Source organism: Astatotilapia calliptera, chromosome 20 (genome assembly GCF_900246225.1).
Source record: "Astatotilapia calliptera chromosome 20, fAstCal1.2, whole genome shotgun sequence".
Taxonomy (NCBI): Eukaryota; Metazoa; Chordata; class Actinopteri; order Cichliformes; family Cichlidae; genus Astatotilapia; species Astatotilapia calliptera.
The window spans coordinates 6,485,458-6,604,440 of record NC_039321.1 but is presented as its reverse complement, the minus strand read 5'-3'; the positions used below and the strand labels follow the sequence as shown (position 1 = coordinate 6,604,440).

General features: G+C 41.1%; 3 protein-coding genes across 10 annotated transcripts; 2 read left to right on the top strand and 1 right to left on the bottom strand.

Moving 5' to 3' along the window:
- The first annotated feature begins 10,466 nt into the window (after positions 1-10,466).
- On the top strand, positions 10,467-82,484 carry plekhg5b (pleckstrin homology domain containing, family G (with RhoGef domain) member 5b). 5 transcript variants are annotated; one of them, XM_026154207.1, is made up of 21 exons: positions 10,467-10,485; positions 22,575-22,651; positions 48,255-48,396; positions 49,303-49,402; positions 49,637-49,697; positions 49,969-50,060; positions 50,152-50,288; positions 52,224-52,390; positions 74,261-74,452; positions 75,685-75,855; positions 76,953-77,048; positions 77,305-77,505; positions 77,956-78,066; positions 78,183-78,332; positions 78,461-78,598; positions 78,686-78,805; positions 78,981-79,113; positions 79,278-79,393; positions 79,565-79,719; positions 79,903-80,952; positions 81,180-82,484. In XM_026154207.1, the coding sequence occupies exons 3-21, from the start codon at positions 48,354-48,356 to the stop codon at positions 81,187-81,189; spliced, it is 3,243 nt and encodes a 1,080-aa protein (XP_026009992.1). In that variant the 5' UTR covers positions 10,467-10,485; positions 22,575-22,651; positions 48,255-48,353; the 3' UTR covers positions 81,190-82,484. The 5 variants fall into 5 exon arrangements, with proteins under 5 accessions (XP_026009992.1, XP_026009993.1, XP_026009994.1 ...); XM_026154208.1 differs by lacking the exon at positions 81,180-82,484 and having other exon boundaries at positions 79,903-80,956; XM_026154209.1 differs by lacking the exons at positions 10,467-10,485; positions 22,575-22,651 and adding an exon at positions 36,790-36,882.
- LOC113013364 (uncharacterized) lies at positions 54,928-66,817 on the bottom strand. 2 transcript variants are annotated; one of them, XR_003270819.1, is made up of 3 exons: positions 64,663-66,817; positions 57,507-64,036; positions 54,928-56,880 (listed from the first exon to the last, which is right to left on the bottom strand). XR_003270819.1 is itself a non-coding variant. In XM_026154206.1 (2 exons), exon 2 carries the CDS (start codon positions 63,754-63,756, stop codon positions 57,775-57,777), a length of 5,982 nt encoding a protein of 1,993 aa, XP_026009991.1. In that variant the 5' UTR covers positions 63,757-64,036; positions 64,663-66,817; the 3' UTR covers positions 56,906-57,774. The 2 variants fall into 2 exon arrangements, 1 of the variants encoding a protein (XP_026009991.1); XM_026154206.1 differs by lacking the exon at positions 54,928-56,880 and having other exon boundaries at positions 56,906-64,036.
- Positions 82,485-90,270: 7,786 nt separating the features above from the next.
- On the top strand, positions 90,271-112,937 carry LOC113013367 (ankyrin repeat domain-containing protein SOWAHB). Of its 3 annotated transcripts, none has more exons than XM_026154216.1 (14): positions 90,271-90,577; positions 94,337-94,398; positions 96,951-97,175; positions 97,840-97,962; positions 103,439-103,495; positions 103,842-103,943; positions 105,487-105,498; positions 105,658-105,660; positions 106,664-106,749; positions 108,699-108,785; positions 109,429-109,431; positions 109,823-109,825; positions 110,042-110,114; positions 110,361-110,427. In XM_026154216.1, exons 1-13 carry the CDS (start codon positions 90,445-90,447, stop codon positions 110,103-110,105), a joined length of 960 nt encoding a protein of 319 aa, XP_026010001.1. In that variant the 5' UTR covers positions 90,271-90,444; the 3' UTR covers positions 110,106-110,114; positions 110,361-110,427. The 3 variants fall into 3 exon arrangements, with proteins under 3 accessions (XP_026010001.1, XP_026010000.1, XP_026009999.1); XM_026154215.1 differs by lacking the exon at positions 106,664-106,749 and adding an exon at positions 112,600-112,937 and having other exon boundaries at positions 90,273-90,577; positions 110,361-110,456; XM_026154214.1 differs by lacking the exons at positions 105,658-105,660; positions 106,664-106,749 and adding exons at positions 108,497-108,501; positions 112,600-112,937 and having other exon boundaries at positions 90,273-90,577; positions 105,487-105,499; positions 110,361-110,456.
- The last annotated feature ends 6,046 nt before the right edge of the window (positions 112,938-118,983 follow it).

Sequence of the window (118,983 nt, the reverse complement as noted above, 5' to 3'; positions counted from 1 at the left end):
TTTTTTCTTCACCTTTAAAACGGCAAGAAAATATATCTTACCAATAGCCTCCTTTAACAGCTGTAATGGTGCTTTTGATCATATCAAATGAGCTCTGCTGGCAGATGACGTTTGCCCAGGAAGTGCTCAGACGTGAATCTAAATCAGAACATCTTTAGCATAATAAATGGGTCTAGAATAGCAGCTAAATGGACCCGATGTTGAGCTGCAGAGCTCTCAGGGAACATCTGGAGCCTGACCAGACCTTTGAAAGTTGCGTGCATGTGCCACGGTGTGTGTTAGTGTGTGCGCGAGTGCGTATTAGTGTTTGTCTGGCTCGTGGCTTGTTACAGTTTAAACTTCCTTTTCTAAACTGTCTTTCTGTTGTTCCAGTGTGATTTCCTTTCTCCTTTTCCCTCTCTGCATTCATGTCTTCTCCTGATGCCATTTTGAGTCATGGTTCGCTCTGCTTATTTTCTTTCTTTCCTTCAGTTGCAGAAACATAATCATTCAAATTTCTTGTGTGTTGCTCCAGCTCACCCTAGTATTTTTTTTTTTCTTTTAACGTATAAAAGTTTTTGGGCTTTTTTTGCTAAAATGCAATGACTGCAAGTTGACCTCTTTTGGTACTACAGTAAATATTGGTAAACACAGTTAGCTTTTGTCTCTAGTTGAATGTGATCTGCATTGCAGACTGTACTGAAAAACAATAGCTCACTTATGCAATCTTTCCCTTCCCTGTGTCTGATAGAAAATGTATTTCCTTCCTTGCATCTAATTATTTCTGCACTCCACTTCTTGCTTGTTGATTTACCCACAGCAGGGGAGTTCATGAAGGTCCTGTGACCCAAAACTTGTACAACCATCAGATTTTCCACATATTTGACCGTTGTGGTTCTACTGCCCTATTTCTTTTGCAGGGGGATTCCCCTTTGAAGTCTTTGCTCTTGTTCTTCCTCTGGTAATAGACAGTGTGTCATTTCCACATTATCTTCTCCACTAGCTTTTAGTCCTCAGTGCATTTACTGTTCTTTTTTGTGTTTTAATGCTTTGTTTTTTTCTAAAAACTTGCGAAATGCAACACTGTCATAACAAAAGCAGTCATTGTGTCACTTTGTGGAACCAGAATTTTTCTTAAATGCTTAGCATTTCTAATTCTTGCTGTGAGCGCTTGATGAGCTGATGAGAACAAAGCCTTTGCCTTTAAGTCGTGATCTATTGTAAATGTAAAAAACATTGATTTCAGGTGCTTTGAGAGGCATAAGGGAAACTCACAGTATGCACACTGAGCAGGTGTTGTGGCCTTGCACACTTTACTGCAGTGTCAGTGTTTTTGTTTATAGCCACAGATCAAGTCATTGTCAGCTAAGGGCTTATTTTTCCCCACTGTTCTCTCAAAGATCTTTTCACATTGGAGCACTTTTAAATGATCAATGACGAACAGAAGCTGATACGCTTCCCTTCTTACGCTCAGTCAGAAGCAGGTTTGTTAGGCTCACAATTCGGTTGGTGCGCTGATCGTTGCCTTCAGGGGTAGTCTGTCCATGCAGTTTTGCATCGTCACACAGAGCACAAGCTGTTGGCCTCCGCTTTGCATTTTCATTCAGTTTGCATATGAAATCTACCCCATTGGTCAGCGTTGGATTGAAGTCTTGTTTTGTAAATTCACGCTCCGCATCACTTTGCCAACTTCAAACAAATAAAGGCAGCTAATGTGATCAAAAGCCCTTCCACGCTGTCAGGGCCTCATCATGTTGTAAATAGACCAACAGTGCGCTCGCTCACTTCAAACTGTGCAGCAGATAATTAGAGGGCCTATGTAAAGGTCACACATGTGCACGCATACACGTACACACACACACACCTTCTTTAACCAGAAACATAACTGCAAATGTTTATCTCTAAATGTGTCCTTCCACACGTGTAACCTCCACCCTGCTTAAATGACTGTTTATGTGCATTGCAGCCTTCCCCATGACAATAACTGTACTTTTCAAGAATAAGTGTTTTTGATTCCCGTTGACTCTGTTATTGGCTTCTCAACCGTAGACCCCCTCTGCAATTTCAACCAGATTGTTTCAATTATGGGATTATTCATATCAACAAGCTGAAGAGTGGTTGTTTGTCCCTCTGAGCTGCTGGTTTAAGGATGGACTGTTAAATTACACCATGTCTCATCATGACTCACTCGCTGGGGATGGCCCCTCTACCTCAGCTTCTGAGGTTTTATATCAGCGCTTTTGATATCTTCAGAAGACATGTGGTAAAATCGACTCGTGTTTCAAATTCAGGTACTCGTTCACTTCTCTCATTCAGGTGTATGAAGACTTGATGATAGCGCTCAAGCAAGGTCAAAATAATTTGTGTTTGGGTTTGTTTTCATTTCGAGCGTGTTTTTAAGCTTTACCTTGATTTGTGATAGAAGGGAAAGGTAGTGAGCAGTGTTGGGGAGTAACGGAGTACATGTACCGCCGTTTCCTGTTTAAAATACAAAATATGAGTAACTGTATTCCGTTACAGTTACCGTTTAAAAAGGTGGTATTCAAAATACAGTTACTTTTTGAAATGAATGGATTACACGGCAACATTTTCCTGTCTCACAAGGCTATGCCCTCTCTATTTTTGGTTTCCATGCTGGTGGAAAATGTAGTCTCATGGGCAGTGTAGTCCGTGCTGCAGGGAGAATGGACCGCCATACCCGTTATGTGTCTGTGAGCGAGGGAGGGAGAAAAAGGAGAGTGGAAAAGTACGAGCTTTCACAGAGCAGAAACGGGAGATGGAAGCATGTAAATATAATAACAACCACTGCAGCCAAAAAGAGTGCCTGACGAGCCCAGCTGTAAATAAGTTGCAAGATTTATTCATTATAAGGGGGAAAAGACCCGGGAAAACTTAGTTAACGATAAGAATTAGGGCTGGGCTATATCATACCATTCACGGTAATACCTGTAAAATTTTTATATAACTTTAATGCAGATAAAAAACAGCTGCTTGTTTAAGTGAAAATACATTGATGGGGTTTTATGCACTAATAAAGTTGTGGAGTTGTAAAGTATTTTGTCTAGTGTCAATTATATCGTTATCGCAAATTTTCAAATGTATATCGTGATAAATATTCTTGGTCATATCGCCCTGCTCTAATAAGAATCATTAAAGAAATTGCGATTTAAAAACCCTGAAAACCATAAACGCCCAAGCCTCAACTCTCGCGGCCCAGTACCAAACGACCCAGGGGGCCCGGGGGTTGGGGACCGCTGATATAAGGTATACGGTGAGATGGAGGCAGATGAGCCTCTGTGGTGAATTACTTTAAAGTAAATTTAGATAAAGCTTTAATTTCATTGGCCACTGGAATATTAAATCTACATGTATTGAATCAACAGTCAGATTGTATTATAAACAAGTTGGCTGGTTTGTTTGGTTTTTTTTTTAATTGTTGTTTTTCAACCCTCTCTCTTATCAGGTCTCAGGTGTCGCCCTGTCTTGGTGCCTTATAAAGTCCTCCATGCCCTACAATGAAATACTTTATGAACTATTTAAAGATTGCTGTAAAATCTTGACACTTTTACAGTTTCTAGGGGAAGAATGACTCTGCAAGGCTGAGCTCAACCACAGAATACAGTGTCATAAATTTGTCTACACAATAATGTTCCTCCTTCAAGGTGAACTGTAATAACTTTGGTGGGCCTCCTGACTTTTTATCAAGCAGTAGTGTGACTCAGCACTTTATTTTGTCCAATACTTTTAACCAAGCATCCACAAAGAATAATAACATCTCTGTCCATGTTGATTTTGTTACTGATTCCTTATCAGATTTCTGTGTATAGGCTGCGCTAAGACAGGTTTACATCTCTGAGTCAAAGAGTTAGGCTTGGAAAAAAGGCACGCCTGTTCTCAGGTCTGCTACCAGTTTGACATCATTGCTCTACAATGCACGACTGCCAAAAAGACCAGGCCAGAAAAACATGGCAGATAATAGGAACTGATTAAGCATATGACTCTGACAGACTGAACAATCAGCCCAGTGTGGTTGATATCTGTTTCTATTCCTGTCAGTTCTAATTAGCACTGAATTATAAGTAAGTTAACTGGTGTTTTCTCTTTTAAATCGTAGCCTAAAATTAAGGTGACCTCTTCATATATCTTGACTCGTTAAACAAATACTACAGAATCAAAGAGATTTGTTGAGAATGGCCTGAAATGCAGAAGAGTGTAATAATACTCACAACCCGATATTTGCAGGCTGTGTTACACTCGACAAATGCGTTTTTATTTCTCACCTGAATTATACTCTTAAACACCTTAGTGTTGTTGGCATATTAGCATAGCGACATGTGCATTTAGCTCATAGCACAGTCTAACAGAGCTGCAGGCCCTGCAGAGGCTACTGTCTTTCAGCAGCGACTGAAGAACTAAAAGCAGAGTAGCCAGACAAATGGTGCCCAACTGGCAAACTGACAGCAGTAATGATGGATAAAGAAACGTAATTTATTTTCATTTAGTTGAAGACAAAAGGAAATGAAACAGACAATATGTTTTGGTGATCTTCTCCATAGTCCAATAGTTCTGTGATCCCTCTGCGAGACTGCCAATAACCAATAAGTCACGTTCATGGTGTTTTGTTTTGTTTTTTAACTTTTACATATATTTCCGCCTGTGCCTCCGCTTGCTTGTTCAACCTGTACAAATGTGTAAAACGGCTCATCTGTCTCGCCTCCACCCTTCACCGAACCTTCCCCACACACAGCTGAGTCTTTCACCAACAAAACACACATGATGAAATAAAAAGCGGAGGAGAGTAGCGTGCGTGTGTGCAAAGCCATAGTTGACTCTAATTTATAGTCAAAACAACAGTCAAAAATACCCTTCACTTTCTCTCATTTTGAGATGATGACGATGGATTGATGTTGATTTTCAAAGAGTGGAGACATGTGCGGATGAAATTTTGTGTGCGTGTCTGTCCGTGTTATGAGTGCTGGCACGACATTACAGAAAGCACATTGAATTATTAACCCTGGGATAGATTGGTGACCTGTCCGGACTGGGCCCACCTTTTGCCCGGTGACAGCTGGGTTAGGCTCCTGTCCAACCATGACTTGGATGGGTGAGTCCAAAAATATTGATTTAATGCGAAGTCTCTGAGATCATCATCCTTTGGCACAACCTATGTGTGACTGGTTATATATGAAAAACAAAAAAACTTCGTTCAAATCATATAAAGCACAAAAGTAATAAAATATAAAAAATGGAGTCAAAGCAGGTGGTGTGCATCGTGCAAAGCACAGTAGCCAGATAAATTGTATCCAAAGAGTAGAGAAATGTGTCTCAGGCTCTGGATAGAATGGAAATGTGCCTCTTGCAAAAGACAGGTGAGTGATACATACCCTGAAACGTATCTCGGCAGGTTTGATGTGCACATTAATATGTGCTGCTTTTCCTTAAAAATTTATTAATCCATATGTAAAAACAGAAATGGATAGTCTTGCTGGAAGTTGCTTTTTGGTGAGGCAGAAACTAAATCATTTGTATTTTCTTCTTTTTTTGAGCATTCACACAGAGATGTCTTTAACTGCTCTTAGTTTGCTGGTGAGAGGTTAACCTCAGCCTGTTTGATGGGCCACCTTGCTAAATATAACCCCCAACCTCCTCCACATGGGCATGCACAAGCCTTCAACTGCACTCCCTCTGTCAACACTCAGACTTACACACTTTCCCCCCCCCTTACTGCTCACAGTCCAAAAGTCTCATTTACAGTCTTGTCATACTGCAGCCACTCGCTCACTCGTTCCTCAACACACCATTAATACTTTAGTGAGTGTGATCCTGTTTGAGCAGCCAGTTCATTCAGGCTTGACACACTAGGACGTTTTGCTTGCTATTTTTGTCTTATCCTACTACGATTAGTTGGAGGTAGCTAAATTAACATTAATATTTGTAGTAATATCACCTCTAATTAGTGTGTTAACTTAAAGGTTTGCAAGCAGTGCTGTACTGGATTAAATGACTACTGAGGCATTTAGAAAATATTCTTACTGCTAGGGACTTCCTGCATGGTGTATATAAACCAAATGCACTCAATAGACATTTTATTAGGTATACCTTGCAAGTACCAGATTGGACCCCATTTAGAACTGCCTTAATTTTTCATGGTACAAGGTGCTGGAAACATTCCTCAGAGATTTTGGTACATGTTGACATGATGGCATCACACGGTTGATGCAGATTTGTCAGCTGCACATCCATGATGCAAATCTCTCATTGTACCACATCCACAAGGTGCTCTGTTGCATTGAGATATTGTGACTGCAAAGACCATTTGAGAACTCATTGTCATGTTCGAGGAACCAGTCTGAGATTATCTTTATAAAAGGACAGCAGCCATCAGAAGATTTGTGTATAAAGGCCATGAAGGTGGTCATAAAGGGATGGACAGCAAAAGTCTGATAGGCTGTTGCATTTAAATGTTGGTGCTAAGATGTGCTAAGAAAACCATTACACTATGATCAGCTTGAACTGTTGATGCAAAAACAGGTTTTACCCATGCTTTTATGGCCTTTACACCAAGTTCTGACCCTATCATCCAAATGTTGCAGCAGAAATTGAGACTCGTCACATTAGAGAATGTTTTTCCATTCTTCTGTTGTCCAATTTGGGTGAGCCCATGTGAACTGAAGCTTCTTTTTGTTTTTAGCTGACAGTGGCAGCGGTGTGGTCTTCTGCTGCTATGGCCAATCTGCGTCAGAGATGTTGTTTTGCATACCTTGGTGGTAACAAATTGTTATTTGGATTGTGGCTGCTTTCCTATTAGCCTGAAAAACTCTGAACATTCTCCTTTGACACAACCAGCTAGAGATCAGCAGTTGGTGAAATACTGAGATCAGGGAGTCTAGCACCACATTTACTTAAATCGCCTTTCTTCCTTATTCTGATGTTCTGTTCGATCTTCAGCGGATCATCTTGAGTGACTCCCTGCCTAAATGCAATGAGTTGCTGCCGTGTGATTGGCTGAATATCTGATCAGCCAATCACACGCCTGTTGAACAGGTGTACCTAACAAAGTAGCGAGTGAGTGTAGAAGCTGTTAGCATAGCTTTGCATAAAGACTGTAAACAGGAAGAAATTAACCTTTTACTGCCTGATATGTTTTAGAAACCCAGTTTGTTTTTTACATACATGTGAAAATATAGATACTTCTGTCACCACAATAGTGTAAAAGGAATCTTTGTTCCCTTGTTGCATGTGTATATTTCTTTTTAGGAATTTTATTGTGAAGGCTCACTTTGCACTGCAATAGAAGGGTTTCCAGCAAAGCACAGAGACAAACCTCAATCTGTCAAGTAGTGTTAATTAGTGAGCTATGGAAATGCTCTTTTTCCCTTTACTTTTGGACAGAAGCAGACCTTTGTCGTTTATTATGCTGACCATCTCCTGGCTGTAGCTACTTATCAGGCAGATATGATGCAAAGTTCTTATCAAACTCTGAGCATAACAAGTGTCAGTCAGGGTCAAACTGTTCCTTACAATATCCTGGATGATAAGATCAACATATTTCTTTGCATAATAGGGCTGTCATCATACTGCTCCTTCTGCTGTTATCTTTACAGTACCAGAGACTGGTTGAGGACTGCCATTCATCATTGCATTGCTGAGAGACGCACACTTCGAAACTTTGCACTGGCATCAAGATTTCTGCCCTAAAAAGTTTACATTATCAGATGGAACAATTGATATCCAGATCAGCTGTTCGAAATCCTTCATTTTCAGCCATGTTTTGTGTGGTGTTTATTTTAAGATGGGTGAGAATCACTCAAGCAGATGGGAATGCAGATTTGTAACACCTAGTCCACGGATGTTATACATGAATGTTCTGCTTAAAAAGCCAGGGGCAGAGCCGCTGAGCTTATAAAAACAGTTGCATAATGTCTTCTGTTTTTCTGAGATTCTTTGTTAAGTCTAAAGAAATAATCCTGATTATTTTATAGCGATTACATCAGGTTTATTTTTAGCTTGAACTTGTGACTTCACTTTTTTGGGGGGAGTAGGAGTGTGGAGATTAGAAATGAGTGTTTAAGAGGAAGGGATGCTGGTGGTTTTTAGTACTCGAGGCTACTTCTTGAAAATGCAAACTGCTGGAATACCTATTTGTGAATGGAAACCTTTGTCAAACCTTGGCAAATTATACATAAATCAGGCTGTGTAATCTTGGTAGAAATACAGATTCCCTTGCATTTTGGTCACTATTGGACTCGTCTCCAATCGTAGCCTCTGAAGGAGGTGGCCAGGATATCTGGATCCCAGATAATGGTTGAAGACTGGTTCCTGTTCCCTGTGCCAGTCATTGTTTATGAATGTAGCTAAATTAAAACGTGCTAATAAAAAAGCTTCAGATGACCCTTTGGTTTTAAGATTGTGCGTGTGCACCTGCATGCAACAAAAGCCTGCTCAAAAACATGTGCAGTCAAACTGATTAGACTCTTCCACAAAACCCAAAGTTACCTGTACCAAAAGTCTTTTCATAGGGATTAAACTTTGTGCATGTTCAGGTCCAGTCAATCTGCCAGCAAACACCTGCCCAGCCTCTGAAAATGTGTTTTCACTGTACAGAAACCATTTCTAGATTCTAAATTACACACAAATATTCTGTGTATGAGATCAGACCAAAAAGCATTCTAATGTCAGTATTGGTGCCATACCTGAGCAGGTATTTTCTGTTCTTGATAGGACTAAAGAAGTGTCTTTTTATTAAAAGCTGAGCTGATGGATGATGATGAAAGCGAGGCTAATATCTCATCTGCTTTCCGCTTTGTTTCTGTAGTAGGTGGAAATTGGCCCTTGTATTTGCTTCCCAGTTCTCATGCTGCACGACTGCACTCTTCATTAAAAGGAAGCTGCGTGCTCAAAGCTGCTTCAGATTATTACCATATGTCTGCAAAGCCCAGCGCTGAGCAGAAAACCAGCTCCCATCCTACCCTCTAATTTCTTATCCCAAAATTGGACATGTGGGTCGCTATGTGTGACAACGTCCCTCCCTTCCCCCGGCCGGCGCAGCACATTCTCACAGTATTTCTTCTCCCATTTTAGATGCATAATAGCAGTGCATCAACCTTTAAGCAACCCTGGAAAATATTATGTCTTGATTTGATATCTAACTGCATGTTGGTTTAACCCTTCAGCTGTTTTTCCAAGATATTAGAGGATCGGAGTGCGTTGTTTCACTCGAGCGTTTTGCAACTGGACTCCTTTTGCTCATTTCCGAGAGGCTGATGTGTGCGTTCTACCTCCTCAGAAATATCTGAGCTCATGCTCCACAGAGCTGGTGCATTCATAAAAACGAATAAATCTTTCAGGAGACATAAAGGGCGCGGGCACTAATCAATGCAGAAAAATGTCAGCCTTTTACAGTTTGAGCAAAACATAAAGAAAGTCCGCTCTGGATGTAGGAGGAGGCCTAAAAGAGATCTTTGTGTCACCCAGTCCAAAAGCCATTGGCCCACATTGCCCGTCCCAGCATGCAACTCACCTCTGCATGAATAAAACACTTGTCTGATGGAGTGGGCAGAAAGCCCCCCTATCTCCAGGAGATCCTACACAGGGCTTTAACATGAGCAGCTTGCCTCACACGCCAACTTTGCACAGTTTGAGAAACTTTGTCATGGATAAAGTCAAACCTCAGGGAAGGCGACGGCAAAGGAAACTTGCTCCTAGAGATGAGATGAGATGAGCAACACCCTTTTTAGCAGTTGGTTGTCTGTAATTTAGTTGGGAAAAGCTTGGATAAATGGATTAGAAGAGGACAGCATTTGGTGCTTGACAGCTCCTGGTGGGCGGCTTTAAGTGGATGATTAGCAGAGAATCTAAAAACCTACAGGATCAACAGGACGATGCAGTGAACAGAAGGTTCAGAGACATTTATTGGTCTTTGCTTTGTGGGGTCAGATGCAGTATTAAATGTTGCTTATTTTTAAATGATAAAAAGTTTGTTGCAGTTACAGAATTGATACTGTTGTCCTCTGGAAATATAATTGTACTCGAAGGAAGTGCATTTGCTCACTTGGACTCGCTGTGAAGTAGGATCAGACTTAGACAGGAGGTTCAAAGCAAGTTTTAGCAAGCGCAAGCTGGATGAGGTAATCGTGCAGGTGGAGATTACAGATGAACATATTGGCAGTTGGCAAAGTTGAAAGCAGAGTTGGCTGGCAGGCTTTGTCTTTAAAAATGGTCAAAGAAAAGGGAGTAATAATTGTCTGCAGAGCTTCAGATAATTGTTCAGTGGGGGAAGGGGCCATGGGCTGCTCAGACTTTTCAATTTCACAAGCAAAGTATGGGCAAAAGGCTAAATTATATTCATTCCTGTAAAATATTTGCTTGTCGAAGAAGTCACAATGTTCCTCTACTGGAAGAAGCGTGGTGCGTACGAGTTGGAGGCTTTGCCATCTCCTTTCAGCGAAGGGTTAATGGAGCGCTACTCCTGGTCTTCATCCCTGGACGTCATCCATGATCTGTGTGGTAAGCTAAGGAACCAGGTCACCTGACTTAACTTTTGGATTAGTGTTTGTGTGTCTGGTTTTCTGCACAACAACACAAGGATGAGCATTGCATTGGTTTGTGTTTGTTTTACTTTGGATTATTTTAAAATATTGAGATGCCAAATATGCCACAGAAATGAATTAACCAGGCCCATTTCACTAATCACCACAGGGCAAATGTCTTTGTACACTTCAAAATGTACTAGATTACAGATTATTACAAATTGTTTGTCCCTGATCTGCTTTCTTTAAGACTGCAAAGCTCAAAGCTGCTTTTTGGAACCAGCCTTAATAGTGACGGCGTGAATGCTGGCTCGCTTTGATATAGAACGTGTTTGCTGTGTGCACGTCTGAGAGCCAAACGCTAAAATCTTCACACGCGCTCAAGTTTCTGATGTGTCCAGTATGTGTCTGCTGAGAAAAAACCCACCAGACTGGTGACATTTAGGCTCAAATACACCGTCTTTCATGCTAATTAGTTAATTAAAAATAAAAGGAGAATCCTTTGCTTATAAGATGAACATTATTCATTATGAAGGAAAAAAGAAATGGACCATGCGCAGTTCAGAGCGTGTCCACTAAGTCGCATCCGTATTTCACTGATATGATCAAGTGATCCTTTAACATTCATAAGAAATAACTCTGCAATGTTTTATGTAACTTTTCTGCAAGAAAAAAAAAGATCACTTTCATTTTGAGTGAAGTATTTTATCCCCATTATGGAAAGGCTTTTTTTTTTTTCCATTGCTCTGTTCTTCCGTGGAAAGCACTCAGTGACCTGGCATGAAGACAGCCTCACATGAGGTAGACAAGAGGGAAAGAGCGGATGAGACCAGCTTCACAGATGAAATATTTACCATGGAAGAAGTGCGTAACAGCACTGAAATCCTCCCCTGTCTCCACTCGGTGCCTTTTTTTTTTTTTTTGAAGTGGCACAGGGGCAGTTGCTTTCCGCTGTGTCCCCTCTCCCGCCCCTCCAGATTTACGCCATTAGTGAAAGGGAAGTGATAACACACGGCTGTGGAGGAATGTTCTTCATCCTGTCCTCTTTGCCAGCCAGCCTTTTGGAAATCGCACTGCTTTTTAGTCAGTCTGCCTGCTGAGGCAGACCTGTTTGGCAGACGAAAGAGAGAAGAGAGGAGCCAAGAAGGGTACAGTCAGGCTGTGATCCTTACTTTCTTTTTTTTCTCCATTTCTGTAATTAAGTCCTGAGCTTCTACTGAAAACATTCTCAACTGTATGTTAGCTGTCAGCTTTAGGATATTGTTACATTCACCAAAATGGAAGAAAAAAAACAAACTTGAATCCAGAATTCAATCATTTCCATGGATTATCTTATCTATCCAGTGTTCTGGGAATCCATCCTACCTGGCAAACTGTCCTAACTTTGTGAATATGAGCTAGAAGCATACTTTAACAGCTAAAATTAAGTGGCAAATCATCCTAGCATTGTTAATAAGACCTACAAGCATACTTTAACGGGTAAAATGAAGTGGCAAACCGTCCTGGCTTTGAGTATGAGCTACAGCCATACTCTGATGGGCAAAGTTAAGTGACAGACCATCATACCTACTTAAATTTGTGCTAGAATGACTCTGTGACAGCAGAAATGTGCATAAACTACTTACGGTAGGACGTTTTGCCAAAGTAGGATGGTTTGTCAGAACACCGGATCTGTTTTTTTGACATATTTGCAGCGGTTGAAATATGACCAAGAATCTAATTGTGCTGGCAACTCTGTGAAGCTGTACCACGGCACAGCGGTGCTTGACTTTTACACTAATGTCACCGTATTAAGAGGTTCTCTGTTACAGTGCTAACACGCTGATGTTTTGCATGCTAACATTTGCTCAGTTCAGCTGAAGTTGATGACAATGTCAGACGTAAACGGGATCACCTGATTATTACAGTCTGTCCTGAGAGATGTGTAAATATGTACAAAATTGCCACAAAGTTAAATTTCAGGAGAACAACCAACTTTTTTAACTCTATAGGTGCTGTGTAAAAGAATCAGTAATAAAAAAACTACAATAATAAATAAATAGTTGGATGTATAGCTTCTTTAATAAAGCTAAATAAGCTGTGTTTGGTACTGCTGAAGATAAATCATCTGTTGCAATACAATACAACTTTATTGGCATAGCACATTTAAAACCAGAGGTACACCAAAGTGCTTCACATTATCCAGTAAAAGCAGCAGCAAAATACAAATGCAAATGAGCTAGCAGGTGGAAAGCATTGATTAACAAGCATACAAATTAAGCAGATATCAAAATAAAACTTCAAAGGTAAAATCAATACAAAACATTGTTCAACAAAACAGAAGAAAAGGGGGTTGCATGAGCGTACACTTACAAGAAGCGTGCTCTAGATAGCCGGGAAGGCTGAACCGAATAGATAAGTATTCAAGGATTCAAAAAGTCTGCATCGAATCAGACACACAACTAGCTCGTGGGAGATTGTACCCAGAGGTTAGGTGCAACTGAAGCAAAAGGATGGTCCCCTCTGGTCTTCAGCCTTGGCCTGATGATCTCAGTGCTCTACTAGGAATATACAGGCTGAGAAGATCAGTAAGATAGCTAGGCGCAATTTTATTTATCTCTGTGTGCAACTCTTTGGTCTGTTTGCGCCATCAAAAGGACTTAAATTCAAAACTTTCATGAACTTTTTCCCCACACCAAATATCTCCGTCGATGGATGATTGTGCTACACTTTAGCCTCAAAGCTTTAAAACCTTATTTCTGGCAAAGTCACAAAGCCTTTAAAACGTTTGATTGCAGTTGTTTTGTTACAGTAACTATTGAATTTAAAGTTTCCCTTCACTTGGAAATGAGCTTCAAAATTACTGACCAGTGGCGTTACCAAGATGGTTTCTGACTGGCTTCTGGAAAGACTTTGACTTTAGTGTTGAGGGGGAATCTAGAGCTAGTCATGAACCCAGTTACACAATCACAGTATATATTATGTAACACATCTGATCATGTGGTAATTTATCAGCTACAATTGTGGGCAAAAATTGGATAATGAAAGCTATTTTGGCCTTTTTGTAACATAAGCAGTGTTCTGAACAAATTAGGAGTAGTTTTTGTTATTTTAATTGCAGACTTTTTAAAAATTTTCTTAAGTGAGTCATAATTGAGGCTTCTAAAATCATTGGTTTATCCCAACATGTGCTTCTCGTACACTGTGCTAAGTGCACACTGGCATTCCTCAGGTCATACTCAGACACGAGTTCCAGTAACAGCAGAACATGCCTGTGTTTTGCTGAAAGTTAAGCACCAATAAAGTCCATAAAAGAAAAGCCTGACACAAAGAGGTCACAATAATAATATCTTGCACTTGTACCAATTACTGTACTTTCTGACACAAATGCCCCCAAAAATTTGAGCTATGCAGTAATCCCCTCATGATGCCTCTTAAAAATTGTGACAGGGTTGTGAGTTTTCTACTTTAACGCAAAAGTCACCTAGACCTTTGGATACGCATGGAGAGGCTGGAGAACGGTGCTTTTGTTCATTGCTATTAAATAACTGTGAAATGACTCAGCACAGTTAATCAGATATTTGTATTTTTCCACATCTTGTAAATTGAAAACTGTTGATTGCTTCCTCCACTCTTCTGTGGAACAGTTTACACTTGCTGTCCTGCGGTTTTCAGTTTTATGCATGGCGACCTCGGGTTTGTGCAGATGTGGTGGAGGATGGAGAACGACGGAGGGAAAGGGTGGGAGAGTGTGCGATGCACATGTGTGGGTTTTTACCGCCACTGGGGTAAAACAACATTAAGAAGAAAGCCTGTGTTCTGCCCCCAGTGCCACTGAAGCCTCAGCATTGGAAACAGCTGCAACCTGCTCGTGATTTAAGGGATGCTTACCAGACCCAAACCCAATCCACCTGTAGAGGAACAGGAAAATAGTTGGGCTTTAGTAATAATGGAGGGGGTCGTTATTTACGGACCACAAGCCCCTGGGAGTGAGAATGAGTGTTTGAAATAAAAGGTAGTGTGGACATTAAGCAATTATTTCTAAAAAAGAATTTTTGTATTCTCCTTTTTTTTTTTTTTTTTTCTTTTAAGTGATTTCCTGTCTGGTAGCCTTTAAAAATAGCTTAATCTTCTGTCTGGGAGCTGAATGAGAGGATTGGACCAATCCCAGTCTCCCCACTTATGGACTCTCAGACCTTGAGGTGTGTTCCTGCAATGTGGATTCTCACTCGGTTGTATCCTATTGTCATACTGTCGAAACCATTATGTGTCTTTCTGTGAGTCTACATATTTGCAGACTTCTCGAACAGTCTCATCGCTAGGAAACTTGTGATGCTCTAATATTATATCTATAAATGACGTCATCTGGTTACTTTGCTGCTGCTCTGCCTTTGCAGAGTTTTAATGTTTAAATAGGATTTTCCGATCTGTTCTCACTCCCAGAGGTAAAATACCGATGCCGCCAGAAGGTGCTGGTGTCCACGAGCTTACCAGTTTTGTTTTTTGTGACTGTGCACCTGTCCACTAAGAATGTTCATTACAGTGCAGCAACAACTATGCACGCACCCCAGACAGCAGACTTTAGAAGTAGAAGCATAAGAAGTATAACAGGAATGACTCCTCAGCTATAGTGTCTCCAGCTGTCTGTGTCTGCAGCAGAAGTATAATCAAGGCCTCAGGAGGCAGGAGGGGTGGAAATGGACTCAAACACCACTGTCGACCAGGAGTCTGTGGTGCATGGGAGCTTTACGGTTTCCTGCTGTTTACCTTTGCTTACTTACTTAGGTTTGAAGTTAAAATTGTAAATTGGGTTTAGTTATGTCCCTTCATTAATGCTGTTGCATTGAAAAAATACTTTTGATGGTACTCGGTGCATTTAAAAAGCAACACTTAGAAGTCCTGAGCAAGAAACCATGAGGGTTGGAAGATCTGTTTCACTATGGCTTTGATCAATAGTGAAACAGATCTCCTAACACGTAAGCTGAGGACACTCTGCGGTCTCCTCTGAGGTGACATTGACAGAACAGCCATGTATGATCTAGGATGAGAACAGGCTGGATTTACATAATATTCATCTTAGCAGTAGTTTGCTAAAATGCATAGCCACTTGGCAGTCATAGGCAGAATGCTATTAATAGACCCAAAATATAAAGTCCTAAAAAGGCAACTGTTAAACACTGTTTGTACTGATTGTATGTCCCATGTGGAGCCCTCATTAATGCACTACAGCTGTGACTTAAGTCTATGAGGGTTTAGTGATTAGGCCCAAGGTGGGAGATTGAGAGACTGATACCAACGTTTCTGTTTTCTCCAACCTGATAAATCAGACTTGCAACTGGTCCTGACTGAGAAACAGCCCAGCACATAACTCCCTGCAAAACTTCTGTTTGTTGTCTTAATCCTTTTTTTAAGGACTGCAGGGAGGTTTTGCTTTACTTGGACAGAGCCAGATTAGCTGGCCCCCTGATTCCAAACTTTATGGTAATGAAAGCTAACTGCCTCCTGGTTCCAGCTCCGTAAGTTTTATTTGGCCATACAGATGAGGGTGATATTGCTCTTATCATTTAGTGCTGCATCAATAAACTATGTGGTCAAGCAGTCACCAAAATAGCTAATATGCACTATAGCAGAAATAAAGCAGCACTATTGCACTTTTTAAACCCGTCCTTTCCTTAATTTTTTTCATATCTACACTTAATTTGGGAGATGGATGGAATTTATGCTAATAGCATTAACTATTAGCGACTCATCTCCACAGCTCTGGCTTCAATCGCCCAACTTTTCTGTCTGCTGCGCCACGGGTGCTGATATGTCCGTCTCTATGCCAACTTTCCCTGCCCGTATGGCATCCACCTGTCTGCCATCTGTGTTTGTCTCCCAGGAGTGCTTTCATATCTATCTCCTGGCAGAGAGGGGTGTGTTGCGTTACACGAGGGGGTGTGGGAGTAGAGGAGGCCGTTAAAGTCTCTCAAAAACAACATGTGAAGACGAAGAGAGGAGCCAAAGTCTGTGCAAACGCAAACATAAGCTCACCCTTTCTCCATGTACCATGATGCGACCGCACCAAACGGAAGGCAGCACGAAGCATTCTTGAGATTCCTTGTGAAATTGTGCCGAAGGCTTACGGTTAAACGCGCGCCCAGCTCTGTCTCTGCCCACCTCATGGTGAAGAAGAGACTAGTGAACAGAGTGAGGCGTGATCGAGTGGTGGCTGAACTTGCTGAGAGTTTCATCTCAGACCAAATCTTTATCCTGCAACTGAGGTGTGCTGGGGTCACTGACCATTTGTAAAAAAAACCCTCCTCCCTGAGCAGCCTTGGTCCTCTCATAGGTTGTTTGGGACAGTAGCCTGTGGCTTTGGATTTCTCTGTTTAATCTAATACACTTGGAAGTTGATGTGCATTTTTGTTTGCAAATAAAAGACAAAGCACAAGTGCCAAAGCAATGAATGGATTAAATGGCGTGTTTATAATCTGCTAATATTAGCAGTCAGCCTAAGCAGCTTACAGTCTGTAGTAGGGTTTGAGTTTACGCTAAAGCCAAAGAGTGCATGTGGACATTACAGCAATAGCTTTTTATTTCAAATTTGTTATTATTGCATTTGTTTTATTTCATTGCATTTCACTTTGTCTTGCCAGTTCTTTGAATTGCACTATTCATTAAAGTGCGACATATTTAATATTTAACTGACTGATTGGGGCAGCTAAAGGTTATAATGAATATAGTTAGTGTTTACAACTGGCAGATCCACTGTGTAGTATCTCCCTGCAGTGTATTAGCCACTTCTCCATGTCATAAGAGTTTAATGTTAGACTATCCTGCAGGTCTTTAGTACCCATCTGTACCCATACCTTTAACTATTCTAACAATTCCAAAATTCAGCTCTTAATTCTCATCATAACTGCGTATTTTCTCATGCACTGTGGAGAAAAAAAAGTATCAAGAAGGTAAGCTAAGCAGCCAGACATGGTTTAGTTTGAATGATCTTATGCATTTCCATCTATACTCGCATCACCAGAAGCTAACGAGCTCTGCAGTGCAAAACAAGAACAGCACTGCTGCGAGATCAATTTCTGTGTGTGAGTCAGAGGTATACCAGATGGCAGAGTGACAGCCTGTGGCAGTGCAGTTGTGTAGGCTCCCATTGTGCTAATGGTAATATGGTAATGTGTTTTGCAAAAAATAAATAGATAAATAAATTAATAAATATTTTTTTTGATATACTGGGTCAACCTGGAGATTCATACACAGTAAACACGTAGTGTGCTCTTTTTTTAAACCTAACCAGCGAGCCAGTGAAAAGGCTACAACCAATGATTATACTTACCTTCAGTTAATCTTGTCTCCTTTATAAATAAAAGTGTGGAAATTATAAATTCTCGGACTTTATTCATTTTGCTATTATTGGTCTGAACAGCAGTCCAGAATTATGAGGTGTTCAGTATATGATGTCACAGAAAGACTGACATTTGCCTGGGCTTGTAGCAAGCGTCTACATTTGGTGGAGAAGTGAAGAGACTGTTGAAGTGTTGGAACATCATATTCATAGATGCATCATTCTCATCGCAGAATAAGGACAGGCAGACTAGTGTGCATGATTAAATCTGGCCTCGGCTGCTTTGGGCTTATTTATGGGGCTGGTTTGGATACCTAATGTTTCTTTGCCTCGGGCATTGTCTCTCTGCGGTGAGCAGGCCGGCGGAGAGCTGTGTGGATGGGATGCACCCCTGTCTCTTTAGTGTGCAAGCTCATTGTCTGCTGTCACGTGTGTGCGTGTATGGTGTGTGCTCGTGTTTGCTTTTGGCTTAATCAGCAGTGCTGAGTTCAGAAATTCCAGTTCATCAGAGAGAGAAAGAGGGAGAGTCAGCAAGATATGAGCAAGTAGGAGAGAAGATGGAGGTTTGGCACATAATGGTGTGATTATACGATAAAAGGAAGGATGGTCATGAGGAAGAGGGCTAAGGAGAGGAGAGCTTAGCACTGAAATGCTATGTTGTGGGTCGAAATCAAGGCGAGAGAAAGCCATCCATAAAGCTGCATTCATGTGTTGTGTTCCTTTTGTTGTGGCAGTGTTACTGTTGGCCAGTTGCATTGTGTCAAATCAAGAAACGTACCTTTCATCGCAGCTTTGCTAACATTTCTGCACATTTCTTTATTACTGTTCTGTGCTGTGATTATCTAGAAGGCAGTAATAAATTACACCGTTGCCAGTAAGATGATTTCTAGATGGTTTTGTATGTTGAATTCAAATCTGAAAGTAGATTTGAACCCAACATTTCAAATTTGGATAAAATCTGTGTCAACAGGATTTATGCAATGATTAGACTCCAGTTCTAGTTATCCTGGTTTCTTTTCCTTCTTAACTTTTCTCAGGTCCTGTGTAGGCTCTTTGTGGAATTCTTTCCTTTGTTTCTTTTGACATGATTTACAGTTAAGAGTTCATCTGCTATAGTTTTTCTTAGGCCTGCTACTTTGTCTTTTCTCCCCCACTTGTCTAATTTCCTTTATTTCTAAGGACATGCTGCATAACATGGTAAGATATGGCAGGTTTTTTGGCTAATAGCTCTTTGGAAATAACCTTGTTGGTGCAAAAATGCTATTTTATATCTGACAAACTGCTTTATCTTTGGCATTTTTAATTGATTCAGCTAAATAAATGGGAACAAATGATACTTTTGCCACGTGCTGTACAATACAAGAATGTCTAGCTCCTTGTAAGCAAAATGTAAAGAAATTGTAATTCTTTTCATTTATCTCTGCATGTAAACAAGCTTAATATAATTCGGTGTGTTACCATTAGTGTATATACTTGAATTCTTCTTCATGTTAGGAAGGGGAGACTTCCCTGTGTCTCTCTCCTTCCTTCCTTCCTTTCCTCCTGTGAGGTGCACGTATGCAGCACCACTGCACAATTAGCAGTTAGCGTTATACATGTGGATAGCGCTACATAAGTCACGAGTATTAAATTGTTTCCCTACACCGACCAACTTTATGTCTAGAAACTGAGAGTGAAGCCCTCACTGTCTAGCTGCTTTCACATATGTACATGGGAAAACTCAACTAGCTGTCTTTAACCTGGCAGCACACACGTACAAGGTGTGTGTCATGCTCGCTATACCATGGTAGAGTAGCCCGGGTTATTGTCGTGATGCCTACAAAGTGAATGTGTGTCCTTTGCCTAAACCAAAAGTGTATCCAAAAGTGAGAATGTGACTCATGCAGATAGTTTGTTTTATGATAAATGTGATGAAAGATTACTTTTGAACAGTACACCAGCACACCTGATTTGCCTGGCTGTAGTTCATGTGTGAAAATGGTTTCAGTATGCTTATGGATGCTGACCACAAAAAATACAGTGGCCTTTTGTTTTTTGGATCTTTCTCATTGGTGGAGCTGGAAAATGTGGCCAAAAAACCACTTTTGCAACTGGCACAGTTAAACCATGAAGAATACATTTACAGGCTGCAAAAAGATCTTGAGTATGACGCTAAATGTTGTGTATAGACCCTTTCCCTTAAGTTGTGGTTGGCCAACCAAGTTTATTTTTATTTATTGATTTATTTTTTAAACCATAACCAGTGTCCAAATGTTTAGGTCCACTTTGGATTTTGTGTTTACTGCTTCACCTCCCTGCATTGACATCTGAGATCACACCGATAAGCCAAGTAACATTTGTTTTGTGGACGACTGTAAACTCTCGCTGTGGTAAAGACTGCTCTTCTTCTTTGGGAAACTCTCCATAAAAGCTGGAGGCTCCCTCTGTAGCCTGCTGCTTGTAAACCCCGAGGGAAACATTAACCTGAGGCCCGCTGGCAGAGGCCACTGTCAGAGCTGAGAGCGCGTCTCGGCCTGCTCCCAGCACAGCAGACACACAGGAGAGGCCCATTTTCTTCTTTTTTTCCCAGAAGGTGGTGGAAGCTTTACAAAACAGGCTAAGCCTCTGCTCTATCACTTTAAATGGTTTTAAGGGTCGTGAAGGTGTTTGGGTCACTCTTTCAACATCTAAACTGTTGTTTAGATTAGTTGTTTACTGTTGTTTACCGTCTAAACAAGTAATTTCAACAGTTTAGGTGTACTGGCATAATTTTTTACACACATTTGGTGTCCCCAGAAGGCCAATCTTCATGTCTCATTACTGACATCCTGACTTTGTTTAGGGTTAAAATGGATGATTTTAGCTTTAGAGCATCTCAGCAGTGTTTTTAATAGAATATTATGAATTTTTGTACATATTTGTGTCAGATCTACTTTAATGTTAATGTTTGATGTGTATGCGTTAGTCCCCGCAGGGAAATTACTCCTCTGCATTTAACCCATTCACCCAGTGAAGCAGTGGGCAGTCACCAATGCAGCGCCCGGGGAGCAGTGTGTAGGCACGGTACCTTGCTCAGGGGTACCTCAGGGTAGCTGTTCAGTGGAGTCGAACCCCCGACCTTCCGATCATGGGGCAACGACTCTACCTACTGAGTTATCCCTGCGTTGCGTCATTACAGCATGTCCTTGTTGCTCAAGTTTTTAACTCTTTGCTCCTTAAAGATGACATGTGAGGACCTCCCTTGTACCTTTAATAACTAGCCAGCTTGGAATCTATCACAAATGACCATTAGAATAGGTTTGGGGGTTTTCCAAGGATATCCCTACTAAGGTGATCACTTTTTGTTCTGGAAGCAGGCCAGAAATATGACAGAAACTGCTGAGTTCCTATAAGAGAAACAAGGTTGACCCCTATTGGGCATCCAAGAGGGGAAAAAGTTGAGGCACATAGTGCATTTCTGGTAGGGACGTTTTGTTGCTCTGCTGGGAAAAAAAATCACAAAAACCTATTACAATATATCAAAAACTGTTTTCTGACCAGATACTTATAAAAATTAAGTTTTTCAGTTAAGTTATCAGGGCTTTGCGTGCTATATGTGAACTGAACATATAAATATGACCTATAGACATGAGCATTTTATCCTGAGGACCTTGGGACAGTCTCACCAAGCTGCTAACATGACTCTAAACCCCGAGTCCACTGTTGAGTAACTTGACTGCACACAGGTTGACCCTTCCCATCACAGCTGGGAAACCTCTGGCTCAGTGGTATGCACCAATTACAATGTTTTTCCGTCTTCCTCACCAGCACCCTTTACCTGTGATTGCAGCTGCAGCCAAGTGGATGACTCAAGGTGACTCGTTTCTGTGTGCGGGCTGTGAGCAGGGCCTCGTTTCTGTGATGACAAATTGGTGTTTTAAATTTGACCTTCAGTTCAGCCACTAAGTGACTTCATTTCCTAGCACCAGTCCTCCTCTGTTTAATGTTATTTTATTGGTGCAAAAATAGAGACTAGATTATTAGTGAAAGTTTTACTAAAAAGTCCTGTCATGCGTGGAAACTGCAGATCTTTTGGAGCGAGGCTCCTTCTGTTTTACCCTCCTGGCTTTTACTTTCTCCTTTCTTCACATGTATTCTCTGCTTTTCTCATTAAACGGTCAGATAAATATTGGTGTGCTCAGGGCCTCTGTTATGATATTTTTATCGTATGTGTACATGTAGGAGATGTAGATGTAAACACTGCCTTTTATCGTGCCCCCCGGTGTAGCGATAGCCAGCTAGTAAGTAGACTTTAGAAGTTTATTTGACAACAGTGATTTGTTATTGTGCAGCAGAGTGCTGCGAGCTTGCCCATGATGAGTGCACTTTTGTACAAAACCCAGATTGGGGCTTCCTCTCATTTGCTCCATTTTCTTCCTGTCTGTTCTTGTCATTTCTCTCTGATCTCCTCCCAAAAACACACCCCACCCTCTTCCCTCTGTTTACCTTCCCTTCATGAAATCTCTGTAGCCGAAGTTCTTTTTCTTTTTTCTTTCTTCCATTTTTTTTTATTACGTGGCTTCTAGGTCTCTATTACTGTGTGTTTCTTGTGCTCGTAGTCGCTCCATCCTTATGTAAACACAGGCAGCGACTTTTAGTCTCGCTGTCTGCAGTACGTTTTTAAAACTTTACCAAGAAAGGTGTGTTAATGGACGTGCTGCTGGCTGGGTGGCTGGTTTGGTGTTTTTAGTGATACAGAGGGAAGTCAAACTGACCCGTGTGTTCTGTTTCAGATGAGAAGCCCGTCCAGGAGGACGATGGGGTGGTGTGCCAACATCCCGAGTGTCCTGAGCGGCGGAGGGCCTCTAAGGTAAGATCCTTAAGGCTTGAAAGGCTGTGCATGAACACATTTCACTTTCAGTGAGATGGTATAAAAATGATTATTGGCGTAAGTCCGTTAACTAACTGGGGCAAGGTCTACGTCTGCAAGGACAGGCTGCAGGGAATGCAGTTTTTATACCCAAACTGCAGCTCCTCCTGGTAATGTCTATGTGTGAATGCAGAGCATCATATTATTTATTCCTTACATTAATTGGACTTTGAATTGGACAAAGTCCATACAAGCTCTGAACTGGCCACCAGTTAGTTTTAAGCAGTTAAATGATAATAACACAATTAAAATTATTTCAAGCAATTCAAGCGTAAAAATCCTGGTTTCCAGCGTGATGGAAGAAAAGATCCACACTACTGCCACATCGTCCAACAGCCGAGTCAGAAACAGTGATGGAAAATCATGTCCGCAGACACAAAAATTAATCAGGTTACTATATGACTATATTGAGGTGTTTTGATTGAGCTAACAGTAGCCATCAGAATTTGTTTGTAATGTTAGGTTTTTACAATATTTTCATGAAGTCTAACAAGCTTACTATTATTTATTACCAGCGTTATGCGTCCATGTCACCTGGTTTTACACCCGTGTACATTTGTGAGTAAATTTAAAGTCATCAGCAGGTTGATGTTATATATAATGTGCTTATTAAATTTTTGTCTTGGAGTTTAATGAGGAAAAAACAAAATGATGAAAGATACCAAAATGCCATATACCTGCATTATTTCTTATGTCCAGCAGGGGGCGAGTACTCTGGTTCCAAAAAGAAATAGTCAACATTAGCCCTTGTTTCCCTAACTATGACCTCAGTAAACACTAATAAAGTTACTGGTTTCTTATCCTACTGCGTTCAACACAATTCTCATTTTAAAATGTATGGTCCCACTAGAGTCAAAAAGGCCCATAAAGGAGGGAATGGTTTCACGCAGATTTAGCTTGTAATGAACGCTATGGCCACATTTATGAAGGTATTTTGCTGAACATAGCTATTTGTATGCGTTTTGGCCTTTTCAATGAAAAGTGAATACTGAAGATTACTGTTTTGGAAAAACTCCTGTTGAGGTAAAGCTTTTTGAAAACTCCATATGTCTGCACAAAGAAAACAGACTTGAGACTGCATACATGTAGCTGTATCCTGGCATATCGCTATCCTATGAATGTGGAGCAAGATGGCGACAATTGACTCTTTATTTACTGTATGGATTGTGCATGAAATGGAGTTGATGACTGAGCCTTACAGATGCTGGCAGGTGTACAGAGCAAAGGTAGCCATCCACTTGTGTTGATGTAGTTCTATAACAGACAGCTGGACAGGAGTGGTGTCAGGTCTTGACTTTATCTTTTGGGACTAAAAACAAACTTAGTTCCATGCTACACTCACAGTAAAGGAAGTACTTGGGGCGGATGGATGAATCACCAAAAAGCCTGACTTGGACATAGAGACCGCTGTTTGCATTCCACTTCCTTCTGACAGTCAGATGGGTTTCTTTAAACCATAATGATAATGGTTGTTTTTTTTCTAACCTTAACCAAGAAGCTATTATTTTAACCATGATGACGAAGGTCCTCTAACATTAACAAACCAGTAATTTTAACCACCACACGTTTCCCCATCTTTAACAAGTACTTATTTTAACTCAGACCGTGAACATTCCTCAACCTGAAACAAATCTTTTTTGCGCCTAACCTTAACCAAAGTTAACCTGGTGGGATTTTAATACAGATGTCAGAGAAGTAAAAGCTTTTGTGTGACATTCTGAGCGAAGCTACACGGGATGTGATTAGTAAGATGTCCAATGTCTTAAACTACAAATTAAAAAACTTTGTAATGAAAAGGCACAAACCCTGACTAACTCCTCTTGGCCTGAGTGTTTGAATTTAATTAGATTTAGCCTGACAAAATGCTGTTGTGGTACAGTACTGCGAAAGGCGAAGCAGAGTGGGAAATCTGCTTTTCTTCTTCTTTAGGTGTTAAAAGTGGCGTGAGTCTTGGGGCTCTGTGTCTGGCCACCAGACTGTGAAATGAATTATTCCTTTGAAGCCACTGGTTTCTGAAAATGGGAGTCTGGCCAGAAGACCAAGGGAAACCGCCATAGTGTCTGGCTGGTCACTCGCTAACTCTGGTTTGTTTTAGTTTGTCTGCTCTGCCCTGACATCTCCCTCCTGCCGCTAAAGCTGGGCATTAGACAGATTTCCTATTGAAATGAGATGTTGTCTCCTACTGTCCTCTCTGTGGAAACAATGGAAAAGGAAGATGACACGGAGAAAAGATTTCGAATTCAGGCAGGCCTCTGGAGAGAGAGAGAGACGAGTTATATATAGTTTTTCTCCATGGCAACTGAGAATAATGAAATGGGGGAAAGAAGAAAGATACAAAGTGCTTAACCTGAACTATTCACACTGTCTCTTTCCTTTCTCCCCACATAAGTCTCCAAAATCCACTTTTCCTTAAAGACAAAATCACTTCAGACTGTCTGGCCCCTCTTGCATGACAAAGTCTGTCCTGTTTTTAGGATTTGTGTGCCGAGTTGTAAATGAGGCAGGAGGCTTTCTCCTTGGTCAGGGTCAGGCTTGACGTTATTATGTAAGGAGATTATAGAAGGGCTTGTATCCAGGTGCGGACTGGGACAGACGGGAGGAGAACGAGGCTGACGGCAGATACAAGGTGTACGGTCTTTTTAGGTAACACAGAGGCTTTTATTTACATTGTGTTTCAAACAGTTATCACCTTCTTCAGATCGCTAAGCTCCATTAAACATTCAGATGTTACTAAACTTCTTCATATAAACTTAAAAATAATTCAATTATTTGTGTATTTTCAAGTGACGGACTAAAAAATGAATCCAACACAAGTGCTCACACTGCAGTTCCTCCGATGCTCCTCTCCAAAAGCAAATCAAACCTGTAGACTCCCATGTGTAGTTACAGCCTAGAATATATTTTTTGTTTCTATGCTTACTAGCAGCTAATTTCACCCTTTCAAATTACTTTTTTTTTAATAGCACAGACTGTTAAATGGTTTCCAGTCGCTCTCTGCTTTGTGACTTTAGGTTAACTAATTTGATTTGCGGGACCTTTTGACCATGTTTGTTTGTAGTCTTTGTGACTTTGAGTCCTTTTAATACAGCAGTTAAAAAAAATATGGCTTGCTGTGCAGTTAATTGTGCAAACAGACCAATGAAATTTGACATCACTGAATCTATAATCTGATGGGTTTTTTGTTTTGTTTTTTTCTTTTCTTTTTCTTTTTTTTTTGAAGATGAATTCAAGTTTTAGTTTTTTGTGTTAATTTGGTATTTTGCTTATTAGTGTCTCAGCTGACTCCAGGTTTCACCAATCTTATAAACGGTACATTGCACAATGACTGAAACTAGCACCACTGAATATACAATGGGCTGAGAGGTCAGTTCCTTGATCGTTAATATGCAAATTCTCATGACCATTGATCAACCACTACTGATCAAGGCCCATTGATCAAAGACCACTGATGAGGATGTCTACATCCTGGACAGGGAGGAACGCTGGTTTGAGTGCAGAGTCAAGGAGGCCATTTACGTGAAAAGGGAAAGACCATCTCTTAATCGAGGAGGGGGCCTAAGGGTACATCTTTTACCATCTTTCAGTAATGCTGTGATTGCAGCCATTCCCCAACTCTCTGTGAATGGTACTCATGGCCATTGATCGGCAGTCTTTGATCACTACCTTGATCAGTAGTGGTGGATCAATGAGAATTTGCATATTAATTATCAACTGACCACCCAGCCCATTGCTGCTTCAGTGGTGCTAGTTTCAGTCATTGTGGAATGTACTGTTTAAAAGATTGGGGAAACTTCCAGTCAGCTGAGACTGAAGCGATCACTTGGATGAGTGACAAAACGTTTTTCCCACTGAAAGCGCTACATCCAGATCAACAGAATCAACCTTTTGGGATTTACTTACCTGGATGATTGAGCATGCATCAAGACACTTTGCTTTGAGGGGTTTTTGAAGTCTGTACAGTGTATACAGTACTACACCCATATTAACTCCTGTTCGTGAATAAAGCAGAGATGAACTCTACAGTCAATAAGTGCACTTGAATTGTATTTTCTGTTTTACTGCTAATATGTAATAATTCCACTTTCAAAGTGTAAATATTAACAAGAGTTCATTATATTGAAAGACTTAAATGTGCTTAATGGAAAAAGTGGAAGAAACTACCTGCAAAGTGTGCAATATCTACATGTAAAATATCTACAGACTTTATCTTAAGTCAAAAGAAATGCGTTGCATCTGTTTGATTCAATCTTGTACCATCATAAAAACAGGTTTTGTAAATATATAGTACTCTATATACTAGACACATTAAAATTAAGCCTCTAAAAGCCACCTGTTGGCTGTATAATGAGTAGCAAGTGAATGGTTTCAAATGAAAGACATTCATTGAAAATATTGTTTTAAGTGAGTCACTGGTGTTATTCTTGCACCTCGATCCTACACTGCCTGTTTCTGCTCTAGTGAGGAGTGGATAACCCAAGATGTCACAATTCCTAACGCTTCTGGTAACTGTATACTTTAACTTAAGAACATTGAGGGTGAGTCATTTTACATTTTTTGGTTTCCAGATCATGAAAAATCATTTTTGTTGTGTACTGGAAGATGTTGTGATATTATTCATGCTCACAGCTGTTGCTCAATAGTAGAACTTGTATTGTCTGTAACAAGCTTTAAGCAGCAGGGGGCATTTCATGGCCGCCCTGACCTCCAGGTCTGCTGCTGCTTATTCTCCTCCAAAGCTCAGTCTGACTAGCAAGAGCCACATTTCTCAGAAGAATTTGAGCATAAATATATCCCTCGACTTTTACCCACTCCACCCACGAAACCGATTTAGACACATCAAAGAAAGCATTTTTTACTAAATAAAAAAAACACATTAAACTTTTATATTTCACTTTAAGAGTTTTTGAAATGACTCCCAATTATCTCTTTGATATGTCGGCAGCTTGGCAACAAGCTACACTGCAGGCACAAATGCATAGAGAGAGAAAGCGAGTCTTGGACTTGTAATGCTCTTTTTCAGCTGTTTTATTCCCAGGCAGGCTTGCCTTTAGTCTCCTCCTGCTATATATCAGCTCCCTGGTGAGGCTGTGTCACTTCTAGTCGCAGCATGACTGGCTGGGACTTGAATGAGTCCACCTGGGCCATAATTTACTGGAATCACACCAGGTGTCACCGTGTACTTGTGCTGCTGTAGCTCAGCTGTGCCACCACGTTAAAAAGCAGAGCTCCTAAAGGTTCCTAAAAGGATTTTAAATGGCCCAACACATGTGTTTCCACGGGTTTTTTGCTGGCGTGTTTGGATACTTTTGGTTTCCTTAAGTCAGAGGGATTTGAAATCCGTCTGCAGGTGTCTGTCTGAAAGATAATGTTACAGGGTGGGTTCTCGATTGAGGTGGTGGGATACGGTAGTGCGTGCTGGTTAGTGCTCACTGCTAGTCTGAGCTTGCTTGCTGGATTGAGGTATAGACAGAGAGGAGTTTATTATCCCCCTCCTCCTTCGCTTCTATCCCACCGGTCCCCTTTATTTCCCTCCCTCCCTCCTTCAGGATTGACATGACCAGACAAGATGACTCGCAAGGCGTGGGTTGCTTTGCCAACGGGCCCCTCCCAGTCCAAACAGCTGGAGGCACAGGGATAATGTGTAGAAAGTGGAAATTGACAGAAGCACAAAGGATGAGGAAATGTTTAAGTCAGCTGGATCCCCCTCGGTCTCTGTACGTGCATTGTGTGAACTTTAAGCTTCTTTCTGTACGCTTGTGTCTCCAGCTACTCTCTTCCAAATAGTTGCTTTTTAATGTGCTCCAGGTTTGGACAGATCTGGGTAAACGGCATCATTTTTTTTAGGCAGCTAGGACATGAAATAATTCTCAGCAAGATCGAAACTAAAGTGTGCTTTTATTTATTGTTGAATTGAAGTAGAAGTGAGTTTATATGACTGCTCCCTTAGAAGGCTTCTGTAACAGGGATTTTGATCTCAATGGGACTTCTTAGTTAAACCAAATATTAGGAAAAGTGGCAATAGATTTGCTGATAACGTCTAGATGTAAAAAGATGTATGAATCATTTTAAATTCAGTGGAAGAATTCCCTCTGTCCTGACTCATGATGATATGGGAACCTTATTGAAATAATTACACAAAACTAACATCAGTGCTGTATTTTACCCTGTTTTTCATCGTTTTAGAGAGATTGGAAACTCTCATAGTTGCATTAATTTGTTGCACCTTCTTCTTCTTGAATTGTTAATGCCTCCAGCTGGAGAACTGGCACCAACAGCTTTTTTTTTTTCTATTTCTATAAACCTAATATCTGAATAATGTCAATGTAATATCCATTTTCTTTAGTCAGTTTAATGTGCACACAGTTAAAGTTGCTCTGTATTTGGACATGTGGAGTACATCTCATTTAATCACTCATGTTTCTGGCTGGCTTCCATTTTTATAAAAAAATTTCTCTTTTCCCTCTTTTGTTCCCACTCTTTTATGTTTTATGAGCAATCCTTTGCTTATGTTTAATGGTAATTAATTTTTATTAGTCACAGTCTTATGCGATATACTTAGGCAGAATCACCTTATTACTCGCAGCTGACTCATTCAGTCTGTTTTTCTTTTTAGCGGCTATCAGTTCATTTTGTCACGAATGTTTCTTCTTTTATAAGCACAGACACAGTGGATCTTCAGATTTGACCTTGCTTTCTGTTCCACTGAACTGCTCAGTTGAAAAGTCACACTTAACCGACACTGACAGGGACCTTCCGAGGCTGCTAAGTAAACACGTTCATTTGGCTGGATGCCTACTTTCTATATCTTTGAGGGGGATCTAGGGTGAAGGGTATTAGGCATTATTTCCTGGTAGAAATGGCTTCGGTTCTAGGTGTCATAAGCCCCTTTCAGACATACCCTCCTTTCATTAATCTCAGTGTGTCAGCTGTATGAATGAGCAGTCTTGTTCTTGTTGGAAGAGGCACAACTGCAGTCTTGCTATGGGACAGTAATGTTTGCTTTCAGTAAAGGACAAGTCTGAACTACATATAGTAACATTACCAAACAGGCACATCCTCCCACATGCATCTTTGTGAGTTTAATTCACTAGAAGGTGTGTTGAACAGCAATGTGTATATAATGACATTTTTTTAAAAAGTATCTCAAAGCACTGAAAACAAACACCTGAGGCAAACCAATGAAGAAAGACAAATAAGAAAAGCGAACAAAGTTAATACTCCAAGAGAGTCACTCTTTGTGACATTGATGAAAGAACCAAGCTAAATAAAGCAGGTACTGACAATAACTATGGCCATAAAGGCAATAAATCTTCTGCTCATAACTTAAAAGGAACCTACGGTATGTCTAAATAACAGGACACCATCGTATGATTAGTGAAGCCAGCAGTATTACATACCCAACATCTGAAAAAGGCAGCATATTTTCTCTAACAACTCACCACTTGCCTAATTGTTCTTGAATCTTCAGCCTGGGAGGATTCACAACTTTTTCTGAAAGCTCATTCAGCATGCATGGACTCTAAAACAGCCGTTCTACATTCATACTATCCACTTCTTCTGCTCATTTTTCTGGATTCATTGGGTCTTTTAGGAATTTCCAGTTAATGTTAGAAAATGGGGAAAAATGGCTGTGTATATTTGCCTTTTTTCACGTCATGCAGCTTCTTCCAGTATCTTCAATAGAGAGCTGCTGATGGTGATTTATCTCTGGACACAACATACATTATGTTCATCAATATTCTTCACAGCTTGTATTGTAATTTAGACATTAAAGTCTTGAAAAAGATGTCAAAGGATGTGACCTCAGCTATATAAACGTTAGGTTCTTGGAAAGTTTACTCTATGAAGTAACGAGAGACCATTGATTGAAATGGTGGTCTAAAATGCTTTGGTTATTCCAGAGTGAATTGAACATTACAGGAGCTGAGGAAATGTTGCCTAATTACATTTCAATATGAAGCTTAGTACTGGAAAACTATGGTCGTAATTAGCTTTTTAGTCCATGCTTTACATTCAGAGATGAATACACTGATGCTGTTCAGAATCACTATACTTCTACTTTTTTACTGCTAAAGCAATTTTCGTTGTTAAGATTGTGATGTAATTGGTAAAAATCAACTTTTACTAGACGATCTTATTAACTAATGCTATAAACTCACCAAATTCACACAGCTTGGCTAAGCTACAGTTAGGTGACTAACATTATCTAGCTCTAACACTAATTAGTGGTAATTGGCTAGCTCTCCAAATTACTTCATCAACTAGTGTGACCCACTCAAACAGTACTGATTTTTACCAACCATAAATTATGCTGTGCTGCAATGCAAAGGTTTCTTAATCACAATTGCTTACTGAAATACTAGTCGAGGCTTGGCTACGCAGTGTGTAGCTAATGCTGCCTGCTTACATCATTCATGATGTACATTTACATACAATAGTGTCATGCAACAGGGCACTTGTTGATATGTGCGGTTTACTGGGTGTTACGGAGAACTCTAAAAAGCTCAAATTATGGAGGATAATAATTAATGTCATGGTGCAATGGGATGAGTAGTAAGGATAATGTAGCACCTTGTACTTTTGCAGCCTTAAAGGCATCATGTCTAAAACCCCCTAAATTTTATTAAATTAAATGTCCTGAACTTATTTATCCATCTATTTTATTCCATGTATCCATTTCAGTTTGGATTGGGTGGTCTGGAGCCTATCCCAGCTGTCATAGGCTTAGAGACAGGGACACCCTGGACAGGTTGCCAGTGTAACACAATGCTAACCCAGAGAAAGGCATTAATCTAACCCCATCCAGAGGACCCACGTAGATATGATAGTATTTGCAGATTCAGTTTTAAGGAACTTGAACTTAGGAATATAAGTATTTATTGCATATACTCTCTATATAACTGTAAAAAAAATGGAAACATCTGACAGTTCAAACCAGAGATTTGGTGTGCTATCCAGTAAAGTCTCAGTTATAAGAACAGTCTGGATTAAACTGTCTGGCCCTCTCTTGCATTAAAACGTTTTGTTTTGATTCACTGTTAATCATCTCTTTGTTAGGATCCTGTTTGTTATATGATTGACCAGTCTGCTTGAAGACATTAAAACCAACACAACAATAAGGAAAAAGTGTGGAAAGCTTTAGTGAAATAATAACTTTAATTCGCAATTGGCTTTTTGATGTGAACACTATTACTTTAAGTAGTCTTGGAAATGATTTTGCTACCTTGAGAAAGACTGAAATCATAATCTTTGTTGCTTCAGTGTAATCTTTTGTGTTACGTTGCACACCACGCTTATCCTGTTAAACACAATAATATCTTCTGTGTTTTGGGTTATTACTCAAAAGTGATATTCCCACAATTATGTGGACATTTTTCTTCAATGGCGTAACACTGTTGCGTGGATCCCTGCCACGGTGCAAGCTACAACAGCTCCGTCTTCTTCAAACAGACACGCAGCCTACATCTAAAAGGCAATCAGCAGCTCTTTTGCCTGTGTCTACTTTTCCAGCTCTGTGAAACGTTTCGTTCCAGAGAAAGACTCTGATGCTATCTTTATCGTCAGACCCTTGTCACCTACCACTATTGAAGATTGGCAGTGAAATATCAGGTATGAATGTAGCTAATTCCAGAGAAATGGAAGACCACAGTCACAACTGTTGCATTGTCTTCTTTACTTGGAATTTGTAAAGTAGTTTGGATTTTGTTTTTTACACTTTAACTGGAACTTTTACTTGTTTTGACAAGAAGTAATGAAAGTGCGATTTTTGCAATTTTTGAACACGCCCACTAGTGCATCACTGTTTGTAAACATGCTGTTTTTTAGTAATCTGTCTCTTATACTTCATTCATGATGTCAGCTTTCCAAATAAATGGCAAATCATGTTTGGTTTGTGTCAGTCTGTGTTCCTACCCTCACCTTTGGTCACTAGCTCAGGGTAGTGGCTGGAAGAATGAGATGTCAAGTGTGAAAGTCCACGGTGTGATTGTTTTGGAGAGTAGACTAGAGTCCTCCACATCAGAAGAAGTCAGTTGAGATGGTTTGGCTATGTGTTTTGGGTGTCTCTGGTGACTCCTGGATCAGTTGTTTCAAGCGTGTCCTATTGGGTATGAGTCACCCTGGGGAGATCCAGAACATGCTCACGAGACGCAGAATACGCTAGAGAGTCTCTTTCAACTGGCTTGGGAACATGACCTGGACCAGTGGTAGTAATTGGATGGATGAATGACTGGATGACCAAAGGAGTGTCTCTACCAAATGGCTATATGAACAGATATAGCCATTTGGCTAGCCATCACAGCTATATGAACTACCTGATTTTGTACAATTCCTTTTGTGTCTTTAATAAAGACCTGAACATTTTTATCCTCATACTATGATGGCTTGTAACAAAAAATATTCAAACTACGTAGATGTCTTTTAAATTTTGCATTTTTTTTTTTTTTTACTATTTTAAGCCCTCATTACTTCATAAGTATAGGAGATATCCACATGAAGTTCAAAACATGTTCAAGATCTGTTAAAAATTGCAACTGGATACCTTTTACATCCACCCCATGTGTCACAGTCTAAAGCAAAAAGGTTCTTTATTTGCAAATCTGAGCAGCAATATCAGATGCAATAGGATATGTCAGAAACAATAATTATCATCTTGGATATTTGATCCACTTTCTGGTAATTCAATGGAGAAAACATCAAAGTGTGTTTGGGGTAAATGTTTAAGGATCATATCACCATGCGGGAAAGGTGGTGGATCAAAACAAGTTGTGGCATATTGAAAGGCCACATTTTTCCTATATTTTGTTATCAGAGTATTCATCTAGCTTCTGTATCAAAATAACCTTCTAATATAGTCTGTAAAATATAAAGACGTAACATGGAGAAGAACACATTTCAAAAAAATATCACACTGATTAAATAACTTTAGCTCCTGAGGCCCATTCACTTTGAGCACAAAGGAGAAGATGGGTTGTAAAGAATCAGCTGATTCTTAATTTTTCACACAGACTCAAAGTATGGATGCGATGACGGTGAAATGTGGAAAAAAGCAAAAGCCCGTCGACGTGGCTCGGTGGAAAGAAAATCAGCGTGATGGACATTCCGCAAAAACAAACAAGATGGACAATGACTTGTGTGCCTCTGTCCATACATTGTCTCCACAGGAAGTGCAAACACTAGTTGGTGTGTGTAGGGGGATTAGGGACAGCAGTTCAATCCCATCCAAGAGGTTCCCAGTCAGGAAACACCATCGCAGTGGACTGGGGAATAACAGGAAGAGGGTACCTACCCGACTGACGCTCCTATGGAAACGGTTGACCAATGTAGCCTAGCTTCAAAGCGTTAGGAAAAAGCCTAGAGTGTAGAGATGGGATGGGAAAACAACCCCCACACCTCCCTTGCATGCGATGAGTCTTCTCAAGGCAAATCCTGCTAATTATTGGTTGTGAGTGTTTTGAGAATGTAAACAACCGCTGCTTAATGAAATGCTTTGAGAGTGGCAGTCAGCACAGCTTAGTTAGAGAGGCGATAATAAGCTTCGAAAAATCTCTAATTTAATGTGTGTTATTATGGCTGTGGAAGCATGTAATGCTTGCTCTCAATTGAAGCCAGACACGAAACTGGAACTTCCAGCAGCATCATGAGTGAATTATTGGTCTTTTAATCTTTTTCCTTACGTGTCTTTTTTTTTTTTCTTCTCGCTGACTTGCTTTTCTTTGTTAGCTTAATGCTCACATTTCCCTTCCTTTTGTCCTCTTTATTTAGCAACTGCCTTGAAGATTTAAAGAAATAAAATCGGGGCTTACAGTTATTGAAGGGTTAATGCTACGGGTAGGCATCAAGGGAAGGCCACTCAAGTCCGCTCCCTCTACAATGGCACTGCCACTGGGGGGCTAATCCTTCTGGGTAATTGCATCTCTGCTATCCACTCTTAAATATAGCCTCCCCCTGATTAACGCTGACAGCGGGGGGTGGCGGAGATGATAAAGATTCAACAGGTCGCCTTGTTTTGAAGTTGTGAGAGAAGAAGAGGTGGAGTTTGTGTATTGTGACCTACCCACTTGACCACTCGATCCTCACCAAAGTCTACCCTTGCCTCTCTTGTGCCCCCCCACCTGAGCCTCAGGGGTCTTGAAATTTTTTTTGCGAGCAGGCTAATTGTGGGGGATTTAAACATGGCTCATCTCAGATTAACCTGAATGACAACAGAACGGAGAGTAGTGGGCTGAGTGTTTGTGGTCAGCGCAACAGACTGTAACAGGAAATTTAGGCTGTAAATCTCACATGCTGTTACACTACAAGCCCACACAAGGCTTCACCCTCCTACACATACCGCACCAAACTAGGGCTACAAGTAATGACTGTTCATTGCACACTATTAATAATTTGTTTGGTCACTAAATGTCAGCAGTCCAAACCTTTAAAAAAAAAAAAAAAAAAAAATGAACCAGGGACTTTTTTCCTCCTAAGAGGCCAAAGAGAGGACTTATTGATTTGAAACAACAAACAAAAAACTGGCACAAAAAAAGTAGCACATCACAGCTGTTAATCCACAGATTCCATCCATTTATTTTCTTAACTGTTTGTCAAGTTTAGCTGTACCCCAGCTGAAACAGGGTGACACGCTGCCAGTCTAACACAGAGTGAAAGACAGCCAATTTAGAATAACCAATTAACTTAAGCCCACTAACTAACCTGACTTTGGACTTTGGGAGGAAGTTAAAGTATCTGGAGAAAACCCACAAAGATCCACACAGAAAGCCTCAGCTAGCCAGTGGATTTGAACCCAGGGTTTCTTGTGAGACAGTACTAAACACTGCACCAGTGCGCCACCTATTAATCTGCAGATTACCTTTAATTAATTAATCAGTTAAGAAGGAAAGGCTCCACAGTGAAGTGGTTTAAACAAGCCAAAGATCCCTGGTTTGATTCCAGGCAGACCCAAATCCCTTTGGGGTTGTGTCAGGAAGGGCATGAGACGTAAAAATCTGCCAAACCAAACATGCTACCTGCTGTGGCCGTCCTTTGTGAAAAGGGAGCTGCCAAAAATAGTTAATTAGTTTGGACACAAGTCATGTTTTAACAGGCCAGAATTCATGCTGTGAGATAAAAACAAGCAGAAATTCCTAAACCGTTTCTCAAATATTTGTCACTTTTCCTCTAAAGCGACTGACTAGCAAAATTACTGTAAACAGTTGACTGCTGCAGACTTTGTTTTAAATGCGTCTTCAGACTTGAGTTGAGTGAAACCGGCTGATGTCACTGTGACGTAATCCGGGTTATTTTTTTCACGCAGATGTTTCTCGGGAGTAACAGGATACCTTGTACATGTGGTTCACCAGTCTGAGCACTCACAGGAGCCATCTAGTGATCTCATGGCTTTGACATATAAACATAGGGGATCGTCCCTTTAAAAACTTCTCAACTTTAAAACATGACAAAAAGAATTGGGAAAATGTGTGATACCTGAATATCTTTGTTGTTTTGTTTTTGATTTCCTGTCTCCTTCATCATTATCTGTTTTTTGTTTTTTTCCCCCTAAAACTGATCCAGACTGAGCAACAGGGAGCCGTGAACGTAGGTTTAAAAGTGTGCCGATGGCAATGTTGACAGATTTACTTCCTTTTCCTCCCCCTGGTCAGCACTTTGGAAAGAAACCAAACTCAACTCCCTCATTTGACCTCCTGCTCCGGTGGGGTCAAAGTTCAAATTAAGTTCTAAAACAAGCTGTGGAGCTGAGCTTAGGCACGAAGACGCAGCTATTCTGTAATTTGCCCGTTTAGTTCGATGGTGAAACCTCAGCTTGTCTGATGGAAAATCAATCCGTTTCTCAGGGGGAAAAAGACGAGTTTAAGTGCGAGTTTGCATGAGTCAGCCTGGATGTGTGTGAGCTTGTTGGGTGAGAATGAGTAGATGGGGTGGGGTTGATTATTTCTGTCTGTGTGTCTGCTGTAGTAAAGCGAGTGAGGCTCTCGGCTTTGTCACACTCCAGCCGTGTGTCATATTAACAGCGTCACCCTGAAACTCTGAATTATTTCAGGAACTAGAAAAACTTAAGTTATACAGCAAGTTCAGTTCACTTTGGGACTAAAACTTTCACTACCTGCTGCCTATCGGACGTTGGAGATATCGATCTGTTACCTTTGCTGAGACGTGGAGTTTTTCTATGGCAGGTAAAGATAACGTAGATTGTTTTTCTTAGATTTTGCGGTGATGGTGCTTTTAAGTTTTCCTTTTTGTTAGATAAGTTTGTGAAATACTCATCCCAGAACAGCTGGGAGAAATGCGCCGCTTTAGCAGTTGAATTCACGTGGGGCTTTATCTGGACATTATCGCTGTCACTGGCTGATTTTTAATTAATGGTTTATTTTGTCTAGTCAAAATAAACTCGATGTGTTGAATTCATTATATGGGAATAAGCAAAGTTATCTCGTTTGAGTAGTTTTTGGACTTCTTTGCTTGACAAATGAATGATATGAGGAATTAATGACTTCAAAGTGCGCAGACCTTCAGTTACAGTTTTCGTTCTGGGCAGTACTTGTCTTATTTCTGCCTGTAGGTATCATCTACATCTGTGCAGACCAGCACTTTAAGTCTGTTTTTCCTCGTATGTCTGCATATTTCACATCTGCTTCTTATATCAACAGACCAGTATACACCCTGGCACCCACCGCTGTTCTCTCCTTTCCATATTCTTTATACCAAACTGGAAGTGGTTTCCAAATAATCAATTTCCAAGTCTTATTCGGAACATCTTGCATCCAAATCAACATTCATTGAAAGTTCTCATTTCACTTGGAATAGCCAATCCCCCCCCCCCCCCCCCCCTCCTCTCACTTCCTCCTTTTTTGGTCTTGCTCACCGCCCTCCTGTCTATCCCGCTCTCTTCTACTGCCCTGAAGCTATGGATCGGAAGGCTGGTTACGTCACAGTCAGCCAGCATTGACTGAGACAGCAGTCAGTACACTTGACTTTGTCCAAGCAGAGAGAGAGCAGCTGCTGGTGAGTGGTGTTTTTCTCTCATGAAGTTGTATTGATGGTCTTGAATGGTGAATGGTGTCGAGCCTGTCATTTAGTTCTTCAGCTCTGAGAGGATTTATTGGTGTTCTTCTTCTCACGAGGCATGCGTTTTATTTTATTGTGTTTTTTGTTTTTTCCTCATTGACAGCATAGTGATAGTAGCATGTGTCATCTGGGTTTCCTGTAAATATTTGACCAAGTAGCAGAAGTTAGGGTCAGCTGTGTTTCCGCTGAAGATAGTCAGATAATTTGATTTCAGCCAGTTTAGCTCACTTTAATGTTCTTTTAAACTCATACAGCCTGTAAGGGAGATGAAAAAAGTAGTGCTGGCATTCTTGTTTTCTTGGTGGGGGGGGCGCTTTAGTAAAATGAGCTGTGAAAAAATGAGGAGGTAATATTTTTCTTGGGCAAACTTCATTGCATGTTGAAACATAACTTTCTCTGGAATGCGTTGTCTGTTTTACCCCCAAAAAAGAGTTGCTGTATTTCCTGTGAGCATGTTTGTTCCTGAGTCTGTTACTTTCAGTGGCAAACTCGGAGAGCCGTGTGCTGACAGATGAAGCTTTGGATCTCATTCCGCCTTTAGATGGTTTGTCTGGTGCTCTGCTGTACGTGATATGGGGAAATGATAAAGGAAAGCGTGTTGATGCATCCCCAAGTCAGTCATTCACAGAATAGTTAATGAATATATGGAAACGGCACCCAATATAATTTGTATATATTCTAATCTGTTACCATAAGAGGAAGTAGAAATACATTTTTCTTGGGTCTTTAAAAAAATGTTTTCCATGTAGTGGCAATATAAATGATGTTCATGTGTTAGTAATACAGAATAAGCTCATTTATTCTAAATGTCTATATGTAATCTGGGAAAATCCAGTCCTTGTTCATCATGTGTCACTTTGCAGAGGAGGATGACATTAAGAAATACTGTATACAGTTACTGGTATCTCCAGTCTGCAGTGAGAATCTAAATGACCCTGATAAAAAGATTGCGAAATGTCTACTTTTGGCGTAATTCAGCTTAATTTAGACTTTATTTATCAATCTAACTGGCGATCTGACACAAGAGCATTGACAAAACAAAGTTTGTGGTGAAAGTGGAGGGGGGGGGGGCACGTCAGCGAGATGATCATACAAGCTTATTTTGAAGAGAAAACACGTTAAAGTGATTACCCAAACTCTCTGGTGTAAACACCCACTACAGTTTACAGACAGACTTCCTGCTTCATCCGAGATCTGCTGTACTTGCCATAGCTGAGCAAACATTTCATATTCCTGCAGTTGATTGTTGTGCCTGCACTCCTAGTTTTATCTCAAACGTAAGATAAACTGAATAAACTGTTTACTTTATTGTTAATGGAGCTCTTACGAGAACAATGTTCGATATCGCAAGGTGAACCATTTGGTTTAAAGGTGGAGTTTGCATGTTTTTTCCAAGCACTCGTCCCAGTGTCCAAAGACATGCTTGGTAAATAAACTGGTGATTCTAAATTGATCATAGGTGTGATTGTGTCTCTCTGTGTTGACCCTGCAGTACACTGGGTTTACCCCACTTTTTGCTCAAGCACCGCATTTTTCCTTTTCATTGCATTCTAGATGATTTTTGCCATTTCTGTCTTATGTCCAGTTCTTATTCTGAGAATCTTGCCATGTTTGTTTTACTTTTATTCCGCCGCCCAAGCAACTGCAGTGTCGTAACCGTGACGTCCACTCCAAATTGGTCTATATCGCCCCGAAGACAGAGTGCTATACACAAACAGCGGGAGTTAACATTTCTTTATTTTCTTAGAAATCTTTGACGTAACAAAGATCTGCAAAAGATTTTCCAATGGCAGTGTGAATGTCAGAGGCGTACATAAGTGTCTCATTTTAAAGAGTGCCAAATAAACTCCTATTTAGAAGATGTCGGCAGGGTATTTCCTTAGTATGTCAGGAAGGAGTTGGCATATCATGTCACATTGATCCTTTTTATTTTCCCTCACTGGATAGTAATTTGCTTTTGCTTTCACTTTCACTGGTTGGTTAGATTTAGGAACTAAATACTGTGTTTCATAATATCAGTACTTTGGGCCAGCTTAAATGTGCTGCCAAGGGTTCCTTTTATGAGTGTCTGCATGCTAGTTAGGGCTGAGATCCTTCCCACTTCTGCTATGAAACCAGTGCCTCATTGCATAGATCCTAGCATGAGTTTGACAAAATGGCAGTATCAGATGCTCTGGGAATGAGAACAGGCTAATTCGTTATTGCTCCTACAGGGACTTTCGGCTGATGAGAACTTTTACTTCTTCCCAGAAACATGCAGCTATAGATGTCTTCTACTATTTATAGTATTTTACAACATCTAAAAAAAAGAAAAGAAGAAAAGGCCCTTTTTTTCCATCACCATTTTAGAAATCGCATAACCTTTCTATAAAATGTGTCATTGTTCTCAAAAGGATTGCAAACAGAATTTCTGAACATCCATCCAAAGATCCTAAAGTGACCTTCAACTTTTCTGCTGTGGATGAAAACCCTTGCCAGGTGTCTGGTTTTTAAAAGTGCCTAAAAATGTTGGCATGGAGAAGCTAAGTCCTTACATCCGATAAAATTTCAGTTAACTGAATTAAAAATGATTCAGCTGATTTGCTGGCAGTTACTAGTTTTAAGTAGTAAAACTGCAAACACAGTAAAAGTATAAATGATCACTTCTTACCTGTCCACTGGTTAAATCGGCAGTATGTCATGTAGGGGTCATTAGGCTGTATATCTTTGCTTTTATTGTTTTATTTCCACTTGCCTTTGAATGACATCATCCCTTGTTAACTGCTTCTCCTGCTTGCACTTGATCTTTGTTTAATGAATGAGTACCATCGCCAGAATTTACCACTGTCGGCCTTTTTATGAGTATACATAAGTTTGGTGAACACACGGTTTCGCTCTTGCTCTCTCTTTCTCACACACACACACACACACACTTGGGCTCTCTCTTGGAAAGATGTAACACAACAAGTGCCTCTGTTTGAGTAAATCCATATGTGTGCAAGGCGTCAGCACTGTACTGTACCACGGTGAGGGAGAGTCTCTTAATGAGGAACAGGCGTGCAGACAGGCAGACAGTCGTGTTGCATAAGGGCCGCAGTAAAAAACGGGGGCCTGGCTATCCTCCTCCGCCCCCTTTGCTTAGCCAGAGGACAGATGGCAGCAGAAGAAAGCGAGCCAAGGAGCAGCAGCAGCGGCGGCGGGGCTCTCCAATGGCACTCCTCAACAGATGCATTGTTTATTTATTGAAAAATAAATCAGACGTGGGCCTGGCCTGCCCAGGCTACCTCTTTGATCTCCTGCAGCCTTACTCTGTGCTGTTTTCAATCCCACCTACCGGGCCACAGCTAATGGCAACTCTGTAATGTTTAGGAAAGTAGGCCCACTCCAGCATACACAGGGAGGCCCTATGGGGCTGCGTGCTTTAGTCCCGAGAGGACAATGAAAGGGGGCTCTTAAGACAAAGGTACTGAAAAAGAAACGCAGCTTGATAAAAAGATCCACCTCTGCCTCAGTCTCTGGTGCAGATGACAATGGCTGAAATGCTCCAGTTGAGTTTTAGAGGCACGACTTCACAAACCAATAGGTGACCTCCCCAATAGGTGATCTCACAGATTCCCTTTCCAGGCTCACAAACCCTACGGGAGGGATGGAGCACTATTTTTCCTCATTTGATGTTTTGATAATAGTGAAACTATTATAAACCAGTGCTCCCAAATCTCCCATAGGTGTTCAGTCGACTTATTCACACCATCTTGCTCTGTAGATGGGAGCAGGATAAAATGATCCTTTAGAAAAACTTTTTAATTTGCAGTGACCCGTTCCACAAAGGGGGCAAGTCTGTTATCTTTGATTAACCAGTGGATCCCCTCATAGTAGCAGCAGAGGATTCAGATTATGTAATAACTGCTTGTTTGAAGTACAGCAGCTCCATGTACTTCATTTCCCAGAGAAAGTACACTTGTGTTTGTGTAGTGTCTTGTATTTATGCAGACAGGTCAAACATTAGTACATAAGTGTATTTGACTATAAAAAATCAGACAGTGGTTATCTGCCTTTAAGCCTTAGACTATGAACCACGGGTGATGTGTTCTTGTGTCTGAGTTACCTTTAATTAGTTTGATGTTTTAGACTGTGTGAGTTCATCTGACCAAAGTCTGTCTGGATGTTTAACTGACTTAAATGCAGTCGCAGTATTCGAACAAGACTGTGCATGACTATTGCTGGTCTGGTGCTGCTAACCAATCATTTGTGTGCGTAGGTGTGCTTATTGAGATGCACTTGAGCATTTTTTCCTTCCGTGTTTTTGTAAAAGGGGGGGCAGGAGTGTGAGGGTGTTCACAGCTGGAAGAAGGTGAGAGGTTGACTTGTAGCAGGATTATCCAGACCAGCTCCATAACTGATGAGCAGCGGTGTTGAGGCTAAAATAACTGACTGCGGAGGAGAATCTCGACCAGCTGCCAAATCAGTCAATGCGTGCATGTCAAGACAGGACCTTAACACAGCTTCTTCTGTGGGAGTGGAACGATGGTAAGCATCAAAGTTGGCGAGTGTAATTAAACACACTGCACATAGATGTCACCTGCAATCTCAACAAACACTGGAGTGCAGTGAGCTCCTTCACTGTCTGACAGAAGCTTGACCTCGAACTATACATTCAACTTAAACAAACAGTGTTATGCATTATACTCAATATGAAGCATACAGTGTTTTGTGTTGATTCAGGCTACCTTTGATTCCATGTTCTCTATAGTGTGTGTGTGTGTGTGTGTGTGTGTGTGTGTGTGTGTGTGTGTGTGTGTGGTGGTGGACAGGCTGGGGTGGGGGGTGGTTGATGACAACCACTTTGAACAATGATAGGGAGTTGAGTTTGTTCTATGGGTGTGGGCACCACTGTTACATACAGCCATGTCTGTCGGTGCAGTAGAAGAGTGTTGTGTAGGAATAGGCAATGAAAAAATATGTTTTATTCCTTTTGGAGCTATATTTTTCTCTCAGATGCAGAACGTTTACATGTATTACATAAACCCATCTGTCCATATCCACCCTGGAATATACACACACTCTAAAAGTAAAACAACATTTATTAAAGGGGACTTATTATATCCTTTTTATATTCCCAGCTCAGTCGATTTATTCTTAAACACATTAAGATACTGCCCCTCTCAGTTCATCCACTGACTGAAACAAGCCATTTAAGTTGTATTTCCACATAAAGCCACTGCAGCTGGGACATCAATGACAAGAGGGAAAAGAAAGGATGAAACAAAAAAAAATAAAACCTAAAACTGTATTTAATGATTTCTAAAAGTTGTGTGGTGTAGGGTGTGAACTTTTTTCTGTCATCTGATGTGTGGCATGCCAGAAAAACTGCTGCTTTCAGTCAGCTTTATTTTGATTGGCTGCGCCTCGTCAACAGATGGTTTGAATAGCAGGTGGGACGAGGATTTCTGCCCATAGCCGGAGCTGTGTGTGTGTGAGATAAGCATGTTAGAAATATCCCTTCTCTTTGACGGAGCCAAGAGTGGGGAAAAAAACTGCCTGAAAACAAATGTTTGTGGCCATTTTTAATATGAGCATCCGCCACTGTAAAAGCATATCCATCCATCCATTCACTTCTGCTTATCCTTTTCAGGGTTGTGGTGGGTGCTGGAGCCTATCCCAGCTGTTTTAGGGCGAGAGGCAGGGTACACCCTGGACAGGTCTCCAGTCTGTCGCAGGGCTAACACGTAGACCCAAGGCTAACACATGTGTTAGCCCTGTAAAAGCATATATGACAAAAAATAAAAGCATAACGGGTCTCCTTTTTATTTCTTCTTCTGGGTGTCTACCAAATGTCTTCTTGAAGCTGTTACCGGTGCTCCTGCTTTCAATTGAAAAATATCAGAAAACACAACTTCCTATTATTTGTAACAAATTCCTATTATGTTACAAAAATGTTTCGCTTTTGCCTCGGGGTTAATGCACTCCTTCTGAACTTGTGTCTGTACTGGGTCTAGCCTGTTTGAGGCTGCCTCAAGGAATGCTTGAAGACAGTCATGCATGGTTCCCCTGGTGAAGCTCGCCTGTGCGCTGCTCTTTAAGTTACCAAGACGTATGCATCCGAAACCAGCCGATGAGACATTTTAAACAGGATTCCCTTGTAAGAATAAAACGCATTGTGTGAGAACAATTCTGACAAAGCACAAAGCCCAACTTGCTGGCTCAACGCTTTTGAAGTGTGGTGTCAACTCTGACAGGCGACAATAAGGGTGGGATTAAATCTGTACTTTCAGCGACTTAAATCAGTACTTGTGATTTTACAAGCGCCGGGACACCGCACATGAAGAAGAACTGACTGATTTGGCAAACGTACAGGACATTTGGTTATAGCAGCGCACGTGTCCTCTCTGAGCTCTTTCGATTCAAACCATCCGGGGCTGTCTACTGTGCAGTGGATGAAACATTCCTGAACAGGGTTACACTGGGCCAGGGTCTGTGATTAAAAACAAAAATCACTCTAGCACCACTGATAATCACTGATTTGTGTGTTTTTGTAGATGAATCGGATAGACTGGTGTAGTCTTCTATCAAGTTTTAAGCTTATCAACCTAATAAGTAACTCTTCTTTTTTTGTATTTATAATGTAAGATTGGTTTAGTTTTCAGCATTTCTGAATAGCTGATAAATTCCCATCAAACTCTACCTCCTAATGACACTTACAGAACAAAACTAGGATTAGTCTTTTTCCCCCTCTTCTTTCAGACCACACAGAGAGGAACCATATCTCGTTGCTCTTCTTCAACTTTAACGTGATGCAAGCGCACACAGTGATGCGTGCTATTACATAAGCGCTAGGTGTTCTCTGGCAGGACAAGCTGTTCCGGAGGAAGGCTGAGTAAGGTTTGAGGGGGAACTGAAGTCAGGTTGCAGACAGGCAGGAGTGTAGCTTTGGCTTTTTGCATTACTGAGCAGATTGTCTTTAAAGCAGCCCTGTGATGGATGGGCCTCGTATCACACTCACTCAGATCTGTAATCTGGGTCTGCTGCCTTTCTCTCTGTGTGGGGAATTATATGATGCACTAAGCGTTATTACCAGCTTGTGAGGATGTGGCAAGCTGTCCGCACTTATATAAAATTGTCCTCAGGATACCAAAATTATTGGTGGTGGTGGTGGTGGTGAGGAGCTCGCAGCCAAATTAAACTGCCTGGCTGATGTGGCTCCAAACCCACAAGTTTCATCTTTTAATTATAAATCATGTTTAAGAAATTTGAATTTAAACTTAAGATAACCATTCCCCACTGTAATGTCATTAAGGTCACTGTGTGAAGTAGCCTAATGTTCTGTAAAGCAATTTTTCTTTAATAAAATAATCCTCAGCTGTCATGTATGTGTGTGGATATAGCCTCACTGTGTGTCCCTGCATGGACGACTGTGTTGAGGTAATCCTGATTCACCTCAGGAGACTCGAGTCATCTTCTTTCAAACAAAAACAGCTTTATTACAGCTGAACAACTGCTGTGCGGCTCATCGATGACACAATTTTTGAGCAGGCATGCCTGTATTTGTGCGTTCAATTATGCATGTGGGGAGAATTGGCAAGCTGCAGGATGTGTGAAAGCAAGGATGCATAAGCGCGTGCCACGTGGCATCGGATCTGGTAAGCCAAGTCAAGGGGCCGCTGCTGGGGCCTGTGTGTGTATTCTCAGCTGTTGGGTAAGGGGCGAAGCTGGGGCTGTGTGTGTTTGTGTTTTCAGCGTTTTCATCTGCAGTCATGCCGCCCCAAACTACCCCACTAATCCGGGCAGATCTGAGAGCAGGCACGCAGGGGACTCACGCGACGCACTCATATGACACATGTTGTCTCGCACGCACTCACTCATACGTTCACCGTCCGAGGCATGCGCGGCTTCCTGTCAGCTGTCTCACACCGCCACCTCCAACTTCATTTGTACCCTCCTCCACCTTTTTCCATTTTGATCCGTATCCAGAAATGCTTCGTAAAAGTCAGGCTGTACCTGAATAACTGTCCGATAGGAATGTTCAGTATTGCAAAAATCTCAGCTACACATATCCTGAACGGCTACATAGCTCTGATAGCTAAATCTATCTTGTGATGACTGTGAGATTACAGGCTTTTCTAGGTGTATTTGACTTTTTAAACAGTTGGTTCTTTTTGGTTCACCAGGAGAGGCATTAGTTCATCCTATGATGGACCATTTATCTTGGCTAAAGCATCCGATTTTTTTTTTTCCAGCTGCTTTAGTTCCTGCAGGAATGTGAACGCCCTGACTTGATAGCGTGGAGGGCCTACCTATCTTATTGTCTAAATATGGCTTCTGATTTGCTTGTATTTCTCTGGTGTGGTTCTCTTTGCGTCTCCACACTTCATGGAGAACTTAGCATCTCTGTGTGATGAGATATTTGACGCTGCTGTTCAAAAATGCGCACGTGTATGTGCACTGACATTCACTTCAGAGAAGCATAAGCATGTGATGTTTTAACAACTTTCTATCACTTATTTCTAGCTGTTGAGTGGTGAGGTGAGGTCAGTGAGTCAGATGTGAGACACAGCAGTTATCTGTACCTGCAAGTTACAGAACGTCATCGACTGTGGTTATTGAGAAATGTTCTAACCCAGATTCTGGCTGTTCTTTTAGTCCTCCTTTACCTCAGTCACCACAAAGTGAGCAATGCTTGCTGATACGGCTATTTGCTAACTAGGTCGGTCCATTTACACGATGTTTATCACTGAATAGTGCTCATGTGATGACTTTTAATATGAATATCAGCACCCATGTCTGCGTTTTTAGATCTGAAATCTTTTATTCATGGGTATGACCATCATTTCTGTCTGTAACTTTAGCAACACACCTGCTTGACTATCTGCAATATGACAACCCAAACTATAAAATTCAAGTTGTAATTAACTGGAATTGCTGTTTAATCTGATGTCTGTTCACTACAGTACAAAAGGCCATTCTCTCATTAACTTCACTGCTCTTTTTCTCGCTGTAGTCTCTATTTAAATCTTCTCTGGTTGAAGCTGTGTCTGGGTACAGTGACCATGAGTGCATCGGAGGAAGGGAGGAGTCTATGATGGTGGTGGCAGAGGACAGAAACGACAGAGCTGGGGAGAGGAAAATGAGAAGAAGACCCTGGCTTATGGGGCTGTTTAATCTCTGCAGGACCGTCAGATGGCTTTGACAGAGCACAGGCACCAATTAGGCTGCAAGATTAGGGGGCTTTGTACTTCTGAAAAGCTTCTGGATGGACCTTTTTTATTTTTCCTTCCTGCCTCGCCTTTATATCTTCACCGGGACTCCTCACCTTTCCTTAACCCTACCGCTCACTCCCTTCCTCCCCCCTTTCTGTCCTCCTGCAGCTCTGCGATCTGCTCCTTAAAATCTGCGATTATATCTGGCTAGACATTGAGAGGAGGGGATTAATAAGGCAGCTTGTCAGTGTGGGTTGACAGGGCTGCACTGTGAATTAGCAGACCAAAGAGGGGGCACGTTGAATGTTTACTGGGGTCTTCAGTGTCCGCTGATCTGGATATGGAGCCAACTTTCAAAGAGTTCAGGTCCCATCTGCACAATGTAAGGCTACAGCGCCAAGCCTGGGAACATTGTACTTAAATCTGAGTCTATTTTGTCCTCTTAAACTCCTTTCTTTATTGATGTATTGTTTTTGTGCATATTATTGCCTAAAATAGGCTCATGTAATGGGTATGGCATCGACCGCTTGCCTTCTATAGTTGTTTACATATCAGCTAGTCTGTCTAGCTTGTGCTCAAATCACTGCTGTGCACATACACACATATTTACACACACTTGCACAGACACACTGCTCCTCATGAGTACATGGAAACAATGACAGGAAGTACATTAGCGGGACTTCCATTGTATCTCCCCATACATTCACGCTTCCTGAGCCGGGTGTGGGTGATGGTGAGAGGGACACAGGGTGGAGTGAGGAGGTGTACACGGAGAGCTCCCCCAGTGCTTCGCCGCCCATTGTTGACATGGGGTGGGTGTATATGTCTGGGCCAGGAGATCCTTTAATCCTGCAGCCTTCTGCTGCATGTTGCATCAGCTATGGAGCTTCTTGAGCTCTCTGGCCTGGAAGTGTTGCGGTTGCTGACCTGCGGTCAGTTTTGTTGCTTCACCTCTGGGGATACCAGTAAGGATTAGGTCAGGGCAAGCTGGTCCTATGTCAGCACACGTGCTGTAAAACTGACTTTAACTCAATTAGTTGTCATGCCGCTGAGGGACAGATGGTGGGAAGGTGGGAGTCACCAAACCGCAGGAATGCCCACAACAGCTTCTGTGGTCATTTTAATTGTAACTGAAACAATAGTCAGGCAGGGAGCTGTTTATTCCAAGTGTGTGTGACTGTTTTGCCCTTTTTACTTTGACTGAGTCATTTAAATTGTTTTTGTATTTTAATGCAGACACTTTATGTCCTTGGCAGTTATTTTGTTCTAACTTTCTCTTTTCCCCCTCTTTTGCTTTCTGTGTTTAGGTTTGTCACCACCCAGACTGTCAAGACCTGAATAGCAAAAGCCCCCTCCACCTGTGTGAGTCATGTGACTCACGCTGCCATTCAGAGAATTCAGACAACATGCACTTTGACCGGCACCCCCGATTTGACTTGCAACCTCAAGGTAGACTTGCATGATTTCTTTATTTGGTATCCCTCCCTGAGCAGGATGACGCTGCAGGATGACGCTGCAGGCCATCGCTGCGTAAATGTCAAGGACTCAGAGTTGTTGTTATTGTCTAAATAAGGCAGATCGTGTAAATCATTTTCCTCTTGCACAGCTCAACGTGCGTTTGTCGCGAAATTCCACATTTGCACATTTTGTAATTTGAGTGAGCGTTGTTACTTTTATTGAAGTAAAAATTTGTCTTCCACTCTATGCAGACAGTTTTGGCTTCAATCGTGCCAGCAAAGTTCCAGTCAGTTATTTTGTAGAAACTGTGCAACCCCAGTACAAAGCACCTTGAGGCAACTGTTGTTCTGATTTGGCACTATATAAATAAAATTGAACTGAATGGACATTTGTAGGGATGCATCCTTAAATGTACGGCCGAGCAACGTGCCCATATAAAAGAGAATCTGTATTGTTTTTAAACACATGCTGTGAATGGAAGAATGAATAAGTTACAACAGTGATTTATGTGATCTATAGTGTAGGGATTTGTTTCGTTTGGTTTTATGTCTTTGCAAAAAGAAACCACGATGTAGTGGAAATGCAGGAACTGCAGGTAACTGTCACTGAACTTCCTTGTTTGTCGAAGGATGCTATGTTTTTGTTCTATATCTGAAGTAAAAACTGTTACCATTTACATAGACTGAGAGCAGAATTTTACAATAATCATCCAGACAGTCCTGTACAAACCAGAAAAATGATCTTTTCATTCTTTTGCAGTAAATAACTTTTAAGAAAAGTTGAATTAACTACCACTTATCCGTTTATTAATAATGCAAATTAAAATTTGTTACAATAAAGGTTAACTTAGTTGTGAAACAACACAGAGAATGACTGCTGTGATTTGTTAACCTTTAGCCTCCATCCTGGCTCGGAACGTATCCACACGCTCCTGTCCCCCACGGACCAGCCCCCCCTCGGACCTGGAGGAAGAGGATGAAGGGAGCAGTGACCGTGGGTCAGTAACCCTCTGTTATGTCATACCAGTGTTCCAGTTTTCCTCCTGCTTGCCTCTTTTCCTCTCTTATTCCCTGCATGCTATAGGATAAATTGGAGCCATAAAGCATGTCACCTGTCAGATCTCATTAAAATTTGTGATGCAGACAGATGAAGACGGCACTTTCTCATATGTTGGGCTTTTTTGAAGTGCTGCTTCATGTTAGGGGTGATGATGTGTTTGACTGTTTTGCAGGGAGCGTAAAACAGTGGGGATGAAACTGGTGAAAAAGAAACCACGGAGACGACACACTGATGTAAGATGTCATGCAAACACTTTAACCCATGCTGTGTTCTTGGAAGGAATCCAGGAAGATTATATGATATAGACAAAGAGTTGTTAAATACAGCAGCTGCCATTTTTCTCTGTACCAAGATATGGCGTGATAGCACCTTCTAGGCTGTTCTTTGTCTGAGCCAGGCAGTGTAGTATGAAGGAGCCCCCCTGTGGCTCTGCTGAGAGCCTGCATACAGCCGGACAGCCCGTCCCACCTGTGTAAACTCACAGTCCCTCTGTTCTTCCTGCAGGACCCCAGTAAGGAGTGCTTCAGCCTCAAGTTTGACCTCAATGTGGACATAAAAACAGAAATTGTACCTGCTATGAAAAAGAAGACACTGCGGTGAGCATTGTGTTAAAAACTGAATTAAAAAGTTTTTAAAAACAGTTTATATGATAGTTACATTTTATTTCTCTTCGTCACGTCTTACCAGAGAGGTTCTAGGTCCTGTGTTTGAAAGGAATGGCATTGAGTTGTCCCGGGTGGACTTGTTCCTCGATCAGTCTAACACGCCACTGTCCCTCAACTTCGAGGCCTACCGTTTTGGAGGACACTACCTCAAAGTGAAAGGTAAAACCAAACAAGTACTTAAGTTGATGTCAAATTATGAGTCACGATTCGTACAAATAGCGCTTGTGGCTGATTTATCGCTGTCGACTGTTGCAGAAGATGAAACAACTTCTCAGCAATGAAATCTTTTTAGATATGCAAGACTAAAATTTATGGCTGTGTTTTATTACAAAGAGAAACTGGCCTGAACACAGAGCGAGTTTAAGGGCAGATGAAGGTTCAGGAAGAGCAGTGAAGAATATGGTATTCAATTATCAGATTCATTTTGAAGATCCTCTACAAAAATCCACTAATCATCAGCACGACAGAGGCCAAAAGAGCAATACTGCAATTTTTCCACATCATATTTCCTGTGACCCCCTCACACGAATCCTGAGTATACGTTTCCCATAAAGACGCAGAAGCTTTATTTCACTGTGATATGACTGAAGCAACCAAAATACATCATGTACAATACTTTTAAAATCCTAATCAGTAAAAATTTTGTCCCAGGTTGATTTATTTTTTGTAATAACCCAATAATAAGCAGAACAAAGTCAAATGTTGCCAAATGTCTCCCCTTTAATTGCAGAAAATGCCTTCTTTTGATGCATTTTGCAGCCCTTCACCTGTAAATGACTATTGAATTTTGTCTCAAATTCATGAGCTGATCGCATGAGATTCGGTAAAACAAATAAAGATCATGCAAATCTCATCAACAAATCAAATTATTTCCTCTCTTCTTTAAAATAGCTGACATAACTGCAGGTCCGCAGCTTGTTTAGGATATTTTTTTGGTCAGTTATTCAGTTGCTGGACAAAAAAAAGACTGTAAGAAACCTCTTTAAATCAATTTCAATAGCACAATGAAATGACCCACAGGAAAAGTGGAGCTTTTGTTGTTTTTCCTAGAAACCGAGCAGTCTCGTCCTCGGCAGCAGCATTTTAGACGTTGCACTGTTCTTACCTCTGTGCCTCTTTAACAATGGTTAATCGAGACGAATGAGGCTGGCCAGTTTCCTCTCACACCCGTGTTTCTGACAAGCAGGAAAAAGGAGTGGACTGCATCTTTTGTAATATACTAGTGATTAAAACTACACGTGGAAAATGTGTCACTGATCTGTTCAATCTTGTTCCAAAAGTCTCATGAAAATTCTCACTAATTTCACTGACTAAACAGCGATATGAGTCTTTAGACTTTCCCTAATTTTTTCCAGGGTGGAAACTGGGTGAAATGGCTCCTTCTCCACTGTTTCGCTTTTAGATGAAAGGCCCATTAGAGCCGCTCATAATGAGATCCAGTACCACGAGTAATTGCTCTTCTTTGAAATTGTCCCCTCCCACTCTCTCACCTCTTGACCACAGACTGGAGTTACATACAGTCTCAAAAATATACAGAGGTCAAAGGTAAACAGTTCACAGCTGTTCGGTCGCATGAAGTCTGAGAATCTATGTTGTTCTGCTCTAGTCTGTTCTGGTCCTGTAAACACTTGAAGTTAAATCATGGTCTCTCCTGAGTTTTAACATGAATTTAGTTAGAACTAGTTTTAGGTTTTCTCTTTAAGTGAGCACTTTCACCAGGGATATTTGTTTTTGTTGCATGATTTCTAAGATATTTACCTGAAAGGTGAGAAGTTTCCACTGCCCCAAAGTGACCCAAAAACACACCACTGCAGGTTTAATTTAAGCCCAACATTCGATTTGTATTAACCCGTCTACTGTGTTTTTAAGAGGCTGTAAAAATGTAAGAAAAACCATCACACCCCATTCTGTTGGGTGCTGGTCGGAGTTCAAAAAAAGTCCAAACTCAGAACAAAAGTCAGTTTGAAGAGAAAACTCTTTGGCATTTTTTCTGCTATAAAAGATAAATAATGACTTAAGACTTTTCCAGTATTTCTTCCACACAGCTTGACCTTTTTTTTTTTTTTTTTTTTTTTTTTTTGTGTGTGTGTGTAGCTCGGCCAGGCGATGAGCTGAAGGTGGAGCAGGGCGTGAAGGACTTGCGGTCTCTCAGCCTGCCCAACATGAAGCCGCCTGGAGTCCAGAGCCCCTACATCCTCGCGCCAGGCAGTGAGAAGGTGGAGCATGGGTCTCTCGGACGCCGCGAAAGCATAGATCTGTTGGTGAGTTACGTTTGGGACAAACGGGTAAATTTTTGAAAACGATTAGATTCGAACACCACCTCTGTGAACAACACTTTGCACATAGACACGCCCTTCATCCTTTTTTTGGTTTTGTTTTTGCACCACAAGCTTTATCATTTTCCATATCACCTGTTTCTGTTGTCCATGGGCTCCTCCTCCTAGTATCTCATCATGATCTCATTATGACCTCATTGTCTTCCATTAGCGTTATCGGCACTGCAGAATCTTGGGCATCTATTTGAGCCTTCTGCCAGACTCAAATCTTCTGCCAGCTCTTCATGCATCTATGAGCACACACGCATGCATGTGCATGCCGCGTCGTACTGCCGACTGAACCTTTGAATCTCACATGATGATGAGTCACTCAGGAACTCTCTCTGCTATACTTCAGCTCTTCCTGCAGCACCAGGAAGCGCCTGTTTTGTTACTGATGAGTGATGCTAAAAGGCCAATAGAGGCTTGCAGGATCCCGATCCACTTGGCTGCCAAACACGCAGCTTGGGAAATGGTGCAGACGGTCATCGGGTTCAAGTTGTGGCAAATAATGTGCTCGCTGTAGCTCTCGAAACAGTTTTCAGCATGCAAACTTTGATTTTTAGCACAAATAGACATTAGTCAGGCTTTAGCACTGGCACTGTATCTAATCCTCCCTTAATCTGTGAAATGTTTTTGATTATTGCTTGAAACACTGTTTAGTCTGTAAAAAATCATGAAAAATGTTCCTAACAGCTTCCCAGAACGCAATATAATGTAATCAGATAGCGACGCTGCTCACTAAACACCCACCCGTGCAATGTTGTGACATGTCCCAAACTTTCGATATACTTCACAATAACAGTAGCAGATTTTTCTCCCTGAACCTTTTGGATTTTTTGAAACAATGGGCTTTTCATTTCAGGCAAAGTCAGGCTATTATTTCTAATTGCAACCACAGATTTTTGCCACGTGAAACAACTGTCTGTTGCAAATTAGCTTAGCTCCATGTCTCTGTTTGGAAAGCTTGTCTTGTTCTGAATTTAGAGCTGACTGATCATCAATTAAGGGTCTTGTTCTTAAAAGACAAGTACCAACACGTTCTGTCTGGAGCTTCTGCAGAGAAGAGTAAAGGTCCCCAAATCCCATAAAGAGCTGAATTGTGTTAAACTGTGATTGCATGCAGACGCTGCTTAAAAATGTGGGAATGCCTTGAGTGGATGTGACGGTCACGAATGACACTTTTAAAAGAAAAAAGGTTGTTTGGGTGAGAGGTCAGTGGCCTATTTTGTCTGGCCAATAGTCTGAAAATTATAAGTATATTAAGATATACACACTCGCTACTTTATTAGGTACACTTTGCTAGTGTAGTAGTTTCACATGATTTGAGTTTTGCGACATGTTGTGTTACAATGTTGGAAGCAGCCATCAGCAGAATGGATGCACTGTGGTCATAAAGGGATGGACATGATCAGCAACAATGATCAGGTAGTATTTCAATTGGTACCAAACTGTGCCACTTTGGTGAGCCTGTGTGAATTTTTGCCTCACTATCCTGTTCTTAGCTGACGGGAGTGGCACCTGGTGCGGACTGAAGCTGATTCAGCTTCACTCGCACCTCGGGGAGTGGTTGAAGCAAGATGGCGCCTGTGTTTGGCTTTGCCGCTTGTGCCGTTAGTACAGCTCGCTGATATAGTTTTATACTGGCCGCTATTGTCACTTGCAATATTATTTTTACCGTCCTGTGTTTTGATTTTGTCTCTGCCACCAATACTTATGATTGGGGCACACTGTTGTATATCAAAGATTCAATGGAGAGCTACTTTGACAGCTGGGACAATTACAGGAAATTTTTCCCTCCACCCTTTGTGTGTTCCTCACCTGAGTGCATGTTACCGTACATATCGGTGGGATTTAACACGAAGAAAAGAAGAAGTAGGGGAACCAGGGCCGGTGTCCAGGTGCGACTGAGAAGGTACCGAAGATTAGCTTCTTGGATGTGGGAAGATTCCCGGTGCTTACGACCAAAGAGAAGATCTCAAGTTTTGGCCTCCCTTCACTGTTAAATTTTAGTTCTAACCTTTAGGGCCCTACATGGTCAAGCTCCTCAATATTTATCTGACCTGCTGAAACCACATTCATCTTCTCGGGCTTTAAGGTCATTAGATCAGAGACTGCTGGTGGTACCGCCCACTCGTTTTAAAACTCGTGGTGATCGGGCCTTTCAGACTGTGGCACCGCGGTTGTGGAATTCTCTTCCACTGTCTCTTCGCTGCACGGACTCCATTGATTCTTTTAAAAAACAGCTGAAGACCTTTTTATTTAGAAAAGCATTTGATTAATTTCCTCTTATGCTGTTTTTATAGTTTTATATTGTTTTATTTGCTGCTTTATTTACTGTTATATTGTTTTATATTTCCATTTCCTGTGTTCTAAAGCACTTTGTGATTTTTTTTTTTTTTTTTTTTTTAAATCTGTGAAAAGCGCTATATAAATAAATTTTACTTACTTACTTACCTTTCTTGTAACGAGCGGTTATTTGATTTACTCTCAATACTTGATCAGCTGAGTTTGGTCATCCTGCTGGCCTCTGGCATCAACAAGGAATTTTCAGAAAAGTTGCACTTGTTTTTGTGCGTTGAGTTGCTGCCATGTGATTGGCTGATCAGATATTTCTGTATATGTCTGTATGACTGAAACTGTAATCAGCATCAGCTGGTGCAGTATCTGGTTGCAATTAAATAAGATTTTCTAGATGATGCTATTTAGAAAAAAAAACTTATTATAAGCAGTCTCTCCATAACATTGCTTTGACTGATGTTCTGAACAACATAGTATGAGTGGTGACTTGTATTGTCGTGTTTGCTTGTTTGTTATAAGCAGATATTCAAGTTTTCCCATAATGTGGTCATCACTTTCCAGTCTAGTAGCATGTCTTTGTGTACTGGTTGAGAGTAACCCCATATCCTGAACCAGTGTAGTAAGATTTGTCACATACTACTTGTACTGTAGTTTACATTTGTAGTTTTCTCAAGTTCAGTCAGTTTTGCTTTGTCAGATGTCATTTAAGTTGCGTCAAACATTGGTTGCTAATCATCCCAGAGGCAAGTCGGCACGTCGAGTTTGATTGTGTGTGTTCGTATACGCGCTGTGAGCAGATGTCATTGTTGCCTTGGGCAGCAGAACGGGTAGAGGCTTGGTTAAAGCGTTTTATGGGTAATCTGTGAAGGTAAGTCATGAAGACGAGTCATCAAGCTGTGAAATAAACACTGGAGGTTGCTCAGGAACCCAGTTTTAGTCATACAGTCTGACCTGTTGCACAGTGGAATATTTTGCGTTCTTTACAGGACTCTTACTACTGAGTTTCAGTACCCACAGTGCTGGCTCATGCTCGTCGGCCTTATTTACGCTGAATTTGAAAGAGTAATGAGAGTGACAACCCAGTGCAGTCCTCATGGTGGCAGTAAAGTGCATAGCTCTACCAGAAGACACAGTAGTTTATCTCAAAATGTTAAGACACTCCTCTTGAGTAGTGGAAAAAGTGTTTAGAAACTTTAGAAAAAGTTTGTTTTTTTTAATCGGCATGACTATATGGGAATTTCTTTATTTATATTTTATAATAGGTACCAAAAGGAAAACCTTTCACATGAGGGACAAAAATGAAAACTGACCCTGAATGACTCTGACCTTCAGCCCCTTGGGCAGAACTTTCAAATTAAAAACAGACCTGAGTCTGTAATGGAAATCCCTGAATGGCGTCAGAAGCACATCTGAAAAGCATTGTCAGTGAACACAAATTCTTGGTGTACCTAGAGTTCACAGTTCAGACTTCACTATGCAGAGAAAAAAAGTGTATAAACAAGATCATCTTATCTGGGTCCAAGCTGGTGTAAAATAGACCGAGGTTTTTAGAAATCACGGGCGCCACGACCTGTGGGCTAAAGAGCAAAGGTGGTGAAGGTGGATGGCCATCTAGTTGTGTTGATATGGGGGTTTATCACTGTATCACCTGCACACGTGTAACGGTAACACTGATGCTGAAAATTGTAATATATACAGTTCTGAGAAAAATGTTGTTCAGACATTTTTAGACCTGGCAAAACCACAATGATGCCATTCGATGCATTATCAAAGGAACAATATGGCGAAGCTGACGCCAGCCTGCTGAGAAACTGAAATCTTATATTTAGCAGGAATGCTGAGAAATCAGTTTCAGATTTGCATGAACTGGTTTCCTCATTTCCCAAATGCTAAAACACTGTAGTGGAGATATCAAAGACAGGCACGGCTGTGGCACTGATTCAGTCTTTGAGCACTACGGTCACCCCGGTGTGTCGGCCAGAACACCACTTAAGGCCAAATTGCCCAGAGCACGGAAGAAGGAGAGAGCTTGAGGTTCCGTTTGAGGCACTTTATTGTCACCGCTTGATTTCTGGGGCTGTAACACAGCGGGTGTACATAAGTGTGTGTCTGGGTGTGTGTGTGTGTGTGGTTTCCTACAAAGGAAATAAACAAGGGAAATAACAATAAATAAAGAGAATGGAAAAGTCAAATACTCAAATATAAACATAATACAACATAGTTAACATTATCAAATATAAAGATCAGAAAAATATAATACACTTCAAACTGCTCACACTATGCAACTAAATAGCATTAGTGCGAGGTTAAGCAACCGTCAGTACATGTGAACTACTTCCGGTAGTTATACAAAATAAAAGCGTGCCCCATTATATTCCGCTATAATGCTCTTATTGTGAAGGGCAAGCGGGACGCCATACTTCCGGTTATACTACGTTCGCTATTTTATTAATCCACGTACCTAATTGTTCACTACAAACCCCGCTACTTCAAAGTAAACAATCACAAGCATCACATACAACATATAGAGAAGGTCTGATAACACAGGAATGACATTATGGACATACGAGCGACCGTACATGCGTCAACAAGCTAAACCGGGGCCAAGCTAACAACATAAGTTAGCATATGAAATGAGGGTGAACTCACGCGTTGCATGCGTGGCCTACTGCTCCAACTATGGACTACATTAGCTCCTAAATGGTAACATACTACAGTACTGACACAACAAAGGCAAAATACGACACAGGTCACTACTTACTTGTCATTTACGCACACCTAACATGCCCCAGGAATCAGTGCACCCCCTCCAGACCAACACTGCTCAGCCGCCATTAAACTGCCCACCTTACTAACCGGATGATGTCACTAGAAGGTGGGCTGGCCCAAACTGACAGAAGATGGAACATTACATGAACTTATATAAACTTATAAACACCAGTAAAACTATTATATGAACTTTGGGGCCTTTTATACAGCCGCCCCCAAATGTATGTAAGACATTTGCTCATCAATAAGGCAACAAAGTTCTAGGGTTGTGGTGAGTTCGACGCAGAGCTGTCCTCATCTTCTCCAGAGGGCAGCGCAGGGAGGACAACCAGTCTGGCAACTGGCCGAGTGTAGACTCTCTCCTTCACCTTCACGTCAGCGGACCTGATGCGTCCATCAGGGCTAGGATGAGTTTTAATCACCCTCCCCACCGGCCAGAGAGCCCTGGGAAGCTGTGGATCAGCGATCATCACCACAGAGTCCTCAGCCAAATCAGCTGCCGTTGTTTGCCACTTCTGGCGAGTCTGCAGACTGGGAATGTACTGACGAATGAAACGTGACCAGAAATGGTCAGCCAAAACCTGGGAGTGCTTCCAGCGACGGCGACTGAGGAGCTCACTCTCTGGGTATACTACCTGAGGTAGCGATCCATCCGGCCGCCCCATCAGAAGAACATTAGGAGTCACCGGATCTGCATCTCTGGCATCGGAAGACACATACCCCAGGGGCTTACTATTGAGTATCCCTTCCACTTCGGTGAGTACAGTGCGAAGCACTTCTTCTGGAACTGACTGAGCACCAACGGTGGCATAGAGGGCATACTTAACCGACCGGATCTCCCTTTCCCATGCTCCCCCAAAGTGTGGGGCACCTGGAGGATTAAAGCGGAAGCTGATCCTCTGGGGTGCTAGAAGCTGTTGTAGTTCCGGGGCCATCTTCAGAAAGGTCTCACGCAGCTCCCTCTCACCTCCCCTGAAGTTGGTCCCCTGGTCTGAAAACAACTCGGCAGGTGTTCCTCTACGGGCGACAAATCGCCGAAGAGCCATCAGGAATGCATCTGCATCAATGGTGTTAAGAACATCCAAGTGGACTGCCCTGGTGGTGAGGCACTTGAATATGATTCCCCATCTCTTCTCAATACGCCGACCAACCTTGACCTCAAACGGCCCGAAGCAGTCCATTCCCGTAGAGTAGAAAGCCGGTTTATATAGACGTAGCCGGGCTGCTGGCAGGTCTGCCATCCTTGGCACTGTAGGTCTAGCTCTCCACCTTTGACAATCAGCACAGAGGTGTTGGTAGCGCCGGACAGCTTCACGCCCTCGCAGAATCCAGTAGGAGCGCCGAAGTTCTGCGAACACCCGCTCCGGGCCAGGATGATGGAGGCGGCGATCAAAGTCTTGGATCAGGAGTTTGGTCACTGGGTGGCTTGGGTCTAAGATAATCGGATGGAGTGTCTCCAGAGCCAAATCTTCAGATCGACGAAGTCGTCCTCCAACACAAATGAGCTGTCTGGTCTCATCCACTTCGGGTGACAGAGAGAGAAGACGACTGCTCCTGGGAACTGGCTTACCGACTTTCAACAGGTTGTACTCCTCCAGGAAACTATCCATCTGGGCCCTCTGTAGGATCAGCCTCTCCGCCTTGCGATAGTCCTCAACAGTGGGATGACCATCTGGTTGGGCCGCCCCATGTAGCTCCCGCGCTGTAACCTCTAACATCTCACTCCAGGTTTTGTAGCGGCTCAAATCTGAAGTTGGCTGACCTGACGGAGTAGTCGCTGTGGTCCCACAGAACACAGCTTTGCGCAGCTCCGAGGCATCTCCTGCTTGGTCAACCGTGAGATCCTCTGGCCAGGAGTCTGGACTGCGCAGGAGAAAGGATGGTCCTTGGCTCCATCTATTTGGTACAGCGAGCTCCTTCAACTTCTTCCCACGTGTCACATCGTCAGCTGGATTCCTTCCAGAGTCGACGTATCTCCAGGAGTGCCTGTCTGTCAGCTCTTGTATCTCGGCTACACGAGTGCCCACGAAGACCTTAAATCGGCAGGATTCAGACCTCAGCCAGGTCAGCACTGTTGTAGAATCGGACCATAGGACCGTCTGGTCGATTCTAAGGGTGAGCTCCCTTTCCAGCACTTGTGAGAGCTGTGCCCCAGTGAGTGCAGCACAGAGCTCCAATCGGGGCATGGAGTGGAACCGCTTAGGGGCAACCCTGGAACGGGCCACCAAGAATGACAGATGCACTTCACCATTTCTGCCAGTGGTCCGGAGGTAAGCTACTGAGCCATAAGCTTCTTCAGAGGCATCACAAAATATGTGCACCTCTCTCTGACAGCTGAAGGGGTCCACTTCCTTAGGCACATATGGTCGGGGAAGAGTAATTTCAGGTAGAAATTGCAGCTCTTCCTCCCAGGCTGTCCACTGCTGCATAAGCTCCTGAGGTAGGTGTGGGTCATCCCAACCCCTTTGCTTGTCCCAAAGATGGCGGATGATTACCTTCGCTCTGGTTGTGTAGGGTAAGATGAACCCTAGGGGGTCGTACTGGCTGGCCAAGACCTTGTAGATATTGCGCATCGTGGGGACTGCATATGGAACTTGACGATGCTTGTAGCCTAGGACATCTGTGTGGAATAGCCAGCTCAATCCCAGGGTAGATTCTGGGGTATCTACCTTGTTCTGGGCCAGCCATAGTTCCACACTAGCGGAGCAGCTCTCTTGTGGTAACTGACTGATGACGTCACGTTCATTGCTGGCCCACTGACGTAGGTCGAAACCTGCTGAGGCTAGGATGGCCCGTAACCTGTCGACAAGTTTCCTTGCCTCTTCCACGGTGGGGAAACTCTGAAGGCAGTTGTCCACATAAAAACACCTTTCAACCGAGAGTCTCACGTCATCATCTGGCTGGCTGTTATCCATGACATGACACTGCAGGGCAAATGTGGCACAGCAGGGGCTACACGTGGTTCCGAACGGGAGCACCCGCCACTCGTAGACTGCTGGAGGGCTCTCGTCGCTGATGTCTCGCCAGACGAATCTGAGCAGGGCACGATCTTCTGGTAAGAGATGAACCTGGTGGAACATGCCTTTAATGTCCCCACTCACTGCAACTGCATGCTCTCTGAAGCGCAATAGGACTCCCAGAAGCGACGCACCTAAGGTGGGCCCAGGCAGCAGGTAGTCGTTCAAGTTCTGTCCTCTGTACTGAAATGAGCAGTTGAAAACCAATCGGTTCTTGCCATTATGGCTCACCATGTGATGAGGGATGTACCACGCCTCCTGACCTTCTGTCACAGGTGTCCCAGAGCCACACTTAATGATGGAGCCAGCCTTGATAAGCTTCTCCATCTCCACTTTGTAGGCCTCAGCTCGTTCTGGGTCTTTGGCCAGCCTTCTCTCCACACCTCGTAGACTTGGCATGACGGCATCTTTAGTTGCCTGCAGTAGAGGCATCCCCTTCCGGCGAAGCAGTGGGGTGGCATAGCGACGTATGCCTTCAACCTCTATTCTGACAGTTCTGGTCTCCAGAATGCATATGGCCTCTTGGTCTTGCCTTGAACGAGTAACAAGCTTCTCGTTTCGGAATGGAACGATGTCGACCTGCCACAGTTTCTCCACATGTTTCATTAACTCACTGACCTGAGGTGCAACAGAAGTCAGCAAGCACTGCTGGGGTTGGGTAAGCTGGCCAACTATACTTGCTGGCCCTTGTAGCGCCCAACCTAGCCTGGTACGAATAGCAGCAGGCCCTCCTGGAGGTCCCAGCCTGACTGGTTCAACGGGGGTAACCAGATGGGGATGGTCACTGCCAATGAGTAGCAAAGGTTTCACATTTAACAAGGTGTGGATCGGAAGACCAATCAGGTGCTTGTACCTTTCCCTGAGTTGCTCCATGGGATAAGTGTGGCCTGCAAGTCCGATGCGTGCAGCAGTGAAGGCCCCGGCAATCTTGAACCTGGTCCTGGGCCTTGATGGAGAAGAAACAGAGAACGACACTGACTCACCTCTGAGAGTCTGCACGTCCTGCCTAATCGTGCGCAGTGGGACGTCCTCTGCGATCCCTTGCATGCCTAACTTCTCGGCAGCCTCCGGCAGAAGCATTGTCCTCTCTGACCCGTCATCCAGTACAGCATAAGTGCTGATTGTTCGCTTGCCATAATGAATGCAGACTTTGACAATCTTTAGAAGGACTTTGCAGCCTTCAGTGGGTCTGTCTAGATACAGGACGTCGGTTGCTGCCTTCGAGTCACCGCTCACCACCGCTGTTGTTAGCGACCCTTTAGGTGTTCTAACATTGACATCATGCAGTACCTGCAGGTGCTTCCCTTGGCAGAGGCTGCAAGTCTTCCTCAGATTGCACTGGGCTGCCTGGTGTGACCGTGCGCAGCGCCAGCACCTCTTGTTACTCTTTATCCACTCTGTTAGCTGGTCCTTTGTCAACTTGGATACCATTGTGCACTGACTAAGATAGTGCTCTTCCGTGTTACAGAATGGACAGTATGGCTTGTTCTTACTGGCCACACCACCTGGCCTCAAAGCCTGTGGGTTCGTCATTACCTCCTTTGCACCATGAAGGACTGTGATGGATCTCCTACCCTGGCGCCCCTCAGGCCTGGGCCACTGTTTCTCCTTTGTCCCTTTCACTGCTAGCTGCCCTTCAGAGTCTTGGCACCAGGACTCATACTTGAGCCACCCTGCGAGATCTGCCAAGGTATGCATCCTCACACCTTGTTGGAACATGCAGCGGCGGAACTCCGCTCTCTGCTCGGGGGGTAGTTTACTAAGCAGACGAGCAACATGTGAACCACAGTGTAGTTCCACTTCTCCTTCTGGGCCTAGTGTCCTTAACATCCCCACCAGTGACTGTATCTGGAGGGCAAATCTCTCAAATGCCGAGACGTCTCCACGTCTGATGTCAGGTGAGTCCATCATCGCAGCAATACGCCTCAGCACTATCTGATGTGGTTGGCCGAATTTGTCATTGAGGGCCTCCATCGTATCAGTGAAGGGTGTGGCAGAGTTGAGGTAAGCATCGGCTATTAATCTGGCCTCCTCTAGGTGCAGGTGATCAACCAACACTTGATACTTGAACAGCTCAGTCGTGTCCTCAGGCAGAAGATTCCCCAATGCCATCTTAAGCCTAGCAAACTCACTAGGGTCTCGACTGGAGAAGTTGGGGATTGTTGGGCGGGGACCACGGTAAACTGTCTCTGAGGTGATAGGAGTCCTGCCCGGATTCGGTCTGTCCGGCAGTGGCTGTGGAGAGGACAGATTGAACTGCTGCTCAGGGGATGCTGGATTACAGCCATGCTCAGTCTTACTGTCCCCATAGGCGGCGCGCGGATGCTTGGACCCACCCAGTGGGAAACTGCCTGGGCGAGGTGGGAGATGAACCGGCTTGAACCAGGGAGGTGAATTATGGGAGGCTTTATCTGGAAACCTGAGAGCTGGTGGAGGATCTGATGACAGACTCTGTCCTGGGTGGTCCACGACCATATTAGCAGGTGGGATTGCCATTGCCTCTGTCTTAATGGCTGGAAACATACATGCATCTTGGCGATGGGGGTTCAACACTGGTGGGTCACTAGGCAGTGGCGCTTCCTCAATTGGATCTGGCCACGGTGGTGGGGCAGGCCAGTCATCATCCTCCTCAATCTCTGGTGCATCACCCGGTAGCGGTGACTGCATTGACTTACTGGTTTGGAGAGAAGATGGGCCCTGCATGCTCTGGACAGCTTCCACTAACTGTCTCATTTCTGCCCGCAGTGCCTTGAGTTCGACCAGATCTGATGACATACGTTGCTGGCTCTGCTGGACGAGGTGGCGCTCCTGACGGATATCCTCTAACTCTGCACTTACTTCCTTATTTGGATGTGTATAGGGGAGCACGAAGGGTAGAGGAGTAGAGTGATCATAGGCTTGTTCCCCATGCCATCTCTCTGGATACAGCTGGGGGGCTAGCTGATTCTCCTGAATGTGCTGTTGGCTCTGAGCTCCATAGCGCGAGGCCGTCTCATGGAGAATAGCATCCCGCCTCCACTGAGGGCTGGCTAGGTTGCAGCTAAAGGGGGAAGCGAGGGAGGTCATCCTGGCCTTGTCCTCTTGGTGTCTGAGCTCTACATCCTCTCTATATGCCTGGCTAATGTAGCCTGGGTACTCCACCTCATAATCTGCGTAGCGCACAGGTGGGCGAGCATGTCGTTTGGGGCGTGCGCCACGAGCCTCGTACTCTGGGCCTGGTTCCATCTCTGAGGCGAACCTAGTGCATCCGGCTCGAAGGACCAATTAATGTAGTGGAGATATCAAAGACAGGCACGGCTGTGGCACTGATTCAGTCTTTGAGCACTACGGTCACCCCGGTGTGTCGGCCAGAACACCACTTAAGGCCAAATTGCCCAGAGCACGGAAGAAGGAGAGAGCTTGAGGTTCCGTTTGAGGCACTTTATTGTCACCGCTTGATTTCTGGGGCTGTAACACAGCGGGTGTACATAAGTGTGTGTCTGGGTGTGTGTGTGTGTGTGGTTTCCTACAAAGGAAATAAACAAGGGAAATAACAATAAATAAAGAGAATGGAAAAGTCAAATACTCAAATATAAACATAATACAACATAGTTAACATTATCAAATATAAAGATCAGAAAAATATAATACACTTCAAACTGCTCACACTATGCAACTAAATAGCATTAGTGCGAGGTTAAGCAACCGTCAGTACATGTGAACTACTTCCGGTAGTTATACAAAATAAAAGCGTGCCCCATTATATTCCGCTATAATGCTCTTATTGTGAAGGGCAAGCGGGACGCCATACTTCCGGTTATACTACGTTCGCTATTTTATTAATCCACGTACCTAATTGTTCACTACAAACCCCGCTACTTCAAAGTAAACAATCACAAGCATCACATACAACATATAGAGAAGGTCTGATAACACAGGAATGACATTATGGACATACGAGCGACCGTACATGCGTCAACAAGCTAAACCGGGGCCAAGCTAACAACATAAGTTAGCATATGAAATGAGGGTGAACTCACGCGTTGCATGCGTGGCCTACCGCTCCAACTATGGACTACATTAGCTCCTAAATGGTAACATACTACAGTACTGACACAACAAAGGCAAAATACGACACAGGTCACTACTTACTTGTCATTTACGCACACCTAACATGCCCCAGGAATCAGTGCACCCCCTCCAGACCAACACTGCTCAGCCGCCATTAAACTGCCCACCTTACTAACCGGATGATGTCACTAGAAGGTGGGCTGGCCCAAACTGACAGAAGATGGAACATTACATGAACTTATATAAACTTATAAACACCAGTAAAACTATTATATGAACTTTGGGGCCTTTTATACAAACACAATGATGCAACAGAGTGGTCAGCATTTCCTCATCTTTCCTAACAGTTCTGACACGGCATCACGGGTTCTATTTTCTGGAAATGGGAAGCCAGTTTAATGATTTAGAAGAAAGGGAAGAAACCCTGTGATTCACTTTGGTTAGTGGCCCGTATTTTATGTCAGCTGTAGCTTGGAACTTTGTTTGAGCACTGAGGAGCCTCTTTGTGTCTCTGTGATAGCAGTTTTGGCACTAACTGTTCAACGCACGCATATCTGAGTGTGGAACGACATCAGCTTGTGGCCAAACCCTGTCCCTTCTCGACAGAATTAACCCTTTTGTCTAAATGAGGCGTTTCATGTTTATTATCACATGGTTCCTATATTATGGTTCCTGGCACTTTTGTGATAGGCTAGAAATAGCTTTCGTGATCGAGAATGATTGTTTTATGATGCTGATTATGAAAGATGCAATCCAGCCCTGCTGATAGTTTCCATATAGCCCTGTATGCAACCTCTGCGATGCACTTAATTGCACCATTTGCCAGTTATTTCTCCCTTTGTACCTTTTGCACCACATCCCCTTTGATTAAGGGTGCCTTCTGACCTGCAGAAGACCTGAGGTCCAGCTAATTCATTTGTGTTTATAAGGGTTGTTTGTTTGTTTATTTGTTGATCAACTGTAGTTACATAATTTTATTAAGTTCAAATCTCTGGAAGCTGAGACCCTTCCCCATTTATTTGGTAAGGTGACCTTATTAATCCCAAGGGTTAGTGCCCAGATTGATATCAAAATTGAGCAAAAAGAAAACTTAAAAGATGTTTAAATGTTTCTCTCACTGTTAAACAGAAGCTTCGAGATGCAAAGTCAGAGTCACAAGCTTGTTTTCCCTTTTCCCTACAACAGAACCTGAGATCTTTCACTTTTACAGCTCTCATAAAGATAAGGCAGCCATGTTCCAGGACCTTGTCACTGTCAGAAAAACATGATTGATGATGATAACTCTGATTAGTGTTCTCACCGTTGTAATATAAAGTCCATTTGTTGCCATAGAACTGTAAATACAACACAGAAGCGGCTGACCTCTGGTAGTTTGCCTTGCTCCTCTGACTGGGTGTGATTCAGGCTGAATAAAAGAATTCAAAAATCTTTCAACTTTAAACACTATTCTTTTATCAAGAGGTCGCAAATCCAGTGTCGGGGTTCGGTTTACAGTTTGCAGTTGGATTGTGTTAGCTTTCAAAGGGAGCTGGTGTTGGGTAATGGATCCTCCATATGTGTTTTAGGGCTCTGGCCTCCCATAATGCACTCTGCCCTCACGTTAGGAAAAACATTTGGTAATCCTTTTGTGACACAGAAGAAAAAGCTGGCACTGAGCTTCTGGTGAAATTTATGTACCAGTCCCACATCCGAGCACTTTTCATTTAAGATTTGACACGTTTAGCTTCTCTTTGTAAATATTTTTGGTGAAACTTGATGTTTTGAAACCTGTTATGCTCATGACCAGCTATGTGTTTTTGTTACCAGCTTCTATTAGAGTAGTTTTACACGATTCACAGATCAAAATAATCCTGATTTATTGTGTAGTGCGCTTTGGTGCAGCTCAGTTTATTCACTGTCTTAAGTCGATTTATCTCCTCTCCCTTTAAGGCAATGCGTCCTTTAACTCTCTCCTGAGTGGCTGAGCTCCATAAACATAATATTTGAACAGCTGATGTGTCGGGCTTCTGTGCTTGCAGCCACAGCTGCAATTATCATAGTCTGCAAGGCTGACACTATTGGAAAAAAACTGTGTAAAGCAACGTTTTTAGAGCTTTATAATTCTTTGTATAATTCTTTAACACATCACAGCCTGATGACTAATTATTAAGAAAAGAAAATGATTGATGCAGCGATCCAAAATATAAACCAGCATCCTAGTTTGGATTTCAAAGATATCCTTTGTGCATCCATTATGGCATACAAAAATTGCATTTCTACCATAGTTTTGCAGAAAAAAAATGTAATTAACACATTGAAATACTTTATTTTATTAATATTAATACTAATACTTGTATGTGCTGGACACACGTTGTCTCATACTACATTTCTGTTCTCAGTTTTTAGTCATCAGAGGCTTTGAGTTTCGAGAAAGCAGCTCTCTTATTCACAAGGGCTCGCCCCAGAGAGTTGTTTAACTTGTCAGATTCTTGGTTTGTAGGGATTTGCGTCTCCTCCTGGGATCAAACCAGGGGCTTGTTAGGCGAATGTGTAAACCACTACACTGCCTCATGTTGCGTTTGCTGACTTTAGATATTGTGACAGTTTTATATTGAGTGTGTGGAGACTATTACCTTGATCTGATCTGTTAATTTCAAACAGGATATTTTTTATTTAATAGGGCTGGTGACCCTCACGTTTCATATCCACTCTTGAAGATTGCTTGTAGCCTCTCGAGTGTAACGATTTGTTGCTTTATTATCTGATAGAAGGAAATAAAGAAAGGAAATCTTGTGTCGTAGGTTTGGCTCACTTACAGTTAGTAGTTACAGTAATTCCAAAAGGAACAGAAACTCCCAGCTTTGTCTTAAGGTTGTAAGAGTAACAGTCTGGTATTCGCCATGCCGCCACAGTTGATAATGTTGTTTCATAACAGACGGGTTGCTGGGAAAATACTCTGGAATTGCTGTAGCTAACAAAAGGCCAAAAAAAGCCTTCAGGACTTGAGAAACTTGATAATGTAGACAGACTAATTGTCAGCTGATGACACAGAGTTGGGAGTAATGTTATGTCTCCTTTTATTTTTACGCATTTTAGTCACCTTTAGAGTGTTTTTTGTTACTGTATTCGTGTTGCAGGAATCGACTCATACAGTGCCCTCAGTGTGCTTTCGTTTGTTTTGAAATGCAAGAGAAACTGACAGGAGCAATTGTCTTTATTTCCTTTTAAATCAGGTCATACAGTGTGTTTCAGTCCCCGTGTTACACAGCTGTGGATGTTAATGTGGTGCTCTTGTGTTTCAGACTATCACATCAAGGACTCGTCTTTCACTGTCTGACCTGTATGATAGTTTGCAAACTGGGCAGCTTTGATCTAACAAAGAAATCATTCTGAATGACAATGCTTCAGTCAGCAGCTTTCACGCAGGGTCATTACTGCTGGATTGATCTTAAGAACTGAACAGAAACATGAGCGCTTTGTTTGAAAAAATAGGGTGAGAAGTGCCTCTGATTGACCTGATAAGTATGAATGTTAGACTTTGATCTCTTGCGTGCACACGGTGCCATTTCATTCGTGACATCAGCTCTAGCTAATAGATCACTAATCACTATATATCCTTTATATCTTATTAAAAAACAGACATCTTACTGTAGATTTGAGTTGTAATTCCTCTCTGGATAATGAATTATTTGATTAATTCTAGTAAAATTATTTTTCCTGGCAGATCAGCCAAATATATTAAAATTTAAGTTCCTTTAATCTGAGGATTTTTCAATGGCTTTGCCTTTTGACCTATTAGTGCGCAATAAGGACGCTGATATTTTGTTAAGTGAATAATCAAGGAAGCGATTGATAGATTCACTGATAAAAAAAATAATCGTTAGTCATTCTCCAGTGGAAATTGGCTATTTTAGCTATCAGTACGTTTCAGACTAATCGTTAGCATTTGTGGCTTCTTAAGATTATTTGTAAAAAGTCCCAGTAATGGTGTATCTGGACCTATTAGATCTATTAGCTGCTGAAACTAGCTCATTTTTCTGTGTGAATACTTTAGATGATTCATGTCTTTTGTAGAATTACAGTAATTATGTTAGCTGTTAAGAGTCCATTATGAATTCCCCATATAGTGTGGGAGGTGCCAAAACCTGAGAAGGGTGAGGAGGCGTGTTCGTGTGCTGGAAAGACAAAGGACTTCCCCTAATGCCTGGAGGAGGAGATTTCTGCAGAGCAGACACACACACACACACACACCTTTATGATTGGGATTGTGTGACCTTTGGTCTTCAGTACACAGTACCTGAAGGCTTAGGCAGACAGAGTGAGACTTATGCAAGAGAAGAAAGTGTGATGCTTCTCTCCGCTTGCACTGTTGTCAGGACTGTGCTTTCCTGGAAATGAATTCCTAAATTTACTGGAAGTGCCTCTGCTTTTCTGATTACTCTGGACCCTTTTTTCCCCCAAATCGGGGGTCTTATTTATTTTATTTAATTTTTTTTCCTGTGGAAAATGGTTCGTTTTGTCCGTCTTACATCCTGGCGCAGCTGGGACCTACTGAATGTGGACACGGAGATTCCTGAACCACCGACACCAACATTAACTGAGAGTCAGGTGAGAGGCCTGTTGATTGGTCAAAGTGCAGTGGAAGATATGAGTATTTTTACTGCTTTTCTTTGTCTAAAAAAATTATGTTTTTGTTTTTTAGCTGCAGTGAACAAATAATCGAGTCATTTTTTTAATCAAATGATTGCTTTTTTTAAAAATGGCAAATATTTGCCACATGTGTGTTGACTAACGTGGAGTTTCTCTCAGCTTTAATTTCCTGGTTAAGCACACGTTATGTGTGTTTTACTGCTTAAGCTGGTGTGTATTCAAGCTTTGAGGAAGGTCAGTGTGCACACTTTTTCCCATCGTTAATCAACTTTCCTGATCAAGGGAAGTTGTTATCAGTTGCATAAAGGTAGTTGCAGGGGCACAGTGAGTAATGGGGGGGGGCACTACTTTTCTCTTTGTCACCACTTACTTCAATACAATCCCTTCCCATTTTATGATTGTTCTTCTTTACAGGCCAAGGTTGATGCTACAAACTACAGTGATAAGATAAGGCTGTGTGGGCAAGCTCGGTGCTTGATATCATTAACCTGACTGGCCCCAACTAGATCTGCTGAACAAGTCTGTTCCCAAATGGTGTTGCTTTATAACAGAGACCGCTCAGGTCAGGTTTACACAGTAGGCCCAAGGAAAAGCTTGTAAACATAATTAGTTGGGCAGAAATGAGTTGAGCGGCTTAATGTTTGCCACCAGATCCTCATTATGCCACCAAAACATAGGATCATAGAATATGTCTGTGTTGTCTGCAGAGATGGGCAGTAACGCGTTACTTGTAACGCGTTACTGTAATCTGATTACATTTTTCAAGTAACGAGTAAAGTAAGGGATTACTATTGCAAAATCGGTAATTAGATTACCGTTACTTTCCCGTAGGAACGCTGCGTTACTGCGTTACTAAAACCGTGATTTTTTTTTGCGAGAATGTCTCATGACAGTGACGTAAGCAAGTGCGACGTTGGTGACAGCAGCTGTGTGCAGATCAACAATGGATAATATAACGAGTGCGGGAGAGAGTATGAGCGTGCAGCGTTTAAAGTGTGGAAGTACTGACCTTACTTTGAGTTTGATTCCATAAAAAGTGACAAAAACATTAGCGTCCATCGTGCGTGGGAAGAAAACTTCTTTTTACAGCGAAAAAACCCCCTAAACTTCCGAGCAAGCACCGAGTAGCTACGACGTGATGGGAAACTCACAGAGACACTCGCGCGGATTCTTCAACTGACCGCAGCACACCTACACCAGGGTAACCCTCCGCCTACCCTGCTCCTGCTTTACAGGTGAAAATAGAGCAAAAGGACCGCTGAGTCTTTGACTTTATTTATTTTCTGCTGTGTTTTACTTGCATCTGTTTGAAAGAGTGAGTGTAAACACAAAAAATATTTTATTTTATGTGCTGGAATGTGTAGAAAATAGGTTTAAATATTAAACAAATTTATTCAAGTCAGAGAATGTTGCATATAATTAAATGTTTTGCTTGATGCATAAAGTTAAAAGATTAAAACTGATAAAACAAGTTAAAAAAAGAGACTTTTCCATTTGATTACATTTTGTATGATGGATTATGTAGAAAAAGTAGAATTGGGCTGAAAGATCTATCACTTTATCACCTCTTCAGGTTGTAAATCGTGTTTTTAAAAAGTAACTAAGTAACTAAGTAATTAAGTAATTAATTACTTTTGAAAATAAGTAATCAGTAAAGTAACGGGATTACTTTTTGGGGGGAGTAATCAGTAATTAGTTACTGATTACTTTTTTCAAGTAACTTGACCAACACTGGTTGTCTGGTACCAGGATGGTGCTATTGGATCCTTTGAGTCCTATTAGTAGCAGGTTATGGCTGGGGTCTGTAGAGTTTGGGAACCAAACCAGCACCAGGTTTTGCAGTATGGCAGGGTGTGTAGCTGTGCTTGTTGGGGAGTGTCATCAAACCATTGTGTGTGCCAGGATTCAAAGTAATCCAGAAAAAACATTGTGTTGCAGGCGTTGTAACAAGAAGACCTATGTTAGTTGGTTTTATTATTGTGACTCATCTATATTTGGTCTGACTGAAGAACTAATGGGCAGTGTAATTACTAAGATAAATATAATTTCTTTGACTGTAATGTTTAGAGTTGTTACCAACTGTTGTATAGTTCTTGTAGTCAAGATCTATTGTTATGCTAATTATAATAATCTGATTAGATTTATTCAGTATGCCAACGTGCCAATTACAACTTTTGTTTGATCTTCAGTCCAAAACCCAAATATCCTGAGATACTGACAAAAAAATAGCTAATGTAAACTCACACAACCCCAACAATCTCTGGACTTAATTCTCTCGTAATCTACTTTATCTAGAAAGTTCTGAGCCTTTTCTTTTTGAGAAGCTGTGCGCCCGCTCGAGCTTATCTGCTTGGCATAAGCAGCATTTTGAATGTGCTAAAACAAGCAAGTAAACAAAGGGGATTTCCCTTTTTGTCATTATTGGGGAATTTCTTTCCTTGTTTTGACTCCGTTGCCTGGCATTGTTTAAGGATCTCTAAAGCAAAACAGCGATTAAAGATGGCAAAGAATAATGGCTTTGCGTCCAAATAAGAGTAAAAAAAGAAGTATCCAAACTGCAATTTGCTTGCACTACAAGCAGGGCTAATCGGGGGGTGAATCCTTTGGGGGAGGGAAGAAAACCAAAGTGTGCCTGATTCACAAGCAGGGAGTTGATAGTTTATTTGTACTTCAGAGCAGCCTGTTGAGACTAAAGACCATTTGGCATCACCACAAGTACCAGGATGCTTGTTCAAACCAGGGAGCTCCCTGAAAGCTGCCGCAAAAGCTCCACCTCCTAATATTCAGATCAGCCTCCTCTGGTGCCTCCTCTTTCCTGCCCAACACAATGAGGCAGGATCCTCCTGGTTGCTATGACTTCTGGCCAGTGCGTGTGTGAAATGCAAGCAGGCTGGGCGCCTCAGTGAGTAGGTTCACCGCTGACTGTCGGAACAGCAGGGCAGGACACAGATACGTCCCGGCTCAAAGAGAAGCTGCGATCGGACTCTGCAGGACGCGGCGGGTAACCCGGATCCTGTCAGCTGGAATAGGCGTTTGCAGACTTATTGAAGTTCAAGTTCTGATGATGAAATAACGTGGGAGTGTTGTAGCTGTCATTCGACTTCTTTGACTGACTTTGCATCGGCTGAACTGAACAACGAGGACGACGTGGATGTGTGTTTCACAGTGGAAGTGGAAAGAGAGGAGGCGAGAGGTTGACAGAGAGCAGCAGCTGGCTCCAGAATGGGCTGCGATCCATGAATCCAATTGAAGGATTAGGATGGTTTTTGTTACTTTTGACATGCCGCTGGCTTCAATGGTGAGCACTGTTAATATGGTGGGAAACTGCTGATGGCATTTATCCCTTGGTGGTTATAATTACAACTTCCTGGCCTTGAGGCTGAAAGTGGTTTCCTCAAAAACAGGTTTTTAAACTGTTCACGGTGTTCATTTCTGATCCAAAGTTTCCTTCATGTATGCCATCTGATATGTAGAAATACTTTAGCTGCTTTTCTTTGCCATTATTACAGCCTCCTTTAAATGTATAAAACCCTGTTCTTTGATTGCCTCGTACAGCAAAGTCAGACAAATGAATCAGGTTTCAGTTTGACCAGTCGTGCGCTCTCAGTAGCACAGGGTTCAGATTTTCCCTGTTTGACCATGGGGACTCGGCACTTCCTACCACCTGTGTCCTTGAACAGTTGGACCAACAAAAAGTCCCTAAATGGCTCCATGCTCGTTTCCCTTTCAACTAAAGCGCCTCCAAATTTGTCCCTTTCCCCTCTTTCACTTTAGTTTTTGTTTTAAAGCCAAGATGTCACTCTGCAGTTAGGTCACTGCTCTCTTTGGTAATAACTCCTGAAAGATGAAAGGACTAAAAATTTAGATTTACTTACTCATTATGCAACCCTGTATAGGACACTTATGCACCTTCATTGTAGTTAAGTGGTACCATTAAGGCCCTCCTGAAATGAGTCTTCACAATGCAACATTTCAGCCAGAGTTTTTCATTTTTTAGCTTCAGTTTACATTCCATTGTGTAACATATACATGCTAGAAACGTTTATGGTGACAGGCAGTTATCATTACTTTATCTTGAAAACCGTTTACATTTTACAAGTAATCAAGGCTTTTTATCTAGTCTTCTTGTTCCTGCAGTTTCCCCTAAAGTAAAAGTCAAGTGCAGTCTTAGTTTGCTTTAATCTGTGGTACATTTTATAATTTGATAGTCCTCAAATTATATGTCAGTTATTTGTAATAGTAAACTTTAGGCTGTGATGAATTAAAACTGGCTGTTTACTATTTTGTGAAATTTCACGAGTCAGACAGTTTTGGACCAGAAGAATTGGAAAGTGCATCTGTGATATCCATCAGTGCAGCAGCTTGGTGTTTTTACCACATTGTGTTTGTGTAGGCTTGTTTGTGTTTCTGGGGGGGTGATGAGTAAAAGAATTTCACTGGAATGGACGGCGAGTTTCAGAAATGGTGTCAGTGTCCAGGAATGTGAGTTCCTTTTGCTGTGTTTGAAGTGTGGCAGGGGTGTCGATGTCCTGCCTCTTGCTGACTCCTGACCAGCAGATTCTTCAGCATTGACACTCCGACGACAAAAACAACTGCTTCCTCAGATACTGAGGTGGCCCCTGTTTGTTTGCTTTGCTGCTGCTCGTAAAGTGTACAGAGATTGCATGAGCGAGGGCGCACGCCAGGGCCTGCTGACAGGGTAACAATGGACAGGGAACAATGGCCAGACTCGGCCGTCTGTTCTTTTGGAACAACCTCCCGCCTGCTCCTTGTGATGCAGTGAACATACACAGCGAGGAAGTGGCAGTCCTTCCCTCTCCTGTTTGTGTCCAGGCATTTGGATAGTTTTAACGGTCCTGTTGATGTCATCCCTGGCTCAGAATTCCCCTTTCAGATTTCCTGTTTGTCCTATCATTTCGTCATTGTCTCTTTCGATGCGTCTGGCTGGAAACAGTTATAATTCCCCTCATTCACTCATTGGATCTTTTTTTTTCCCTCCTATTACGGTCTATCATGTAACTGATTTTTGTCTGTTCTCTCTGTCTCGCAGGGTCAGGCCCGACGGAGGAAGAACATAACAGAGTTTCTGGGTGAGGCGAATATCCCAACCCCAGATGCTCTGGGACAGATCGGTGGCTCTCTACCTGCTGTAGGGGCTGGGCCCGACAGCTGGAAGAACCGTGCTGCCAGCCGCTTCAGTGGCTTCTTCAGTTCCAACGCTGGAGCGGGGTCTTTTGGCAAGGTAATGCCGACAGGGTTGCGATCACATGATCACAGAAGCGAGTGCAATCTCGTTCCAAGTGAAAGTGCTGCACTTTCTTTTGGCTATAAAGGGCTGTAGGAGGCAGGCTTGTTGCCCAGACGATGTCTGAGATTAAGAAAACATTAAAAAAACAAACAGAACAGTAGCAAGCAGCAGTGGGAGGGGGTCAGAAGGCCATATCCCCCTTGAGCCCTGGTGAAGTCATTTCCTTTCAAAGTTCTCCTGACTTGTTGGCTCACATACTTTCCACCCAGCAGCTCTGGAAATGAGTAGGTAGAGGAAAAGCCTTCTGTTAGCACTCAGTTTTATCCACTCTTATCTTGATTTTTAAAACACTATCCTTTCTGGAAATTTCCTACTTTTAACTTTTTATCACATGGCTGATAAACAAGTTTATCATAAGGAATGGAAAATAGGGAAGGCGTAAACCTGGCTCTGTTTAAAAGGAACGCCGTCTGCCTTTCAGCTCTCGTTAAAGATCGCAAGGTTAACCTAAGCAAAGGCTTTCTCTTTCTGGATCAGAGGTTTTTGAAAATGATAATCAACTTTGATTCTAATGAAGGACAGGCACGCGCCCACACACAAACATGCCTTCCATTGTATTACATCCCCTGAGGTCACATCCTTAACAGTGGCAGATGTCAAATGGAGACAGTTTCTGTCAGTCACCTGTCATTGCTGGGCCCATCCCTTTTCAATTTATTTGGTCCCCTTAAATCCCCTCAGGGCCAGAGATCCTGCACCTGGGTCTGGACCTTTGGCATCCTCCATATTGTAGGGTTAAACAACATTGAGCTGCTTTCACACCAAACTTTAGCGAGAAGTCCTAACTTTGGATCTTTTTCCCCTCCATACATTTCTGACTTTTTGTTGACTGTTTTCAAGAAGCACAATCCTCCCGCTCCGTTTCTTTCCACTGTTTTGAAGCACTCACCCCACTCCCCGTCTCCTATTGTTAAGATGGTCTCAATGCACGGAGCTCATTTTCATAACTACATAAGGCCTGCCAGCTTGAACAAAGACCTGAATAGCGGCCTAGGCGCCAGCAAGGACGGGATTGTGTATGCTTATAATACACAGACCCCTCTCTACTTACAGTTTGAATGTAACAATAAACAGTCACACAAATGGACAGTTACTTTTGCGTCTCTTCATGTTTCTGTTCAAAATAGTCACATCTGTTTTTGAAATTGTTTTTTATCTGATCGCAGGAGGTGGATCGACTGGAGCAGCTCCAGAGCAAACTCCAGACCTACTCATTGTTTGGATTGCCAAAGGTGCCACGACAGCTCTCCTTCCACCAGGACTCCTGGGAGGAGGAGGAGGAGGAGATCGACCTATCCCTAGAGGACAGCTGGCAAACGCTACTGGACAACTCAGAGGTACAGTGCAGATAAGCAAACCACACAAACACACCCACTTTTGTCTTGTCGTGTATGCGCAGACATAATGGAAAAAAATCAGTTTCCTACTAGAATCAATGCAGATATTTGTAACTTCCAGTGGTGTAATGCTGAACCACGAATGGTTTGGCATTACAATTTCCTCATTCATGACATTACTTGCATGCATGCTGGTTTCTGGTGTGTGCACAATTCTTACTTCCTTATATCTATCTTTCTCATTCTTACACTCAACCTGATGCCTCTTTTCCTGAAATACTGGTTATAATGCACTTCGCTGTTATGTTACCACAAGGAACTGAATTTCTGTGCCGCACATCTCATGCCGTCGCCGAGTTGTTGCACATGGTAACGAGTTAACGAGTCCACGATCAATCAGCAGGGCTAGCGGTTATTGCTCAACACATACTGTCTTTCATACTGTAAATGTACTTCTGATGGTTAGTTACACCGAACACATTACTGTCTTGATTGCTGAAACACAATAATGTTGGTGATGTGAGTTACAGTAAAAAAATATGAGAACATCACAAGGAAACAACTGTTGTTTTTGTTGCGTTGGGTGACAGATTTCCTGTGGAACTTTTAAGACAATAAGCAACCGTCGCGACTGACGTATGGATACAATTTACATTATAGCATGAAATCATAAGGAAGTATGCAGAAATAATAAAGATGTGTTTAATTAAAGAGTAAAGCGGAAAAATGGTTTGTTAGGCTCACACCATGTTGTACCACTTATCCTTATTCTAAGCAATCAGTAACTTGATTTGTTTTGAAAGTGAACATTTAGTTAATTGTTCATTTATTAGTAACTAAAAGTTCTTGGAACTGTCCTTTAAGTCCTTTCATTTCTTACTTTTTTGTATATGTAAACAGTTTCTGAGGAAATATTGTTGGGGAGTTTTAGTATTTAGCTTAAATGTCTGATGTAATCGTTGTACTCCAAACTCTGACATGGGAATGAGGTGCGATTAAAATGTCTAATCTAAAGGAAGTTTACGCTAATATTGTAACAGTTGAGAGGAACGTATAAATATTGTGTATGTTTATGAATAAAATCTGTGTGTGCGCAGACACTGACAAGACGCCAGTTCCACCAGCAGGAAGCAATATGGGAGCTGCTGCACACAGAGGCTACCTACATAAAGAAACTCCGAGTCATCACTGATGTAAGTGCAAAGAATGCTTTTGTTGTCTGTTCACGCATATATAAATTGCATACTGTGTAAGATGAAGAGGGTTGTGTAGTGTAAAAGATAAGACATACAATGAAGCTCTTTTTCATTAGACATTGACAAAGTGTGGGGCCTATATCGCTGTCTAATAAACAAGGAGTTTAAGTTTAGACGTAACTGCAGTGCCTTACATCAGATTACTGTCGTAATATTCAGGGCTTACGCTCTTTTTATGTCTCCCTTCTTGCAGTTGTTCCTGTGTGGGCTGCTGAACCTGCAGGAGAGCGGCCTGCTGACGGAGGTGGAACCCGCCAAGTTGTTCAGCAATATTCAGGAGATCGTCCGCCTCCACACCTCCCTTTGGACCCAGGTCATGCTGCCTGCCCTGAAGAAGGCTAGGCAAGCCCGGGCTCTGCTCGACCCCACTGACCTTCACCATGGTTTCAGAACGGTTAGTTTCAGACTCCACAGATGCAACAAAAGAGAATCCAAACCCTGCATGCACCCCCAGACAACAAAAAAGAAAGACATCTAGTTAATTTAAATAGTATAGAAACTTTATCTTGGTTTAAAGCATTGAGTGCATCTTTCCAAAGTCAAAAAATCCAGGGTTTTATATTTAATAAATAATGTAATTACCATGTAACTACATGTTCAATATAAAAGTGTGACTGATTATGTAACTATGACTCATATAAAGGTTTAGGTGTTTTATCAATTCACCTGATTAGTTGGGTTAAAGGTACACTGCACTGGATGCCAGTAAACATAAAATCTTGCTGTTTCACAATTTTTAAGCATAAATAGGATAAGAAACGTGAATTAGCAGCTAGTACGTCTTTGTTTTCCTGATGACAGAAGTAAATATGACGCATGTCTTTGTTTCTGTGTGTGGGTTCAGTTTGGCACCATGTTCAAGCCCTACATCCGTTATTGCATGGAGGAGGAGGGTTGCATGGAGTACATGCGCACGCTTCTCAGGGACAATGAGCTCTTCAGGACCTACGTCACGGTAAGGTTTCTCTTACCATTACGATAATCCTAGATGCTCTCTGCCCAAAAACTCATCCTTGGCTTTTCTCCTCATTTCTGATGTCTGACTTCCTGCTTTTGTCTGACTCAATTCAGTGGGCAGAGACCAATAAGCAGTGTAACCGTCTGAAGCTGGCCGACATGTTGGCAAAGCCTCACCAGAGACTGACCAAATACCCGCTCCTACTGAAGATTCTTCTCAAGAAGACAGATGAACCAGCAACCCGTGACATTGTCAGCAGCATGGTAAGAACTTGGAAAGCATTTAGAAAGTGCTGTTTTTCTCATTTACACTAAAGTATATGCTTTGACTGCTTGTCACCCTGCCTGAGGTCTGAATGCAAATGTATGTTTGTCATTGTTTTCCAATTAAGGTTGCCACAGTAGAGGGCTTTATCAACAGCGTAGACTCCCAGATGCGACAGCGTCAAGAACAACAGAAGCTCGCCACCATCTCTGCCCGTATAGACTGCTATGAGGCTGTAGAGGGGAGCAGTGAAGAAGTGGAGAAGGTAAGAAACACTTTACAATACCCCAGTGCCCTAAAATTAGACTTCATGTCAAACTCTGCTTCATGCCTTTATCTTTTCCCCCCTCAGATCCTCAAGGAGTACAACCACTTTGACCTCATGGCTCCCATGAGAGATGTATCTCCGGAAGAGACTCGACAGCTGCATCTCGAGGGCGCGCTGAGGATGAAGGAGGGCAAAGACAGTAGGGTAAGACTGACTCGCATGACTGCTTGGAAACACACGATGAGCTCTTATCTTTATATTCAGATTACACGTGGATTCTCATGTTTCCTTTGCGGTTACGTAAAATCTCACAAAAACTGCAGATGTGTAAAACATTACAAGAGTTACCATAACTGAAATGAGTTTACTGTCCCCACAGATGGAGGTCTATTGTTTTCTGTTCACCGACCTGCTGCTAATTACTAAGCCGGTGAAAAGAGTGGAGAAAGTCAAAATTATCCGTCAGCCTCTCCTTATTCACAACGTCATCTGTAAGGAACTCAAAGACCCAGGTGAGTGCTCAAATACTGACTTTAACTCCTGAATAATATATATTTTTTGTTTTAATAAAGCAGAAAATCCAGGAAATTCTCACCTTTTGAGAAGCTATTTAATTATATAGGTGACTTTTCAATCCACAGAGTACTAAATTTTTCACGTTTTATGTCTCCTACAGGCTCTTTCATCCTCATCTACCTCAATGAATTCAAGAGTGCAGTGGCAGCATACACTTTCCAAGCCAACAGCGCCACCCAGGGGCGAAGTTGGATAGATGCAATCTGCAATGTCCAGGTAGGATAGCAATGTTTTATTATAGAAAAAATATCGGACAGCATCCAGATATGAGATTTTTATGTGTGGTTTTTTTTTTGTTTTTTTTATTTTTTTTTTAATTTTTACTTTAGAAGCACAAATTTTTACAGTCATTTACATATTTAATGTAAATGGTGCTTTTCAATTTAGAACCAGCTCCAAAGGCTTCGCACTGAGGAGTTCCTCCGCCAGCAGGACAGTCAGAAGAGATGTATGGGGGATGGAGAAGAGGAGGAGGAAGATGAGAGCAGCAACTCCACTACAAGTTCCCCTTTGCTGAGTCACAAGGATCAGCAAAACTCAAGGTACTGAAGTGTAAAGAATAAAATCTGCTGCACTTTTGTAACATGAATAGAACTCTACACAAATTGTTTTCTTAAAATCTCAAACTATTCCTTAAAGTGATCCATTATTGTCTCTGATGTTTTCCTTACACGCTTTCTGGTGAGCTTTTTAAGTCTAACGTTCAACCAAAACTCTCCTTTCAGTCAATCAGACGGTTCCACTGAGACCCTATCAGTGATGGATGTCGATGAGCCCAGCGAGCACTCAGAAATTCCTGCTTCCAACATAAACCTCCAGGAAAGCGCTAATAAAGACTTGGATAGCGCTGTGGGTTCCCTTTCTGACAGGTCTGTGGGTCAGAAGTCGTCAAGTCCACTCAGAGTCCACTCCGCCATCTACACTGAGCACAATCAGGGCACGGGACCAGACAGTGAGGACCTGGACCCCCAGTGCCGCTCTCTTTCCATGGACAGCGCCTACGGTACCCTCTCCCCTGAATCCCTCCTAAGAGAACTGCAGCCACAGCCTGGCCAAAGTGAAGGCGAGGAGACTGAGGAGGAAGAGGGAGACAGGGAGAGTCAGGAGCCAGAGCACGAAGAGACAGAATTAGAAGAAGTGGATGAAGAAGAGGAAGAAGAGGAGGACGCTTCATTAGGGTCTCAGGTGTCAGTTGTCCAGTCCTCTAAACCTCGTCGGCGGCCTCATGTACACCCCCGACTCCATTGCCTCCTGGGGTTGTCCTCTCTGGCTCTATCCCGCTCCGAAGACAACCTCCTGCAACACTTTCATGGTAGCCACCCCATCTCCCACACACACTCCCTCAGCTCTGAGACGCAGGACCAATCGCTGTGCGGAGACATGGACACGTCAAAGCTGTCGCACAGTAAGAGCATGTCCGAGCTGGACCAGAACTCGTCAGTGGAAAACAAGGAGTTATTTTCCACTGACCTCGACCAGTCTGACGATTGCTTGAGCATTAGCTTGCCCTCTGACAAACTCAGTGCCACCCTGAGGAGGGCGGAAGCCAGGCATGGCCACGGGGCGCCCGACGGACAATGCGAGGATAACGATTCTCAGAGCAACAGCTCAGATGGGGAAGTGACTCCTTCTGCCTGCTTAGATAAGAAAGCCAAGTCAGCAGCGGAGGCATCGCCCAAAAAGAGAAAATCTCCAGGCCAACACAAGAAGCTGACGCTGGCTCAGCTGTACAGGATACGCACCACTCTTGTCCTGAACTCCACACTGACAGCATCGTAAGTCATTACTTCTATTATATAAGAAATAATCTGATAGTTTGAGAAGAAACTTAGTCTCACAGAGCCAGGCTCCTTGTGCCCTTCTGTTTTCAGCTGCATATTTATTATACATACAGGAGTGTTTTTGATCTCAAAGAAGGAAGTGAGGAAATGCTCCTAAATTTTGTTTTAGGTACTTTTCCTGAAAGGTATGTGTGTATTAATGTTATCCTTTCTCCCCCCAGGGAGGTATAACAGCTCTTCCAAATGCTGACTGGTGGCATATGGACATTACAAGGAAGAATCCCTATTTTATGAGGATGGACTGAACACACAAATGCACTCGCTCTCTTCCTGCCCTCTCCCTTCCTGTTGCTTTTTGGACAATGACTGTCCCTTTTTTTTTTAACATCACAACAATAGCAATCCATTTGTGTTTTTGATTTTGCTGTTGCGTTGGTTTCCAAATTACTCAAATGGGAGGGAGGGGCAGAGAGATATTAACTGCTTGCACTTTGCAACGGAAGTAGCATTAATGGGGGCTGGAACCTTAAGTTGGACTTTGGGCGGAGTACGTAAGGAGCCCCTACAGACAGGAGGCATCCCGGCGGAGGCCTTAAGACCTCATTACTGCACTCCACACCAGAGAAAAGGTGGAGCTGAGTCCTGCACTTCTCCCTTCTTCTGAGGTGAAAAGAGGGAAAACTAAATCTTGAAAATCTTCTCTACACGTGGCTGAACAAGAAAACGGCGCCTAAGACGAGCTCTTGATACTTGTACTAGTCCTGGTTTGCTTCAGAAAAGTAAAAAAAAAAATTGCACAGTTATCTTTGTTAAGTAGAAAGGTCACTAATGAGTGAATTTACATTTACAGTCACAATGAATTTTTATTTGTACGTGTTTGCTGTAAAGACATCTGTGTGTGACTGTGAATGAATGTCTACATTTGACTTATGAGTCCAATCCTGACTGAACCAAAATTGCTCCCGTTCTATTACAAACACAAAGATGGAAGACTTGTAGAGCTGGTAGATTCCCAGCAAAAAAAATTATTAAATAAATAAAAAGTGCAAAAAGGCAAAGCAAGTCCAAAGCAGCCAATCGCATATCAGCTCATAAAGACTTGATTCTTCTTTATTTGATTGTAGGTTGAACTAGTGAGAAGATATTCCTAAAAAATAGACAGAACATGTGTGACTAAAGCTGTTTTGTGGAATTTTCTGCACTATATAAAGGCTTGGATGGCTTACAAGCACACACAGGAACTGATTTATAGGAAAAACAAAAGGAGTGCACACGTGATTGTGTTTCTTGCTAGAAAGAGGAGGCTAAATAAAAAGTTTGGGGTGGTGACTCTCATTTTAAATGAATGGTGTTCTCTGGGAGATTTAAGGGGAAGAAAAAAAACAGTAAACGTAACATTCACACTGATGTTTGGCTTTTCAGATCAGTAATTACGGACTTTACTCAAAATGTTGCCCAAACCAAATAAGTTAAGTGTTTAGTTTTTTGTGTGTTTATGTAATATTTATTATGACTCATTTGTTTTATATATAAGATATTGTTTATATTGTTTGCTTCTGTGTTTTGTGATTTCTTTTTTTTTTGGGTCAATTTAGTCTTAATATTTTTTTTTTCCTTGCCAGGCATTAATGTGCTATGAACCAAAATAATGTGTTTCCTTTTTCAGTAATGACTTTAAAGTGTCTTACAAAATAATAATTCAACACAGGCTCAAATACAGATACAATCCCTCTTTTTAATGGTTTAATCCAATGTAATGGAGTGATTTGAGGAGAGAGGCTGAATCTGAACGGCATGGCATTAAAACAACATGAACTGGTCAGACTGTTCCCGTCTCTTGTGTTCTTAACCGTGCACAGACAGCAGGTGGCGAAAGAACGTTGAGGGGCAAATTACACCAGACCGACCTGACCATGTGTGGCAGCAATTCATTAGATCAACTTATTTGATATAAGATCAGCAGAGCAGTGGCAGACGATGTATTGGCATATTTAGATTAAGTAAGAACTTAAATATATACAGTGCAGTGCGTGAATTACTTTTCTCTGAAGTTTGTGTAAGCGTTACCTTTTCACCTGTAACTTCAGCTTTGGTTTAGTACCATAAATATAATGGCAAAGCACAAATATTGAACTAGTTTTGAATGTAAAATGTTAACATTTATTGTAATTATAAGTATTAGCATGCAGTGTTGAAATGTGCTTTGAGCAAATAGACAAAGTAGAATTACAATGCTGCTTCAAACCACTTATATTCTACTTAGTTTGGGTTTAATTTGGATTCAAAGAGCATTTATATTTTCCAGTTAAGTTTCTGAGAACTCATTTGGATCACACAGTCAGTACAGCTGTCTGTCTGGGCCGACCGTCTGCTTCAAATTCCCAGAAAGTTCAGATGAGGTGAAATCCGACCCGTCTCAACAGTAAACGGTCCGACGAACATGTGGAGCATTAGACCAGAGCCTAATGGCCGAGAGTAACGTCCCGGCCAAGGTGTATTTACAGGTGATTATATCAGCTAATCGGTGGATTACAGCATGTTGAATCCACACAAGCCCCTAAGCTGCAGGAAAAAGACAGTGCGGCCCTGTGGGATTTTCTGTTTAATCTGGTCCCAGAATGCAGCGGCCCCTCCCATTCTCACATCTGGCCCATTGGGATTTACTGTTGTAATCCTTGATTTTAAAACAATTTTATTATGCTTTACTGCTGATGCGCTGAACTTTAATTAAATAAAATGCAGCTTTCTATTTTAGCTCTGAAGTAATTACACATCCCCGTTCTATTAGCCTCTGCTAAGTAAGTAAAGAGGTTGTGCCATGATGGCTGCAATCTGGCTAAAACCTATAGAGTATATGCAAGTACATTATGACACACTATAAAATATGAACAAGTTATAAGGTAAAAAAGGGATGCTGCAACACACCCGCGTTAGGCTTTTTTAACAACAACTGCTGAATAAAGATGCTATGAAGAAACATTTCTGTACCATCTCTTAAAGTACAGAACAGAAATGTGCATGAACACTAAACGGTGTAACTTTACTTACTTCTCCCTTTTTGCTTTTCTCTGCATGAAGTCTGGTGCAAATGTGCTGCGTACAGCTGGGGCAGCAGAGGGTTAACACCACTTGCTGTGGCAGATGTCAAAAACCATGCTGTAAAAAATGTCCGATTAACACAAAGGGGCACTTTGGCAAATCCTGATTATAGGAGCACTTTCATTTATTAAACTCTGCCAATCCTCTATACTCTTTCTGAGCGGGGATTAAAACCAGGTAGACACTATTGTCTATCTAAACAATCCCTCTTTAAGCTCTAGCCGTTTCCCAGTGGTCTGACCAGGCCTGGCTGGCTGGCTGCTTGCCTGCCTGTAATCTCAATAGGGGCTTATAGGTCACTACTACCACTACACATTTCCATTCATCAACATCATCCCCTCTAAAGGGACTAGGTGATTGGATTTAGGACATGTTTTACAGGGTCAGAAAAAAAGAGAACAGCAAACTGAAGCGTGTTTACAAGCGCTGTGCTGTGAAAAGGCCAGTGGACGAGTGGCAGCCATATGGAATGGATAACCCTGGGAACATCTGCCCTCGATCACAACCAACGCCACTAGACTGATGCTGGTGACCTTCAGATGGTGCAAAGGAACATCTGGTCCTTTTCTGCTCTCACGGAGCCCTGGAAACCGCATTAAGTAGACAAATAGCAACAAGCATGTCCATATGTTATCTGTAAAACTCCTTGCTATAAAACAGGGGCTGCATGAGGTCCACTCTGTGGAACAATGATCTAACAAACTAACTTTATAAATGCTTACAAATCACAATTAATTAAAGAATTCAACTATTGTTTAATAGTTTTTTAAAGAATTTATCCACCATAAAATACTTTCCTCCACTAGTTTGTCAACAGTGCGAGCACAACCAAGCTCATGAAGGGGAAACAATCGGTTGGGGGTGAGAGAAGGAAGACAGGACAAAAGCTGCACTGTGGAAGAGAGCCAGAGATTAATAATAACAAGATGCTATATAAACACACAAAAACAGAAAAGAGGTCAGTGAGGAAGAAACAGAGCATCATGGGAAGACCACAGCAGCCTAGGTGTATTGCGGTGTAACTACAGGAGGGTTCAGGGTCACCTGATCCAGCCCCAATTATGTGTTTTATTTAAAAGGAAAGTTTTAAACTTAAAAAAAAAATTTAAACAGAAAAGGCGACTCTCCAATCTAAACTGGAATCTGGTTCCACAGAAGAGAGGCCTGAAAGCTGAAGGGTCGACCTGCTATTGTACTTTCAAATATCCAAAGAGCCACAAGTGAACCAGCAGTCTCAGCGCAAAGTGCTCTCGTGAGATCTTGTAGCATGATTATTCAAGATCTTGTATGTGAGAAGGATTTTAAATTGGATTCATTCTGGATTTAACAGGGAGCCATTGAAGAGAGGCCAATATTGAAAAAATATGGTTTCTCTTTGTTATGTCAGGTTTCTCCTGACAGTGCTCTGGCTTACTCCCCTCTCTATGTGTCCCAGTGGCACATCATATTACACTGTAAAAAAAGAAATCTGTAGAAAAACTTCACGACTATTCTGTAAATGGTAAAATGGAAAATTCTGTAGATTTTACAGTATATTTTCACTACCTTTAATAACAAATGTCTGTTAATAGAAAAATGGAAAATTCTGTTTATATTACCATTTACAGACACTTCTTTTCACTGTAACTCATTTAAAATACTTCTTTATATCCTTAACCACACATTTCTATATAATTAAAACATGATTTACTTGAAAATTCTTGAATTTAAAATTAAATTAATCGGAGATAACAGTGCTGCTACATTACAGTTAAATATCCTTTTACTCTCATCACCTCAAAAACTATACTTAAATATAATGACACAATCCATCTCATCATAAAATGATCAAACAGCCAATATATGAACAAAGTAACTTGCAATCTTTAAAATCTTAGCATTTTTATCTTCCTTGAAATCAGTTTCAAATATGTTCATAAACATGCATTCAAGTGGCTCCAAAGTGTTTTCTTCAAACAGGATACCTGGCAAAGACTGACAGAAAATGTAACAATAATTAACAATATTTGCATATTTAACAATATCCTGAGTACATTTAAGCTATGATCACTGCCTTGTTCTTTGTTTTGTCTCAGCCAAACAGTTAAGTTGTGGTTTGCATCCTTGTTTGTCCAACCATGACAGAGTATACATATATAGTCAACTCACCTTTGATTACCAAATTGCATTTACTTCATCAGTGAATCCAAGTGAACATTTGAGCTAGATTAACACTGTAGGGTCCTTATCCTACCATATAAAGTGACTTCAACAAGATTTATTTACTGTTAAGTAATGTTATATGAATAAGATCTAAAGAAGGTATCCCTGAAATTTGGGTTTATTGGAGCAAAACAGATGGATGACCACAGCCCTCAGCACAAGGCTGGCAAGACTTTCTCCCATATAATAAATAAATAAAACACAGAATAAAACATTCAAATAAAAATAGATCAAGACAGATTACTATACCAAACTTAAAGATTTACTGGATCTGTTCTGTCTTCTCTTGCTTTTAAAGAAAATGAGGAGCAAAGTATAATTAGAAGTGTTTGTCCTGATGACAACTTTAAACTGTAAACAGCAGCTAAGTGAAGAGGAGAAGAAAAGTTTGACATATTTCACGACCATTAAATATTAGAGAAGCCTTTGAAAAAGAGGCCACAGTTACTTTTCAAGCAAAAACTTCTGCTTGTGCTCACAGACTCTACATTTCAAAATTTTCAACAAATAAGACGATAATAAGGCAAAACTAAGTGACACAAGAGGCTAGGGCAGAGCTTCCCAAAGTGTGGGGCCCGCCTGGGGGGGGGGGGGGGGGGGGGGGGGGGCATTTGTGTGTGCGTGCGTGTGTGTGTGTGCGCGAACATTTTTCTTGTAAAACAAAGGGGGGCCTAGCAAAAAAGGTTTGGGAACCACTGGGCTAGGGGAAGAGCAAGCATGAAGAGACATGCTGTGTGTGCACACACGTGTTCTCAGTGCCTCTCTCCATGTACCAGCATGACAAAGTCCACAATGCAGTCAGAATGTTCAGGCCATCAAGTTCCATCTGAGCTTTAAAGAAAACAAATTCAGCTTTTCCTTGAATTTAGAGTTGTTCAGTTCCTACAGGAACTTCAACATTAGGGGTTAACGTGTTGCTGTTTTGTAAAGAACTTATTAGAGTCCCAGAATGATTTCTTCCTGTCTATACCTTGAAGCATGAACCATGAAGTTTTCACTTTTCCCAGTTATCTATATCGCTGACTTTAGCTCATTAGCTAGCTAACAGTCACAGCTGTGTAAAACCCAGAGAGAAGGAGACAATGTTACTATAATATTTATGAATACTGGTCTTTATCCAGCGCTGGATAAAAGTTGCATGTTTGTATACATTATTATTCAGACATTATAAATACACTGTTTAATTCAGACTAGTTCAGCACATGCAACCACAAAGGGAAGGGTGACAGTTATTCAGGTGATGATCGTGATCATCATCCTCCACAAGGCCTGTAACCCACACAAGGTCACTGATAAAAAGGCTGGCTGTTGGCAGAATGCTGAATCAAAGCATTTCAATAGAAAGGAAAAATCTGATAGGAAAAGGTGCAGAAAGAATAGGGCTGACGGCAGCATTCTTTTGAAAAATTGTTTGAAGAACTTGGGAGAGCATTATTAAAAACATTACCTTTTTTTAAGTCATATTCTACTGTTCTCATAATTAAAACAAAAAACAAAAAAGTCTCGCTCCTTTTTTTCAATGCCTGGAGGTAATCTTTTTATACTAATGTCACCATGAACTTCTTTATGATAACCCACCTGACTCTGGACGTCCTGGAATTGTTGCAGGAGGTTAAATAATAAATGATCTATGAGGAATGAGTCAGTTAATAATTTTCTGCCACTATAAACGCTCAGTGTTAGATTACAGGAGAACACATGAGTTTATTTGAAAGACAAGCATAATAAAAAAAAAAAGCCATATAGTAAGTTTTGTTGTAACTGCTTGTTACAACAAAGCTATGCAGAGGATGCCCAGCAGAAGACCATACGAGCCACTGCAGTCAGCTAAGAATGCAAACTGAGGCTACATTTCACACAAGCTCATCAAAATGTACGTTTGGGGAAAAGAACATAGGAAAATGTTGCCTTATGTGATGATTTTACATTTATGCTGCGACAATGATCGGGTGGTGGTTGATCAGAAGTGGTTCAGACTGGTGCTGGTGGTGTGATGATGTGGAGGATATTTTCCTTGCACTTTGGGCTCCTTTCTATAAACTAGTTATTGGTTAATGCTACAGCCTACTGGAGTTTTGTTGCTAACCGTGTCCATCCCTTCATGACCAAACCGCACCCATCTTCCGCTGTCTGCTTCCAGTAGGATGAAGCATCATGTCATAAACCTCAGATCATCTCACACTGGTTTCTTGAACTTGACTGTAGCTTAAAAAGACTCCACAGTCAAGAGAACTCAGTCCATGTATATTCTACTGAAGTACTTCAGAACAACTTCAAGGTAATTTCATTTTACTTGAGTATATTTGCATATTGTTTAAAGTATTTAATCTCTCATTTCTGCTTTAAAATCTAAGGAATATGATCAACTTCAGCACTTTTACTCCAATGTTTGATTCACCCCACTGTTCATTAAAAGAGTCTAGGTTGAAAACAACATCTAGGGCTTGACCTTTTTTTTACGAGCTTTTATATGTCAGAAGCCCTAACTTATATTCAGGTGTCAACACCACATTTACCACAGAGGAGCTAAATAAAAACCAATCTGCTTTTAAAACTAACAGTTGTCATTGGTTAAAGTACCAAATCTGCATGATGGGTTGCATTTGGGTCAGAAGTAAATAGTGACTCCCATCCTCCCCCCCTCACACCACTGACAAAGATGGGACACCAGTCAGTTCAGGTATTAAACACAGAACACATTGTCAGATTAATTGTGTGATTGTGCTGTAAATATTAAATGTACCGGACTTACATTTTAATCCCTCTGTCCTCTAGTATTGCTTTGCTTTGAACGGGTTTCCATTCAATTTAGAAATGAGTGATTTGTATTTCATGTTTTAGGCTGCTGCCCTAAGAAGACAATATTGTAATTACAATAAGCTTCTTATACGCTGATACAATTATTGAGGTGAGGAGTTTATTCTGTTGCATGAAAGTGGGACCTTATGCTCTTTCAATTTAGAAAACAACACAAGTTTGATGAGGATAAAGAAATTTGATCCCAGAGCATATGCCACGTCTTTGGGGAATTATTTTATGCCAACAGAGAACAGCTGGCGATACATTTATCACCTTGCTACTGTCTGGGATTATGTGGTCAACATAGCAGTAGTGTAAGAAGTACACAAATCCTTCACGTGCGTAAAGTACTACAAATGCAAAATGCACAGTTTCAAGTAAAAGTCCTGCACTGGAGATAGTATGAGTATGGCCCTTTTGACTTATATCTTCATGCTTTTCATTATTAGATAGCAAATGAAGTATATTACTTCTTTTATTGTGAGATTATTAATGACGAAACAAAGAAAAAATAAATTCTGCAGCACAAACAATCTCTTTAAAACGTCTCTTATCCCAGCATTCTTGAACATATCATGGATTTCCAACTTTTTGGACCTTGTGAGCTAGTTAAATGAAACATCCCGGATAGTTTCTACTACTAAACACTCACAAACAACTGAAAAGCATTAAGGGTCCTGAAGCAGACACTTATTGTGAAAGGTCACAATCTATTTTTGAGGATGTGTTATAAGATTGTTACCTTACACTACACATATGAGACTTTAAATCAACATATTGTTGATTCAGTGTACAGATTTGACTGTTTTTTTTTAAAGCATCGCGATAATTCTTTCTTTCTCTCCAATCTGCACGTCATGGAAATAATCGTTGCAGTCCTCACAGGCAGTCCTGCATGTCGTGCAGATGCAGCAGGGAGTCACTGCTTAAACATATCTGCATCAGTAACGGCACTCTAAAGTTACCATAACAGTGGAAAGGGACTATTTTTGCATTAAATACTTTAACTTTTAAAACGTCTATCCGCCTAATTACAGTCCCATACACTGGCTTTTCAGCACAGTAATTGTACTAGTCATGAAGTATCTTAGAGCCCAGTATTAGTTATTTCACTCCAACAGTGGGAGCTGAATGTTTCCTTTTCACCGCTGGCACAGAAAACGCGGAGGACGAAAATGAAGACGTGTGTCTTTAAAGGGTTAACGGGGGGAGGAGGCGCAGCAGCGGTCAGCTCGCCTGGGTGGAGTGAACTTTAGATATGTAGTACAACAAATTAGCCAGGAGGAGAGCGGTGTGGCAGAGTGAAAACCCCCTAAAAGACTAGATTACTCGCTTAAGAAAAAACCCATCCTGGCCGGTAAGAGACGCTCCAAACACTGAGCTGAGATGAGTGATGTGAGCGAAGAGTCGCTGCTGGATTATTTCTACTCGGCCGGGGGCGACTCAGGCAGAGTCAAAAATGCAGATATACTGAGGACATTTAAGCCTTTTATTGGGCACAGTGACTTGCAGTTACGTGGTAAGTAACCAGAGGTTGTATCGTGGATTTAACTCCGTGGAAATATTAGGCGGAAAAAAAACCGGGCAGATGAAATGAGATGAGGTCGTGCTGCATCATTAGAGCGGGATGGCAAAATACCAACTGACCTCGTGTTAGTATGACAGTCCTCATAGTAAGACTAACATTTATCTTTTGGTTTGTTTGTGTTTTAAACACGCAACATCCCCCTTTGTCTGCTTTAACAAACGGCTTTGGGGTCGTTTTCATTGTTTTCAGTTGGAAAGGAGACATCTGGTTTACATTAAAAAGCCCCTCCAATGAGTTTCAGCAGGAATTGTGTCATTTCCTCCCTCGGGCACGTTTCTAACTCAAACAGAGGACCCGAGCCACCCCATCAACAAAACATGTCACTATGCAGTGTCACAAGAAGGCCCCGTGGCGGCTCCTCAGAAATGAAAACGACCAGTGGTTATAACTAATTATTACTTGGCTTTTATGCACCATTTGAGCCCAGGATCAGTGTATTTGCCATAGAGACTTTTTCTCCTGTTCTTCTCCACCCACCCACCTACTACAGATGCTTATGCAATCATGTCCTGAGTCACTGCTGACACCACGATTCTTCTGTTATTGGGTTTCTGCAGAAAAAAAAGTGTTTGGGAGTAAAGTTGTGTAACTCTATGTACTCATAGATATGCTTAGCTAAAACAACATTCTAACATTCTGACAAATAACCTCACTTTCATAGAAGATATCGGAACTATAGAGAGAAAGGGTAACATTTTAGCTACAAATTATTTGAAAAAGTTACACCTTTAAGCATTAAAATATACCGTATGCCTTTGGCAGACAGAAGGTTTGCTTTGACTGCCTTATTTGGTCTGGTGATAGCCTATATATAAAGATGGACATAACCAGCATGAAGTCATCCACTGTGTAGTGCAATCGTGTTATGAAGCCTCAAACCCTTTATTATACTTATTTTTTCCATGTCCTTAAGTGCACTTGCTGCCAGATGAGCCACCTCCTACTGACCATTAAAAATCTGTTTCTGCATTGGCTTCCCTTTGTAGACCCTGTATCCATATCCATGTTTTGTAGACTGTGGGTTATGACTATAATCGGTCCATAATTTAATTGGTATATTTATTGACTGGATGAACTAACTATTTTTATCAGCCATGGGTTACCTTCAACCAATGACATCAATGACCCATAGAGAATGAAGACGTAGTTGGAGCAGTTTTGAAAGGGTTGACTACACTCAGCATAGCTACATAGTCTACGTAAAAACAATTTTACATAGAAGCACATTCATAAGCAGTCACTTTCAAAACCTTACAGGTTTTAAGCTTCGTGTTCGTTGACACGCCCAAAATACCCATAGCTTTGAACTTATTGGCCAGCAGTTCCTTACAATGGCTTGATTAACATGCTGCCATAGACTGTGTGGTAGCACTGGGCAGAGACAGATAATTAACAGTCAACTCTAGCAGAAGGAAAAGAAAATGGAAAGATGGATTTTCATTCTTTTCTTCAGGTTTCTTATTGTTAGAATCATATGGCTGCATTATAGAAGATTTCACTCCCTGTACAGTGGAGTCCTTGGGTCCTGCACAACTCTGTTGCTTGTGAAGCTCGCACACAAGAATTTCACTCACATGTGCTGTACCAATGTACCTGCACATGTGATGTGACAATAAAAGTGATTTGATTTGATTTGGTCATGAAGAGGAAAATTAGCTATAAATAACAATACCACTTTTGTTCAAGACTGTAAACATGTTTATTTCAGCAGTAAATTGTGGCATTTTAACATATGGGTCTCTGGAGAATGGCTTGCTAAAGCGGCCTCTGGAAGATCTCTTGGCAAATATGATTGGCTTAATTATTTTTAGACTGCACACAAAAGTCACAGACAAAATAAACAGAACTCTATGTAGGTGTGACTAACTGAAATACATACCAGCAGGTATTTAAAGCAGAAGCAACATCTCATACTGTTTTTGTGTATTGTGCAAACAGATAAAGCAAAGATTTAACAGCTCAGGGAGTTATGAACTAAACAATAACAGGCGTCTGTGTCATAGAGTGGCAGCACCCGAACTAAACGTGCACATCAAACTGGTTTGGTGACATAAACACAGTTAAAGGTGTCACTTGAAACCACTTGAAGTTAGTGGTTATATCAGACCACATGAAGCTGCAGCACGGTGTATCAACTTAATAGCACGTTAAGGTTTATGAATACATTTTCTCTTTTCTCTAACAGGAGGATTATTTGTTTTTATTTTATCTTTTCAAAAGCTGTGCAGCACATCTCTTTTGTGTAGGTGTGCCTGCTAAACTAACAGCTGCGAGTAAGAGCACGTCTCACGAAGGCAAACAATGAGCTTGTAATGCTGTATCTAGTCCCTGTTCAGCAGTGATTTTACTTTTGTGACTGCCTGGAAATGCAAACATATTTTAACCTTCTCAAATGATTATCCAGAGTGACCTTGTATTGCAGTTGCCAGCATGCACTGTCCAGATGCTGCATCAGCACTGCAGTTGTTGACAGAGGTTTAGAGAGCTGCTTTGATGCTCTGCCATCTGACATCGCTGTCCAATTAGAAAAGTGCTTCCCACACATTTAAAGTCTGTCGTGGCATGCGGTTGCAGCTTTTCCTCGTGTAATTGTGGCGATAGTGTTTTAATCATAATTAAGTCCACATGCATGACTGGATGTAGACCTCTAATGGGGGCGTTTTTGTGCGTTTTTTTTTAAAATCAGACAACAAATCTGGGGCAGCTGGTAAAAGTGTAGCAGTGTTTGAGGGGAGGGGGGTACATGAAAGTGAGTTTGTGCGTGGGTTGCTTGTTTTTTTGCAGACCTCTGGCTAACAAGTAACTAGCACATACACGATATTACCCACTGTGCCATGCAAGGAATTCTTTTGTTTAGGCAGATGTAAGTGGCCACTTCCTTTGGATTTCCTGTTGTTGCGAATGCGAACTTTGCAACTGTCTCCCTACAAATGTTCTTTCCGTCCACATGAGGAAAAGGAAACGCTCCAATTGTCCCGAGCCGCATACTCACATAAACACCTTGGCGTGAATGGAATACCTACGTCTGGAAAGGTTTATGTTTGCGAAGCCGTCCTGGCTGCCTGATGATTAGTGTTAGCTTTTAATCACACTTTCTGCACAAGCCTGATATCTGCTCACTGGTGTAAACAAAGGGCAGGAAGCTTTATCTGATCAGCTCGTCACTTTGTTTGGTTCTCACAGGAAAGATTCACTGTAGGTTTTCAAGTGACTCGAGTTTTTAGCCTAAGGGATAAGTTAAATTCTGTTTACATATTTGGCTGGAGGGGAACGTATTTTCTCTTTCTTTAAACTGAAGATTGTAAAACATCTGCTCTGCCAGTAGTGTTCTCATCCAAACCTCATTTGTCTTGTTACTTCAGATAAAGTAACAGAACCCAACAGCTTTACCGGCAGACTCACAAACAACACATCTAGTATAAACACTAGAAATATATTCAGCTCCGTTATTGTGCTGTTTAATAAATATTATCTATTGTGCATCTTTGGGTATCTTAAGGTCTATGTACGCAAAACACATTCTTCTTATTGTCTTACGTCCAGCATCCACATCACTATAACAGTGTTTTGTGTCCTTTTTTCCATCCTTATTTGACTTTTTGAGTATTGGAAGCACTCATGTTTTAAAAAAAACATTAGAAACTATATTTAGTTTCCTGTTTTTGAACTCAAATATTTTTTCTTTTGCAGCCAAATACCGAGAGGAATTCAAGCTAATCATTGACCGAATCGCTGTGGTGAAGTCTGAGAATGTAAGTAAACTACTCAAATATTTTTACCTTTTCTGGGAAAAGTTATTCTCTCATTGATTTTCCAGTCATACGTCTTACACAGAGGCCATGCTGTGAAAGGCTCAGCGGAACCATCGTGACTGAACAAGGGGTTGTCCAATCTGTTCAATCTTTGTGTTTTGTAGAACCGTTTGTACCCACTGGTTTCCCCCAGGGGACACAGCTGCAGTTTGTGTTTCTAGACACTATTTCCATGAAGCGTTCTCATATGTAGACTAAAAATTCCTGCAAGAATAAACAGAGTAAACTCATCTGAGTTATAGATTTGATGTTTCTTTCTTGAAGAAACAGTTTGAAATGAACAGCACGCTTATCTGTGTGATAAATGTGAGGATACAGAGGGAGGTCTGGAGACTTAGCTCGCTGATCACTCTTTAAAAAGAAACACCTATCAGCAGCTTTAAAGTTCAGTAAATGACAAAATATCAAACCTGTGTAAATGTGCAAAAGAAGACGTTTAAAAACAAATTTTGGTGCTCTAACAGTTTCTTTTGGCAAATGCAGATACAAAATGCTAATCCCTGTAAACCAGCAATGTGTCGTTTTTACATTTATGTTTATCAGATTTAAACAGACTAGATGTAAAAGGTTATTTAATGGCTTACTGTGGAGTTTCATGCCTTTTGATGGAGCACGGTTGTAATTTTTTGTAAAGAAACTAATTTAGTCCTGGGTTTAACTTTGTACTTAAAGCTGCACTAGATCTAATCTAGATGAGCCCTCCTCCTGCAGCTCCCCCAGTCTGTTCTAAACTACACAAATATTTATAGTACAGTACTGACCGGATCTGTTCTGAAAAAACAAAAAACAACAATCCAAAAAACGGTTTGACCAAAATCTTCACAACAGTTAAACTTTATAAATCCTGAAAATTGGAAGAAGTGCTGGCATGTTACATCCTCTCAGATCACTTGAATCACAGCATGCTAAGAGACAGGCATGTGTCTCATAACTCCTGGTCCTATACATAACAGCCTCTGTGGGCCCCCTTCTTTTCTTGATCCATATTTCTCACACGTCTTCTGATATATTTTTTTAAACAAAGAATAAGCCAACAACTGTGCACAACAATGTGTAGTGGTCCTAAAGATAGCCAGTAATCAAATGTTTGTTTATTTATTTAAAAATTTTTATAATATGTCTATAAATCTATATCATTCAGTCCTCATTTCTCACTGTAGTATAAAATCACTAATTGTTAAATGAGTTTTGCTTTGAGAGGTCAAAAGGTGACCACCTAGGCCACCGTGATTGTAAATAATGTGCATATATATATTTTTTTTTCATATTTTGGATGGACAGAAACATTATGTGCATATTTTGATAATATCTTTAGAATTTAAAGTAATGAAGGAATGAATGAACTGTAAAGCACAAATTGCAGTACCTTGATAAAGTATTAATAATAATAGTAGGTTGAAATGCAAAGTTAGGTTTATGATTTCCTGTTTGTGCTCCTTTTATGTTAATTAAGTACCCAGCAAATATTTTTTAATTAATTCAGAAGCATTGTCACCGTGACATTTTAAAATCCTGTTTCATCTGCCTGGCTGGTTTCCTCAGGCCTTCTTTACCTCACAGCACAGCTGTTAAAAACAATGGGTCCAACACACGATAAAGGCTAATGCTGCCTTATGTTAGCACTGCTAAGCTTTCTGTTGCTATTGCTAATTGCTATCGATATATGAGTAACTTTTAGTTGCCACTGAACAAGCATATTTTGTGTCAACATCATTTGTTGATGGACTTGTTGCTCTTTCTGAAATTAAGTGCCATGCATTTCATGATGGTAATTTGTGCTGGTGATTTTACCACTACAATGGCCTGCTAAGAAATTATTATGGACTTTTCGTCTAATGATGCCAGCTGTAGATAGATGTGAGAGTACTATTGATTTTCCCATCAGAATCTTGGCATCATATACTTTACTAACCTACATAATATATGATCCAATCTGCAGACTTTACAGTGCTTAGATTCATGTAACCTGGACAAAGTTTTTTTAGTTGATGCTACAAAAAATTCTTTAATATTCCAACAAGATTTATTTAAATAGTAAGGCTGTAGCTAAGGATTGTTGTAAATTAATCTGCTTCAGCAGTAAACGGTGTCTGGGGTTAGTATCTTTAAGTGTTTATCTTCTAGCTGCCTAACTGTCCAAAATCCAATGATTTTCAATACTGACAGAGAACAGCAGCAAATCCTCACACTGAGGAATTAGATTAGATCAGTTAATCAAGCAGCTGAATGATCACCTCAGCTGTAATTCAAAGAAGCTAACTCAGCTTTTGAGGTTTAATAATTGGGTTCAAAGGGCATTAAAGATGTGAGGTCCAGCAAAATGATTAAAGACGTACTGATGAGTGTGATTAACGCACAAATTACTTTAATGTATCTAATGGTTCTTAGTTAGAAGCTACAGCAAGTGCTTCTAAAATTCACCTGACTGTGTGGTAGTACTGTTTCCTGCTTTATTTAACATGGATGTTGTACCGTTTCAATGTCTTTTACAGGGTGAGAAATATCTTATCCTCAAGAAGAAATACAGGAACTTGGTGCAAGAGCGAGAGGCCAAGCATCTTAGGCCAGATGGAGACCGAAAGAGACATCTGAGTCCAGCGAGAACAACAACAACCTCAGTGCAGTGGGAAGTGACAGATGCCCCGACATCTACTCATCATGAGAAGGAGGAACAAGATGTGCCAATGTCATGTGGAGAGGCTGACGCCACAGCAGAGGTGAATTTGAAATCAGCTCACTATTCTTTACTCATTGTGAAAGCCAGAAAAACTGTGGGACAGACAGGGTGTGGTTGAGCTACAACACTGGGTGCTAAAGTGTAAATCGCCAAATTTATTTCTCGCCTCAGTACTCTGTGGCTACTCTTTATGTTAGTGACACACTTTTCTAAACAAGGGCGTTGCTGTTCGAATGCTTCGGGTTTTTTCGCCCCTCTAATCTTAGCAAGTGTCAGCATTTACTGACAGAGCCGCTGTGTGAGAGAATAAAAAGCTGTTTTGTTTTGGCAAATCTAAGAATAAGCAATGTCCAAGGCCTTCTGTCTTTGCATAAAGGGCATCGTTGTTTAATACATACAACCAACTGTCAACAAACATTATACTCCGTAACCTCATAGTCATCATCCAACCATATTGTTCATGCAATAAAATTACATTTATGCTATGCTGCTTTTAGTATTTTCACACATGATTAGTCTGAGCAGGTACTGAAGTAAACATTATTTGCCCACACCAGATGGTGAAGGACGCTAAAAAGCAAGCAAAATGCTAATTCTGGCTGTTAACTAACACTCAACACAGCTGAATGTTTGGCCTGTAAACACTCAGCTCACAAATTAGGATCACACAAAGTTTATCAGACACTATATCTGTGCTCCTGTAGGACCAGCGAAAAGGTGCAGACCCTGTGCACCACTCTCCACGGCCACCTCCTGCCATCCAGATCCATGAAGCCCCAGAGCAAAGCAACGCAGAGGATGAGCTGGACAGAGATTCTGGGTCAAAGGTGACAGTTTGTTTAACTTAGAGGCAGTGTTTATTCTGGTATTTCCTGGCACAGAATAGTACCATCGGTGCCTTTCACACACCTGCAAAATGCAAACCCACTCACTAGCAGAGAAGTGTGTGCTGGATGGTCACGTTTCCAGGAAAACTGAGATGCAGTGTAAAAAGAAAGTAAAAATAAATGCCAGAAACTCATTTTAAAAAGCTGGACATGTTTACAAGTCTGCATTTCTTTTAAAAAAAACACCTTGTATGATCGCTTCAGTTGTAATATCAAAAAGTTGCCCGTTTATGGTTAATATTGAACCTGTGCTATGTAAACAACACATGCAGGAATCCAGCCTGTAAGAGAATTGCTGGCAGTGAAGAATTCAAAATAGAAAATGAAAAGATTCTTTGAATTTTATAACAAGAATTTTAATCCAGGTAGAAACCAGAGTCTTTAATTCTGTGAAAAAGAGTTTAGACTGGCACTAATACTGCTGGAGAGGCTTATGTCTGTGCATTAGTTGTTTTAGACAGTTTTAGGTATCTGGTTAATTGGAAACCCTTTGTATCTGAAGATCTTAAAATAAATGTAACGTCCTTTTGATAAAAGCTGCAGGCCTTTCAGAAGGACATTCACTGCAGGTTCATTCTCAACATTTAGCGTCTTTCACTGTACTTTGTCAGAGGAAGGGAAAGACTTCAGGGGAAATGGGAAACACTGACTCCTTTCACCCACCAGGTGGTGCCAAATAAATTAACTAGATTTGTAACCACATGTTAAATGTGAGAGGGAGGAGGACCAGTCGGGGGAGAATCTGCATTTAAACTAAGCCCTCTTATCATGGTAAGCAGCAACATGTTGAAGATCATTAGACATGGGGATTCATCCCAGGGACTTTCCTCGATGACCTGCACAACACGTAGATGAAATGTGTTGATGTGCGAGTGTGTTAATGTAGGACTTGAAGCAGATTAGGTGTGTTTATTTAAGGTGTCTTGATGCATGCTCAATCATCCAGGTAATCCAGGTAAGGAAATCCTAGAAAGTTGATGCTGGACGCTCCGTCTAGACAAACAGAATGAGCCTTATGGTGTTTATTTATGGTGGTAGCCACTACAACCTTTTATATCAGTACACCTTTTAAAGTGTTGACAGTTGTTTCATGTTACAGAGACCATCTGCCAACTGTGATATTTGGTTCTTGGATTAGAAAAGAAAAAGATATTTAGATTATCACAGTTCCCAGAAGTATTTGGGAGGAAACCATCATCACTTTGTTGTCTTACCCACTAAAAGAATTAACAACATGGTGTTGCGCCACAAAGTTGCTGGGTGTAAAGTTGATGTCCAATCTGATTTTCTTCCCACAGACATTGCCCAAATGTCTGTGCTACCTTATAATCTTCTCAGACCTGTCGAAATTTGGCCCGCTTCTCGAGAAGCGCTAAGGCAGGAGTGGCTCCACATCAAGAGGTTTTAGTGTGTCATGTGGTTCTCCATAGGGCAGATCTGCTAAACTCATGTTGGTCACAACGGATTACAACTAGAGCACAACTGAAAAAGGTGATTTATCAGTGCTGGCATGTGCGTTGGAGAGTTAAATAAAAATAAATTGATAAAGTTATTTAGAAATGGTACTTTCCATTAGTTTATTCTTCAGAGAGTGGCGAAAATGTTAGTCACACTATGAATGGTATGGTCATTGTACGACAATGATCCAGACTGACATACCTGTAAACTCATATTCACAAATTGCACTGCAGCCCTGAGCTTTTCTAGATGCCACCTGACTGAGGTATGCAAATGTTGAAGCAGTCACATTTGATATTAGCTTCTCTTTAACCCATCAGATCTCCGGTACAAAATCTGTGAGATGCCAAGTTGCTGGTAATAATGTGTCAATGCACCTCCCTCATCTAAACTTAAAGGAGTATTTTTTAGTAGTGCAAATGTGTGTGAAGACATTCCCTGCTGTGTGGTTCATGTGAGAAAGAACAGCTGTGGAAAATGTTGATTCTCCAGAAATAGTCAAAATTGAATGTGAAACAGCTTACATCTATCAGAACAATTGGCACAAACGTTTGGATAGAAATTAATAAAATATAATTTCTAAAAAGAAATATACATTTTTAGATTTAGACATGAATGTAGTCTTGAAATCATTCTCGATTCTTATGTTCAGCACTGTAAACCTGAACAAATTAGAACTTGTATAGTTGTAAGTCTTTTTAAGTTTATGAACTTAAAAGTTGAAGCTTATCAGAACATTATGAGAACAACAATATTTTGACTACATTTGATATGCATATTCTGACAAAAGTTTTAAAAAAGTCATAATAATTAAATTCAGAAATATTTAGTAAGTAGAACTTAATCAGTGATCAATTTGCTTTGATCAATGGGCCTTGATCAGTAGTTGTTGATCAATGGTCATGAGAATTTGCATATTAATGATGAAGGAACTGACTCACAGCCCATTGTTTCTTTCAATGGTGCTAGGTGCTAGTTTCAGTCAAGTTTTAGTTTTTATGTAATGTGCTGTTTATAAGATTGGGGAAACCTGCAGTCAGCTGAGACTGAAGAAGTCATTTTGATGAGTGACGAAATGTTTCTCACACCAAAAACGCTACGTCCAGATAAACAGAATCAACCTTTTGGGAACTAGAACTTAAAGTTTTCATTTATGTCTCCCATGTGAATAAGTTGACAAAACTTAAAAGGAAGCACAACAGAGTCACTTTTTAGGTTTACCAAAACTCTGTTTGAACTCCTTTGAAGGTTGGACCTCTGAGTACACATGCATTGGGGGGAGGGGGGAAAGTGCAATACAGGAGAACTACTTAGTCAGTTTAAAATTAATTGAACTATGAAGAAGTGATAGTTGTGGCTCTTCTCCATACAGTGCTATTTGTTCAAGTTCCTCCATACTAGTGTAAGAGATACCTGTATGGAGGTATCTTGGAGTATCCAAGAGATGCCCCAAATTTTGCCTGCCAGCATGTATGCTACAGTGAGAACACATTTAGTGGTGTGGCTAGCATATTTAGTTTGTAGAAATATTAGACATTGTTGAAAAAGAAAAAAAAAAACAATAATTCTCACTTTCAAAAGGCTGAGGTTCAGCAACATCTTCCTCTCAAAAAGCTCAGCCATTTCCACATGGTCATATCGCTAAAGGTTAATTTGTCTTTTTTTTTTTTTTTTAAACAGCTCACATCACTTACCTAACAAATACTCCTGCCCTTTTTTATCAGTTCTGAAATCTTTATGAGCTTCATCCCCTTAAATTTGAAAGACTTTGTCGTAATGTCTGTATACAATAGCAGTTTGTCTCAGCTGCCGTAGCAAACTCAGTCAGCTAAATTAGTGAAGTGGCTAGGTTAGCTTATTAGCTGTTAGCTAGCTGCCACTACAAAGAATAGATTTGCTGACATTTCACTAAAATGCTTTAGAAAAGAGAGAAATCTAAAGAAAATTCAAGTACGTACTGTGATACAAACAATGCTGTTAAAGGTCAACAGTGACTAATACAGAGCCACTTACAGCCAGTGTTCCTTGCTTTTCAATGAGTCTTCCAATCAAACAACTGCAGACAAGTGGCTGGACCCCTATACTTGACAGGAAATGACCTCACTAGTGAAGTCTATTTTAGAAAATAAAAATCTAAGTAAAAAAGGTCTGTTGACTGTTTTTAAAGCTTGCAGATAAATGCCTCAATAAATTCATTATTTTTAAGTCAAATTGTTTTTTGTTTTTTTTACATATTATAAAATTTCTATGAAATATTTAAAGAAAGAAATAAAAGCAAAAAAAAGATAAATATTGTTAAACTTTGTGTATAATGTTAGTGCAACAACCTGTGAGCAACCGATAAAAGGACATTCTAAATCAATCTCAATCAACCCAGCTGATATACCGACTAAACATGTATGTTTGGGATCACATTAACCCCAGGAGTAAGATGTCTGCCATATAATTTAAATAATTTAGTAAAATTAAATTATATTTTTTTAAGTAGCAGGTATCTAATATCCAAAATAGTTGAAGTTGATTCAAAATAATAAGTTGAATTAACTCAAATAAAAGAAAGTGTTAGATGAATTAAGCTTTTTTGAGGTACTCGAACTAATGTAAAAATATGTTTACATTACTTAGTTTATTTAAGTACTTTCAACGTTTGGGTTTACAGTGAGATTATAAAAGTTGATGAGCTTTAAAAGCCTTGCAAGCCTGTTCATCCATCCATCCATTCATCTGGCTGGTGTAGTAGCTTTGCCATGATTGGTTCCTCACCCTGTTTTTAAGCGAAAGCCCGGACACTCTTTGAAGGAAGCTCATTTTTTCTGCTTGCATATTATTTGGGTCACTACCCTCAGCTTGTGGCAATAGGTGAGGGTAAGAATGCAGACTGGCTGGTAAATTAGCAGCTTTGCTTTCACACTCCAGCTAATTTTGCTAATCAGTTGGCTTTTTCCTCTTACTCCCATGATGAGGTTAACATTTGTGGAGGCACATTTGTTTTAAGTGAAATATCTTTACTCAACTATGTGAAGATATTTATGTAACAATAACTTCAGGAATTCTTTGAAGAATACTGATATGCTAAGATGGAGAACTAACAATTACCTGCTAAACATCCCACTGTAACCATGTAATAATGGGAAGTTTTAGCTCAAAGCATTTCTGTCTTTAAGTACATCCTCAGTGTCTGTTGACTCAGTGGCCTGTTTAACTGTGGCACTTCAATAAATATTTAGATTTTGGACAAATGGTCACTTTTAGGACCGCTTGAGAATAATTTTAAAGGTGAGATGAAAATTCAAGATTCTTTCATCCTCTTCTGTCTTTCCCTTGAATACATACCCAACAATGGTATTTTGTTTTCTCTGTCTGTTATTACTGGTCGCCAGCAAAAATAGCTAAAAACGCATGTGTGCCAGAGTGGAGTAGGCTGGATAAATATCATCCCTCCACTTTTCGTGTTCGGCAGAGTGACATGTGCAGTTTGTGCCACAGACATGAAAGGGCCGAGTGTTCTAACATGATGTCTCTGTGTGAGCTGAGAACAATTTGCAATTCTCTCACACATAAATCAACCACTATGACACTTTTATACACCGCTTTCATTATTTAAGAAGTTCTCTTCTTGACCTCTTTACACTAATATGGTGACAAAAACATATGGCCTGACTGCAGGCGAGTTGTTTTTTGGGTTAATTGTTAATTGGATTGTTATTCATTACCCCTTATGTGTGAATGCGTCACCTCTGTCTCGCTGTCTCATTACCTATCTATCTGTCTCACACCCTTTGGTCACATCTCGCCGGCTGGAAAACATCACAGCAGTGTGACCAGTGTGTGAAAAAGTGTGTGTCCTGTGATCTCAAATCATGTTGTGGGAGTGTTATGACTGAAACAGTAGTTAACTTTTATCAGAGCTCAGCTTTTTGTCACCTCTGAGTAACACTCTTCTGACTTTGTGTTTCAGTCTGAGTCGGAGCAAGACGAGGAGGGTACAGGCAGTATGGGCTCTGCTTCTGTCGCTGTAAGTGCTTCTAGCTCTTTTTTCTATTGCTTTATTATTGATGAAGAGATATAAGTGAACCATTTCAGGAGTAGAGCCGCTGAAGTTTCCTTTTTGTCTCATTAACATGTGTCAATCATGGATTTGGCCTTGTAAATACACATTCACTCTCCCTGTGGTTTCACTAAACAAACAGCAGACGTTAAAATCCAAACCGTTGAAACCAGCTTCATCATGGGCGTCTCCCACAATGTGTCAGCTGGCTGTGACTAGTAGCATGTAGGAAATGGATTAGAGGTTTGTGGCCTCAGCACTATCAAAAGAGCCCATAACAGGATGTGTGTGTTTGTGTGTGTGTGTGTCCTAGCTGGATCCTTTAGAGAAGGAGTGGATCTATTCTGCTGCCGGTGCTCGAGTCCCTGACCTCTCTCAGCTGCTCAGACAGGACCGCGCACTGGCAAACAAGAAGGTAGTGCTGCCCTCTGCCTCAGTGCTTAAAGGATAAATCCAGTTTAGTACAAATTGGACATTTTACTATTATCACTGGATTTGATGGGGCAAAAAACACAAACAGCCAAACAATCAGAAAGTTTCACTTTAAACACATAACTCCTTTTCCAGACTTATTTAGAAAAGGAAAAAATGGTAAAACTATTATTGAAAACTGTTTTGGAATTGGGTAACACTGGCGAAGGACAGATATAATATAACAAAGTGGGCACAAGGTAAATTTTAATGAGGCCTCGCTAGACTGTCAACTTGTTAAGAAGGTATTCCATGAAGAAACCCATGAAAAAAAGGTCTCTGATAAGTTAAGAATACTTCTTACAATCAAAAGTATAAACAAAGATACGAATGTTAATTAACCTGCTAAATTACGACAGGTGAAGTAATAAAATGTATCTTCTCACAATGCAACATGGAAAGAAGATCAGTTTTACATGGAAATCTTGGAATATGGTGGTAATTGCCAAACAACTAACCATTGATACAAACCAAGTGCACCACGAAGGTATGATGCATCCCATCACACCCTAAAAACGTGACAGATTATGGTAGAAATTCTGTATTATTTAATCTTTTACATATATATTTAGTGTCGACATTTGTCAAAAAGGGTACAAGAGATGTAATAAACTTAAATGATTTGTTCTTACTGAAGCAGATAACACCGATTACTCATTATTAAACTATAATTAAAATAAATATTAGGCTTAGCGGTGGGTCAGTGAACACCCGTTGATCTGAAAAAATTTATATTTCATTACAGTTTTGCTGAGGTTGCTGGCTGTTGCTAGGTAAAATCAGTTGCAAAGAGGTATGCGGTGCTGCAAAGTTGTGCTTTTGAAAAAGTGCAGCAGGGCAGAATTTCTACTCTGAAGGGACAATTCAGTTGGTAGTTGTTGGGCTTATGCAAAGAAGACAGACTTTAGTGGTACTTAAAGAGTCTCCTGACATAGCAACACAATCCACACCCTGACGACCTGATTCATGTTCCAACTAACGGTTGGTCATCACAGTGCAAGAGCTTTAGAGGAAATTTGTCTCCCCTTTGGTACTTACACAGTAACTTGTAACTTACTTTACACAGTCTATTTATTTATTTATTATGTTTACTGAAACAATTAGTCACACAGCATTAATACAGACAACAGCATCAGGGGTTTTTAAAAAGCTATTCTTGGTCTCGTCTTTTTAATCTTCACAGTCCACACCTGCTGGAAAATTACAGCAGTGAGCAAAAGGGGCTTTAAAACGCTGCTGGTTCTGTAGTTCCAGGAAGTACTTGAGTAAGGATAAAATCTGATTGCTTCCTTGCTTGTGTTTCTGTCCATGTCAGAATTCAATGGTTATTCTAGTATTAAAGACATAAATAAATGATGACTGAAAAAAAGATGAGTAAACAAAAAGAAAACATATCTAACCGTTTCAAATGGCTGGAATAATAATTAATATTTGTTTTCACTAATACTTGTGTTCTTGTTCTATTTTTGGTGGGGTGGTGATACCAGGATTTCACTTCAGTGAGTATTTGATACCCTATACGTAGCATGTTGCAGTATTATATCTACTTTGTGTTCATTGTTGTTTATCGTTCAATGACTATTTCTGACCTGTTGCTTCTCGCGTTCTCTTTTTGACACACGATGGCCCCTGGCTGTGACCGTGCCCACCTTTTCCAGGGTGTAAGTTTCACACATCATACTTCCATCTGCATCCTGTAGAAATTCGAAGTTCATTTCCAATGCCCTTTGGGAAAATTCTCAATGCATCTGCAATGACTTGTACTCAGATTTGTCTTTCGCTTTCGTAACGTTTACAAGCTCATCCTGCTGCAATTTTTTTCCCCTTAATAGTATTCTGAGAACTCTGTGTTAAAACATCCAGATCACGCATTTCAAAGGTCCACTATCAAAAGGATTATGAAAGATAGCTTTTTAGCTCCTGTGCCCCCCTGACAACCCAAATCCTTTTATTTGTCTCCCGGTGCGCTTAAGAGATTTTGAGCTCCTGTTTGTTGTCCCTCCCCTGTGTCACAGTTCTCACACCGTCCTGTGGCCATGGCAGACCACCTTCTAAGAGTAGCCTTAAGCCTTTGCCATCTCTACCCGGACAAGATAGCACGGCCGCCATTGAAGTTTAGGGAGATGGGGAGGGAGGGGGGGATTAAGGAGAGTCTTAATGCCCCACAAAGAGTTCACCCACTTAAAGATAATCTGAAAGTAATAGAGGAGGCTGGGATTAATTGTAGAACAATGCTGGTTGTGTCCCTGGGAAGGTGCTAATTCCCCCTCAGGCCTCTTTGATGTTCCTCTTTAGCCTTCAATCTTTCCCTGCTCTGCAGTGGTAGAAGCATTTCCAGAGATAATGCACAGTGATACCGACAATCAAAAAGTCACACGACTGCTGGCGTCTTTAACACTGGGAATTATTATATTTGATCTTTTGCTGGCTTGATTTTACTTAACAGAGGTTTAGCCGAGTGTACCACATAGCAAGCTGCAAATCACACGTTTGAGCAGCACTGAAGGGATTACCCTTCAGTGTTGGGAGGACTTAAGTGTTTCCTGTTCTGACAAAATGTTTGTGAGGATAAGGTGGATTTATAGATATGCTCTTCAAACAGTGACCTAAAAGTGAAGGCTTAACACAGGTCATCTCACCTGAATGCAGCACTTCTCACCCCAGAGTCTAATGGCCTTTCTCTCTTCCTGTTCTCCTCATTACGTGGGCCTCCGTTTCTGCCGTGATGGACTTCCCCTGCCACACAGTTTGTAAGTACATCATTAGCCCATCACTCCTCTCTATCTTCCTCCACATCCAGGGAAGTGTCAGGCACACAAGGCCTTTGTGTCCCCTGTCGATGTCCTCTTTAGCCACCACTTCCCTCACTGGAGAGCACGTGGTGGGGACAGAGCCATCCCTGAGTGAGCAGACAGGTGGGGGGTTACCTCAGTGTGCAGGAACAGAAATGAGAGGTGCAGGAGGGAAAGACGCAGCATCCTGTTCAGCCTCGTCCATCACTCCTGCCCACTGAGAAACCCGCTGAGCCGCCTGTCAAAGAGCCCCTTGGCCAATCTGTCTTAAGCTGTGACAGGGGACAGACAAAAGAGATGGAGATACTCCAGCCAGACAGCATCTATCACAATCTGTCTCGCAGACGAGCGACGCAGAGAGATGGAGCTACATATGGCTTCCTCTTTGCCTTCAGTGGATAAGATAGATTTTTCTGTTGCCAGCTGTTGAACCAACTTGTTTTGCTATGAGCATTAGGAGTTCTGGACAAAATTTTAAGCACTGGTAGTGTCAGTTTCTCTTGATATTTAAGTCACAGGTTGACCATCCAATCCTCTGAGAAACTTTATCTGGTCCCAACATTTCTAAACATCTACTACATTAAAAAAAAGGTGTTGACAGCATTAATAAGACCGTTTTTTACTAGTCTCGTGGGTACAGAAGATTCTGTTTCCCATACAGATTGGTGGAAATGACACAAGTTACACAATACGCATATTAATGCTGACAAATTTGACTGATATAAAATTTTTGAAATATTTAGTGTGAAAATGAACATAATATGAGGATTTATTACTAATGGGGTATGACAGAAAAAAGGACAAAATGCTAATATATCCACTTAATTTGTCCAAAAGATTGAATTTTTATACATATTACACATAAAGGTATATATATTATACACATTTTTAAACAGCTGCAAGTTTTTTAAAGATCTGAGGCATTCAAAGACTGTCAAGTATTTATTTTAAAGAAAACAGAGATATTTAGCTTTGTAACGGAAGTGTACTGGTAGTTGTAATGGTAATTTATATAATGCAGTGTGCTTCTAATTTGAGAGAAAGAAAAAAATCATTGCTGATTTTTCACAGCCACACGTTTTTATCAAATAACGTCAGTATTTTTTATGTTATGTTGTAGCAGTGAATAGTAGTAGTGAGATCATTCGACCAGTTAAACTCATAAAATCATCACGATAAAAGAGTTTTTTTCATTTTATTTGATCCCCTGTGAAGCTGTTCAGTTAACCGAAGTAAAGAGGTTACAGGGTTTTCATCTGTCCGCAGTTAACATGAAATTCTGAAATGGTTACTGTTTGATTTGCTCTGTTAAGGGTCAAACTGCTGAAGGGATGGATGTGGTTACTTAGCTGACATCTGCACCTACGCTGCTTTCACCTGTTGATAGCCCATAATTATGCAGCTTAAAGTGTAGGAAAAACAGAGGAGATCACAGTTCTAGTCAGACAGGTGGATATGATTTGCATGTGCTGCGTGTACACATGCGTATTATTTTCACACCTATGAACATATTTTTGCTTGAGGACCTCTCCGTGTATCTCTCAGACTTCTATCATGGGAGCTCTTGTTTTCCTCCTTGACGTGTGCTGACAGTAGTGCGGTGATGTCTGGGTGGGTCTCCCCTCTGCGGGTCACACTAACATCATCAATCTTCCCCCTGGTGACAGGCGGCTGGGCCCCCCAACTGTGGGCACAGGGCTGTGTTGTTTTGTAATTAGGCTTCGTTAGATGGCAGGAAACCATCCCTCCATCTTACCATCTCTCCACAGCCCTCCCCCGTGCACAGCTGGCCCTCTGAACTCAGATAGCCAATAAGAAGCCCAGCTCACTGTGGACCACTTGTAATAATGCCAAATATTATCTGATCATATTTTTAGGACTAACAAATGTTTCCCTATTCCAAACAGACAGCTCTGCACTGGGCTGCCAAACATGGCAATGAGGAAATGGCCACACTCGTGGTTAATGCCGGTGGCGATGTCAACATTAAATCAGTGAGTGCATTTTTTTTTCCCCTTAACTTTAGACAATAAGTTTAAAAGGGCACTCTTAACGATTTCATGCTTCACATTATGTATTTAAGTTCTAAAAAATGTATCCAAATAAAAAGAATCCCTACATATTCTAACATTCACTTCCCAGTATCCATGTCTTATACTATCCACTAATGTAGAAGTCCTATTTATATTTAACATTATCCAAGTCACAGTTGGAGCACTCGTATGCACAGAAAAGCATGAAACCCTGTCATTTGATTCATTGGTCCAAAACATTTAAGTACTATATTAGTATATACATACTTCTTTGATGATAATGTAAAAGGTAGAAGACGTATTATGGCAGACTAATGCAGATCTATCAGCAAACAAGTATAAATGCAAGCAACAATATTGCCCAGAGAACTATAAATTGCACTTTAATGAATGGCTGTTTGGCTAGTTTAGCCTGAATGCTTAAAAGTTCAGGCTCTAGGCTTACCACCAGAGACAAAGAATAAATTACAGCTGTTTTTATAAGCAGTGTCTCCATCGTGGGTGAACTGAAACCACAGCAGTGCCCTTGTAAATTTTATTTCAGTTATGCTTTAGTGTAAAATCGCAGTCATTGTTTTCTTCATGGCGTTCTTCTTTCTTGCAGCACGTGAGTAACCAGGCTTTTCCCGGGCACGGATGGGTAATGTACAGTAAATGATTTGTCTTGAAAGAACAACCGCCTCGCTGCTGGCCTCTTCTGCTGTGATGTAATGCTCCTAAAAGATCTCTGTGAAGATCCAGCTGTACAAATGTATTACAGGAGCACGTGTGGCTGCTGCGGGTCTACTCCGCTAATAAATCATGTCATGTCATTTTAATTGTTTCCCAAAACAGTGCGTCAATGTGCCAGCATGCACAACTCTACAACTATGCAATTTTCAGAGAATTACATGCAATTATGTTTTTATCATTATCTGGTGTTTCCATAACCTTTGCTAATTTGTATATTCTTTTCCATGCTGTTTTCATTGGCTGTCCTTGGGCCTGGGAAACTCTAGGGGGTAGGTACTTTCAGCAACCTTCCAGCACTTTGCCAAAGTTATTCCCCTCACCTCCACACAAAGTCAAAATGTAAACTCGAAACTCTTTTTATGTGTCGGTTGAGTGACTGTTTTTGGCGTGTTTGCATACCAAGCGGCCTCACCAAGAAATTACCTTCAGAATACACATGTACTTGCATGTTTTCATTTTGTTTTACACTTATTTTTGCTCTGCAGGGATACACACCTTTACACATCGCAGCGTTACATGGACATCGGCACATTCTTGACCTGCTCGTAGGGACATACGGTAAAAAGTGGTTTTGTTTAACCTACTGGTGCCACAAAAAATGCTTTGCAAGTTTTCGCCACTGAAAAAGAATCTTGCAAGTAATTTAAAGAGTAACAGCTGGTTACCTCATGTAGGTAGATTTGTTTACCTTTAGATTATGTGTCATTCCTTAAAGCTTTTGGTGTAAGATGTCAGTGAAGTATCTGCTTAGGCTTATCTGCTGCTTAGTCTCTGCTTTCAGTCATTTATTTTTTGTCTTACCAGGGGCTAAAGAAAACTTGCGGGACTACAGTGGTCATCTTGCCTGCCATTATCTTAACATCAAAGAAGCAGAAGGTCCAGATGAAGACTGTGAGCTACGTGAGTGAATGATTCTTCTAGTTTTGCTGCTAAAACTATTTGATGACCTTCCCTGCTGTGGTTTTGTATTTTGTTTAAATTCTTTATTTGGAATTAGCTCCTTTGAAAATAGGATTAATACACTTCAGGCTCATCCACACAAATGTGCATGGGGTGAAAAAGATATAGGGGAATATGTGCGTTATTCTCAGTCTTATGTTTTTCTTTTCAGACACTGGTGATCAAGTAAAACGGAACAATACAAACAGTGTAACGCATGAGAATTAAATCCCCCGTCCACTCGGTGCTATTTTGCCAACTGTGTCATCTAACTTCAACATTTTAATATAAAATCAACAATATCAGCTGCACAAAATAGAATCAATAATAATAAATAGATATTCAGCTTCATTACATTCCTACATATCAGACTTGCCTGAGATATGTAGTCTGCTTAGATGTTTTCTGCTTTGTGCAGAGCAACAACTGCAGTGCGTCGGCCCTCTAATACCCACATCTGTAAACAGGGAATGCCAGTCAGGTTGGGGTTGATCGTTTCACACAGCAGTGTGTGTCTGTATCAGCCCATCACAGCAGCTTTACCATTACAAACAGTGATCATAATTTCTTCAGAGACACCCTGCATAGCAAGAGTTTGCCGCTGCAGGAGGCTGCAGGATGCATGTTAAAAATCAAGGTGGGGGATGAATTCTTTAAAATATCCTTTTAAAGAAACTTTCCTGTTCACAATAGGAGTGTTTCAAAAAAATATCTACATCCAGAAGAAAACACAAAAAGCAACAGGTGGTGATATAACTCTAGAAGTATAGAAGTGTCGGCCAATCAGCAGCCTAGGAGGGATAGTTATTAGACAAACAAACACGGCACATGGCAGTACAAAGGAAAATCTGAAAATACAGCCGTATATGCTGACGTCCATGTTCTTTTCTTACAGCAATACACACTGAACGCATGAAGTAAAACAAATTAGTTCACACATTTGACACTTAACTCCTCGTCCACACATAAGCAGTTTTTTAAACATTTGGTTTTGAAAAGGAATCCTTGGTTTATCACAAGTCACTGGGACTGTGTTTGATTTAAGCAGCTCTAACCACACTTTAAGTTGAAATAAATAAATAAATAATAAATAAGTAAAAATATTTTTTTTAGGAATAGCTCAACATTTTGGAAAACATAGAAATTATGTAAGCCTGCCTATCTAAATACTTGCATATCACTTTTCTTTAATAATATTTATATATTTTTACTATATTCGAATTTATTCTACTAACTGTAGTAACACAACCGGTTTCATTTCTTTTAAATAACAATTGATGTAACTGCATATTTATGGACACTGACACTAATAGAAACTATGAATCCCCTGTCACTCCTCTGTGACATTCAGTAACCCCATCCTGAGTCATTTTCCTTTTGCCAAAAGGAAAAACAACACTTGCTCCTCATCCAGGCTTGTAGTGCAGCTACACTGAAGACAGTATTCAATACAGAGGAAGTGATCAGGTTTTATTGATTAGTAAATCTGTGATGTTTTGGACTCAAAAACGTACCTAACCGTCTAACCCCCTGCAAGCAATGTGCACTGAAGGATGAAGGATTAAATAAGGAATTTCTGGACAGCGGAACTTAAACTTGGACCCAAATTCAAATTTGAAAAGGCTGTTGGAAGACATCCATAGAAATATGCAGATTTACTTTATCCGCTTCTGTTTTTGAACAGAGGAATGTCACTCTGTCTGCACACCAACTGTGAAGTAGACAGTTACTGTAGTTTTGCATAACTATCTGGTGTAGGAGGGAACAGCAGTGTTCTGTGTTTATGATAAGCTAAGCTACACCACATTGGTGTTTATTTCCTGATCTAAACTCGACAAGACAGAGGAGAGGACTGTTTTCCCAAATGTTGAAGTTTTTTTTTATGCCATGTCCCGTCCTGAAACACCTCTCTACAGTTTGTGCCCATTAATGGCAATAAAAAAAAAGGATTTGATTGACTCAGAAATCATCAAACCTTGGTTTCACTACAAAGTTTCACCTGCATTGTTACTATGTATCAGCTACTATTAGTGTAACATCGGACACTGTATAGAACACTGTGGTTCTTTCACTCATTAATGAATTTTGTTTCTTATGCTTTCAGAGTTTCAAGTAACTCAGGCCAGGGAGCGGAACAAGAACAGGAAGTTGGCATCGTTGTTTCACTCCAAGAAGAAGTGGGGGTCAGCAGAGGAGCTGGCTCCGATAGAGGAGGAGAGGACAGCGTCACATCAGCTCGCACTTCCTGCTTTTAGACCCAGAAAATTCTCCCGCTGAGGGAAAACAAACTCCAGGGTCAACCCTGTTCTGACGCTGTTCCCACACTCACTCTGTCACTCACTTTGCCCTTTCAGGCATTCATATTTACACACATGTACCAAGTATTAATGTGTATATTTATTATATGTACACAGACACACACGTACACAGACACACACACACACACACACACACACACACACACACACACACACACACACACAGGATTCACACCTGTGCTTACAGATCCAATCAAATGTTTGCCACCTAAACAAAATTAGAGAAACCAGGTATACTTGTTCATGCATATAATCCATATTTTTCCTCACAGCTTGTTTAAATATTTTTTTGAATTTTTAATTTTGTTGATGGTCAAGCTAGTGATTTTCTCTATTTTTCTTGTTTTATTGTTTACAAATTCAATGAAAAGACCAAAAATGATAACGTCTTAGTCTCCCTCTCTATACTTGTTCAGCCTTTCAGTGGTTTTCAGATCTCTAACTTTTAAAAAATTGCTCAAGAATGCACATTTTTAAGAGTGACCACCGAATCAAAACTTTGTATTATTGGAGAGTATTTTTAGTCGTACATCGGCTGGCTTAGTAAGAATTTAGGGATTAAAATAAACTACAGTTTTAACGATAAATAATACACCACACTGATCTGTAGTTGGTAGGTTTTTAAGCAACGGCTGAGCATTCTGGCACAGAAAAAAAAAGTCTGACTTTAAGTTGAGCGATAGTACTTCTCATTTCCATATATACAAATAAAAGTTACCAGACTTGGCCCTTAAAAGGATCATTTAATGTCTTTTGTATGTTTCGGTCCTTTAAATGCACCATAACTTAAGCTGAACATTGCAGTTAAACTGATTTCCTTCAGTCCTTGACAGCAGCTAACGTTAATTATGTGGTAAAAGTATTATTTAAAACTTAACACTCTTAAGGGAATGTACAGAACAGTGCCTCACTGCAAATATAATTCACAAAAACACTAAATTTAGCATTTAACCATTTCATTTCACTCTGCTTCTTTAAAAAAAACTTTGCTCATTGCCCTCCTTTCAACAAAAATAAAATACTAAACCTTCCCTCTTTTTCTCGCGCTCCTCCTCCTCCACCAGCTCACACTCAAATACAGAGTCTATAACACGACTTTATAAATGAGCAGCTGGAAAATTCACCCAGTAATGAGATAATGCAATCAAAACAAGGATAAATATTTGTTGTGTCTAAGCTGTCTAAAGCAGGTTTCTTACAAATGACTTTTCAGACAGCACTGAAGATTAGTTTCTTGAGTAAATGAATAAGCATTTGCCTGTTTGCATAATATTTGGCAGCTGTGCTTCTAATTTGTAGTAACTGGGCTAAACATACAAAACTATTATTTTTTTCTTTTTAGATCTTGAGATTTAGTGCAAAGCAGTATTAGCATTTTTGCAAGCCTATATCTCTGCTGTGCCCCTGCTGGTTACTCTCAGGTTAGAATAACTGTGTATCTGACGTGAGGCAGTTTTTCTTAGTTTGGTGGTAAAATAACTCTGAGCACAGATGAAGTGACTCTGTTACTCGATGAAGGATTGTTAGGGAAACAAAAAGTGGTGTTTGCTGATTGTACTTGATTTGCTCACCAGCTGTTTATCAAAATGCCTGGTAACTTTTTTTTTAAATGCGTTGTTACATTGTGTTCTAAAGATTTTGCCAGCTGCTTTTAATGCTTTAAAAGTGACATATTCATTACTTTTATGTTGTTGGCAAAGATTCTCATTTTGTGTCATTTATTTTTAATCTAATTCTAGCCTCAGTTACATTTTTGCACATTATTTATATAATGAAGATATTTTGTAATTAAACTGCCTTTTATATGAAGGTGCGTGTCTTTGAATTTTCTTCCATCAACATTGTTGAGCGTCTACTTATTTGCGACATTGAAATCGACTTGGCCGTTCACACCGCGGCTTCCCTGGCTTGTAATATTGCTTTGTTTTCTCTTTCTATACAATAACCCCGGTTTTTCTTTAAGCTGCCTTTGATCTTACTTCAACTTACATGACTTGGTGGGCTACAGATGGAGTAAATATGGGCCCTGCTAACTCGCCATACGGCTTTAGACCTTAATACCTGATTAGCTGAAAAGGGCAGCACTTGCTTTTGGTTCTTGGATATCAGACAACACAGAGGGGAACAGAGGCAAGTGTTTTTGTGCTTCATTTTTGAAGCGGGGATGTTGCGGGGGGGATAAGAGGGAGTTTCTGTAATAGATACTTATCTTACTGCCCTCAAGCCCCTCAAACAAAGTCCCCCTCTGAAGAGATTATAACCCAGGGAGGGCACATTAACTTTAATCCGATGCTTTGAGGCCTCGCACCCCCATACCTCCCTCTGCCCCACTTATTTCAACCCTCCTGTTGTCGGGGGGCTACCTTGTATCTGGTGCATGTATGAGTAAGGCCTGTGGCTACACACGAGGGTTGTGTTTTTGCGCATGTATGTGTGTGAGTCAGGGGGTGGAGCGACTGTTTCAATAGCACGCTGACTCTAATGAAAAGCATTGAGGGGTGCATACTGCTGTGTAACTGATTCCTCTCTCTGAAGAGATTAGGCGCTACATTGTTGGTTCGGTTGCTCATTTCCATGAGAGCGCAGCCTCCCACCAGCGGCTGCTTGGCTTTGTTATTTTGAGTTGAAAAACACAGAGCCCAATGTCTTTGGCTTCCTTGTTACCATTGTTTCACAAATAGGCCAAAATGTAGATGTCACGTCACAGATGCCCAATAACCTCATTAGCTGCTCTCTGTTTGACCATAGAAAGAAAATAATAGATGTGTGAACTTCAGTTTGCTCAACTGGAGAGAATTTCTGCATAGCTCTGAGGTAACAATACTGTTGAAACTTTTGTTACGCAGTAAATAAAGGAGAACACATTGTGTGCATGCAGTCCATCTTGGCCACTGTTGCACTGATGCTGCCTATAATATAACTTTGAGATGTCATCCTTATTGTTTAACTCTACATATCTACAGGGAAACTGGAGGATGATGTGAGATAACAAATATTAGTAATTACAAAGGTAAAAAGACAAGATTGTACTTTAAATCCCAGTATTTAGCATTCATAATCAGTATATAAACTACTTTAAGATACACACCCAGAGAAAAGTGCTTACTCAAGTATTTTAACATGATACAGTAAAGCCGCTAAATAAATGCTCTTTTTGTTAACCGTTACATTGTGTCAGAATCCATTTATCAGTTGTTTATTCTGCTTATAAAAATGCAAAATAGGGACTGTTTTTAACAATATGCATGTTTGTAAATTTCTCATCTTCTCACCCTTCATCTAACTTTGATGTCACCGTCCTGTTTTTTTTCTGTTGCACATGTGTGGAAGAAATTTTCAGCTGTGGTGAAGAAAAAGTCTGCAGCCAGCTAACAAGCTGATCTGCAACAACAAGCACACCGGGGAACTGATCTGACTGAGCTCACGGCAAACTGGCCAGGCCTCTAGCTGAGGGATCCTGGGGGTCCAGCACCCACCTACCGGGGCCCGATGCATGGAGATACCAGCAGCAGCGCCAGCTGTCACACTGGCCGTCACTGTCTAACCAACGCCGCCTGTCACTCACCCAGTGGAGAGCCGTCAATCAGACAACACCCAGGAGGGAGCTGGGAGGCGGGCCACTGCCCGGCCCTAAACAAAGACATACTTACATTTGCAAGCGGTTTCAGCGCCACTACTATTTTGAAAGAATGATAGAGTGGTCCTGATAAGAGCAATGACAAAGGACAAAGAATGGAAGGGGGTCTGGGAAGAGGGGGTCAGATAGCAAAGAGGTGGGAGAGCTTGATAACATTCACATTTTACTTACATCTCTCCATTTGTGTTGGTGCCCCAGGAAAATCCCATTAAGGAGTTCTGCCTGGGAAGCATTAAATAATTATTGCCAATTGACCGTCGGAGATTTTTTTTTAATCCACCCTTGGATTTGCTGGGATTTTTTTCGTGTGTGAAATTATACAAAAGAAATCGCAAACTTTGTCGTTTCATTTTGCCTCTTTTATACAAATACCTTTCAATATCTTACACGGTAAACTTGAAACAAAACTGCCATCTTCTGGTTCTACAAATCTCTGTAAACTTTCTCCTTTTTCCGTATCGAGTGCAGCAAAAATAAACTAACAAGCAAAAGGTGTTAAAGCTGCTAAAGCTTTTATTTAAGCTTTTGTTGTCTTCTTCGCACCCACATATGAGCTATTCTACTTGCATGTTTAGTCCCTTTGTCAGCTTGAGGGTATGGGATGGCCTGTAATTGAGGTCACACCTACACCTATTGTCTTGACCTGATCATTAGACCACTTGCACTGTCATTCAGCATTTTACGCTCCCAAAATAAGAAAATAAAGGGGTCTTATTAAACTTCACATCGTGTTTAGTGAGCTATAATATGAAATATGCAGAGGATTTGTTAATAGCAGGAGGATATAGAGCATTGTTTCAGCACAGAGCACGGGCTCAGATGTTATCACAGATGAAGATGGGTTCATCCTCTCTGCTATCTTGCATTATCTCTCAGGGTACTGAGGACAATCGTCTTCCATTTGGTCACTTTTCTCTCCTGTAAATCACTGACATCCTAACAGCAAACAGTGCAAGCCAAACCTGTCAGAGCAGGACCAACACCTGTATTGTGGCAGAGTTGCCAAAAGAGGAAGAGAATGAAAAGACGTTCTTCAGGAGGGACAAAGGCTGCTGCCCTGAGCTGTTTGTGTTGTGAGATGTAGACTACTGAAGACATAAGCCTTCTTCTCCTTGCTCCCTAGTCAACCCATTGTTACTCTTGTACAAATTTGCTTTAGGCTATGTGGACCGCACCCAAATAAATTCCCCTCCCTCCCCCACCTTTCCTACGTTTTTTTTTTCCCCCTCTAATGCTACCCCCAAGAGTTCCCACTCTCTTTACATCTGGACCTCTGTTTACATACTTACCCTGTTTAGCAAAATCTTACAAATACCTCTAAGATAATACAGAGTTTACCAAAAATAATAAAAGTAAGAGAGAAAGAACAGAAACATTTTAATTAAGGTTTTGTTTTTTAAATTAATAATAACTAACTTCTTTCCTGCATCACTTTTCTCTTACTTATTGCTTGAGAACTACCAAAAGTTGCAATGCACTTATTTTTTTCTGGCTCGTAGTATCAGCATACTCAGCAGCAGAAACCCTCATAAGATCTCTTACACTGTATTTAGCATACACAATAGTATTTACACTCAGAGAAATGCCGTTGCTATTCGCTTTTGTCCATCTTCTGTTTTTATTGTAAACTTCCAACTGTGATGAAACAAGTAGGTCTTTTACACTGCAAGAATAAATACAGAAAGCTTTCAAATAAGTGCAGTGGAGTAAAAAGTTTTAAATTTCTCTTTAATCTGTAAAAATATGCAGCATGTTTGCATATGTAGCCTAGATTAATGTGAAAGATAAAGGAAATAAATACTAGACAGTGCAAAAAGTGAGATAATTGCTAGAGGTTATTCAGATTTAGAAGAACATTGTGCTGCTACAGAAATGCATCATAAAAAACAAATTAAAACAAAAATAGCAAAATCAAAGCTGACTGAAAGTACTGTAAAAAAAAAACTAACAAAAAAACAACCCAAGAAGCCAAATGAAAACCAAAGAACAACAACAAAAATAGCAACTTGCAGGTGAAAATTAAAGGTCGTCAATTTAAAATGAGAAGACTGAATTTAATCTTTTCTAAAGTGTCAGCTCTGCTTGTTTCAACACTTCTTTTACCACTTAATACAAGCACTCCTGCTATCACAACCAACACTACACCTCTAATGCTGTTAATAAGATAGTCAAATTTATGCCAGATAACAGAGCTGCGCTCCTTTGAACACAAACACTCAGCTTTACTTCGACTCTTTTGAAGGGCATGAAGGAGGACAGCAGAATAAGAGGTGTAATCTTCACCTCTTATCTCTAACAACCCCCTTACTTACACACACACACACACACACACACACACACACACACACACAAGCATCTGTTATCTTATAATTATCATATACATTAGTCAACACCTGTTTCACTTAGCCTCGTTTAATTAGAGCCATTGAAACGTTGCCCTGCGCTCAAAACAATGCCATCCGACATGAAGGGCAGTGTCTTATGGTTCAGTCAGTAAATTAACAAATAAAAAGACGTTGCTCCGGGGCTTGAG

Excerpts from the sequence above, each read along its gene's own strand:
- plekhg5b (XM_026154207.1), top strand. The coding sequence starts at position 48,354 with ATGCACTTTGACCGGCACCCCCGATTTGACTTGCAACCTCAAG. Across the intron at positions 78,333-78,460 it reads GTGACATTGTCAGCAGCATG|GTTGCCACAGTAGAGGGCTT; the intron begins GTAAGAACTTGG and ends TTTCCAATTAAG. Across the intron at positions 79,114-79,277 it reads TAAGGAACTCAAAGACCCAG|GCTCTTTCATCCTCATCTAC; the intron begins GTGAGTGCTCAA and ends TGTCTCCTACAG.
- LOC113013364 (XM_026154206.1), bottom strand. The coding sequence starts at position 63,756 with ATGGAACCAGGCCCAGAGTACGAGGCTCGTGGCGCACGCCCCAAACGA.
- LOC113013367 (XM_026154214.1), top strand. The coding sequence starts at position 90,445 with ATGAGTGATGTGAGCGAAGAGTCGCTGCTGGATTATTTCTACTCGGCC. Across the intron at positions 97,963-103,438 it reads ACAGAGATTCTGGGTCAAAG|TCTGAGTCGGAGCAAGACGA; the intron begins GTGACAGTTTGT and ends TTTGTGTTTCAG. Across the intron at positions 103,496-103,841 it reads TGGGCTCTGCTTCTGTCGCT|CTGGATCCTTTAGAGAAGGA; the intron begins GTAAGTGCTTCT and ends TGTGTGTCCTAG.